The sequence below is a fragment of the Nerophis lumbriciformis genome, linkage group LG19, assembly GCF_033978685.3.
Source record: "Nerophis lumbriciformis linkage group LG19, RoL_Nlum_v2.1, whole genome shotgun sequence".
Taxonomy (NCBI): domain Eukaryota; kingdom Metazoa; phylum Chordata; class Actinopteri; order Syngnathiformes; family Syngnathidae; genus Nerophis; species Nerophis lumbriciformis.
Window position 1 is genome coordinate 9,216,991 of NC_084566.2, and position 136,244 is coordinate 9,353,234.

A 136,244-nucleotide genomic window follows, 5' to 3' on the forward strand; every position below is an offset into this window, starting at 1 on the left:
GAGTAACCAGAGTGAGTTCCATGTGTCTAGGACCTTCCTAGCCAGAGATAGATGGGGGGTGCATTTTATGGCAGGTGGGAAATGCACCCCCCCATAACTCCAGTTCTGGTAGTCCGATCATCACATGGTTTTCAGTGTATACCGGGGGGGCTATGATGAGTAACCAGGGTGAGTTTCATGTCTCTAGGACATTCCTAGCCAGAGATAGATGGGGGGTGCATTCTGTGGCAGGTGGGAAATGCACCCCCCCATAACTCCACTTCTGGTAGTCCAATTTTCACATGGTTTTCAGTGTATACCTGGGGGGCTACGATGAGTAACCAGAGTGAGTTCCATGTCTCTAGGACCTTCCTAGCCAGAGATAGATGGGGGGTGCATTTTATGGCAGGTGGGAAATGCACCCCCCCATAACTCCAGTTCTGGTAGTCCGATCATCACATGGTTTTCAGTGTATACCTGGGGGGCTATGATGAGTAACCAGGGTGAGTTTCATGTCTCTAGGACATTCCTAGCCAGAGATAGATGGGGGGTGCATTCTGTGGCAGGTGGGAAATGCACCCCCCCATAACTCCACTTCTGGTAGTCCAATTTTCACATGGTTTTCAGTGTATACCTGGGGGGCTACGATGAGTAACCAGAGTGAGTTCCATGTCTCTAGGACCTTCCTAGCCAGAGATAGATGGGGGGTGCATTTTATGGCAGGTGGGAAATGCACCCCCCCATAACTCCACTTCTGGTAGTCCAATTTTCACATGGTTTTCAGTGTATACCAGGGGGGCTACGATGAGTAACCAGAGTGAGTTCCATGTCTCTAGGACCTTCCTAGCCAGAGATAGATGGGGGGTGCATTTTATGGCAGGTGGGAAATGCACCCCCCCATAACTCCAGTTCTGGTAGTCCGATCATCACATGGTTTTCAGTGTATACCTGGGGGGCTATGATGAGTAACCAGGGTGAGTTTCATGTCTCTAGGACATTCCTAGCCAGAGATAGATGGGGGGTGCATTCTGTGGCAGGTGGGAAATGCACCCCCCCATAACTCCACTTCTGGTAGTCCAATTTTCACATGGTTTTCAGTGTATACCTGGGGGGCTACGATGAGTAACCAGAGTGAGTTCCATGTCTCTAGGACCTTCCTAGCCAGAGATAGATGGGGGGTGCATTTTATGGCAGGTGGGAAATGCACCCCCCCATAACTCCACTTCTGGTAGTCCAATTTTCACATGGTTTTCAGTGTATACCGGGGGGGCTACGATGAGTAACCAGAGTGAGTTCCATGTCTCTAGGACCTTCCTAGCCAGAGATAGATGGGGGGTGCATTTTGCACCCCCCCCCATAACTCCACTTCTGGTAGTCCGATCATCACATGGTTTTCAGTGTATACCGGGGGGGCTATGATGAGTAACCAGGGTGAGTTTCATGTCTCTAGGACCTTCCTAACCAGAGATAGATGGGGGGTGCATTTTATGGCAGGTGGGAAATGCACCCCCCCATAACTCCGCCTCTGGTACTTCGGGTACTTTTGGTAACGTTATTTGTGAATGTTCAATTTGAAACTTCTTAAAACCAAATCAAAGGTAGACATCAGATGCATTCATTTATTTATTCATCCATCCACCCATAAGCTCCTTAAAGTTAAAGAAAATGTCATATTTTTAAAATACGAGTATTGGATCACGACAACACGTCGAATGAAGCAGCAAACATTCGTCCTTCTTGATGTCTCTAAAAAAGTACATATAGAGGTTTACTTTGGTGTACACATTCTTTACAGTATAGCTGTCATTTGGTAGACAATACTACATTTTCGGGACAGCAAATATTCCAATATTAATTGGTTGTTTTCGCCTTATCTGATCTAATGACGGCGAAATCATTAAATGCTCACAATTTTTAATTCATCCACAAGTAAAGCACAATTAAAGTAAACTTGGATTATTTCACTTTATGTACTTTTTTATGCCGAAAGAGGCGATTTCAGCCACTTGAATGACGGCGAAATCATTAAATGCTCACAATTTTTAATTCATCCACAAGTAAAGCACAATTAAAGAAAACTTGGATTATTTCACTTTATGTACTTTTTTATGCCGAAAGAGGCGATTTAAAATAGGCTATTTCAGCCAACAGCCGAGTTAGATATACTTTTCGAGACGAGTGATGCAATCGAGTGACGTAAGCGCGCTCCCGCGTCAGGGGGTGCATATTATGGCAGGGGTGCGTTTTCCGGCACAACACCATGGAATTTGGAAATCTTTATGTCTACCTCACAAGCGCACCAGGTCGGTTGTTAGCTTCGGTTGTTATATAACGAATAAATCACATAAAAATTGTTAAATCACCCAAGGTATGTTGATAAATGATAATAAGGATGACACGGTGGCTACCAGTATCTGTATATTTATTATATCTGTAGAGAGCTCATTCAAATTCAGTTCAGTATTATGATTTATTATTTGCTGAATTACTGGAAATAGCCGTTATACCGTATGTTATTGTTGCGCAACAACAACAACTTCAGCTGTCGAACGTTATTCAGTAAAAATTCAACGGGTTCAACATTAGCATGGACCAAGTTGTGGTTAAGAAGGTGGATTTTTGTTCCTTATATTTACCAGAAACGAAGTGATCCGAACACACGACCCGGGATTTTGGGGGACTCCAGTGAGAACCGTCCTCGTTTTCCCGGTGTAAAGCTGCGAGCCATTTGTCTCGTCTCTGTGGGCTTTTAGCACGCTTTGGCAGAACAAAATACGACCTTTGTTTTCCCTGTTTCCAGTTGTGGTTTGCACAACCAAAAAAACAGTTTTTTTGGCATTTTGGAGGCAGAATGACGGGTTTAATCAGCGCAGGTCGACAGGTTAAAGAGTCATGGCGACGGTTTGTTTTCAACGCCAGTCAGGTTGCTATGGCTCGAAGAACCCGTATGTAGCTCAGTTGCCCGGATGTCGGCCCTGCCCCATACAATTTTTTTAATTCCGATATTTAAATTGTGAGTATTGGCCAATACCGATATTAATCCAATATGATATCAACACAACTATTTTGTAGTGCGTATTGTTAGATAAAGTCAAATTAGTCAAACAGAGAATAATGGGAGGCATGAAAAACACTAACCGTGTGCTTTTAATTATAGTGTGACTGCTACTGTTTTTTTGTTGTTATATGTACAGGTATTTATGGAACCTGTTTTTGCTGACCTCTTGGCCAGGTCGCTCTTGTTAAAGAGATGTTACTCTCAATGTGTTTTTAAACAAAGGAAAATGAACTAGCATATTTATTATCAACCCACTGAAATGGATTTATGATGTCTTTAAATTGATGTGGAGTGGTAATTTGTGTTTTGGCAACACTTAGCGGCCACAATAATTCATAAAGTTAAGATTATGACAGTAAGTGAAATAATGCGGACGCATTTGTTACTAGATATTTGCTGATATGCTTTTGTCTTGGAGACTTTGTATGTGTTGGTAATTTGCAACTATAATTGTTTGATAATATTTAATTAACAAAATACTGCAATATTGGTTAATTAAGGACAGTTATGACAAGTGTCTAGCTTGGGTGCTATTGTGTGCTTACCTGTTGAGTAGGCGCTTGCTCCAAGTAGCCGACCATGTTTACTTTTTGTAAATAACTTAACTAAAATAGAAGAAAAGACCAACCTTGTGTGATTATTGGAGAACATTTACGGTGGATGTTAACTGGCTATCCAGCTTTGCACAAGTAAACAGGACTGCTAGTATCGGACATTTTATCACACATTTTACATGCAAGCCAATATAATCCGATACTTGTTTTCTTATATGGATATTTGACTGATATCCATATCAGATCGGGACACCCTTGATGAAAATAATCATCTTAGATCAGGGTTGGGCGATACTGGGAAATTTGGTCTCAGTCCTATACCAAGTAAATAAAGGCTCGTATCCCAAACCTTGATTTCGATTCTTGAAATGTCATCATCATTGAATAATTTGTGAATTCACCCCTAATCAGTTGATTGATAAAAATATAATCTGCAAATAATGTTGTATTAAATCAAATAAATCCCTTATTCCGTGCTACGACGCACACTTGTTTGAGAAAAAATCAATCAAATCAAAATGATTGCAAAATAAAAGAAAATGTACCAAAACTATAAATCTAAGAATGTGGAAAAAAACATTAAAATAACTTCCATTACATGTTGATATAAGTGAAAAAATAACATCAGTAGTCAAGAGGGGGAAAAGTGTGTCTCAGTCAGCAGGAAAAAGCAAGTTAGACGAGAAGAGAAGCTGTGGTCTCATGAACTCAGTAAGGAAAATCAAGTCTTTTTCTGGATGTGTAGAAAATAAACTTTAGTAATCAATACTATTTACATTGAGAGCTATTCGCCTACCCCTACTTTAGATTATTAGTTGGTAGTTGAGTAAATCATTCAGCTATCCTAGGTTCAAATTCTAGAAAATTATGATGAAACAAAGTAAACGTTTCGTTGCCTTCTTTTAAATTTCAAACTGACAAAGATGCCAATAAGATTAAAAGCTTGTAACTTTTTAATCGTACATTAAAAACTTTTGTTGCTTTCTCCTTAAAACACAAAGGTTTACTATTTCCAAACATGATACTTTGCATACTCACATTGTATACTTTTGTGTTGCTACAGAAGATAACAAGTGAGTATTTTTGTGGATTTACTGTCCAAAACGAATATCTGCATCATCAGTAGGCTGTAGGAAGTGACTGTCTCTGTTGGAAAGCATGCAGCTCCTGCTTGTACCAGTCAGGGGCTTCTAGACCCTTCTTTCCAGTCGCCTCATGATCGTAACCATAGGCAACGGTCAGCTCTTCATCTTTCTGCACAGCCTTTAATGTTCGAATGCACTTGATCAACCCAAAACGGGGGTGAACAAACCTGCAAAAAATAAAAACCCGCTTTGTGCCATGATGAAATTGTCAGACTTGATGGGGCTTTTGGTACTTACACATCATATTTGCAGTTGGGGGTGAAGGAGTGGTTTGCCTTGTGACCCAGAGAGGCACAGTATCTCTCCGTCTGGTCAAACGGCTGAGGGACATCAATCACAGTATCCTCATCCAGTGAGATGGTGTTGCCGTTCAAAGCCCAGTCTCTTTTGTCCACCTGATGGTGAGAAGAACTTTCAATCAAAAAGCAAAGAGCCCACATTATTCAGCTGATGAGGTGTTCTGTACCTCTGAGTGTGTGATTCGGACTCCGTTATAAAAGGCCATCACTGTGTTTCTTTCTGCATCTGTCTTGGCAAACAGACCCTGGCCAGCTCCATTGATGAGGGAGTCTGCCACAAACACCCTCAACAAACACAAATACACCTTGGTGAGTGTGGAACAGTTCTGCCTCAAAGTCCTGTATGAAGTTCATTTACTTCTGGCTCTCGTAAGGGTCAGGAAGCAAGGCGTGGGTAGCAATACAGGTGGACGTGGACTTGTCATGTGTATAAACAGCACCTTGAAAAAAGTGAAAATAGATCAGTGCTTTTTGTACAATACTTGGAAAACACTCAACACTGATCTGCTATACTTCCATTGTTCCTGCACATCTTCTGCAAAATGTTTGTCCATTCAGCCAGAAAAAAAACAAATGCAAGGTCAGCCATCAATGGCAGTGTTTCCCATACACACGAGTCATTTGGAATCGCCACAATTGGATTTGGCACTCTCTGTTATTTCGGTGATAAACACATTATAATGAGACTGTCTGTGTGAAGGTGGCTTGTCATTACAACGCCGTACAGTTGATGGCATTGTAACTCTGCTTCATAACACACACCGGGACTGACCATTACTTGCTAACATATTACTGATTAAAGATTCAGCCCCTCTCTCTATTGATTTGTTTACATACTGTAATTGATATGATGGCATAATACGATATTCCATCCACCCATCCATTTTCTACCGCTTGTCCCTTTCGGGGTCACGGGGGGAGCTGGAGCCTATCCCAGCTGCATTCGGGCAGTAGTGAAGTGTGAAGTGAATTACATTTATATAGCGCTTTTTCTCAAGTGACTCAAAGCGCTTTACATTGTGAAACCCAATATCTAAGTTACATTTAAACCAGTGTGGGTGGCACTGGGAGCAGGTGGGTAAAGTGTCTAGCCCAAAGACACAACGGCAGTGACTAGGATGGCGGAAGCGGGTATCGAACCTGCAACCCTCAAGTTGCTGGCACGGCCGCTCTACCAACCGAGCTATACCGCCCCACTAGTAGGCGGGCTACACCCTGGACAAGTTGCCACCTCATCGCAGGGCCAACACAGATAGACAGACAACATTCACACTCACATTCACACACTAGGGCCAATTTAGTGTTGCCAATCAACCTATCCCCAGGTGCATGTCTTTGGAGGTGGGAGGAAGCCGGAGTACCCAGAGGGAACTCACACAGTCACGGGGAGAACATGCAAACTCCACACAGATATGGTATAATATAATTCTCTATTGTATGATATAATTCTCTATTGTTAATATTGTAATTTTACTGTCTGACTTTGTTTTAGTTCATCAGAAAATGTGTTTAATGGGTTTGATGTTGAGTTTTGTGCAGGTTTTTTTCACATCCACAGTAGGGGAGGGATTCATATGGCCCCATTCCTGGCTGGATCTTGCATGAGAGAAAGGCGGGGGGTTAATCATTTGCAATGCAGTCTACTGAAAATGATGGAAAGTGCCACTCTGCATTGCAACTGACACTGAGGTCAAAGTTGGAATTACCAAAAAACACATTTTAAAATATTTAACACTCTACTGCCATCTAACGATTAAAGTGGATAGTGCACCCCCCAATTCATCATGTTTCATGTGTCAGGAAAACCGCAATGAATGAGGCCATATGAATCCCATTCTTACTGTAACTCGTCCAACTGGCCATTTAGGGCTTTCCTTTGAACACTGGGGCATTCATTCTATATCTGTAAATTGTTTGAAATTGGCACATAAAGTTTCATGGGGAACTAGGAGCTCTAAATAATTGTATGGTGTGTCCCAATACTTTTTTATTAAACTGTATGTACCCCAAAACCAGTCTGACTCTGACAATGCACCAAGCACAGGACCGGCAACAGTTAAAGTACTTTTCACTTAAAATTGTACTCACTTTTGTGAGAGCCTATAAGTAGTACTTACTAAAAGTAAAACACTGCATCAAGTGACATGGCTACTTGCTTACTCCTGGGTGTGACCTCAAAAGATGGCCTTCCAGTCTTGTTGATAGTCAGGGTGGCGAGCATAGCTTGGATTAGTTCCCCATCCACATAACGTCCATAAAGAGCTGTTTGTCCGTCAGGGTAGACATACGCTAGAGATTCTCCAGTCATCTCCCCGTCCGCATTCACCATGCCAAACACACAGCCGCCATCCTAGAACAACACAGTATACACCGACACACAAAAGGCACACACATTTAACAAAACTATGATGTGTGTATTTTCCATATGAGCAACAAGAATGGACACGACTCACGGGGTAGTAAACCCAGCATTCCCCATTGCGAATGTTGTCTTTGTACTGGCCCTTAAACACTAGTCGACCTTCTCCGTCCATCTCCTGAGCCGGCCCGTTGAGCTCCCCATCCACATACACGCCATGCACCATGCCCCCATCTTCATGTGTGTAAACACCCTGACCCTGAAGTGCATCATCAACGTAGAAGCCCTCCAAGGTGCTGCGAAAAATACATGGTAGAGAAATTACATTGAAAGTTAGAAAGTAGTTGAAGCTAGGCTCACAAATCCTAATACAAAGGAGATTTAAAAAAGCAAGGACTTTTCCTATGATTCAGTTTTCCATGAAAAAGTTTGCGAAAATGTTGCCCTTGTTTTTGGAATTTGTTCTTTGCAGAGTATAAAGGTGGTGATCCCGGATACTTATTTATACCATTATTTTTTCAATGTAATTTTAAATGTAGTTTGATCACACTGCACACCTTTCTTTGCAGCGAGCAGCTTTTCAACAGTAGGCATCTTTCAAAACACCACGTGTGACACAAGTGCGTTCATAAAATTTGAGCTTTGCGTATTGGCCTGCCGGAGGTCCGCTTTGAGCTTGCGCTGACGTCTGCAGACTCTGTTCTCCCTGAGTATGTATGGGCCTTAACTCACCTAAAACCAGTGATGCGAGCACCCTTTGAGGAAAAAAAAGAGGAAACTTGAGAAAAAAGAGGAACATTTCTATCCGCACTATAAGTGATGCCACGCAAACCCCGAAATAAAGCTTTGAAAATCGTGACTAAATTTCCAGCAGTTGGGTGCATTTCTACACTATATCTGACCTTTATTCTCATCTACCAACCTCTTTTGGCTGTCTCTTTGACACTTATATGTCCCATGTAATGTACCACAGAATTTTTGAGTTTTTTTGTAAATAATATACTTAAGATTATATAACACGCCTGCATAGAACTCAAAAAATGTTTCTAATTTGACAACTCTATGCTGTAGCCACATCGCCTCGGGTAATATATTCACAACTGAACTGTTTGGTTTGTCTTAGAAGACATATCACCTCTCATCCGAGTAGGCTTCTTCAGTTCACGCTAATAGACATAGATCATACGTTGCTGTGGATCGACGACTGCCAGTCCAAAATAGTTGGAATCCCCCACGTTAGCATTCAGAATAGATCCACACTAAATCCAGAACAGATTTGCCTTTTGCTGGAACTTTGCCTTAACACTACATACTTTCAATTCATGGGAACGTTTTACAGACAAAAACATGGTTGTGCCATGGGACCACCTGTATGTGCAATGTAATAAAGAATATTTATTTGGTCTGAATTGTAGACTTTAGAAGTTGTTTTGTTAAAACCTCCTACTGCACAGGTAAGAAAAAGTACACCAATATAATCCAGACCAATTATTTGAGGTTATTTACATTATAATTTATCAAAAAAATAAACACCTGATACATACATTTGTGTACGCGTACATGCATGTTGAAAATGTCAAAACTCTTGTTTAACCAAAGTACCTTCCATCAAAGAAAAAGAATTTGCCCTTCCCATTCTTCTCTCCATGTGTGAAATGTCCTTCAAAGCGATCACTGGATGAGTAGGTGACGGTGCACAGTCCATGAGGTTGGCCATCTTCATCTAGTGGACCTGAACACAGCTTTATTATAACATCTGATTATCAAATGACATACAAAATGACTGGGCAAGTTAAATACATGTTGTCAATCAAATTTGCTAAAAGCAATCCACTTTATGTCAAGCTAGTTGTACAAAACACATCTTGGCTGTGTGTTATATCTATCTATCCATACATATATACAGGTAAAAGCCAGTAAATTAGAATATTTTGAAAAACTTGATTTATTTCAGTAATTGCATTCAAAAGGTGTAACTTGTACATTATATTTATTCATTGCACACAGACTGATGCATTCAAATGTTTATTTCATTTAATTTTGATGATTTGAAGTGGCAACAAATGAAAATCCAAAATTCCGTGTGTCACAAAATTAGAATATTACTTAAGGCTAATACAAAAAAGGGATTTTTAGAAATGTTGGCCAACTGAAAAGTATGAAAATGAAAAATATGAGCATGTACAATACTCAATACTTGGTTGGAGCTCCTTTTGCCTCAATTACTGCGTTAATGCGGCGTGGCATGGAGTCGATGAGTTTCTGGCACTGCTCAGGTGTTATGAGAGCCCAGGTTGCTCTGATAGTGGCCTTCAACTCTTCTGCGTTTTTGGGTCTGGCATTCTGCATCTTCCTTTTCACAATACCCCACAGATTTTCTATGGGGCTAAGGTCAGGGGAGTTGGCGGGCCAATTTAGAACAGAAATACCATGGTCCGTAAACCAGGCACGGGTAGATTTTGCGCTGTGTGCAGGCGCCAAGTCCTGTTGGAACTTGAAATCTCCATCTCCATAGAGCAGGTCAGTAGCAGGAAGCATGAAGTGCTCTAAAACTTGCTGGTAGACGGCTGCGTTGACCCTGGATCTCAGGAAACAGAGTGGACCGACACCAGCAGATGACATGGCACCCCAAACCATCACTGATGGTGGAAACTTTACACTAGACTTCAGGCAACGTGGATCCTGTGCCTCTCCTGTCTTCCTCCAGACTCTGGGACCTCGATTTCCAAAGGAAATGCAAAATTTGCATGGTTGGGTGATGGTTTGGGGTGCCATGTCATCTGCTGGTGTCGGTCCACTCTGTTTCCTGAGATCCAGGGTCAATGCAGCAGTCTACCAGCAAGTTTTAGAGCACTTCATGCTTCCTGCTGCTGACCTGCTCTATGGAGATGGAGATTTCAAGTTCCAACAGGACTTGGCGCCTGCACACAGCGCAAAATCTACCCGTGCCTGGTTTACGGATCATGGTATTTCTGTTCTAAATTGGCCCGCCAACTCCCCTGACCTTAGCCCCATAGAAAATCTGTGGGGTATTGTGAAAAGGAAGATGCAGAATGCCAGACCCAAAAATTCAGAAGAGTTGAAGGCCACTATCAGAGCAACCTGGGCTCTCATAACACCTGAGCAGTGCCAGAAACTCATCGACTCCATGCCACGCCGCATTAACGCAGTAATTGAGGCAAAAGGAGCTCCAACCAAGTATTGAGTATTGTACATGCTCATATTTTTCATTTTCATACTTTTCAGTTGGCCAACATTTCTAAAAATCCCTTTTTTGTATTAGCCTTAAGTAATATTCTAATTTTGTGACACACGGAATTTTGGATTTTCATTTGTTGCCACTTCAAATCATCAAAATTAAATGAAATAAACATTTGAATGCATCAGTCTGTGTGCAATGAATAAATATAATGTACAAGTTACACCTTTTGAATGCAATTACTGAAATAAATCAAGTTTTTCAAAATATTCTAATTTACTGGCTTTTACCTGTATACAGTGCAGGCCAAAAGTTTGGACACACCTTCTAATTCAATGTGTTTTCTTTATTTTCATGACTATTTACATTGTACATTGTCACTGAAGGCATCAAAACTATGAATGAACACATGTGGAGTTATGTACTTAACAAAAAAAGGTGAAATAACTGAAAACATGTTTTATATTCTAGTTTCTTCAAAACAGCCACCCTTTACTCTGATTACCACTTTGCACACTCTTGGGCATTCTCTCGATGAGCTTCAAGAGGTAGTCCACTTCACAGGTGTCATAGTTTTGATGTGACAGTGACAACCTACAATGTAAATAGTCATGAAAATAAAGAAAACCCACTGAAATGAGGTGTTCAAACTTTTGGCCTGTACTGTATATATATATATATATATATATATATATATATATATATATATATATATATATATATATATATATATATATATATATATAGTGTGTATGTATGTATGTATGTGTGTGTATATATATTTATATATACACACCACACACATCCTCAGGAACCTAACCTTCTTTGTTGTAGCTCCTAACCTTAAAGCCTTGAGTCATATTTTCTGTGAATAATAAATATAAGATGTTTAAAAGTTATTGAAATATGAGGAGTTTACTCACACTCGTGAGGTACTCAAAGTGTAAACTGAATTTCCCCTTAGGGGATTACAATTAGTTCATTAAATAATAACCACCATAAACATTATACATATTTTAACTGTATATACTATGCTGATAGTACATATTTGAACCATGAATTGATTTACGTGGACCCCGACTTAAACAAGTTGAAAAACTTATTCGGGTGTTACCATTTAGTGGTCAATTGTACGGAATATGTACTGTACTGTGCAATCTACTAATAAAAGTTTCAATCAATCAAAAAAAACTTAAAAACTTTTGTTACATATTTCCAGGTAGCTTACCGGCGAAATGTGTAGTAATGCAGAATTTATTAATACATAGACGCACTTTGACATTAATCACGAAATAAATGCGTGACACGTGTCTCCTCGCTCGTAGAGTAAAAAATTTGTTTTTAGCTTCCCGACTAAAAGACTCCCAGCAGCTAAGCAGTGGCGGGAATTGTAACATAAGCCAGGCCGTCCTCACTGCCTGTCAGGCGGGTTTCCTACGAACTCGAGTCCGAGGCTCGGCATGTCACCGTGGAGGCCGACTAGCGAGCAACAAGAAAGGTTTGTAGTTGGTATAAAAACCAACCTTTCACGACCTCCTCCACGTCCTCGTCCTCGCTGTCCATCCCGAAGGAGGCGTCCAAAGCACGGCAACGTTCCACCACCTTCGCTGCCACGCGTGGGGCGTCACCAGGACAGGACCATGGCGTGATTGACGGTAGATGGGACGTTCGTGAACGAGTTGAGTCTTTTGAACGGTTCTTTGAGATGAAAAATGAGAAAAGATTCGCAGTAGCGAGCCATTCGTGGGCAAGCTGTTTTATGTGTATATTGCCCACGCTTCTGAACTGGACTGGAGGAATAAAACACAAAATTAGACAAAGTCAAAGGAAACTTCGCAACATTACAAAACCCTCTATGCTTCTCTTTGCTTCTGCAGTGGTCCAATTTTTGTTCCTCCTAATATTTTCTATTCCATTTTTGCAGACAATGCAGCATGGTGTCACATAGGTTTCTCATTTTATCCCATTGGGTTGAGTTTTTTCTTGCCCTGATCTGAGTCGAGGATGTCGTTGTGGCTTGTGCAGCCCTTTGAGACACTTGTGATTAAGGGCTATATAAATAAACTTTGATAGCAGCAAGTTGAAGCATCTGCATATTTCATCCATTCATTTTCTACCGCTTGTCCCTCTCTGAGTCACGGTGGGTGCTGGAGCCTATCCCAGCTGCATTCGGGCTGAAGGCGGGTCGCCACCTCATTGCAGGGCCAACACAGATAGACAACATTCACACTCACATTCATACACTTGGGCCAATTTAGTGTGGCCGCATCAGCATATAAAATACAAAAAATACAACCAAAATCAAAATAGGTCCTCTAATTGCCCTCCCAACTCCAACTCTCCCAGGTCGCAGATATAAACACACAATAAATACATGCAAATATAAATGTAAAAAAATATATAAATAAACTAATAAAATAAAAACACAAGGAGAGGTTGGCGGTGTGGGAATATCTTCAGCGGTGAACTCTGTCTAAACTGTTGTCACTTGGCTGCGGTGACGGTAAGCTTGTCCCCAATAAGGCCGAGTAGGGGGCCCCAAGTCTTATGGAAAGATGTCACAGATCCTTTCTGTGAGAACCTAAGCTTCTCCAATTGTCAAACCCGCAAAATGTCCAGTGCCCAACTGTTATGAGTCGGTGGAGACGCATATGTCCATTTGAAAAGCATTGTGCACAAAAGTTTAGTTTTTTACTCAATATGACAGTAATTTTCTTAGAATCCTGAGATAATGCGAAAAAAGCAATACAAAATGTATTGAAGCATAACTCCTAAACCACACATGCAATATGTCTAATAGTGCCTGTATTAAGTATTACCGGTAATGTATATTTGTGAGTTTGACTAGAAATGTGCTTTTGTAAGGTTTCCAAACACATACACACATTTTAAGGCAGGACTTGAATACTTCTGGGGTATGACCTCAAATTCTTGCCGGTAGGGCATTGTAAAATAAGACTAAAAAAAATTCTTATCAAGCAACTTTGAAAAAAAAAAAAAACTCGCTGATAAGCGGACTTGACAACGCTGGCCGCATGTCTGAAGTAGACCTGATTGCAGACCACGCAATTAAGTGTGTAACTGTGGCTGAGAAGGAGAAATGATGGCAGAAAGATTATAGGACAGTTTATAACGTTAGAGATTTAAGATGATTCTTCTGTAACTGTCAATAAAAAAATCTAGAATGGTCAAATCACATATCAGATATGAACTCTTTATTAATTCAATATTTGTATGCATTTATGCGACACAGTGAACATACATCTGAATCTATTGACTCCGGGGGACCTCACCTGGAGCCAAAGCCTGTCTGCTTATGAAGGCACACCAGCATCTCTGCCGCATGCTGGACCAGTGAGTTGCTCCAGATGTGTGGTGGAGAGCACCCTCAGCACCAGCATAAGGGTGTGGCACAGCAGCTGCATGGCTAAAGAGAGGTAGGCTCTGCAGAGGGTGGTGAAAGTTGCTCAGAAGATGGTGGGAAGCAGCCTTCCCACCAACACCATCTTCATCAGCAGATGTAGAAAGAAGCTCTCCATCTTCAAGGATCCCACCCACCCTACACACTTTTACCCCCTCTCATCAGACAGGAGGCTGCGGATCATCCATAGTAGGACCACCGGACTGTCGAATAACTTCTTTGCGGAAGCTGTTAGTTAGACTGTTGAACTCCCACGATATCCCGTTTGTTGGCAAGGAGAAATACACACACCGACGTACAATCAATCTTTTTATTAAGCAGCACATGGAGCTGTACAGTTAAACTGCTAATGTCTAATTACCAATACCCAATTGACATAGCAGATTTAACATACATTCGTTTTCTGAAAAGGCTAATTTAGGGTAAACACCTTAATACGTTTTATTCAATGGAGCATAAATGTTGTGTATGTTCTTTTTTTAGCATATTTCTTGGTTGTCCTTTAACCTTGCTGCTTACCGTCATGTCATTTGTTTCCCTTTTTATACCCATTTTAGCTAATTAGTATTTTTTTCTTCCCACACCTTTTTCTTTTTTCTTTCCTGCACATTGCTGCACCTTCTCTTGTACTTAATCTTTACTTAGAAAATTATTACACCTTAATCAAACAAAAATTAAACAGTCAAGTGTCAACAAATCAAATTAATCAAATAAGCTCTACCTCTTCCTACTCCTCTTTGAAAATGTTGAATTACGTACTGTAAATGTAATCTTCCCTAATTTTTGTCTAAAATAAACCATATCCTTCCTCATGATATATAATGTAAATTGATATCACCAACCAACGGTTCAACACAAGCTGATATTTCTGTAGTTGAAAACAAAATACTCCATCCATCCATCCATTTTCTACCGCTTATTCCTTTCGGGGTCGCGGGGGGCGCTGGAGCCTATCTCAGCTACAATCGGGCGGAAGGCGGAGTATACCCTGGACAAGTCGCCACCACATCACAGAACAAAATACTCACTTTCCTAATAAGTGTACATGAACTATATACTTTTATACCTCTTCAGATCTGCTCTTAACCAGTGATTAGTGTTCTGTGTCTTGTAATGTCCTGTCTTGTAAATGTCCAGTATTATTATGTATTTTACAATGTACTGCTTTTATATTTCCTGTATTTTATATTATTACTTTGAACTGTTTTATATTTAAAATTGTTATCCTGTAAAGCGTCTTTGAGTACTCTGAAAAGCGCTATACCAAATAAAATGTATTATTACTATTATTATTATTATTATCACAGGGAAGTAAAATGAAATAATTAGGGCTGTGCCGATCGATCGGCCACTGATCAGTATCGGACAATTTTCATGAAGTGTACAGTATGTAATTGTCATTGACGATAAATGCAGTTTATTGCCGACCACAAACAACCATACCTTCTGGCTGACACTGTATCTATTTTTAGCCCCTTGGCTTACAAGCAGCTAGCAGCTGATTATGCGTCTCCATACACAGTGTGGAGCTGCTCCTCTAAGCTAATAATAATCACCTCCATTATGGCAAATGCAGTGCATACGGAAAATATTCACAGCTCTTCACTTTTTCCACATTTTGTTATGTTACAGCCTAATTCCAAAATTGAATTAATTATTTTTTGTCCTCAACATTTTACAGACAATATCATTTTAATGACAGTGTGAAAAGTTTTTTTGTTTTTTTTGTTTTTAAATTGTAAATTTATTTAAAAAATAAAAAATAAAAAATCACATGTATTACCAGGCTTTGCTCAATACTTTGTTGATGCACCTTTGGCAGAAATTACAGCCTCAAGTATTTTTGAAAGAGATGGCACAAGCATGCACACCTATCTCAGCAGTTTTGCCCATTCCTCTTTGCAGCACCTCCCAAGTTCCATCAGGTTGGATGGGAAGCATTGGTTTTCACCCAGGATGTCTCTGTATATTGTCTGTAGAGTTTTAAGGACAAAATTGTATTTATTCCATTTTGGAATAAGACTGTAACATAACAAAATGTGGAAAAAGTGAAGCGCTGTGAATACTTTCCGGATGCACTGTACACTGCATTTCTTAATATCTTAAGTATCATAATCAAGTGTCATTATCAATGAAGGATGAGGCTGAACATATAACACACAGAGGAAATAAGGAACAAGCATAAATATTGTGTTGATGATGTTAAACCAAAAATAAATTGAAACATGTACAGTTAATACATATGATTGGTATTGTTATCAGCCATTCTCAATCATGGATGATTGGTAACGAAATCAACAGCATAAAACCCTGATCGGGACATGCCAAGAAATAATGTGACAGAAGACCTTTCCTGCTGAGTTTTATTTTCCATAATGTGAAATAGTCTTCTTATAAACATATAAACAGCATGGAATCAGAACATCTGTACAACTGTTGATTAACAAAAGGTTTGGAGCGCTTTTTCTTTTACTCCTAAGCCGTTCAACGACAAATGTTTTACTTGTTCATCCTCGCTAAAAACAACTTGCACACTGACAACAAACAAGTCTTACAGGCACCAAAAAGCAAGTATTCGAATGAATGCTGACTGTATCGATATATGATGCGATACAAACCTTCATTCAAATACTCCTCTGGCACTCAAGCCAAACCAAAAAAACGTCAAGTTAGAATATTCCCATGTGTATTTACTGGCTGTAAAAAATACACACATGTAGTATATTTCAACATGTGGAAGCCATGATTATAATACATGTATGTAAACATATTTTAAGTGTTGAGACTTGAACTGTTTGAAAATAGAAGTAAAAAAAAAAAAATACAATCTGTTCTTGTGCAAGCTAATAAGTCCAAAAAAATAGTCCAATGAAAAGAGACTTAGTACCTCAAATGTAGTCGTCATCCACAGGTTCTCCAGGTGTGTCACAGTGATGCAGGAAGACCACCACCACTCTCTGGAACACTCCTCTTTTGCCCTGACGGCGCTCAGAAATCTCTTCGCCGATGGTCTCCATGCAGATGTCGGCTGACAGCTGACCTTTGCGACGCGGAGCATAAATGGTGGCTGACGAAACAAAACAAGAGAAGGTTCTAGTTATTCATTAAATGTAGTTTATATGTTTAGTAGTGCTGTCGAATGATTATTTCTTAAATCAGATTAATCACAGTGAATGTCTGAGTTTGGATTGAGCATGATTAATCATTGGCTACTAAACGCTTGCATAAAAAAAAAAAAAAAAAAAGAGCCCAATATTTGGACACAAATGCAATTTTGTTGTCAGAATGTCACACAGGAAACATTGTTAAGTGTTTTACTTGAATGCTTTACAAATATCTGCACAAAACTTACTGTTTATAAAGTCCAGTCAGGGTTTATTTTGAAGCAAAGTTTGCCAGCAAGCACAACAGTCGGGATTCTCTTCACTTATTTTTACACTGACGTACAGTGCATCCGGAAAGTATTCACAGCGCTTCACTTTTTCCACATTTTGTTATGTTACAGCCTTATTCCATAGTTGAATTCATCCATTTTAGTCCTCAGAATTCTACACACAATACCTCTTAATGACAATGTGAAAACCTTTTTTTAGAGCTTTTTGCAAATTTGATAAAAGAAAAACTAAGAAATCACATGTACATACGTAAGTATTCACAGCCTATGCTCAATACTTCATTTAATGCACCATTGACAGCAATTACAGCCTGAAGTATTTTTGAATAATATGCCACAAGCTTGGCACACCTACGGTACTTTTAGTCAGTTTCCCCCATTCATCTTTGCAGCACCTCCCAAACTCCATCCGGTTGGATGAGAGGCGACGGTGTACAGGCCTTTTCAGATCTCTTCAGAGACGTTTAATCAGATTGAAGTCTGGGCTCTGGCTGGGCCACTAAAGGACATTTACAGAGTTGTCCTGAAGCCTTACATTGGAGGTCTACAGACAATTACTTTGACTTCATGCTTGGTATGTGCTTTGCCGTGCTCTGCCAAGTGTGGGACAATATATATACACACGTGTGCCTTTCCAAATCATGTCCAATCAACTGAAATTACCACAGGTGGACTTCAATTAAGCTGTAGGAACATCTCAAGGATATATGTATATGTATATAGTTGTAACAGAATGCACCTGAGTTCACTTTTGAGCCATGGGAAAAGCTGTGAATACTTATGTGCATGAGATTTCTTATTTTTGTAATGTTTAATACATTTGCAAAAAGACTGAAAAAAACCCACATACATTGTCATTATGGGGTATTGTGTGTAGAATTTTGAGGACAAGAATGAATTAATTCCATTGCGGAATAAGACTGTTGTGTAACAAAATGTGGAAAAAAGTGAAGCGCTGTGAATACTTGACTTGATCACTGACTAAATGACAACCCTCAGCCTTAGAGGTAACCATTTGAAGTTAAGGTACAAGAGCATGTAAGGTCAAAATAAATTGATTGATTAATCTGCGTATATACATGATTAATACAATTATTTTGTGTGATAATTCACATGAGATAACTTGTTATATTTGACAGCCAGAATGTTTACATATGGAAACAATTACTGCTTTCGTCGTCCTCAAAGTCGTAGCGGGCGTAGCTGTTGGGCTCTGCTGCTCTCAGAGTTCTGAGCCAAGGGAAGTCTGTTATCATGCTGTAGGGGGCGCCATCTAACAATCCTGACAATGGCAGAAGTTTTAAGTTAGTTCCAAACACCTGCAGCTTTCACGCTGCAACATCAACATTATACATTAATAATTCATGTAAGCATGTAAACATGAAGCAATGTGAATGTTTTACCTTCGAGTGTATAAATGTCTCGACCCCATGGGTATTTAGGATACTTCTTTACATCCTCTTCTGTCCTGGTGGACTCTGGGAAGAACTCATACTTGATCAACTCCCTGCAAGACACAAATCGAGAATATACTTATTTGAAGTTTGAATTGTATCATATTATGATAATTACATGTAATTTCACATTGTTTTCTGCATTTAAAACTATCATTTTTCTCTATGAAATGTGTTTTGTCTTAATATATCCATGTGTCAGGAACATACTTAACCACATTTGACGGCCATTTCACTGGTTTTTGGCATGTAATTAAGTAAACAAAAAAAGGATAAAATAACACTGGACGCCACATATATAAAGACGTAAAAAGTAATATTTCATATCACCGTTATTGCTATTCAAATGATCACTCTATTGTTAAAAGTGCTCTAAAAGTATGTATACAAACACTGAAATCCTTTAACTATCTTTTATTTAAAGGGGCTCTATTATGCAAAACCAACTTTTTTACATGATGACACCTGCTTATGTGTCTTTGGGATCTGCATAAGTCCCAAAAATTACAAATCAAACCGTCAAAGCATTGCAGCGGTATATTTAAAAAAAAAATGTTGCTTTATTTCTCACTTCCTCAAAAGGGTCCGCTTGGAATTTGCCTCTCTTGTGATGTTTTTGCCATATGTGATGTCAGCGGATTAGTCATATATGGTAGACATTTACCCAAACATCCTTGCGTGACTCAGCCAAGTCAATTTTATGTAAAATCGGCTTTGCTACAACATCATGTCAAAGATTAAACCCAATGAAAGAAAATGCTCTGTTTGTTTTAACCAGCACAAGTCACTACACAAACTTTCAGCCTCATCTCGAGAAAGAAAATGCCTTACTTTTAACTTTTATGATTCGTGGCAATGCACCTCCAACTCAGCAGAAGTCTCTCTTCGTGTGTGCAATGCACTTCGAAGAGTTCTGCTTAGGAAACCTGCGCCAGTATAAAGATGGATTTTTCAATAAACTACCTTTAATGGCGTGATCGGTGACCACTATTTATGGCAATGGAGGAGACAATGAAACGGTAAGTAATAACAGTAGGTTAGAAATGTGGGAAGGATGTTAGCAATGTTAGCTTGCGTTGTTGTGTAGCTAGCTTAACCTTCCACTGTAAGAAAATAGCGTCATCGTCCTCCAGTAAAATAAAGAATGATTTTCCTAAAAAACTACATTTAATTGGATCAGTGTCTACTGTGTTTGGCAATAAACGAGAAATTTATATAATCCGTTTTTACATTCTCGATGTAGCTCGTAGTTTAGTTCATAGCCAACTCAAAGCAGCTGTGAAGCGGAGTTATTTACATGATATAGGATAGGTTGATTGGCAACACTAAATTGGCCCTAGTGTGTGGATGTGAGTGTGAATGTTGTCTGTCTATTTTTGTTGGCCCTGCGATGAGGTGGCGACTTGTCCAGGGTGTACCCCGCCTTCCGCCCGATTGTAGCTGAGATAGGCTCCAGCGCCCCCCGCGACCCCGAAGGGAATAAGCGTTAGAAAATGGATGGATGGATAGAATAATAAAGCCTTTTATTGTCATTATACAAACGTATGTATACGTTCAGATTTTAGTATTAGAAAGTTACAGACTCTGTAGAAGTTTAACCCTAGCCAGCCTATAGTTCCAACTTTTTCGCCAGCCGGGCTTCGTTCCTCTCTCGTTCGCCAGCATCGCCTCCTTCCTTATGGCAAACAACAAAACACGGTGAGTCGCTTTGTCTCGCTATATCATCCGGGATGTTGCGATGAAAGTTGCTCAAAACAGATGGCTGGTGGCAGTTATCAATGTCTAAAGTGCACAATAAAAGCAAGAAAACTAAAAAAAAAAAAACAACTACAAAACATTTCTGCAAGGCGGGGGTGGATGCGCACTCAGCGTGAGGGGGTGTGGTGAAGAGAGGTTCATTTGCATCTGAATACTCCGCCTTTCAAAACGAAACGTTATACAAGGGAGCAAATAATGGCTTGAATATAGGTCTGTAAAACAAAATCTATGCAAATTTTTCACCCAAAAAACACTATTACATGTTATGTAGACCATGCATAAGTCTTTTAAAATGTAGGAAAAAAATCATGATATGACACCTTAAAATAAATAGACATAATATGGTTTCCTTGGCAAAAGAAACAATAGACACAATATAGTTTCCTTGGCAAAAGAAACAATACATTTCCTGAGTAAAGTATACACATGTGCAGTAACATGGAATAGTGCATTGCCTGACAAGGGAGGGGGGGAACCATCACAATTGATCAAGCATTTTGATGTATCTTTAAGCACGGAAATTTGGTACCCCACCAAAAAATTTCTAATTGTTTTAAAGGGGTCATATTGTGCAAAAAAAAAAAATGGTCATACATGTTGGCAGCAGTTTTTGTGTATTTGGGATCCTAATAAGTCTTGAAAATGTGAATTCAAACCATGGAGGCTTGCTGGAGATTTTATGAAACAATTTTGATTTGTTCCTGGCGAGCCATTTGGAATTTGTGGCGATTGTGACGTAGCTTGCCTTCGTTATGTAAGCAGATATGGCGATATCTCCATACATGATAGAGGTTTACTAGAAGACACCTGTGCGAGTCGGCCATGTTTATTTTACGTAGCATGTTTGTAGTCCAAAAGAAAAAATGTCTAAACTATGAGCTAAAATGTTGTTATCGGTTATATTAACCAGCACAGGTCACTAAACAAACTTCCAGCCTCATCTGACAAAGTATGGAATAACCTTACTTTTGTGTTTCGCAACAATGTACATACTCAGAATATCTGACACGTACCCAGCGAGGACTGCAGCAGGACATGAAAGCACACAGCCTGGCTAAGAACACCAGCTTGGCCCAACGACAATATACAGAGAGATTTACTAAAAACTACATTCGATCACGGAAACAGTTCCTACAATTTATGACTACGGTGGATACAATGAAATGGTAAATCCAACAACAGTGGATGAACAAATGCAATGATAATGACACAAAAACAAATTGTAATATTTTTTAAAAGCATTTGAGATATTAAATCCTAAATGTCAGATAGCTTTTTACCCCTTAACTAGGAACAAAACGGAAATTTTAGTCGTTGGACCTGAGGCCCTGTGAGAGAAACAACTAAACTACAAGCATAGTCTTTGACTCCATCACCTCAAGCAAAAAATGTTGTCATCGTTAAGACTGTGAACTTAGTTTTCTTACACCACATATTAAAAACATAACAAAAATGTTTTTTTTTATCATCTTAAGAACATAACCAGAGTTCGCCCTATTCTCTTTCAGGGCAACACAGAGACACTAATGTATGCTCTTATAGGTGTTGTATAGAATTGTAATGCTCTGCTTTCTGGTCTTCCTCAAAAAGAGAATTGCACCCTTACTACTACTCCAAATTCAGATGCACGTGTCCTGATGAAGTCCAGAAAGTGGGCCCTCATTACACCTGTTTAAAAAATACTGCATTGGCTCAAACAGACGAGGTGTAGATGAGATCAACAGCTATGTTCATCTCATTCTTGCATGAATAGGTCAGTGTGCTGCTACATTCATGCATGGATGTACACATTTTAAATGTTTATACTATTACTAACCCTTCATTAACATCAGTAATTGTTATATCCCTACTGGCACATAATTATTTTCAGTATGCAGCACACCGTTTGGGCATCCTCTGTAAATATTTATTTCGGAATGTGTTGTGTTCCGAGTTATTTTCAAAACACTTGGGGTGTTAATGCTTCTCAAATAATATGTCTACTATACAGCTTTTCTTAATTCTCTACTTAAAATGCCACGAAATATAAAAGAGTGGGAGTAGTACAATTGGTCAGACAGATGTAATTTGCTTCTCGATTACAGTCCAAGTGCCCTTGAGCTATGTACCAAATACAAAGGCTTCCCTAACAAACAAGACATTGACATACTCTAGCTTAGTTGAACTACCATTTCAAACTGCTAAGGGACACTACTCACTGGCTGATGTTGGCTATTGTGTCCATCCAGCTCCGAATGCGGACCTTGTTGCGTATATTTGGAGGGTTGCTGAATTCGTGCACTATGGCGATGTGATAGGGATAGGGACCCTGGAAGAGCTGGCGTTCCAACGCTACAGAGTCAATCTAAAGTAGAAGAGAAACTTAATCAAGTATAGGTTGAAGTACAATATAGCATTCTAAAACAGTGTTTCCCAACCTCTGAGCTAAGGCACATACTTCATTGTGTCTTAATTTATTTCTTTAGAAAAAAATAAAAAACACTGTACCAACCTGGTGCATAGGACGCATATAGATGATGCGGTTGCGCTCAGGAGGGATTCTCAGTATCTGATCCAGGACCTGTTCCATGTTCAGCTTCTTACATTGTGCATAGTCGAACCGGTTTACAATGGGCGCAGTTTCCACTCGCAGCTGCTTTAACACCCGACATCTGGTAGCTTTAAACAAGGTAGAGAAAGAAAGAAGAGCGAATAAACATGACACAATCAATCAGGCGGGCTACATTGAAAATATTCAGAGGACCACAATAAGAAATACCGGTATGTTAACCCTACTTTTGTAAGACAATTAAAATGACAGCAGTAAATTGTGAGAAGGCTTCTTTTTTGTATTCAGTGGTCACCTACAGTTTACTGCTTACAACATGTGAACAAACAAAAATAGCAAGGCAAAGCTTTTAAACAGGTCAGAACAAGTAAAGAACATTTGTAAAAGTAGACTTTGAACATATAACAAATTGAATAATAACACTATTACAGAAAATGGATACTTAGGGCACATAATTGATAGCAACTGGACTGGACTGAATCTGTTTTAGAACAGACCTAGTCTGGTTAGTCAGACCTATCTAAGGCTTAATCACAATTTCCCCTTTACACCTTGTCTTAGCCCCTTTGCCCTCTGTTTTGCACGTTCACGTAAAGCAAGTGGGGTACCAATTATTTTGTAAGGTTAAAGGGGAACTGTACTTTTTTTTTTTAATTGCCTATCATTCACAATCTTAATGTGAGATAAGCACACATATGTTTTTCTTTTTTATGCATTCTAACTCATAAATAGATGCTAGCTAAAGTCAGCTAACAAGAGGGCAATGGGATTTGCTCTATTCTGCTTACAAAGCGCTGTAAAAACATCCAAAAGCCTCCATCAATGTTTTATATAAATACTTTAATTATATACAGTAAGTACTGTAGTAACAGGCACATTCATAATAACAGGTAATATTTATGTATTTTTATCATTACCAGAACATTTTGGTGGCACACTGATTTCAAAAAGCACATCACAAGGTTCGTTATTTTCTTCAACAATAAATACCACAAATCATGGCAGACTTCATGACAGACGACGACGACTACTTTGGAACAAATGATGATCGAGAACCTTATATTTTTTAGCCTAACTATACAGAGGATGAGCTAATGTCTGTTCTCACTAGGATGCTGACTGATGGGATGTTCATATCTTCCCGTTTAGATGAAGGATTAATCATAATCCTCCCGCAGGTAAAAAAATTTAAATAAATAAAAATAACGCAGACAAGCGTCTTTTCGTGTATTTCGCACCATCTCCAGGTTTAAGTTGGATGTCAAAGTTGACCAACTTTTTGGTTTATGGCCACAACTTTCTACTATACTAGTGAGAGGCATGATTTATAATTTAGTATTAACTTTTACCAACTCAGAGGGGATGCAGTAGCTCACCGACTCCATGTGTCAATAGCTGTCAATATAGTGATATATTACAAATTCATTAATGTTTATATTATACTTAAGTTAATCACAGAACACTTACATGGAGTATAATTTAGTTGTAATCGCCCATGCGTGTCAAAAATTGCACGCTCGCGTGTCTGCCGGTGGATGAAATGAAACCAAAACTCTTAAGTAAATAACTTCACGTTAAATAAGGTCTAAACAATTAAATAATGTTGCACATTAATGTACGTGTATGAGACATATGTGACGGACAGTCAGGAAAGCCGACATTAGCTCTGATCCCTTTTACTGAGTTTAACATGCAGTTGTTACAATTATAAACATTCATTTGTTAAATGTGTTTTCTTAAACCAATATTGGTTACATATTCTGGTGCTGTAAATGACGGGTCTTTTTAACATTTTCAACATGAATTACTTATTGGTCAGAAAATTGTTCTTTCTGTTTTTGACGTATTAGCTCCAACATTTTATACATAACCGATGTATTATTTTAGTAATAATACAGACTCTATCTCTTCAAATGTGTTTAAAAATGATTAAATATTTTATTATAAAGACCCTTTTTGTTGTTTGAATACCAATCTTAATAATAATGTTTTTAAATGAAAATATCAGGCATTCATGTGAGCCCCCTTTGAGGAAAAGAAAGAGGAACATTTCTATCAACACTATAAGTGCTATTTTGTTTCGATCCTATTTGTTTGATATTGTAGTGGGTTTACATAAATCACCCACGGAACTTTTGTTATTGTTAGAGTTCCAATCAGACAGGTTTTCATGGGACACATTCCAGGTGTTGTGTTTTGTTGCGCTGAGCAGCCACAGATGTATAGATATTGGTCGATTGTTAATAAGAAAACAAAGTCTGAATGTCATTAAAACGATTAGCTCGATATTTTGATATTCCACCTTCTACTCCCGTCCTTACACGCTACAATATTTCATTAAACGCGAAAGTGATATTTTGATGCAGATTTCTGCCTTTTTGCGGACATTTCACATGCCTGAAATATCTGAGGTCTTTTCTCAGCATTTTTAGGTGAGATTAAAAAAACATGAATTTTTAGAAATGTTTTTAAATCTCTTGACAGCACTAGTTTTCCACCACTAGGTCTTAGCCCTCTGTTTAAAGCGGTGACAGCGATGAACTCTATAAAATGGATGCAGAATCATTTACCGGTAATCTGTCGCTCAGGCAAGAATAAAAACAAACAAAAAATAAGAGCAAAAAACGAGTGACCCTAATTTTACAGCTTTAATCAAAGTCTTACAACAAATTTAACATTCAACGTGTGTGTGCATTACCATGAATGAACATCATCTTTGGACAGTCTTTCAGGATGAGGTCAGTGATTCCACAGTTGGTCAGAGTGATGCCCACCAAGTTCTTACTTTTCAGAGACAAAACCTGAAAAGGTATTAAAAACATGTAATAGGTAAAACACCTGGTTGCATTGTGCGTATTGTATCTTTTTATACTTTAAACTAGGGAAAACACAGAAAGGTTGCTGCTGTGTTAAAACTTTCGCTCTTGTAGAGTGGACCTGGGCTAACAAGATGGGATTTGCAATAAACACATTGACAATGCCTGTATCAACTTTTTTTTTTTTTTTAAGTATTTACATTTCTTACTCTCCATTTATTAACAAATGAGTAGTTTTCTGTAGGAAAAGAGGACACAGAATTGATTTGTGTGTTGTAGCATGAATGCTGCAATGTTTTCATTAAATAAGTTGACTTGTATTAATTAATATCGAGTCGGTTGCATATTCCATAACAATTACATAGTGAATTTTGATATTACTAAATCATGCTGGAAACAGGAGATCGATTGCAAAAACTATACTTATATCTTTTTTTTTTTTTTAATCTTATATTACTGTATCTTTTTATCTTACATTATATATATATATTCATATACATATATGTATAACACATACATACATATACATACACATACATTAATATATATACATAAATATAAAAAATATATATATATAAATATTAAAATATATATATATATATATATATATATATATATATATATATAAATAAATTATAAGCATATTGCCTGACAACAATGTGGTACCTCAGAAAATGAGTGCCACAGGCCCCACACTAACAACTTTTTTTGGAATATGACCTATCTCTCCGCTAATTAATATACTTTATATTGCGTATTACAAGCCTCACCACTGCTGGTTGGTGTAGTGAATGTCACAGTGAACTATGTAAGATCCGCCCAAAACATCCCAGTCTTGCTTGCAAGCATTAGCTAGAGATGGACATAACTTTGTTTTTTCCAAGCATGGGAAGGAAGAAAGCGAGTGTAAAGGACAATGCTGAGAAGAAGAAGGGGATGCTATTCATTGAATTGGAGAAATACTCAAAAACTCAACAGAGCAAGTAGCTAGCTAACTTGGTAAAGTAGTTGGCGCAAAGCACTACTCGCCTGAACCATGCTGAAGCAGAATGAGTCAATAACGCCAGTCAAGGATGTTAAAATAATATGTAACGGTGAAAATTAATCCATGAAAATATGAAAAAGCTGCTCATGGTATGTTTGACGGAGAAGCAGCTTGTTGTTTTTTATTCTATTGTACAGTAGATATTGTCTCTTAACCCATTTCTGACATTTCTTGAATGTTTTATCAATATGTGGCCACAGCTTTTTGGGTTATGTTGTTAATTAACTAAATACCTGACAAACAAACCCCAGCAATGTTTGTTACCTTCTGGCGGAGGTAACAAACAAGTTAAGTTCTGTAAGTGTGGTTACCTGTACATGGTCATCTTCTGTTACTGGGTCTGAAGTACTGGTTGATTTGTCAGCCATTCTTTTCCTCCTCGACGTTAAACGAGGCCTGGCTTTTGGAAGATCAACTGTACACGTAAACATAAGTGTTAACATTAATCTTTTTACTCACAGAAATCATTGTCTTCATTGTTTACTTGGGAACTATTACAATTTGTTCCAATAGAGCACATTTACCGTATTTTTCTTACCATTGGGCGCACCGGATTATAAGGCGCACTGCCGATGAGCGGGTCTATTCAGGTCTATTTTCATACAAAAGGCACACCGGATTATAAGGTGCAATAAAGGGCTTATATTATGATTTTTTTTCTCAACTTAAAACGCTTGCTTGTGGTCTACATAACATGTAATGGTGGTTCTTTGGTCAAAATGTTGCATAGATTATGTTTTACAGATCATCTTCAAGGCACTTTCTGACTGTTGTTTCAGGATGCGCCGTTTTTTGGGTGGTCTTATTTACGTGGCTCACCTTTGACAGCGTCTTCTCCCCGTCCTCTTTGTTGTAGCAGTGTAGCGTGCAAGGACGGGAGTCGAAGAAGGGTCAAAAGATGGAGCTAACTGTTTTAATGACATTCAGATTACCTAAACCAATAATGGAGCAGCATCTCCTCATTCGTGGCTCAACAACAATGCCGGAAATGTGTCCCGTGAAAAACCATCTGACCGGAACTCTCTAATAACTAAAGTTCCGTGAGTGAATTATTTAAACCCACTACACTGGTAGTTTTTAGCGCTTCTATTGCCAGTCTACTGACAGATATAAGTTAGAACTTCACGCTACTTTATATTAAAAATACCCATATGTTGAAGCATAGTACCGACATTCCATCAAGCAGTGCGGCTTCATATCTTACCGAAGTCAAACTAAAACATTTTGACAGATTTTGAGCACCATGTATATTGTTTTAGATTCTCAATGGAACATTTAAAGTTTTGGTGTTGTTTACTGGCATCATCTTGCAGTCTACACGTATCTCTTTGTGTGACTGCCATTTACTGGTCACACTTATCATTACACCACGTACCAAATATAATTGCTTCGAGGTAGTTAAGCACAACCAGAATTATTCCGTAAATTAGGCGCGCCGGGTTATAAGGCGCACTGTCGATTTTTGAGAAAATGAAAGGATTTTAAGTCCGTCTTATAGCCCGAAAAATACAGTATACCACTTTTCCAGTTAAAATGATGTGCATGAATGTCATTTTGGATGTTAATTGTGCCTTTATAGTTATACTACAATAAGAGCTTCACCATTGGTTTCATTTTGACAACTTCAGTTCTCACAGTGACCTGAAACAACTTTTCACTTATGATACGATACCAATATTCATTCCGTTCATTTTCAAATTAATCTTACTCATCTCACTATGTAAAATGCAACTTACATCACCAAGTATTATTTATTTATTTTTATTGTGATTACTTATGGAGTATATTGTGAATAAATTGAGAACAGGAAGTGAACAAAAGTTTTAGCAACTGTTATGTAAAAGAAAAGGGGTAGGATTAAATAAGCTCTGCTTCTTCCTACTCCTTTTCGAACACGTTGAAAAGAGAAACTGGAAATTGTGATGTATCATGTTGTATGCTTGCATGTTCGAAATAAACTCAAACTCAAATATTGGAGCCTTGAGTATTGGTCGATAACAATATTAGCCAGATAAGATACCAGCTTGTACAAACTTTATTTTGTAGTACATAATGTTAGAAAAGGGTTCATCAAGTCAAATTATTTTAAAGTACGATTGTAGATATGAAAAACATTAACCTATTTATTAATAATAGTCTGGAAAGGACTTGTCTTTAAGTTGAAGTGGAGTGATAACTTTTATTTGGGCGACACTTAGTGGCCACAATAATTCATTAAGTTAAGTTCATGATGCAGTAAATTGAATGATGCTGATATGCTTGTTACTGGATTATTTCTAATATGACTCTGCCTTGGATACTTTGTATACTGTAACTATAGTTATTCTATACTTGTTTATATTGACAAATGTGCTGCTTTAGACTTTAATTAATATTGTTCAGTTAAGGACGCTTATTACATACAGTGCATCCGGAAAGTATTCAGAGCCTTTTACACATTTTGTTATATTGCAGCCTTTTTCCAAAATGGAAAAATAATGAAAAATAATGTTTGACCTTAAAATTCTACAGACAATAACAGACAATAATGACAATATGAAATGTTTTTTTTTTTTTTACATTTTTGGTAATGCATTTAAAAAAAAATAATTTACACATCACACAGCCTGTGCTTAATGCTTGATGCACCTTTGGCAGAAAATATAGCCTCAAGTCTTTTTGAATACGATGCCACAAGCTTAAACAGTTTTGCCCATTCCTCTTTGCAGCACCTCTCAAGCGCCATCAGGTTGGATGGGAAGCGTTGGTTGGTCTGTACATTGTTGCGTTCATCTTTTCTTCTATCCTCACTTATCTCCCAGTTCTTGTCTATGAAACACATCCCCACTGCATGATGCTGCCATCACCATAGGATGATATTGGCCTGATCATGAGCTGTGCTTGGTTTCCTACAAACATGACATCTGGCATTTACGCGAAAGAGTTCAATCTTTGTCACATCAGACCAGCAAAGTTTGTTCCTCATGGTCTGAGAGTCTGTTAGGTGCATTTTGACAAACATTTTACTAATAAATGGCTTCTGTCTGGCCATACAGGCCTGATTGGTGGATTGCTGCAGAGATGGTTGTCCTTCTGGAATGTTATTCTCTCTCCACAGAAAAATGCTGTCACCCTGACAGAGTGACCATGGGGTTCTTGGTCACCTCCCTGGCGAGATGAATGTAGCCATGTACAGAGACATTCTGGATGAAAACCAATGCTTCTCATCCAACCTGATGGAGCTTGAGAGGTGCTGCAAAGAGGAATGGGCGAAACTGCCCAAAGATAGGTGTGCCAAGCTTGTGGCATTGTATTCAAAAAGACTTGAGGCAGTAATTGCTGCCAAAGGTGCATCAACAAAGTATTGAGTAAAGGATGCGAATACTTATTTACATGTGATTTTTTCATTTTTAATACATTTGCAAACAATAAAAAAAAAAAAACTTTTCACATTGTCATTATGGGGTATTGTCTGTAGAATTTAATGGGGGCAACAATTAATTTATTCCATTTTAGAATAATGCTATAACAACAAAATGTGGAAAAAGTGAAGCGCTGTGAATACTTTCCGGATGCACTGTATGTCTAGCTCGTGTGCTATTGTGTGCTTAGCTGTTGTGTAGCTGCTAGCTCCTACTAGCTTATAGCCTACTATGTGTACCTTTTGTAAATAACTTGACTAAGAAAAAAAAAAAAATACTTGTGTGCTTATTGGAGGACATTTAGATGTAAACCGGCTGTCCAGCTTTGCACAAGTAAACACACTGCAGGACTTCTCGTATTAGCCATTTTACAAGCAAGCCTTTCACATCGCGTACTTGTTTTTTTGCTGATATCGAACCAATATCAATATCGGATCAGGGTATCCTTACTTTCGAGAAAGGAAAGGATGTTCCCCAACCATTTGTAAATTGACATTACCTGTCTCAGGTACCAGGGACACAGAGGACATGCGAGTGCAAGATCGGGTCAAAGGTCGTCTGGGAACAGCATCCTCATTTCTGTCAAGACCTCGTTTAGAATTTGAACGATGAGCAACAGGCAGCGTTCTTCTGTCGCCCTGACCAGACAGTTGATGTGAAGTCTGATTTGAAGCGGAATTGATGGTTGGATGTTCCACACCAGCACTACCAGAGGTCTGCCTTGAACCAGCTTCCCTTGTGCTACTGTCATCTGTCCGTGTTGCAGGGTGGCTTTCTTTGCCTTCATTAGTCCTACCCCTTCCTGTGGTGCTGTCATTGGATGTGATTCCTCTGTGGGTACTCCCAGTACCCACATCCTCATGTCCAGGTCCAACCCGGCCCACGCATTCATTCATCGGCCTCTGTGCTGTCCCACTGACACCAGAACCCTGCATAGTGTTGTTACTGTTTGATGCTGGCCTTGCTGAGGTCTCTGCTCCCACCGTGTTGACTCCTTTACTGCTAGTCTTCCGGCTGTTCTCAGACGCAGCCTTCATGTCTGCCTTGATCTGTTCACTGGTCACCTGACAACTCTTTTCACAGCTGCCCTCTGATGCAGGAGGCTTCCGATCACAATTCACTGAGACTGTCGCTGATGAAGGCACATTGGTGCTCCTTCGCAGAGGAGTCTTCCCTTTACCTGGAAACACACGTACACCGATCGATTAAAGTCAGGGTAAATTATGTTCTATGATCAATTTACCTTTCACACAGTGAGAGAAATATTTAATTAGGCAACCAAATAGAAATTAATATATAACAATTTTTGAAATGTTTCTTCTTTCCCAAAATGTTGTGTTAATATTCTGTCGTTTTCTGTTAAATAAACCTACCATAACAACATATGCTTCTATGGCACAGGTGTCAAATGTATTTCTTTCCGAAGGATGTTATGAAAATTAACATACAAAAAAATGTGCTTCTACAAATGAAGTGAAATAGTTAGCCTCAACATCCCTCTCATTTAGCATTAACAACTCTATCTTTGGTTTTGAATTTAGGAAAGAGGACACAGCGGTATCAATAAGATGCATTTCTCTAACCTTCTCTCCCATCAAAAATAGCAATAATTTAAATGCACATGACCACAAAATACAATTATAAAGATGCATGATAATTAGGAGTTTCCCAATCCAATATCGGTGCGATACCACAAAAAAAAAACAAGTAGCCGATTATATCGGCTTGCATGTAAAATGTCCAATGCAGGCGCCGATACATGCAGTCCTGCACCATGTTTACTAGTGCAAAGCTGGACAGCCAGTCAACATCAACATTTCCTCCAAATAACACAGAGGGTTAGTCTTTTTGTGTATTTTAGTCAAGTCATTACAAAATGTAAACATGGAATTAGGGCTGCGAATCTTTGGGTGTCCCACGATTCGATTCAATATCGATTTTTGGGGTCATGATTCGATTATAAATCGATTTTTCCGATTCAACGCGATTCTCGATTCAAAAACTATATTTTTCCGATTCAAAACAATTCTCTATTCATTCAATACATTGCATTTCAGCAGGATCTACCCCAGTCTGCTGACATGCAAGCATAGTAGTAGATTTTTGTAAAAAGCTTTTATAATTGTAAATGACAATGTTTTATCAACTGATTGCAATAATGTACATTTGTTTTAACTATTAAATGAACCAAAAATATGACTTATTGTATCTTTGTGAAAATATTGTACACAGTGTGTTGTCAAGCTTATGAGATGAGATGCAAGTGTAAGCCACTGTGACACTATTGTTCTTTTTTTTCTTTATTTTTTTTTATAAATGTCTAATGATAATGTCAATGAGAGATTCTGAATCACTGCTATGTTGAAATTGTTACTAATATTGATACTGTTGTTGATAATATTCATTTTTGTTTCACTACTTTTGGATTGTTCTGTGTCATATTTGTGTCTCCTCTCAATTGCTCTGTTTATTGCTGTTCTGAGTGTTGCTGGGTCGGGTTTGGTTTTGGAATTGGATTGCATTGTCATGGTATTGCTTTGTATTATTTTGTTGGATTGATTAATAAAAAAATAGATTTTTGAAAAATGAGAATCGATACTGAATCGTGCAACGTGAGAATCGTGATTTGAATTTGAATCGATTTTTCCCCACACCCCTACATGGAATGCTATAGGCAACTAGGAGTTAACAGCTACACAAAAGCTAAGCACACAATAGCAGACAATCTAGACATATGTATTAAGTGTCCTTAATTGAACAATATTGCAGTACAAAACAGTACATTTGTCAATATAAACAAGTGTCAAATAATTATAGTTACATATTACTTACACATACGTACAATGTCTCCAAGACAAGAAGTGTATTAGAAAGTATTCAGTAACAGATGTGTCCACATCAATCAATTTACCGAATCGTAAGCTTAACTTGACGAATTATTGTGGCCACTTAGTGTCACCAAAAACAAATTACCACTAGATTTCAACTTAAAGACAACACAAGGTTGGAAATAGATTTGTGTTTTTCATACCTTCCATTTTCTCAGTTTGACTCATTTCACTTGATCAAACCTTTTCTAACATTGCACACTACAAAATAATAAAAGTAAGTATGATGATTTGTGCTGATATAGATAGTATTGGCCAAAATTTAAGGCTCCAATATCAGTATCGCATTGAAAGTCAAAAAATGTATCGTGATGTCCCTAATGATAATAATGTCAAAACTGATCGTTTTGATTCCAACAGAGCATGCTGGAAACGGTTCCTCTTCAGACTTGCAAACTCTTCTAGATTCTGCAAAATACGGAAATTGCGCTTCTCAAACGTCATCAAGACTGAGCTGAATCACACGTACCAGATTCTGCTTTTTTTGTGTGTATATAAAATACAGTTTTGTCATCCTTTCAACAATCACTATATAGACCAGGGGAGTCAAACGTACGGCCCGCGGGCCTGATACAGGTTTTATCCGGCCCGCGGGATGACCAGTCGAGGAAAATGAGCAAACTACATAAATAACATCCTGTAATCTGATTTTGATATTATTTTTTTATCATGATAGATTGAAAATTAACACAAATATATGAGTTAACTGATGAACATTATCACATAATGTATTCAGAAAGTATAAATAACGACAAATAAAAATATAATACTATTAACTGCAACATGTAAGTGTAAAAAAACAAAAACATTATGATTTGTACATTTTCAGAATGTGCTTGTTCTATTTTTGCATCTTACTCTTAGAAAAAAAAATGTTTTAATAATGTTGTTCTTTTTAGAACAGACAAACCTTTTATGTAATAATTTTCAAATAACTAAATTAAGAGCTTCTTTTAAGAAGCAATACTTTCGTCTTGAATAAAATACTTATGTTAACAAAAACATAGCATTGCACATTGCATGCAAATAAATAAAAACCTCAAACATGAAAATTAATAAAGTGCAAACTTAAAACTTCTGTCTTGAATAAAATACTTCTATAAATAAATATGTAGTATTATACATTGTATGCAAATAACTATTCACGTAAAACATTGAGAGGACTATGGTTTCAGTATGTGAATAAACATAGGCTTTTTCATTGACACATCTTGACAGTGCGCAGAGCGACTGCTTTAGTGATCGTTTTCCAATGCGCTTCTTTCTCCTCATACATGGTATCATCATACATACCTGGTTTAAATGATTATAATACAGTAAGATGCTTTTTAGCCAGAGTTTGTTTGTTGTTGCGGTCTTGCTTGCCTCGTACACAGTTGCATTTCCCGCACTCAACTAGAGGGTTCGGTTACAGATACTGGAGCAAGTTCGTTGTGCTGATGCCTTTTTTGAAATAAACTTTGCAGTGTGCAGTCCAGGCCTGTTTCCACAAAACCAAACTACTGACAACACTTTTCTCTGAAACAAAACGTCTCGCTCTCGGTGTGCTGCTAAGGAAATAAGGAGAAGGGTGGTAGCTCCAGGGGGGCAAAAAATATGTTGAAGCAAGAGAAGAAAATAAATCTATTTTTTAATTTTTCAAATCGTCTGCAACAAAAAACTCAAATTTATAAATAAGATCAATGTGTCGCCCAGGCCTAATTTGACAACTATCACATTTTTTATATCAATGTGAACAGCACAATTCTGATTTTTTTCAAATCAATTCCAGGCCTCTTTCATAAGTGTATATTAATCTGATATGTACCTGATGCTACTGCAGTCTGAACGATCGGATCGTGTTCATTCAACACGCATTTCAGAAAGGGCAAACAATATCATAATTTGTCGCCAAAATACACAGTTGTGAAAATAAATATTGGACGAATAAGCAGAAAACAGGCGATATGAAGATTTTTTAGAACTCAGTGTTCCAACACTTCTGGCTCCCACTGCTCAAGCACAAGCTCTTCATAACACGCATCAACAAAAATGCGCCACATTTTGGCCTGCCCTTTTCCTGCTTAATCCCTCATGCAAAACAATTCTGAAAATGTTGACTCAGGTTGAACAAAATCCTTAAAAATTGCCACAAATGTGCCTAGAATTAGAGCCATGTTTAGTGAATTAGTGAATTATATTTATATAGCGCTTTTCTCTAGTGACTCAAAGCGCTTTACATAGTGAAACCCAATATCTAAGTTACATTTAAACCAGTGTGGGTGGCACTGGGAGCAGGTGGGTAAAGTGTCTTGCCCAAGGACACAACGGCAGTGACTAGGATGGCGGAAGCGGGGATCGAACCTGCAACCCTCAAGTTGCTGACACGACCATTCTACCAACCGAGCTATACCGCCCAGAAGTAAACGTTGCATGCAGTGTATACGACGTCATTTGCACATGGGGGTCAATCCAGGGACACATTTAGAAAATCAAATTTTTTTAGTAATGTGAAAGATCAGATTAAGCAAAAAATCTGAATTAGACATCATACCTAGCAGTGCGAACATTGCCAAAGAGACAGATAACCCCCAGCGATTACGTTTTTACCTGGCGGAGGTAATAATAAATAAGTTCATTTGCTGTTGACGGAAATCTGTCGTAGCGACTCAGAATTTTAAGCCAAGTACAAAGATGTTACCTTCTGTAAAAGAAACGGGTTGCTGTGAACAGGAAGCTGGACAATGTCTTGAAGTACCGGTAAGACCTTCCTCTTCCTCACTCTCCGAATCAGAGTGGACCAGTGCAGGCTTTGGAATGGCAACACCAGTAGGTCCACACTGCTGAACCAAACCACTGGGACCTAATAAAAGATATAAAACTGTAAATGTGCTCATGGAAATTAATAGTAAAATAAATATTATTGAAATAACATGAACAATAATCAAATACAACTATACATTACATGTAAACATAATCGTTTTTTAATGCTAGGTAACTAAAAAAAGCAAACCTGCTTGCTCCTCATCATCCTCAGGATGTTGAGATGAACCATTAGGGCAACTTGGATGTGTAACGACGTCCTGTTCTGCTACTTTCACTTCAATTTGTTGCTCTGCCCCAACTTCCTCCTCTTCATCTTCTATTCCATTGACCTCTGCTGGTGCTGTAAAAACACACACAATTCATGTACTCAATTATCACTGTTATTGGAACTTTGCTAAGTACATAACAACAGTGGCCTAGTGGTTAGAGTGTCCGCCCTGAGATCGGTAGGTTGTGAGTTCAAATCCCGGCCGGGTCATACCAAAGACTATAAAAATGGGACCCATTGCCTCCCTGCTTGGCACTCAGCATCAAGGGTTGGAATTGGGGGTTAAATCACCAAAAATGATTCCCGGGCGCGGCCACCGCTGCTGCTCACTGCTCCCCTCACCTCCCAGGGGGTGATCAAGGGTGATGGGTCAAATGCAGAGAATAATTTCACCACACCTAGTGTGTTGTGACAATCATTGGTACTTTAACTTTAACTTTACTTTAACAGTTTGAATGAATACAGAACAGTGTTTCTTTATTCAATCTAACGATGAAAACATTTTCAACAAGAACAACTTGGAAATGTATTAGTTTTTAGGGAAAATATCCCAAAAATCTAAGTAGAATCCAGAACACAACTGAGGCAAGATTAGAGGGCTTGCCATCAGCTGAGTAGCCCCACCAAGACACTCTATGCCTTCGGATTTACATAACGATCAACTATACTGTAATGATCATTACAACATGTACACATGTAGATGTACAGTATTCAAAAGTAGGGGTGTCCGATACAACTTCTTCACTTCCAGAATAATACTTTGAGCCTTGAGTATTGGCTGATACTGATATAGATCTGTTACGACACCACAAGGAATCATCCATATTTTGTATTTTTGTCGTGTTTAAAGCTAAAAAATGTTTGATCAAGTGAAACTAGTCAAACATTGAACAATGGTAAGTATGAAAAACTCTAACCTATTTATTAGTAACTGTCTGGAATGAGCTTATGTTGTCTTTAAATTAAGGCGCGACCCCGAGAGGGACTAGCGGTAGGAAATGGATGGATGGATGGAGTGGTAATTGCTTTTGGCGAAAAATACAGGTGATGTTCATCTTCAAGGTATTTAAATATTGTTTATTTTAAAATATTCATTCTGATGGTTTTGGAGGGTCAGGTAGTGGAGGGTTTAAATAGCAATCTATCGGGATCGTCTCCACAAACGAACATTTTGCAGACATACGCATAAATGAGTTTATAAACAGAGCTTATGTTGTCTTTAAATTAAGGCGCGACCCCGAGAGGGACTAGCGGTAGGAAATGGATGGATGGATGGAGTGGTAATTGCTTTTGGCGAAAAATACAGGTGATGTTCATCTTCAAGGTATTTAAATATTGTTTATTTTAAAATATACATTCTGATGGTTTTGGAGGGGCAGGTAGTGGAGGGTTTGAATAGCAATCTATCGGGATCGTCTCCACAAACGAACATTTTGCAGACATACGCATAAATGAGTTTATAAATGTGACAGTGGTGCCAAAACTTACATGTTATCAAGGGAGTGTTTCAAATGTAGATTAAAATAATCATAGGTCCCCTTTAGGCTAGTGACACAGTAAGTCGTGTGATGCGGACACATTTGTTACTAGACAATACGCTTCTGTAATATACAACTATAATTATTTGATACTTGTTTTTATTGACAAATCTGTTGTTTTAGACTTCAATATTGTTCAATTAAGGATATGAATTATATATGTCTTGCGTGTGTGCTAAACTTTAAACTGCTGTGTATCTGATGGTTCCTAATAGACTATATAGCCTACCATGTTTACCTTTTGTAAATGACTTGACTAAAATACAAGAAAAAACAACAACCTTGTGTGCTTATTGGAGGACATTTAGATGTTAACTGGCTGTCCAGCTTTGCACAAGTGAACACGCTGCAGGACTACTAAAATTATATCACCCATTTTACATGAAATCCGAGATCTTCCCATACTTGTTTTTTCCATGATATCTAACCAATATCTGATATTAATATCAGATCGGGACACCGCTATTTAGAAGTCTTCTGATGGCAAAACAATTTTTTCTGTTAAATTATTTCTGATGAGAAATATATATAAAGATATATCTGGAACAAATTATATATACTCCGCTAACTATGTGGATGCAGATGAAACTTACCATTATGCTGCTGCTGCCTTTGGTTGTTGTTAACAGGTGGAAGGGGAGGAGAAGGAGGAAGATTGGCCTCATTATTGTGGTGGTGGTGGTTGTTGTTGTTGTTGTCATTGTTGGCGTTCTGGTTGCTGACCAGTGCAGAAGACACACCAATACCAGTTCCTGCACTCAGGCCCACTCTGGCACAGCCCTGACAGAAAAACATATGGTCAAGGAGACCATTAATAAGAATACCTACGGTAATATGTTATTTCCCCAAAAAATTCACAAATTAGATTTACCATGCAGTGATATTTTTAAACAAAGACAGGTGGTTAATTTTATTTACTTGCCCGTTTATTTGTTTGTGCTTGCAGAAAGGTTTTACATGGCAAAATCTTGTAATTAGAATCTTTCAAAGCCCTTGCAGCCGCGGCCCCCTCATCATGCAGCTCCTGGTGCAATCGGCTCCTTAAGATAGTCTTCTCTCACCTTGTTCTTCTGTGCTCGGCCACATATGTTTTTACATACGTTTTATTACGTGTAGTGGTATCGCGAAAAGTGGGTTTAGGGTGGAGGTGGCTGACAGTTTCAACCTGGGAGGCACTGTTTTTCAAATGTTTTTAAAAGAAAAGCACTTTGTGCTATATTTTATACGTCTAAAAAGTGCTATACAAATAAAGTCTGACTGATTGATTCTTTTTTTTCTAATAAATGCACATCGTCACCATTGATATTGCACTTTAAAAATGTGCACGTCATAGATTTTTTTATTTTTTTTAAACTCCACTATTTGCTGCCACACAGATCATGGCACCCACCCACTAACACTTTCATGTACGCAGTAATGCAGCAGCTGTGCGGAAACTATGTCAGAGTATTTAAAGTTCCGAGCACACCATGCAATCTGAAATTGATACATTTTTTATTAGTTGCACTAGTTAAACCATTAATCTAAGTAACATAATATAAATGAAAGCTTTTTTAAAATCAAATAAATGGTTGCGGCCCTACTGTGCAATTAATTAACCATCATCTATTGAAATGAACTATTATTTTGCAGAAAAGTACCGGTAAGCATAATTGCATAGGTCCGTAGACTTACAGTGTCTCCCGCTGTGGAGAACACCTCTGAGGCAGGTGAAAGCTGTGATCCTGTGAGCCAGGCAGACTCTCAACATGGTCATTCAAATGTAATGCACGAGAATAATTAATTTCATGTTTACAGTTATTTATTCAGGTTTTACAATGAGACACTAACATGACAGGTGGTATGAAAGTTGCCCTGTCGCTTTACTTTCCAGTTAAACATAACCAATCTTTTCAGCCTTTGTACTGCCTGGCCTCCGTGTGTTGTGATGTAATTTGCACTCACTGGAATCAAAAAGGAATTTGTTTGCACAATTGGCAAATAGTTCGAAGAAATTCAAACACTGAAAACCATTTCTCAACTTTTCACTTCCCATCTCTACAAGTGAACAAAATCTGTCTTCTTTTGAGAAAACTGGTTACCTTGGGTGGTTCTCGAAACATCTGGTCCAGACATATGAACTCTAAACTGGGAAGTGCTTCTATAAACTGGGCAAATGACTCCAATTTGATGGCGTGACAGCGAACCAGTGTCAGATCAACCAGTCGGCTCCATCTGGACTGATCTGACAACACAAAATGTAAAACGGTTTACTCACACAAACTAATGGATATCAACATAACAACATACTAGGTTTCGTGTTGCAGCCTAAATTGCCTGAATCTGCAGCAGCTTTTTTAGAAAGTTGCTGGAAAAGTTGCATTGTTTTGTACATTATTCTTTTAAATAACATTGAATCAACTTGTGATTTTATAATTTGCTATCAATGTTTTAAGTGTTCTTTGTAACCTTAAACTCAAAAAGTACAAGATTTAAACACATTTTGGAAAACAAACACAGTATTGATGTTTTACTCTTTTTATACCACAAACTTAAGAGTAGACACTAAATGGCAGTAAAGGCACATACCCAGAGCGTATTGCCAAATTACTGTAATGTTTTAACTCACTATAACTAACAATGGTAATTATTATAATTATAAAAAGAAACACAACCAGAGGCTTCCTCTTTGGTCGCTGTCTGCTCTGTTGTCCACAAGTTACAGATATTTTCTGTTTATGTTTTATGCTTGAAAAGAGTTTGTCCATGTCAAAAATTCATTTTAGATCCAGCACATTTACCCCTGCATGTTAAGAGCTTTTGTGAATTGTTGAGAGCGATCTATAGTACCAATTTTTGTTGGTAAATGGGAGACGAAGAGAGATTATCATCACACTTCAATATCTGTCATGTAAATGCTGCCTATTTGTAAGGTCAGCATTGCAAATGAAAATATATTCTTAATTGTTTTACCCTGGCTAAATAAATGTTAAATATGTCAAAACATGTAAAATAGGAAGTACATGTTTATATAATACTATATACTATACTATTTATTACCCAGAAGGCTTAAAGCTGTAGACAGGAACAGGAAGTAGATCGTGGGAGGACGACAATTGGGACGTTTGAGCAATAAAGAGTTGATATATTGTTAACTGTTGCTTTTCCAGCTTCATGTACACAATAAACCAACAAGTTTTGATTAGACAGTTGACGTTCATAAAAATTTAATTGGTGAATTTTATGCTGATTGGGAAGTTGTAGGCATTGGACAAAGTTCCGATGCTGCAAATGATTTGCGTGAATTGGTTAAATGTGTGTGAATTGGTTAAATGTGTGTGAATTGGCGCGATCGCAACATTGCACATTCCTGCAAGGACTGATAAGTGAAGTGTGCCAAGTCCCCATGATCACCTGTAATCCAATGGAGGGGGTTATGAAGGTGAGGACAGTTGTAGATGAGAAGGTATTTTACATTAGAAAACACCTCATTCACCACTTTGATCCCAATATCAGTGATAATTCCTGGGTTCTCCACCACATCAGCAAGACCATACTTCACCAGCTCCGAATGAGTCATCTTACCTACATTGGAACACATAAACATAACATTAATGTTGACCTGCATGTATGTTTATTAATGTTATGTAATGTACAAAATTCGAATAATTTGTTTTCCCATTTTATCTTTGGCAGGATGTACAAACCCCGTTTCCATATGAGTTGGGAAATTGTGCTAGATGTAAATATGAATGGAATGCAATGATTTGCAAATCATTTTCAACCCATATTCAGTTGAATATGCTACAAAGACAACATATTTGATGTTCAAACTGATAAACTTTTTTTTTTGCAAATAATCATTAACTTTAGAATTTGATGCCAGAAACATGTGACAAAGAAGTTGGGAAAGGTGACAATAAATACTAATAAAGTTGAGGAATGCTCATCAAACACTTATTTGGAACATCCCACAGGTGAGCAGGCAAATTGGGAACAGGTGGGTGCCATGATTGGGTATAAAAGTAGATTCCATGAAATGCTCAGTCATTCACAAACAAGAATGGTGCGAGGGTCACCACTTTGTCAACAAATGCGTGAGCAAATTGTTGAACAGTTTAAGAAAAACCTTTCTCAACCAGCTATTGCAAGGAATGTAGGGATTTCACCATCTACGGTCCGTAATATCATCAAAGGGTTCAGAGAATCTGGAGAAATAACTGCACGTAAGCAGCTAAGCCCGTGACCTTCTATCCCCCAGGCTGTACTGCATCAACAAGCGACATCAGTGTGAACACTTCAGTAACCCACTGTCAGTAACTACAGTTGGTCGCTACATCTGTAAGTGCAAGTTAAACTCTCCTATGCAAGGCGAAAACCGTTTATCAAAAACACCCAGAAACGCCGTCGGCTTCGCTGGGCCTGAGCACATCTAAGATGGACTGATACAAAGTGGAAAAGTGTTCTGTGGTTTGACGAGTCCACATTTCAAATTGTTTTTGGAAACTGTGGACGTCGTGTCCTCCGGACCAAAGAGGAAAAGAACCATCCGGATTGTTATAGGCGCAAAGTTGAAAAGCCAGCATCTGTGATGGTATGGGGGTGTATTAGTGCCCAAGACATGGATAACTTACACATCTGTGAAGGCGCCATTAATGCTGAAAGGTACATACAGGTTTTGGAGCAACATATGTTGCCATCCAAGCAACGTTACCATGGACGCCCCTGCTTATTTCAGCAAGACAATGCCAAGCCACGTGTTACATCAACGTGGCTTCATAGTAAAAGAGTCCGGGTACTAGACTGGCCTGCCTCTAGTCCAGACCTGTCTCCCATTGAAAATGCGTGGCGCATTATGAAGCCTAAAATACCACAACGGAGACCCCTGGACTGTTGAACAACTTAAGCTGTACATCAAGCAAGAATGGGAAAGAATTCCACCTGAGAAGCTTAAAAAATGTGTCTCCTCAGTTCCCAAACGTCTACTGAGTGTTGTTAAAAGGAAAGGCCATGTAACACAGTGGTGAACATGCCCTTTCCCAACTACTTTGGCACGTGTTGCAGCCATGAAATTCTAAGTTAATTATTATTTGCAAAAAAAAAATTAAGTTTATGAGTTTGAAGGTCAAATATCTTGTCTTTGTAGTGCATTCAATTGAATATGGGTTGAAAAGGATTTGCAAATCATTGTATTCCGTTTATATTTACATCTAACACAATTTCCCAATTCATATGGAAATGGGGTTTGTAGTTAAATAATCTAATTTCTCAGCATGAATTTTACAGAACGAGAGTGTGCACTAACATTGTAGCAGAAACTCATCCACATATCCAAGATGAAGGGTGTCAAACTGAGGAAACTCTAGTTCAGCCATCTTGAGAGCTGAGAAGACCCCATCTTTGGTCAGAGACGGCTGAATGCGGAGCTCATGAAGCCTATGGAAACACAATATTTTCATCTGACCTGTTGTGTCTGTACTTAAAAAAAATAAAACATTTTTAAAGGGGTGTAACAAGGGATCTCACATTGCAGCTTACATACAGTATATTTGAAACTGTATATGCATTAGGTGTAAGATTACGTCTCATATCTGCATATTCCATTCATGGTCAATTTAGAATGTTATATTTGGAACGTTTGTAAACATGGAGAGATTATGAGTGTTTGTGTTGCACTGCTGATGAATATTAAAAACGTTATATTAGAAAAGTCTCGACTTTGAAGGTGTGACAAAGCACCTGCGAGCAGCAGTGATGACAAGGTAACCCAAGTCCACTTCCAAGGCATTTTTACAGGCTCCAAACACAATGGTATGCAGGTTCCGAAATCCTCCTGCAATGACAAAGGAATCAGCTTTCCTGTCGAAGTACTGAATGTCAGAACACACTCTTCTAGCACAACACTACAAACAGTGAATCCATAACATACAATAAAGAGGATGACAAAACATACACATCATCTTCAATCATATCTTAATCAAAAAACTGAAAGTCCAATATAGTGGTACCTCGGGATACGAGCTGTCTTGTTTACGAGGAAAGATTCATGTTACGAGCCTCCCCAACGCTGGTTGGCGGAGCGAATGTCACAGTAAAGCCCGTAAAATTCGGATCAGGTTCAATCCGGCCCGTAAGATGAGTTTGCTAGGTGTAAAATTGAGCTGTATTTTTAAATCAAAGAAACCGCTGTTCTAAATGTGTCCACTGGATATCGCAATAGCAATTCTGTTAGGCAAGTAAAAAGTTTATACCGGGGCAAGCAAGTATCTGGGGCAAGCATTTTTCTGTTCTCAATTGTTGATGACTGATGATAACAACCAAACCTAACCCCCCCCCCCCCCCCCCCTCCACACCCCGAATTGTAAATAATGTAAATAATTCAATGTATACACCCTGATGATTATCTTGTGTGATGACTGTATTATGATGATAGTATATATGATAGTATATATCTGTATCATGAATCAATTTAAGTGGACCCCGACTTAAACAAGTTGAAAAACTTATTCGGGTGTTACCATTTAGTGGTCAATTGTACGGAATATGTACTTCACTGTGCAACCTACTAATAAAAGTCTCAATCAATCAATCAATCAATCAAAAGCAAGTATACCAAGCAAGAGGTACACTGTAACGCGGGGCTGCGACTCCGCCTCTTGACCCAACGTAAAACAAACAGGAGTAAAATAAATTATTGGAAACTCTTTAAAATGCTGCAGGAGAAACTGCAAATTCATATAGTTCAGTGAAAATGATTGTCTTCTGTGCAAACTCAAAGAAAGTGAACAGTGTGTGATTTACTGCAATACTGTCAGTCATTTTAAGTTTTAATTTTTGGTTTGTTAAAGTTGTTCACACATTGCACAGCTTTTATCTTTCTATCAATACACAGTGATGCCGAGAAGGCAAAGAGTAATTCAACCGTCTTGGATATTTTCTACCTCATTTTGTATTTTCTTCAATCCTACATGTGCTGTGACTTTAAATTGAATTGCTTTGTAGATATGCTGAGATTAAGTCTAAATTTATTGTGTTCGTCATGTTTTTGAAAGCGCACCAACTTTTTCCTCAGAATTTTGAACTAACTTTTTGTCAAGAGAATTATTTGTAATATGTACATTTTCAGAAGGTGCTTGTTCTATTTTGGGCCAAAGTAAAACAAAGAAAACCATCTGAAGTTGTTGTAATTGGTCTAACTGAAAAACAACATGTTGTAAGGTATGAACAAATTACAGATTTCAGAGTCAGAAAATACATTTTTTAATTTTAAGTTGACCGATTTACAGCTAATGGCCTAATAAATGTTAACACATAAAAGACAAATCGTTTGAGCTGGTAACAATAATCTGATATGTAACGATAAATTTAACTAGTAGATCTTATCACATACAACAACAGGGTCTGTGCAGATTGCAAGTAGTCTAATTTAAGATTTGAGACTTTTTTAAAGACCATAATGAATACAATTCAAAACCATTTCACACCCATACCGACAAAAAAGTACAGAGGCATGAACAAAAATCAGAAACCCAGAACAAATTGCAACGACTGAATATGAATTAATTTATTACTCTTTCACATTGAAAAACAAAATGTTTGTGTGTGTGTTTTGGCAAATATTGCAATGGCTATTTGTCTGATTTTCCAGTGAACTCCTTCAAAGCTTTTTCTTGCAGAAAGTGCAATGTGCTTCATATGGAATGTTTTCACGTAACAACCAGAAAATCGGCCATGTTGGATGATAAAGCACAATATATCATCTTTCAAAAGGACTGTTAGCACCGCCGCTAAAAATAAATGGTTAACTTTTGCAGTTTTAGCTGTCAGAATTGAGCAAGTAAAACACACATCTACAGTTCTACTGTCTCCACAAAGTTGTGACAAGACAGAGAAAGAAGGCGATTATGGATCGCAAGCGGATAACATTCATATTTGATCAGCTCATTTTGTCCATCCATCCGTATTCTTCCACTTATCTGTAATCAGGTCGCGGGGGTATCAGCCTAAGCAGAGAAGCCCAGACTTCACAATCTCGTATTTTTCATACTATAAGGGGCACTTAAAATCGTATAACTTTCTCAAAAATCCACAGTGCACCTTATAACCTGGAGCGCCTAATGTACGTATTAATTCTGGTTGTGCAAACCGACCTCGAAGCAATTTTCTTTGGTACATGGTGTAATGATAAGTGTGACCACACATAAGAGATACAGTACGTGTTGACTGTGATTGACTGACGCCTGTTCAATAAAAAATAGCAAATGCCCATAAGCAAGCAACACCAAAACTTTGATATTTCATGAGGAATATAGAACAATACACACGGCACTTAAAAAATCGATCTAAATGTTTTAGTACGACTTTGGTAAGCTACAAAGCCTTTGTCGATCACATGGGATTCCACGGAAATTGGCCAACAATGATTGGTGGCCGATTGACTGATTGGAACACCGATAGTGGCATCTTTTCTCGACGCAAGGTACGTACGTGGCGTTGAGGATTCGGCCGAGCCATACTTACAGGTATAATAAAAGTTGCTCAATACAACTGGCTTTACCAAACTCAAATACTGAGAAAACAACCTTATAATTGATTAAAGAAAGAATCATGTTCCACAAACCTCTTTTTCTCACCTGATCTCCAGCTGTCCTCCACCACATGTTGAATGAGTCCTCCAAGAAAGGGAACTCTCACTAGCTCGAGCTGCTCTAGATTTCGTGCTGAAGCTAGACCAGTAACCAAGGGTACATATTTGAGGGAGTTGGTTGGACCTGCACAGTTCCGCATGACAAAGGATCTCAAGCTCACACAGAGGAAATCTTTAAATGGCTGAGGTTTGGTGAGACGGACCCACTTTAGGTAAAGGTGGCGCAGCATAGACACACAAGGGATCTCTGGGACATTTACACCTGGAACAAGCAAAGAAAATATCAAACCAAAACACTAATTAAACAATGGGATTTGTAATACGACAGGTGAAACAGTATAGCCTTTTTTATGGTGGTTGTCTTTTCCCCAAACTTAACATTTATGTTTTTATTTTAAAATATTGTAATATATAAACAACAACAATGGTTGACCATGAGGATGTGTTTCCAAAGTTTCTCCAGCTGTGTGTAAATGTGTAGAGCTGAAACTGTGGCCTATTTTGTTTTACATGACTATATACCGTATTTTTCGGATTATAAGTCCCAGTTTTTTTCATAGTTTGGCCAAGGGTGCGACATATACTCCGGAGCGACTTATGTGTGAAATTATTAACACATTACCGTAAAATATCAAATAATATTATTTATCTCATTCGCGTAAGAGACGAAGCAAATGTCCGCAATCGTCACACACACGTCAGCAATCGTCACACATGTCAACCAATAAGAATTCGGCGGGGGCGGGTCATGGCAGAAGTGCATTGTGCGTCATGGCAGAAGTGCATTGTGGGTCATGGGATGCTAACTGCTGCTACATCCGTAGCAATTAAAATTGATTATTTCAACATTGGCGGTAACTTATAAAAACTGAGAAGGGCTGAACTAAAATGGCACCGAAAAGGAAATCATATACTGCAGATTACAAGCCGGACGTAGTGAAATATGCAGCAGAAAACGGCGATCGAGCAGCAGAAAGAAAGGAAACGGCACATACCAGAGGCGACACCGAGGAGGAAGATACCAGGCACGTTCTCAGTTGGTTATTTATGAGTCATATAGCGTACACTTATTTAGCCTGTTGTTCACTATTCTTTATTTATTTTAAATTGCCTTTCAAATGTCTATTCTTGGTGTTGGATTTTATCAAATAAATTTCCCCCAAAAATGCGACGTATATATGTTTTTTCCTTCTTTATTGTGCATTTTCGGCTGGTGCGACGTATACTCTGGAGCGACTTATAGTCCGAAAAATACGGTACAAGTCAAATTGTGAACCAATGTTATAAATCACTGATATTTAACCAAACTGTTTTCCACACAGCTAAAGACAGGGGGTCTGACTTCTTCCATTACTACTAGTCTTGTTTTATATAATCCGTAGAATCACTGTCCGCTACAGTATACATTACATTTTGGTCTATTTATTTTTTTGTTCCAGGAGTGCTCTGCTGTTTTTAAAGGACCTTCTGCAAAAAAAAACTACTCAAAGATCATCTCAATGACAGCACTCTAATGTTTTTAAGAATCTCTTGCATATTAGTTTTGAACTGAACTCGCGGGCCACCAGTTGAATAGACCAATTAAAGAAAAAGAGAGAACATAAAATGAAACACTGTTAGTAAAAGTTGAACACCTGGGTACTGACTGCATCTGAAGTTAACAAGCTACAGCAACACATTACTTAGATAAATCACATTACAAAAAATGTGTATCTGCCAAAAAGGGAACGACTTAAAGTGGTGCCTTGAGGAGTCACAAGTTTGAACCTAAGTGTTTTATGTTTGTTAACAAGGTTAAAACATCAATACAATAATCTGCCAAAGTGTTTACAGTGGTCCAAGTTCCTTTATAAACTATGTTTTTGGGAATTTGGGACAAAAATATTTGTCTCCCAAGTTTTGAACTGAATTCAGGGGGTGTCATTCCAAGGCCAGATATGGTCCCCGGGCCGTCAGTTGAATAGCCCTGGTATACAGTGTACATTTCACCTCACTTACTATGGTCACAGTAGTAGAACATAACTCCCACAATAATCCAAAAAAACACTGTATACACATTCAGAATATGATATGCATACATACAGGATAGGATATTCAAAAGGATAAGACAAGTTTGAGTGAACAGACAATCATTGCAATATTGTTTTAAAATTGACGTAAACATTTTTTTAGAACATTATTAAATCATTAACGATTTCATTTTAGCTGTAATGCAAAAAAATTAGTGGGACACCTTACTTACCCACAAGGTGTAGCGTCTGTATTTTTGCAGTGATGGGAATGGTTAGTTTGTTCTCAGCAGGAATTGGGAAAGCCCCATTACGGTTTCGGAACTTTCCAAGTATATGAACCTGGGGCATATAGTTCCAAACTGCTTCTACCAGCTCGAGGTGGGATGTCTCAACTCCCTGAAATACAGTCAAGTGGGACCATTTCACAACAGCTTTTACTTCGCATGTTGCCAGTGCATTGTACAATCTTGCTTGTTTTGCTCATGACTTCTGATTTTCCTTAGCGTCATTATGTTTAAAAACCTTCAGTTCATCAACTATTTAAACATTAATCAAGTCAAATAAAAAGTTTTTATTTTTCCCTTACTAACAAAACTAGGTATTATCCAATGCAGTTCTGACAGATGACAAATGTTTTTGTTTTGAAAAATATCAAAACGACTTGGCAGTGTCTTACTAGACGTCAGTTATCGTCATTACTAACCAGAAGACTTGGACAGGCTTGTAATGCCTCCAGGACACCAGGTATACTGAAAGCTTCATAGCCTCGGACTCGTCTCCTTTCAAGATGTCGGGGGTGGAGGCCGTATAGTTGTTCTAGGTCAGGCATCTTCTTCAAAAGTAGCAAAAAGCTGCTATCTGTAAAACCTAAAGCAGAAACAAATCAATCTTTTCTCATGCTGCAGCAACTTTGTTATTTTCATTGGTTTTGAGTTTTAGTAATGAGTTTTTTTAGATGTGTTTATACCTACTAGGGATGTAATGCGACACAATATTAACGATAAACCGCGGTAAAACTCTCGACGGTTAGTATTTTCGTTTTAAATTAAAATGATCTGTAAACCCTAATCGATAACCACACTTTGATAAACTCACAGGCTGGTGATACTGTTCATTTACTGGTGAAGCAAGCTATCGCACTAATGGCCGACCAGCAACCTTAAATGCTAAGATGAATACGAGACATTAACACTGTGGAAGGGGCGTGGTCCACGCGTCCACTGCGGGCAGGGCGTGTGCAGGAGCCGGCTGTGAAGCAACTGACAAGTGAGGAGATACCTCAGCTGGAACGAGTTATCTAATCACCTGTCTCTTTATTAGCAGCGTCGGAGACCATGAGGGGAGCGCAGTGACACTCAGAGGAGGAAGAGGAAGAGAAAAGACGACGATTGCACGAAAGAGCAAAATAAAAGAGACTTGTACACCCTGACAGCGGCCCTGCATCAGTTATATTTGTCCAAAAGATCCCACAAGGGAAAGAGCATTACAAACACCTTTCCCCATTAAGAAATGACATACAACAATCTAAAATTGTAATAACACATTACTGTTGGAGCAACTAAGATATTCAATATTGCACATTTTCTGCATTCCGGCATCTACTTTCTTAGGAAATTGCTTTCTGACAGACGGCATTGGCGTTTACAGAAAGTCATTGTGGGTTTGTATCGTGAAAACCCCAGAATATACTTTTCCACACTCTCTTCTCTTAATCAGACCACTAGGAGGTATTGATCTGGATTTGTATCGTGAAAATCCCAGAAGATACTTTTCCACACTCTCTTCTCTTAATCAGACCAACATGAGGTATTGATCTGGGTTTGTATCGCGAAAACCCCAGAAGATACTTTTCCACACTCTCTTCTCTTCATCAGACCAGGAGGTATTACCGTAATCCAATACTATGTAATAAGAAAGGTATTATTGTCAATACTTATGGCTGATAAGTACTAGCCATGTGTGGAACAAACACACACACACTAGTTTAGTGCAAGAGCCTAAATTTAAAACATGATTGAAGGATTCATTGTCACTGACAGGCCAAGACCATTGGTGCACAACTACACAACGCAAAGGACAGCAACAACTCTGAACTGGACTAGACTGGATAAACAGGTCACACTGGATTTTTCCAACAAGAAATCAACATTTAGATGGCTGAGCAGCAAGTTTCCTTACAATATGCTCACATGTACTGATTGAACATTCTTGACGCAGTGACAAGCTTAGAATGTCCTGAGAACGAGAGTTCTTTATTTGCATTAATGCGATATTTACACTAACAAAGAATAAACCTTTAGGCGTGTATAAAAATTTAGCGAAAAATACTACACACGTCCCTTTTTCTTATCCACTCTTTCACACACATTTTTTGCTGAATGAGTGTTAAGTTTACATTTATAACATTTCATATACAATAATTCAAATGCGAAATAATTGTGCTGTTTTAGTTGTGTAGCATGAGAGTGACTGCCATGAAATAGACCTGTACAATTCATTACATTTGATGATGGTTATTATTTACCTGAAGGCATGTATTCCCACCAACGACCAGCACAAAGATCCACCACTTTGATCACTCGCAGGTAAAGAGTTACAGCTTCTCTGAGCTTTCTGGAAAGACACTCCATACATATGATGTCCTTCATAGGAAGATACCTGCAAAAAAAGACCTATTTCAACTTCATGTCAAGTCTCTATAAAAAAAAAAAGTAATATTTGATGATATAAAGGGATGTAACAATAAACAGTATAATGATAAACTGTGGTACAACTCCCAATGGTGAGTATTACCTTTCTGAATTAAAATTATCGTAAAACCATGCTTGATAACCACATTTTGATAAACTCACGGATTGTTAACACTGCTCATTTATCAGAGACATACACTAGCTAGTCTAAATGAATACTAGAAACATTAACCTAGTTCCCCATTAAAAACGACATACCCCAATCTAAACGAATATAAACATACAAACAAACTGCAGTCTAAGCAACTAAGCTATTGAAGTGTGCACATTTAACTTACAAGCTGTGCTCTCTTCGACATAGTGATCAATGTATACTTGAAGCAACAATGACAAGAAATAAACTCATGTAATGTCACATAAACTGGGAGTGAAGCGCCCCAACACCCGTTTGTTTTTCTTCATCAAAAAAACAACTACCGGTACTCTAAAATCTTTACAAATTAAAACAAAAGAAGATAAACATATTTAAACACACAAATGAAAATAATATGGTTCTTTTATAAGCCAGAACAATATTTAATGTTTATTTAATTTTTTTTAAATCTTGGTTAAAATATTTGGGTGTGTGTATAAATACTTTTCTTTTTAGCACATTCAAAAATACTGTGATGATAATGTTAACCGTGATAATTTTGGTCACAATAAACATGATATGAAATGTTCATATTGTTACAGCCCTAGTAATATTAAACTGTACTTCGGTCACATTACTACCTAAGACACCTCAAAGTATTCTTATTTTTAAGTTGTATGAACATGTAGATTATTTTCAAACTTATACAACAGTTGTGTATGTAAAAAGTACATTGTACAGGTGTACACCCCACAAATAACAATTTGGTTTGTGTATTAAACTTACAATGAAGCACTTATTTAAACCAGCCTACACTGACAAGTTGAAGTTTATGTAAACAAATGTTTGAGTTCAACATTTTTACACAACCAACCAATCAACATAAACTTCAGTGTATGTAATGGAGCATTTACAGCAAGAGAGGAACTTACAGTGGTACCTTGGCTTACGAGTTTTTGAGATACAAGCTGCCTCTTAGCTAAATGTTACACTTTAGTATATGAACAAAAATTGGGGCTCCGAGCCACTTGTTGGTGTAGCCAATGTCACAGTAAACCCTGTAAGATCTGACCAAAATATTCAATGTATCACTCAATAGCTCGTTAGCTAATAGCTGGCAAGACATAACATTTTTTCCAAGGTTGGGACGGAAGAAAGGGAGTGTGAAGGACAGTGCTGAGAAGAGGTGGATATTATTCAGTGAATCAAAGAAAAAAATCCTCAAAAACCCGACAGAGCGTGTAGCAGGCTAACTTAGTGAAGCAGTTTGAGCGTAACAATGAAAATCTACACCATATTGAAGCAGAATAAGTCGATTACGCCAGCCAAGGATGTTAAAATATTATCTAAACCGCAGACATTTGTCTATGAACATATGGAGATGCTACTGATAGGGTTTAATGGAGAAGCAGCTGGAAGGATGTCACAGATGTCCAAGCTAAATATCCATCCATCCATCCATCCACCCACTGCTTGGAGCTTGGGGGTGCTGCAGCCTATCCCAGCTGAACTCGGGCAGAAGGCGGGGTACACCCTGGACAAGTCGTATTGTACATTATTATTACATTACTTCAGAAAACTACTGTACTTGTGTTTTATACAATAGTTGTCTAAAAGTTAGTTTTTTCTTATTAAAAAGCATCCTGTATGTTAAAATGGTGGTGTTTTGGGGTGCCCTGGATGGAATAATTTGATTTAGAATCATTACAATGTTCGACATTGATTTGAGATACGAGTATTTTGGGGCATGCTCTGCGTCACAGAACCAATCCAACTCATATAAGCAGAGGGAGCACTGTACATGTCACAGAAGCTAACAGTAACATCTGAAAGAAAAATTAAAATGGAACTGATATTATCATACCTGAATATATGACAGAGAACTTCGTGGGACAGTTCGTTGATGCAGTCTTTAGGGTCAATAGGCCTCTGTCCAACATCCCCTCCATCAGTACCCCCAAAAAGTTGGAGTTTAGAGGCCTTCCTCCTTGGACCCATGTCTTCCACGCTACTGGTAAGTCTCAAATGCATCTAATTTTCTTCTTTCCACATCCTGGAGATTATTTCCCAGGCATGACTCCAAGTTCTAAACACCAAAGCAAATGTGTTAAGGTGAAACAGATGGAAAACTTATCCCAACTCATTGAAATTTGTGAGAATAGTTTTACGACATGCACCAGGGATACAAATGTATGCGGTAAAATACCAGGCCGCTCGGCACAATACTAGGGGCGTACAATACTTAAACCCATTCTCTATATTCCGTATTGCTGGAATAATGATGACAATGTGTTGTAAACTTGTAGATTTTATTTCTTATTTTTTAATGTATTACTTAGATATCATTTAAATTACAACACTGAATTATTTAAATTACAGATGCTTGTCTGTTCAACTTGAAATACTTCATTTTTTACCAGTTCGGGCACCGGCATTGTTTTTAAAGTACTGATTTGGTACTAGTATCGGTTAAAATATAAACTATACCCATCCCTAATTAGGGCATAAGCTTTACTGATTAACTGATTTATGGATGTGATGCTGGCTGTACCATAGTAGCGATGTCATATTTTTACTTTTGTTACTTATGTAAAAATCTGCAGTGCAACCACAATTTCCCCATTGTGGGATACGTAAATAAAGTCTATCCTATCCCATATTTAGCTAGGACAAATCCACTGTTTGACATTTCTTATCTCCAAGTGTGCACAAACTACTCTTAAATCTACATTTAGTAAACGATAGATATAAATAAGTTATGGGTTGTTGGTCTTGAGAAGCAGAAAATGATCTGTATTGGTATAAAAAAAATACAAAATACGCCTTACTGTCTGCGTTTTTTGTGCCTGTGTGTATATGTGCATGTCAAGCATACTCTATCAAAATACTATTTTATTTCATCATTATGTACATACTATTGTTGTTGTGGTAATTATTGGGCTAAATCTGGTTCCTAGGGTACTAAATGCTGTGATCATGTGTGCTTGTATCATGACAACAAAGTCCCTTGAATACAATGATCGATAAGTGGAACTGGATGAAAACATGCAAGAGGGATTTGGTTTTCAATCTAACATTATGTGTGTGTTTATCCAGCCTTTAAAAAGTAGAATAGATTAAGGTGTTTTAATTTTAATTTCCTTCATCCCTTTGGTGCAACAAAACCACTGAGAGACTCAACATTGGACGGCCATTAACTTCCACCAGCTGAGAGACAGAAGGATATGATTGGGATTTATCAATCAATCAAATTGTATTTATATAACGTATGTGACCAATAGTGGTTTAACAGAACAAATGTATTTTTTAAAGTGTCTATATTTTTCCACATTTACCGGTACTAATCCATCCATCCATCCATTTTCTACCGCGTGTCCCTTTCGGGGTTGCGGGGGGTGCTGAAGCCTAAGGCAGAAGGCGGGGTACACCCTGGACAAGTCGCCACCTCATCGCAGGGCCAACACAGATAGACAGACAACATTCACACTCACATTCACACACTAGGGCCAATTTAGTGTTGCCAATCAACCTATCCCCAGGTGCATGCCTTTGGAGGTGGGAGGAAGCCGGAGTACCCAGAGGGAACCCACGCAGTCACGGGGAGGACATGCAAACTCCACACAGATAGACCCCGATCCCAGGACCTTTGTCTTGTGAGGCACATGCACTAACCCCTGTCACACCGTGCTGCCCAATTTACTAATCATATTGAATAAATGTTGCTCTTCAAGCCAAGACATTTTTTGGCATTAAAGGGGATCTGCACTTTATTTTTTAACGTTGCCTATCAATCACAATCATTATCAGAGACAAAACCACAGATGTATTTTTTTGGCATCCTAAAGATAAAAAAACATAATGTAAGATGCAACTAATGGGAGTCCCCTGTTTAACCTTCAAAGCTCTTTAAAACATCTTCAAAAACCTGCATCAACGTTGTATATATATGCTGTAAGTATGTATATAAATAATGTAGTAACAGACACATTCATAACAATGTGGAATATGTACAATATTTACCTTAATTGGTCATGTTAAGCATTACAGGAACTAATTTTCCTGGGCACATTGATTTCAAGCCCATAACAACACACTTGTACTTCCGGCTACAAAGGCGAGTGTTCCCAGTTCTGGCAACAAACTTGTGTTTGCTAATCTTTTGGACAAGTGAGGATTCCTAACCTTAACTTTTGAACCTAAATATACGGACGAGCACGAAGTTAGGCTGAAACACTGGTTAGACGGGAGCCGAGAGAGTTAGGACCGTCATGACTCGGTGGCGTAAATGTGAAGCTTGCTAAACTACAGTATGTTCGACAGAAATTTGCTTCTGCTGCACTGAGAGGCACACAATGTTTTTTATCGATGGAGGCTTCTTGTATGTGGCGAGGAAGACACTGCTCAAAGAAACTACATCAAAACAGAAGACATTCTGCTTGCACTAACAAAACCTGCAGTGGTAGAAACCACTACTCTACTGCTCGCTAGTGTTACCATATCTGAGTTATTGTGTAGAAATATGGGGAAATAACTACAAAAGTACACTTCATTCATTAATGGTGTTACAAAAAAGATCAGTTAGAATAATATATAATGTTGGATATAGAGAACATACAAACCCTTTATTTATTGAATCAAAAATACTGAAATTCCACGACATAGTGAATTTGCAAACAGCTAAAATTATACACAAAGCAAACTATAACCTGCTTCCCAAGAATATACAACAATTCTTCTCAAAAAAAGAGAAATATAATCTTAGAGAAAAATGTAATTTAAAACATTTGTATGCACGTACAACACTTAAGACCTTCAGTATATCAGTATGTGGAATTAAATTATGGAATGGATTAAGTAAAGCAATCAAACAATGTACTAATATGATCCACTTCAAGAAACTCTTCAAACTTAAAGTGTTTACAAAGTACAAAGAAGAAGAACCATGATAAACATTCTGAATTTATTTCATCCATTCTCAAAATAATCTTAGTCATCTCATCATATGAAATATAACTTACTTCACCAATTATTATTTATTTATTTTTATTGTGATTACTTAGGCAGTATATTGTGAATAAATTGAGAACAGAAAGTGAACAAACGTTTTAGCAACTGTTATGTAAAAGAAAAGAGGTAGGGTTAAAAAAAAAAAACTCTGCTTCTTCCTACTCCTTTTCGAACATGTTGAAAAAAGAAACTGGAAATTGTGATGTATCATGTTGTATGTTTGCATGTTCGAAATAAACTCAAACTCAAACCTTTTTACACCACTGTACCCAAAATCAACTGCAAACGTGCCTGGCCAGCTTGATTAAAAAGACACATGGCCATCAAGTAAGTCACAGTAATAATGATCATGATAAATGCAGCACATCATGCTTGTTATTACAACTACATACACTGTCGAGCTAGCTGTGTAAAAAAAAAAGATGAAATGTGGGCTAATACTTTACAGATACTTAGATTGTTCATGTTTTGTCAGTCAGTAAGATTGGTGTCATATTGCATTGTGTTGTGTATTACAAACTCAAAAGCCATTCAGCTGTTGACGCAGAATCTAGCTTAAGTCTAGCTAAAGCCGTAGCATGCCGTCATGTTACAATACCAAGAAACAGTTCCTCGTTGTTCGCTCTTACAGTTATAATGTTGCTACAGCTTGGTTATTATACAGGTTCCATTTCCATCCATTTTCTACCGCTTGTATCAGCGGGGGGTGCTGGAGCCTATCTCAGCTGCATTCGGGCGGAAGGCAGGGTACACCCTGGACAAGTTGCCACACCTCATCACAGGGCCAACACAGATAGACAGACAACATTCAAACTCACATTCACATTACACAGGTTACAAACCATAAATGAAGTACCGTTGGTGGTTTTTGAATGCATTTTTAAAGTGATTTAGAGGCCGAATGGATTGCTCCTATTTTTGGCAGAATCTTACGAGCATTTTTTGAATCTATAGAATGCAAAGATAGGCACAATTGTGGGGCGGTATAGCTCGGTTGGTAGAGTGGCCGTGCCAGCAACTTCAGGGTTCCAGGTTCGATCCCCGCTTCCGCCATCCTAGTCACTGCCGTTGTGTCCTTGGGCAAGACACTTTACCCACCTGCTCCCAGTGCCACCACTTGGGTTTCACTATGTAAAATATAATTCACTTCACTTCACAATTCCCCCAAAAAAGTGGCATTGCACTTAAAGGCCTACTGAAACCCACTACTACCGACCACGCAGTCTGATAGTTTATATATCAATGATGAAATCTTAACATTGCAACACATGCCAATACTATTAGCTTACTAAAGTGCAATTTTAAATTTAGCGCGAAATATCCTGCTGAAAACGTCAGCGCATGACGTCACGGATTGTAGAGGACATTTTGGGACAGCATGGTGGCCAGCTATTAAGTCGTCTGTTTTCATCGCAAAATTCCGCAGTATTCTGGACATCTGTGTTGGTGAATCTTTTGCAATTTGTTCAATGAACAATGGAGACAGCAAAGAAGAAAGCTGTAGGTGGGAAGTGGTGTATTGCGGCCGACTGCAGCCACACAAACACAGCCGGTGTTTCATTGTTTACATTCCTGGAAGATGACAGTCAAGCTTTACCATTGGCCTGTGGAGAACTGGGACAACAGAGACTCTTACCAGGAGGACTTTGAGTTGGATGCGCAGATGCGGTACCGTGAGTACGCATGCAGCTGCGGCTTCCAAACATTTGATCGCTTGCCCGTACGTGCGTGCCGCTATGTGCATGTCACGTACGTAACTTTGGGGACTTTGGGGAAATATATGTGCTGTATGAACTTTGGGGAGGTGAACGGTACTTTGGGCTGTGGGATTGAGTGTGTTGTGCAGGTGTTTGAGTTGTATTGGCGGGTTATATGGACGGGATGGGGGAGGTGTTTGTTATGCAGGATTAATTTGTGGCATATTAAATATAAGCCTGGTTGTGTTGTGGCTAATAGAGTATATATATGTCTTGTGTTTATTTACTGTTTTAGTCATTCCCAGCTAAATATCAGGTCCCACCCGCCTCTCACAGCATCTTCCCTATCTGAATCGCTCCCACTGCCCTCTAGTCCTTCACTCTCACTTTCTTCATCCACAAATCTTTCATCCTCGCTCAAATTTATGGGGAAATCGTCGCTTTCTCGGTCCGAATCGTTCTCGCTGCTGGTGGCCATGATTGTAAACAATGTGCAGATGTGAGGAGCTCCACAACCTGTGACGTCACGCTACTCGTCTGCTACTTCCGGTACAGGCAAGGCTTTTTTATCAGCGACCAAAAGTTGCAAACTTTATCGTCGATGTTCTCTACTAAATCCTTTCAGCAAAAATATGGCAATATCGCGAAATGATCAAGTATGACACATAGAATGGACCTGCTATCCCCGTTTAAATAAGAAAATCGCATTTCAGTAGGCTTTTAAGGCTTTTCACTCACTGCTGTCTCGTACACGCGTAGACGTAGGGAGTGTGTGTATACACACAAGATCAGTCCCAGAGAAGCAACTAACAATTTGCAGTCATGTTGTTGTTGTGCGTGCGCAAACAGACTGGGCAATTCAGTAGCTTGCAGTGACCGCGCCCTCTGGGCATCTGCGTAAAGGTAGTAGACTTTAACAGTCCCTTTAATAAATTGGAAAACACATATATAGAATGTCAAAGTCAGTGGATTCATTTTAAAGACACCAATGTGACATTTCTAACGAATACCTGATTAATAAGAGAAGAGAATGTGTGTTTTTTCTCAAATCAACACAGAAGACACAGTCGCTGCTTGTAAAGAAACATGATGAGGGTTTGTAGCCTTGACAAAATAAGTCATCAATGTTTTTGTTTAAATGCTGACATTAATAGGCTGGAGCCGACGGTGAAAGAGCGAGACCACACGTAAACACGTTCCAAACACAGCTGAGCTATGCCTCACCAAGTCTATCCAACAATAGCGAAACGACCATTAAGTAGAAATACACGTCATAGCCAACGTGGACGTACAATGCGGGGAACAACACGGAGAAGTTCCAGGTAATGTTATTATTGTTTTGAACCCCAAATCGGCCCACGTCTTTGTCAAAGCTAGCTTACTACTAGTTAGCACACCCGCAGCTAAGAAATGTACACACAGATAAAACAAAGTTGACCTGTATCACATTTAAATGTTTTGATGACATACCTGTTTTGTTTCGATCCATTCTGTGGAATGGCATATCAGAGATACTTGACACATGAGATATGCTGTTATCACTACTGGCTGGATTCATGCACAACTTATCTTCCCATGCTACTTCTTGGGCTAGGCCGGTTGTCACTTCCTGTATGTGTGTCACGCGGGACTCGACAGGCCCCGCCCCTCACCGGTCAAGTCCGGGTAAAAGGGAGAAAGGCACACATATGACCAAATGACACTTCGATTTGATCCTTAAACGTACATCCTGTCCACATTGAGAAAATAAGTTATCCGTCCATATACAGGATCTTATTTTGTATTAATTTATGTATTTATTAGAATTTTTTAAACCTTTATTTATAATATTCAACATTTACATACAAGCAAAGAAATAATAATAATCAAAACATGTGCAGAAACAGTACAAAACAAAACAGCGTCAGGGGGTTGTAAACTCAATAAAGCAACTAAGAATGCAAAATATATATATGTGTAAAGCCATAGGCTAACACAAGCGCCGTAAATAATCCAAATTTGGAGCACAGCATCATAGTTTTCACAGCTTTTTGGTTGTTAGAGGTAGAAAGCGTTTTAAAGTAAAGTTCTAATTATTTTTAAAGGCACAAAAAACAGGTCGGGTATTGAGAAACTTACATTTATGAATATAAAACTTAGCCTAGTATAATGAGGTTGCAAAGGTAAAATGCATTTGCTGTACATCCTACCAAGTCAGACCTACACTGTTTCAATGTCCATTTCTCTGTTCTCAATTGTTGATGACTGAAGTGATGATAACAACCAAACGTAACCCCCCCACATGCACACCCCGGATTGTAAATAATGTAAATAATTCAATATACCCTGATGATTATCTTTTGTGTGATGATTATCTTGTGACTGTATTATGATGATAGTATATCTGATAGTATATGAATCAATATAAGTGGACCCCGACTTAAACAAGTTGAAAAACTTATTCGGGTGTTTGGTCAATTGTACGGAATGTACTCCACTGTGCAACCTACTAATAAAAGTCTCAATCGACCAATCAATCAATCAATCAATCAATTTTATTTTTTTCTCATACTGTGTAAAACCAAATAACATATCTTTAAAACAAAGCACAAATTTGTCATGAATATTGTCCAGCTAGAATGAAACGACAGATGCCATACAGGATCGTATTAAGAAATATTCCTATTCTCGAACGACGCAAAAATAATGTAGGGCATACGTCAGCCTGTAGTATGTATACGGAGCATGCGCTGTGTGCTAAAACCAAGCAGAATTAAGGCAGATTGATGGGATACTAAGCAAATGCAGTAATAAGGCAGTAACATTGCTGTTTACGGCAGACGAACTGCTTTACAGTAGAATAAAACATGACTGCTGTTGTTGTGTGTTGTTACAGCGCTGGGAGGACGTTAATGAAACTGCCTAACAATAAACCCACATAAGAAACCAACAACTCGCCCTCAATCATTCTACAGTTATAACGTATTTGGGCAGGCAGCTGTTTATATTGTGGGAAAGTGGACGTGAATACAGGCTGTTGACACGTCACTCAGGTCCGCATGGAGCTGGAGGGGGCGGGGCTTCCAGCTCCGCCTGAATTTCGGGAGATTTCTGGGAGAAAATTTATCCCGGGAGGTTTTCGGGAGAGGCGCTGAATTTCGGGAGTCTCCCGGAAAATCCGGGACGGTTGGCAAGTATGTCCAAATTAGGCATAATATTGTGTTAATTCCACGACTGTATATATCGGTGTCGGTTGATATCGGTATCGGTTGATATCGGTATCAGTAATTAAAGCGTTGGACAATATCGGAATATAGGTAAAAAGCCATTATCGGACATCCCTAATATTTAAGTTATTAGTGCTGTCAAAGGCCAGCGCATTAACTCGTAATTAATCACAAAACATTATCGCGTGAATCATGAACAGATTAATTGCCTAATTTATTTTGAGCGCTCTGCTTCTTCACAATACCCGCGGATGGTTACCTGAAAGTTGCAGCAGAAGCAGGTTGTTATTCGGTCAGTGATCAGGTCAAGCATCCTGGTGTGCTCGCTGGAAAATGTCACTTCACATAAACCCCGATGGGACTTTGGATAAAACTGTTACCAAGTTTTCAACAAATACAAATACAAGTAAATGACATACATTCAAGTAAAAATTAACTTTTTTTTCCTTTACGACATTCTGATAACATTACGATTAATCATGATTAATTAAAATGCGAGTTGGATTATTAAAAAAAAATAACATACTCTTTTGACAGCATGAGTAATTATATCAGTACTGTCCAACACTCAATCTTCAAATCAGAGTAATCACACTTCTGAATTTTGATTCAAGTAAATTACTTGAATGCATTATCGAAATTAACCTAAAAAAATTACCCAGATGTTATATATTTAAATAAAAAATATTTTTATTTTGCTTCAAAAAAAGACTCCTACTGGACTTTAGATAAAACTTAGCATGGTTTGAACAAATGCATGACATACATTCCAGTACAAACATTTAGTAAATGTTTATGTATGACATTCTGACAATACAATTGCATTTGTGTCAAAATAAAACTTTTTTTTTTTTTTTTGTCTATTGAAGAAGTGCCTACCAGTACCGGTATTTGTTTGTGATTGACCCTCAGAGTATATTGGGGACATTTTCGTTTTTTGAGGTAATTTTTTGGTTATAACTTTGGTTGTGTTACCCCAAATGGCAGGACGTTTTAGTTTTTTCTTAATGTTTAATTTTACTATCTTTATTCCAAACACTTACAGAAATCAACGATACACTGGGAAAAAATTGTTTTAGCCCAATAGTAGCAGAGAGTAGCAAAAGGAAGAAAAGTTCCATCAGGGAATTGTGTAGAAAATTATTTTGGAGTCAAAATGCTTTGAATTTTTTTTTTGCTCAAATCTCTTAATCAACTTTAGTCCTAAATAAAAACAGCCAACATGTGATGTTTTTATAACCCTTTAAATGCCCAGTTGATCGAATTATGTCAGATTTTTTTATCCAGAAAAAAATAGGATAAAATGAGTGTAGTAAATGTTTAAGGATCAGGTAAGATTAGTACATTTGTAGGATCAATTTCAAACTTTATCGCAGTTTAGTATCACAAGTAGACAAAAAAATCCCCTTTGATTACCATTATAACAACCATTTCTAACTGTACAGTCAATCAATCAATCATCAATCAATGTTTATTTATATAGCCCTAAATCACAAGTGTCTCAAAGGGCTGCACAAGCCACAACGACATCCGCGGTACAGAGCCCACATAAGGGCAAGGAAAAACTCACAACCCCAATGGGACGTCGATGTGAATGACTATGAGAAAACTTGGAGAGGACCGCATATGTACAGTCATTACACAATATATATGTTTTATGTTAATTATTATTTATTTTTATTTTCTAATTTCAGGGTTTCATTTTGGAGAGAAAGAGTACATTATGTCATATTTACTGTTCAAATTAGATGGATGGAATTTTGGTCAAGTGTTTCTTACAGGACTTCTGGTGGGACGTGGTGTGTACGTAAAGAGATGATGACATAAGAGTCGATGACGGCCATGACGCTTTAAGAATGCAATGAAAAGCAAAGCAAATGATTAGGACATCGAACAAAGTTTCTTCTGTTGGTTTATTTATAGCTTGCAAAAATGTTTGTGCTGCACCTGTGGAGAGACTGGCGCTGCAAATAACAAGTGTTTAGAAAAAAAATAAAAAAACATAACCCTGGCTACTGAAATTGTGCTCTTTTGGAATAAAATAGTTTAAAAAAAACCAACCTATGAGGCACTTAATTACAATTATCTTGCAGAAAGTATTTTATCACACATTGAACCCAACATGAACGTATTACACTGCCGTTATATTCAGAATGTGACCATAACATTACTGCTTTATTTGACAGCTGAAAATTCAAAAGTTCCTGCATTGCTGACAACTCTTAGATTTGTGTACTGCATACATCATCAGCTGTAGCTAACGACACAATTTATGACATGTAATCCACAACTGTGGATATCATACATTTTTGACAGTACTCAGAAGTACTGTATAAAACATGAGCATGAAGTCACCGCATGCTACTATTGTGTTCATATTTTGGTCAAATCTAGTTTCCAATCATATTTGTAAACCGCACAACATTAATAAGTCTGTTGTACTTCCAAAAGTATGTTCTTTTTTTATACTTTGTTATTTATTTTGTATATTAAGTAGCCACAGGCCCTGCGACTTGTCCTGGGATAGGCTCCAGCGCCTAGTGGTAGAAAATGGATGGATGAAAGTGGCTACACATTTTTGAGCAAAGTCTCATTTTGCGAGAAAAACACCCTACAGAAATTAAAACTAAGTCACTTATTTGCCATATTTGTTGATTCCTCCTTCTGTCACACACAAAGAGGACAGCCAAGGTTTTGTGTGTTAACATCCTCATTGCAAACCCCTTTGTGTGTCTCGAAAAGCGCTTTAAAAATCTAAACCATTATTATAATTATTATAAACACATCATCACGCTAACATTTTTGGCTGCATGGTGTAGAAGACAAAACATGTCTTCCAGTACCAACATGACAATGTTCCTGTACTAAATAAAGGGCACTTTAGGGACATAAGCTCAGTACTGAGAACAGGAGAGGGAGGTTGATCAGTTCTAAGTCATCAAAAAGCTGTAAAATAAGACATACGTTTTAGAATATGATTTAAACAAATGTCAGATATTTGAAGAGAAAATGTTACCCACCTGTATGGGTAGCCATGATACTTTGCTCTGAAAATGGACAATAACCAGCTGAAGAAGAGCATCACCAAAGCGATACCTGCGACACACATAACTGACACACATACAATTACAAATATGTACGATGATAAAAACACTGTTGCTTCAGGAACAACCATGTCAAAATTATATATTTGTTTATAATGGGTTTCATGGGTCATTTATGCTTTATTGCTCAAGGTTTTTACCGTATTTGAATATGTTTGTGCTTTTTCATACTTTTTACAGCATTGTTCTAGTTTTGCTAGCTCAGTATGAGTCCAAAAAAAGCAATGAACAAGGGATGTGTGGTCTGAAACATACAGGTAAAAGCCAGTAAATTAGAATATTTTGAAAAACTTGATTTATTTCAGTAATTGCATTCAAAAGGTGTAACTTGTACATTATATTTATTCATTGCACACAGACTGATGCATTCAAATGTTTATTTCATTTAATTTTGATGATTTGAAGTGGCAACAAATGAAAATCCAAAATTCCGTGTGTCACAAAATTAGAATATTACTTAAGGCTAATACAAAAAAGGGATTTTTAGAAATGTTGGCCAACTGAAAAGTATGAAAATGAAAAATATGAGCATGTACAATACTCAATACTTGGTTGGAGCTCCTTTTGCCTCAATTACTGCGTTAATGCGGCGTGGCATGGAGTCGATGAGTTTCTGGCACTGCTCAGGTGTTATGAGAGCCCAGGTTGCTCTGATAGTGGCCTTCAACTCTTCTGCATTTTTGGGTCTGGCATTCTGCATCTTCCTTTTCACAATACCCCACAGATTTTCTATGGGGCTAAGGTCAGGGGAGTTGGCGGGCCAATTTAGAACAGAAATACCACGGTCCGTAAACCAGGCACGGGTAGATTTTGCGCTGTGTGCAGGCGCCAAGTCCTGTTGGAACTTGAAATCTCCATCTCCATAGAGCAGGTCAGCAGCAGGAAGCATGAAGTGCTCTAAAACTTGCTGGTAGACGGCTGCGTTGACCCTGGATCTCAGGAAACAGAGTGGACCGACACCAGCAGATGACATGGCACCCCAAACCATCACCCAACCATGCATTTTGCATTTCCTTTGGAAATCGAGGTCCCAGAGTCTGGAGGAAGACAGGAGAGGCACAGGATCCACGTTGCCTGAAGTCTAGTGTAAAGTTTCCACCATCAGTGATGGTTTGGGGTGCCATGTCATCTGCTGGTGTCGGTCCACTCTGTTTCCTGAGATCCAGGGTCAACGCAGCCGTCTACCAGCAAGTTTTAGAGCACTTCATGATTCCTGCTGCTGACCTGCTCTATGGAGATGGAGATTTCAAGTTCCAACAGGACTTGGCGCCTGCACACAGCGCAAAATCTACCCGTGCCTGGTTTACGGACCATGGTATTTCTGTTCTAAATTGGCCCGCCAACTCCCCTGACCTTAGCCCCATAGAAAATCTGTGGGGTATTGTGAAAAGGAAGATGCAGAATGCCAGACCCAAAAACGCAGAAGAGTTGAAGGCCACTATCAGAGCAACCTGGGCTCTCATAACACCTGAGCAGTGCCAGAAACTCATCGACTCCATGCCACGCCGCATTAACGCAGTAATTGAGGCAAAAGGAGCTCCAACCAAGTATTGAGTATTGTACATGCTCATATTTTTCATTTTCATACTTTTCAGTTGGCCAACATTTCTAAAAATCCCTTTTTTGTATTAGCCTTAAGTAATATTCTAATTTTGTGACACACGGAATTTTGGATTTTCATTTGTTGCCACTTCAAATCATCAAAATTAAATGAAATAAACATTTGAATGCATCAGTCTGTGTGCAATGAATAAATATAATGTACAAGTTACACCTTTTGAATGCAATTACTGAAATAAATCAAGTTTTTCAAAATATTCTAATTTACTGGCTTTTACCTGTACAGTAAGTATCCACAGTATTGTCGACACTGATGCTAATAGATAGATGCTAATGGACAAAAGAATGTGTACATACTCTTCCTCTTTCCAACGTCGATGTCAGAGCAAGCAGCCTCACACAGCAGCACTATCCCCAAGGTAATAGCAGCATCTTATAAGCAGGTCAAGGTCTAAACACTAATCGTAATTCCGCAGTCAAACCTCCATCTTCTTTTGTCTTGTTGTATTTACCAGACGTCAGGTCTGGCTCGTTAACTATGCATGGTTTGAGGTGGTGGGCCAGTAAGCGTTTGTTGTCATAGCGTTCTGGGCGGCATTTTGCCTTTCTCAAAGAAAAATGTCCTACGCTTGCTTTGTTTTCGTCTGTTCAAACCATTCAAATCACGAAAAGGATAAATGTTTATTCAGAGTTCCTCAAGAGGTAATCAAGAAGGGTGAAAGACGATGAGAAAAGTGACACGCACTCCAGTCCAAGAAGGCAGAGTCGAAGAAAGCACAAGTTTACATTGATCATTTCGTAAAGGATTGTTTGATATACTTTTCACGTTTACTATTTCCCATTTACTATTATCGTTTACTATTATCTTGATTTTATTTGTATTTTATCTTGTTTTGGAGTTCTTAAAATGCATTTTTGCCACAAGTGTTTCGTAAGGCACCAACTCAGCGAGTCTAAATAAGAAAAATCTAATGTGAGCAAAACTTAAAATAGTTAAGCTTTTACCAAAGGTAACAATCATAAATGAAGCTTTCAGTACATACACAACGTTGAGGTCTGTAGTTATATTTTAATAAAGACGGGGAAACACATGCATACTCGTAACGGCGCATGTAACAACAACAAAGCAACTAACATGGCTGTAGACGCGTAGGTAAATCATTAAATGCAACCTTAACCATGCAAAAATGGTGCATATTTATTCGGGAGAGTTTTGATTCCAATCTCCTTGACCGAGCCACACACAAGGAAGTTGTAGGACTTCATACTAATCAAGTTTCCATCTGTTTTGCTGTGTAGAATGAATCTGTAGCACAACATAGTTTGACATGTCTGGCATCGCGACCGACAGATACTCTTTTTTTTTTTTATAAAGTATAAGTATCTATTCCATTGCATGATTTGTATTTTTTGCTTGTACTTGCATTTAGCGGTTGCACCTAGGCCCCTTGGGTACTCAGATAGTTCGCAGTCTGTTTTGTGCACAGTCACCATGTTGGTTTGGTGGCACACCACTTTGTTTACAAATGTCATGTGACTGAATACAACCCATTACAAGACTATCATATCAAACAGAACTTTAGTAACAAACATCTGTAAAAGTCAAGAGTAAAGTATGCACAAAGGATACTGAAAAATAGTACAATGTGCGTTTCAGCCACAAACTGAGCCTGACTGCTGCCATGGATGTAACTCTGGAAAAAAAGCAACATAATTAGTTGATGCAGAATTGATAGAGGTATAGAGTAAGTCTTACAATTTGGCCAGTGTTAGGGTTCTTGTGCGCATATGGTGGTCCTCTGATGTGGTTCCACATCTGGCCAGAGGTCATGATCAGGACAAAGCACTGAAATCAAAGGAAAAAAATATCAAATAGGAAAGACAGATAAGAAGATTTTTACTTCATCTGAGCGTGGATCCCTTTTGAAGGAATCTTTCACGCGAGTACAATCTTTAATCGCGTAAACACCGAGACGTAACTGTGGTAAAGATCAGCTAGGCTCGGCAGCTCACCCGCCATTGGCGATCATATAAAAAAGGCAAGTATTGGCCCCTGATCTGATTCTATAATCGAGATATTTTCCAATGTAAATTAGCATCAGACTTGCACATTTGTTTTAATGCATTTCTTGAATGCTAGAATGTCACAGAGTAGTTATTTTGTATCTCATGTTAGTCTAACTGACTTTTTTTTTTTTATCATGTTAAATTTTTTTTAAGTAAAAGACTCTAAAATGGCTCTCAAATGGAGACAATATGTCAGCTAAGACAGCAAGAAGGGAGGTTGTTTTTGTTTTGCTGTCACTCAAAGCATAAAGGCTGTAGCTTACCAGTGCAGAGAAGGCCCAGACGTTGTTGTTAAAAAGAAACTCTAAATTGTTCCTCCGCAGATATGCCAGTCCTCCAATAACAGCCAGGAGGAAGCCGAGTAGGAGAGGCCCAGCATAGTTCGGAGGACGAATGACTCGTATCTAACAAACAAAGAAGTCAACACTGAAATAAAGACACAAAGTAAACAAGCAGATAAATAGGGCAATAGTTTAGATTGGAACAAAACAAAAAATCACAATTTGGTAAAGTTTTTTTAGGGACTGTTTAAGTTGGAGGACTTCAACAGGGTGTTTGCGACCCCCACGAGGTCCGCAGTGGTATGTGGTCGTGAAAATTTGGACGATCAGACTTTGAAAAAAAAATATATTTAACCTTTGCAATTTTCCCCCAAATTCAAATGTCTTTAAATACACGTTATCTAACAGACCTTAGTGTAATTAAGTGAAAGCGTCATCACAACCCTACTTACTGTACCTGGCAGGTTTAAAATAAGAAAATTGTTTGTATTCATGTCAGCATTTATAACGATTAGCACTCTAATTGCCAGCTAGTGATTAGTGACGCAAGCTGCCAGCTAACTATTAGGCCGCCAGTTATCAACTAGCGATTAGCATGCCAGTTGCCAGCTAGTGATTAAAACAGAATAGAAAACAACTTTATTGTCATTCCACTTAAAAAGGGCGGTAGTTGACAGCTAGTGATTAAGGGGCTAGTTGTCAGCAATTAACATGTCAGTTGCCAGCTAGTAATTAGCACTTTGTCACCTAACAATGAAGGCACTAGTTGCCAGCTAATGATTAGCACGCCAGTAACCAGCTAGGAATTAGGGAGCTAGTTGTTAGCTAGCATTTAACGGAGTAATCTGCTAGCTAACTGTTACGGCCTTAGTTGTCAGCGAGGGATTGACATGCCAGTTTTCAGCTGGCAATTACAGCGCCAGTTGTCAGCTAGCGCTTAGAGGAGCAAACTGCCAGCTAACAATTAAGGTGGTAGTTGACAGCCAGCGATTAGCGGCTCTGATTGCCGGCCAGCTACTGATGGCGTTATAGTGTATTATTTGAATAATAGTATTGCACGATAACACCAGTTTTAATTCAAAACACAATTTTATGAAAGATATACAAGTACTTATCTGAATCAGTTTGAGGGTACTTGGCCTGAAAAGGTTGAAACTCCTGATTTAAGGTGTAACAGGTACCTGCACATCAGTCCTGTCTGCTACCCATCTTGCCAGCTGCTCAGCTGCAAAGCCTTTGACCTGAATCTCATAGGTATCAGGCGCGCGGGGCTTTCCTTTGGCAGGGAAGTGGAGAAATGTTGGAGCAGAGTTCATATTGAGCTGCAACAAAAACAAATACAGCCTTCAAAAAATGTGCAGAAAAAGGTTCCATTCACTTGTGCGCCAATAGAGCTTTATGTGTGAATGTGGCTCACGGCAGCACCACTTGTAAGTTGAGGACATTAGAGTGATACGCACTTTTATGTCTCCAAACATCCCAAAAAGTTGCTAGCTTTGTCAATAGTCTTTTTTGGAAAAGAAAGTCACTAATAGGAGTTGGAAAGATACTAGATTGAGCGAGAAAGTCGCCAAGTTAACCACATTGCGCTGAGGGGCGTGTGAAAGATAGAGACGCCAAGACGCACCTTACATTGCTTCTGATTGGTTTACATTGTAGGGAATTTTAATGCAGCAGATGACCAATATGAATCACTAACAGTATCAGTGCAATGACAACACAGCTAGCGAGTGTGCCATACACTCACTGTGGCGTCATTTACCCATCACAATTGGATGGTCGTTTTTTATTTTGTTGTGTTAGTTTACGGTTTACTTTGTTTTTATCAAACAAGTGTATTTAATAAAATAAAACAAGGATCTAATTTAAATAGTGTCTTGATATTTGCACACTGTCAGTAGCCCTCACTATAAAACCATTTAAAAAATATACAGTTACATGTGATTGGTATCAGCCGATCTCAGTCATGGCTGATTAGTATTGGTTTAGGGAGCATAAAACGTTAATCGGAACATCCCTCCTTTTAACTTGTCATGTCTCACCATCTGAAAGACGTCTGATCCTTCATCAAAATCCACAGTTGCGAAGAAGACCTTGTTCGTAAACGCAGAGGAATAACGCCAGGAGTTAGCCAGGACCTGAAACTCTTCATCAGCTTGCCTGAAATGAAAACATGTAAGTTGTGAGCAAAAAGTTTTGGGAGTGACATAGTGAGAGTTCAGTGCGTCAACAACTCTGCAGACTCAATCTTTTTACGTCTGCTACAGTATAATGTTAAGAAAATAATGTTTTTGTGGAGAACAAAGCAGCCAAGTTATTGAAGCACAACATTTAGGTTACTCCCAAAACTTTTGACAATGACTGTAGAAAATAATTTATTTCATTGTGTCGTTCGTAATTGTCCAGCTATGTTAATAATTGTGTAACTAACACATGTAAACTTTATAAGCCCTTTTAGGGGATTCCCGATACCATATATTGATATCGGTCCATTATCAATATCAGCAAAAAAAAAAAAAACTAAGTATGGAATGATATGTGCTTGCATGTAAAATGTGTGCTATAATCTGATAGAAGCAGTCCTGCAGCATGTTTACTTGTGCAAAGCTGGACAGCCAGTTAACATCTAAGTGTCCTCCAATAAGCACACAAGGTTGATCTTTTCTTGCATTTTAGTCAAGTATTTTATAAAAGGTAAACATAGTAGGCAACAGGCTACCATGTATACCTAATATTAGGGTCTAAAACACCACATTTGTCAATATTAACCAGTATCAAATAATTAAAGTTACATATTAATTACTGCAATTATAAATTGCAAGAAGTGGTGGTTTTATATTTTTTTCTTTCCTGCATTTTACAATTGAATCAAAATTGTTGATCCTTGCATCCTTGACCTGCTGACCAATCAAAAGTGATTACAGAAAACGGCAATGTGTGTGCTGCAGCCAATGCAGTCAATGTGCTAATAAACACCAGTTGTATTACTGTACGGAACCTGAAAAATGTTGTAAGTGTGACAGTGTAAAACAGCTAAAGGAACTTCTCCGGTGAAAGCAGTACGAAGTCTGTCAATTGGACAAAAGTGATGCTACAACCAAGGAGAGTGTAAGCAAACATGGGAGTCGTATACGTAAAACCAGATATTTTTGTAAGTAGATTATTAAATTTTTTTCTGTGTGGCAACTTGAGACAAGAAAGTTAATAGACAGTAAAGTAAAGTAACATGACTTCCCTCACTCATCATTCTAACAGTTATGTGCATTTAAATGAATAACATCTAGAAATTGCAAATCGAGTTGCTATTTCAATTTAAAAATCGCATTTATTTTTTTTCCTCAAAATTGCGCAACCCTATTTCATGTTACTTACACATACAGAGTCTCAATGGCAGAAGCATTTTAGAAAGTACTTTGTCACAACAAGTCTGCATCATTCAGTTTAATGCATCATAATCTTAATTTATTGAATTATTGTGGCCATAAGGAGTTACCATAGCACAATTACCACCCCACTTCAATTTAAACAGCATAAGTCCATTTCAGACGAATAATAATAAATAGGTTAATGTTTCTCAGCTGCATTCGGGCAGAAGGCGGGGTAAACCCTGGACAAGTCGCCACCTCATCCCAAGGCCAACACAGACAGACAGACAACATTCACACTCACATTCACACACTAGGGCCAGTTTTAGTGTTTACAATCAACTAATGTACAAACTAATGTCTGTTTGACTAATTTCACTTAATGAAACAAACCTTTTTTAACATTCCACATTACAAAATAATAAAGGTATGCATGATTTGTGCTGGTATCGTATTGGAATAATTTTGTTTATGGCCAATACATAAGGGTCCTACATGGGTATCGCACTGGAAGTGAAAAGCTATGTTGTGACACCCTTATTCACTTTGTTTTGCTTTACCTTCACATACTCTACTGTAGACCTCCTTTCCCCGGAGTAATACCCACAATTATTTTGAAAGAAAATATTGTTCCATGTGCACAAATATTATGTTATGTATGTTATTCGTAGCTGGGGGCGTGAAACAAAGCTGTGTTCCAAAGGGTATGTTAAGTCTTCAGCTTCTCACTTGCAGATGCCACACTGCCTCTGTGGCTGCAGCGCTGTAAACATGATGACCACCGAGTAATTTCTGGGGGGAGCCTTCACAAAGCGGCGGAACTTATCCCCGTTCATTCTGATGACAGAACGCTTGTTGGTCCACTCCATCATCTGACTCACCCTCTCTGACAGGAGAGTCTAAACAGGACATAGACAGATGTTTAGTCCAAAATTGCTTTTATCTTACAAATATTATCAGACATATTATAATACAATTCAAAGTAAATAAATGACATTGCTTTTATCTTTCAAATATTATCAGACATATTATAATACAATTCAAAGTAAATACAGTTGGGGTCAGAAAATTATGATTGTTAATGACAGGGCAGAATTGCATTTATCATCTTCATCAGTCTTTTGCTAGAGTATTGAGCCATCTAATATGTGCTGTGGTGTCAAATCATGTTAAGCTGCCAAAAACTGCACTAAACCATGATTATAGCGAAGTTATTGGGGTTTGGGGTTTCCAAGTTAAAATACATTCTGGAACCTTCGGCATCACTTATCATAAGTAATATTAAATAAACGTAGGTGACTATATATTTTGATCAGACATGCATGATTCTGAGACGATCTCAAATACATTTGAAATTGTGCACCCAAGGTAAACGTTGTGTTATCATTCCATGATCTAGGCAAAATAAACCACTGAATAAACAAAGAGAACAGGACATTAATTTGCATGGTAATATCTGACTATCATGTTTCCATTGGGCTTTGATCGTATTTTCTACAAGCATCCTAAATCCAGTCCAATTACAGTACACTTGACTGGAAACTCACAACAAAAAGGGGCTTTTACCAGTGAATAACAAACCCAATATATGAAGAAATAATCGCATTTACACAAATAATCCACATTAGCTTTGATTGAGTTAGCTTAGCAGCTGCTGAATACAGGAAGACCGTCATAAAAGTTTGAAAGACCACGAAATTGTCATGTATATTGTCTGAACGTTCCCCATCGAGGACCGATATAAAATACCTCCTTTTTCTTCTGTGCATCAATAAGGTCATAATGATATATAAAAATGAGAAAGAGAGAAAACAAAAGTTTCCGAAACATTCTGCAACACTTGTCGACAGTCGGAACCCGGCAGCCTCCTGTCAATTTCCTATTGGTGGATGTTCTGTGAGCTCGACCAATCGTCGGCTTCTTTTTCTTCTTTGGTCTCCTGGCAGTTTGCAACCATGGTTTAGAACGTCTATACCGCCATCTACTTGTACTACACTATCAGCATGCACCAGCAGCTACAGAAGATGCTGATTTTATTGACATAAAATAAAATAAAATAAAATAAAATAAAATAAAATAAAATAAAATTACAATTACAATTTTAAGACGAATTAATTGTTTACAAAAAAAATACTCACCTCAGTGAATACGCCCCACAATGCAGGGCTTTTGGGGGGGGGAAATCATAGGATTTTTTTTTTTACTTTATTTTACTCTAACAATTGTTTGAAATTGATGGGAATAAGGAAAACATTTATTATGACGTTGGCATTGTTACATATTGTGTTAAATTGTTCACAAATAGGTTTGTTGATAAGAAAGTTTACATTTATTAATGTTTTTAATGTATTTTGTTGATTTATAACAAGAATGATCATGATCAACAAATTAAAATGTAAAACCCCAAATTGCAACATTTTCAATGATATATAACATGTTTAATGTAAAACTACGTACGTGTATTGTTGTAATATATTGAGTTGGAGCAGGGCCGGCCCGTGGCATAGGCCGTATAGGCAAATGCTAAGGGCGCCGTCCATCAGGGGGCGCCACGCCAGTTTCACAAATGTTGGAGGAAAAAAAAAAAAAAAAAAAAAAAAAAGTTGGTACTATTATTTCTAAATACAAAAAATAATCCCATGTTAATTAAAATGCAAAGTAAAGCCTATTTAATAGAAATATTATTTGTTACAACATTACGCCCCCTCCCCCCTCCCCCCGCACGGTGCGCCCCCTCCCTTCCCGTATCATGACTCTTTTTGGACGTCACCACATCAAAAAATCAACACAAGATGTCAAAACGGCCAAAACTGTCAGGTGCCCAGGGAAGAAAAAAGAGAAAAGAAGAGGAGGAGAAACGAGAAAAGACAGAGGTAGCAGGTAGGTAACGTTAGCCTACATGAAATTATTTGTCTGTTACAGAATGTGATAGTAACCTGGCTTTTTAGCATTAAGCTAATGTTACATGATTCGGCAATTGCTAATCAATAAATAGCTAGTTCTGTTTTAACGTCGGGTTAATATTGTGGAGGGGGCTAAATTGTTATGGAAAATAATAATGTAACGTTAGGTAATTACAGTACTCCCACCTTACATTCCTCAGGGACATTTGTATTAGATCTTTTAAGCAGGTGTTTTTTGTTTACATTGTTATTTCCTTCTGGTTAGCTAATGTTTGCCCTGCAGGTAATCGTCACTTTTCCACCCCTTTATATATTAGGTATAGTTGTAAGTAAAAAAAAAAGGTCAAAGACAAAGCTATTCGGTTTCTTGTGAGTATATACACTTCACTGCCGATGTGGGGGGGGCGCCACCTAAAATCTTGCCTAGGGCGCCAGATTGGTTAGGGCCGGGCCTGAGTTGGAGGCAATAACCAGGCAAGGTGATGAAGTACGTCTCTTTAATAGACTTCAGAACAGACTCACACACTTGAAGGCAGGTGCGCAACACCACATAGATCGTTGGCCCCCGCCCAACCCCGACCACGCCCCCCCAGCCCCCACCTCCCGTTATCGGTGGTCTCAAGGTTGGCAAGTATGAATTTGGACAACCAGGTATGGTGAAAATAAGGTCCTTTTTAAAAATAATAATAAAATAAGATAAATACATTTAAAACATTTTCTTGAATAAAAAAGAAAGTAAAACAATATAAAAACAGTTACATAGAAACTAGTAATTAATGAAAATGAGTAAAATTAACTGTTAAAGGTTAGTACTATTAGTGGACCAGCAGCACGCACAATCATGTGTGCTTACGGACTGTATCCCTTGCAGACTGTATTGATATATATTGATATATAATGTAGGAACCAGAATATTAACAACAGAAAGAAACAACCCTTTTGTGTGAATGAGTGTAAATGGGGGAGGGAGGTTTTTTGGGTTGGTGCACTAATTGTAAGTGTATCTTGTGTTTTTTATGTTTATTTAATGACAAAAAACACCCCAAAAAACGATACCGATAATAAAAACCCGATACCGATAATTTTCGCTATTACATTTTAAAGCATTTATCGGCCGATAATATCGGCATGCCGATATTATCGGACATCTCTACTAAATATGGATGCAATAACTATTTTTGTCCTTTGAATTTTTCTTGGTTGCACACATTTATTGTGATTTCATGTAAAAGACTGTCAGCACATAATAGTGAAGTACATATAAAGTGATACATTTCGTTTTACAAATAAAAAAACTAAGAAGTGGTGTGTGCAACTTATGAAATCATCCTCCTAGTCTATTTTGTGAAGCTGCCTTTTACTTTGGAGAACAGGAAGTGTTTGTCATTTCTCCAGCTGTTTCCGCTCTGTTTCATCACTGCTTTATGGAGCTTTTCCACAGCAAGTACTGTTTAAGTATTCTTTTTACTGGAATAAGAGACACAGCAATAGTTGCTAATGATTGATCGGTATGGAGATTAATTTGTGTTTTTTAAAAGCCTTTTTTTGAAACTGAATTTTGTGAACTTAATTTTTTTTTTTACATCAAATTATGCTGACAATTTAATTAAAGAAAAAAAATCAGTGTTTTAAAATTCAGTGTAAAAATAATTCAGTGTATAAAAATTGCCATAAAGGATTATTGGAAAGAGATACACCAAGCTCTACAGGATATTTTCAAATGTGAAATAACCCGTGAACGTAAGACTCTGTTTTTCGGACATGTACCTCAGGATTGGCTGAAAAAAGATAAACACGTAATGAATATCCTACTAGTGGCCTGTAAAAAGACCATTACTAGGAAATGGATATCCCAGGAGAGCCCAACTTTGAAGCAATGGATGGAAATCACAATGGTCATATATAACATGGAGAAGTTAACTGCTTTTATTAATTATAAATTGGAGAAATTTACTTCATACTGGGAAAACTGGGTCAATTATGTCACGCCCCATAAGCCTGATTTTAATTTCTCGATTTAGTTACTGTACTGTAAAAAAAAAAAAAAAAAAAAAAAGGATTATTTTGTCTATATATTTGTTTTTAAATGATTATTTATTATCTGTTTATATTATTTTATTTTATTTCAGATTATTATTATTAATTTATTATTATCATTATTTTGTCTTTAATTAATTGACCTCGGATAAGCGGAAGAAGATGGATGGATGGATGGATGGATGGATTTATCTGTAAATAATAATATTTCGTTTTCCTGCTATTTATTTCTTTGGTGGTGGGGGGGGGGGTAGGCATCGTTGGGATGTAAACAAAAAAACATTTTGACATTTAGGGCAGACAATAGATATATGATGTATGTAAATATGATGTAATGGTTAGGAATGTCTGATGCTGGATGTCAATAAAAATTAAATGAAAAAAATTTAAATAATTTAGTGTGTAAAAATATTCCCTGATCCAAAAAGCAAGACTCACTTCTGGTAAATTAAAATTATAAGCAATCGATCTTGTCTCAGAACCAGCCAATGAGGTGTCAAGTTTGAAGACAAGTGACAAGGGTCTTACAAAACAACATTTAGAATTTTTATACAGGGATTTTTTAAATTAATTTTTATACACTGAATTTTAAAACACTGAAATTGTCGATGTCAATGAAAATGTCAGCATAATTTGATGTACAAAAAATTCAGTTCACAAAATGCAAACGCCAAAAATTCTGTTACATAAATTTAGTGTTCAAAAAAAGCTTTCATAATAAAGACACCAATTAACCTACAGAGACCGGCTGCTACCAAATTTCATTGGGAAATTCTGACACCTTGGCCTTCAACACAAAAGGTCTATAGCAGCATTGTGATTTAGGAGTTCAGCGTGTAAAAACTTCTGAGCTCTTGATTCATCTTAAAACAGCAACACCTTTTACCCCTCATTTTTTGTCTCTATGTTTATATATTGTTCAGAAAGGGCTTATTTAATGTCTGTCTTGATACAGAATATTTGTTTTGTAATTATTTTTTCACATTTAGTTTTATGATCAAAATGAAAACTTGTTTTTTTCCTACATTTTTGTTTTGAATATGTTATACTCACTGGGGCTTGACCGACTTATTTTAAGAACTTTGAAGATGTTGATATTTATTTAGATTTTTTTAATTTTCAAAACCTTTATAATATTCAGCATTTACATGCAATCAAATACATAATAATACTCAAAACAAGTACAAGCACCAGGGGATTGTAAACTCAATAAAGCAACTAAAGAAGAATGCAAAATATATACATGTGTAAAGCCATAGGCTCACACAAGCTCCGTAAATAATCCAAATTTGGAGCACAGTTGCTGATCTCTGTTAGATTCACTAGAGCAGTGTTTTTCAACCTTTTTTGAGCCAAGGCACTTTTTTTGCGTTGAAAAAATCTGGAGGCACACCACCAGCAGAAATCATTAAAAAACAAACTCAGTTGACAGTAAAAAGTCCTTGCAATTGTTGGATATGACTTTAAACCATAACCAAGCATGCATGACTACAGCTCTTGTCTCAAAGTAGGTGTACTGTCACGACCTGTCACATCACCCCCTGACTTATTTGGAGTTGTTTGCTGTTTTTCTGTGTGTAGTGTTTTAGTTCTTGTCTCGCCTTCCTATTTTGGTGGCTTTTTGTCTTTTTTTTGTATTTTCCTGTAGAAGCTTCATGTCTTCATTTGAGCAATATTTCTCACATCTACTTTGTTTTAGCAATCAAGACTATTTCAGCTGTTTTTATCCTTCTTTGTGGGGACATTGTTGATTGTCATGTCATGTTCGGATGTACATTGTGGACGCCGTCTTTGCTCCACAGTAAGTCTTTGCCATCGTCCTGCATTCTGTTTTTGTTTACTTTGTAGCCAGTTCAGTTTTAGTTTCGTTCTGCATAGCCTTCCCTAAGCTTCAATGCCTTTTCTTAGGGGCACTCAGCTTTTGTTTATTTTTGGTTTAAGCATTAGACACCTTTTTACCTTCACACTGCCTCCCGCTGTTTCCGACATCTACAAAGCAATTACCGGTAGCTACCGGCTGCCACCTACTGATATGGAAAAGTATAACATGGTTACTCTGCCGAGCTCTCGACAGCACCGACACTCAACAACAACACATCATTTGCAGACTATAATTATTGGTTTGCAAAAAATATTTTTAACCGAAATAGGTGAAATTAGATAATCTCCCACGGCACACCAGGCTGTATCTCACGGTACACTAGTGTGCCGCGGCACAGTGGTTGAAAAAGACTGCACTAGAGCAGTGGTTCTCAAATGGGGGTACGCGTACCCCTGGGGGTACTTGAAGGTATGCCAAGAGGTACGTGAGATTTTTTTAAAAATGTCTGTCAAAAAGAACTGTGAAAAGAAATGCAACAATGCAATATTCATTGTTGACAGATAGATTTTTTTGTGGACATGTTCTATAAATATTGATGTTAAAGATTTATTTTTTTGTGAAGAAATGTTTAGAATTAAGTTCATGAATCCAGATGGATCTCTACTACAATCCCCAAAGAGGACACTTTAAGTTGATGATTACTTCTATGTGTAGAAATCTTTATTTATAATTGAATCACTTGTTTATTTTTCAACAAGTTTTTAGTTATTTTGATATCTTTTTTTTCCAAATAGTTCAAGAAAGACCACAACAAATGAGCAATATTTTGCACAGTTATACAATTTAATAAATCAGAAACTGATGACATAGTGCTGTATTTTACTTCTTTATCTCTTTTTTTTCAACCAAAAAGGCTTTGCTCTGATTAGGGGGTGCTTAAATTAAAAAAATGTTCACAGGGGGTACATCACTGAAAAAAGGTTGAGAACCACTGCACTAGAGGGTGACAATGCCAAGCACTATAAATAGTGCCGATAGGGGCAGTATTATCAGGCCTCCATATTTGTTTCCACATAATTGCACAACGAATAAGTATATAAGCAGGAAGTAGAGCAACTTGTTTTGAACCTTTTACCTAAACAAAATATGGAGAGTCCGGAGTTAACGTTTACTTTGGCCTACACTGTTTTCTCTCTCTGCTTTGTTTTTACGCCCAACGAGTTCCGTTCGGCAGGTTTGACGATACAGAACTTATTTTCTTCCTGGTTAGGAAGTGAGGACGTGGGATTTGTACAATATCATGTCAGGAGGAGCAGCCTCACTCTTCTGGTCCACTCGGCACTGCCACTAGGTACTCTTTACTCTTTAACATCAACATTGTTCATCTGTACCTTCTACAGCAACACTTCACATTCTATAGCACCATATTGTTATAAATAATGATAAATGGGTTATACTTGTATAGCGCTTTTCTACCTTCAAGGTACTCAAAGCGCTTTGACACTATTTCCACATTCACCCATTCACACACACATTCACACACTGATGTTCGTCAATACATTCTATATCAATGCATTGTAGATGAACATATTGTTTATCAGTGCATTATTGTTTATCAACACATTCTAGGGTCAATAAATTACTATGGTGTACATAGGACTCTGGTATACTCTTATTTATAGTACAATTTTGAGTGGTTTAAAGATGATGTTTGTGTGGCTGAATAGGAAAAAATATTAAAGTCAAGTGTTTGTTAACAGTATTTGTATTTATTCAATACATTGTGGTGTTCAAAAAGTGACCACTGAGATGAATCTTTTCAAGTGCAGAGTGCCACAAAGCATAACATTGTGGACTTAAATGTAGTTAACATATATAATTAAAAAAAAATGCCACAAAATTTTTTCCACATCAACATCAAGGCTGCTTGCTGCATATCTGGTTGCGTTATGCAGAATATGGGCCAAACGGTTTGCAGGGAGCACATCTTTTTGGCTCAATTTCAGCTTCTGATACACTGTTATGTTTGCCACAATTGACACTGGCATTGTCTGCTGCATATGCAGACATGTTTTTCACCTCTAAGCCAGACATCTCAAGTTTTGCCAGCAGCTGGTTTGTTATGGCTTCTGACGTTTCGTTGCTGTCACTATAAAAATCCAACAGGACATGTTGGATGCCTTCATCAAAGTGAAAATACCTTACCACAATGGGAAAACACTTGTTTGTTCCTTTATTTGAGGCGTCGGTTGCTACGGAAAAGGGTAGGTTGTTTTCTTTTATGTAGTCGGTATGTTCCTGTACCGAATAGTGAGCGATGACGTTCTCGCACAATGCCTTGGCTTTTGTTCGGCCACAGGCCATCCCTTTAGCTGTGGGATAGTCACTGAAAATCTCCCGGTCCACTTTCATGCCGCAGTCTAAACTTCTGTAGGACTGGTGATGCTTTACAACAGTGGTTCTCAACCTTTTTTCAGTGATGTACCCCCTGTGAACATTTTTTTAATTCAAGTGCCCCCTAATCAGAGCAAAGCATTTTTGGTTGAAAAAAAGAGATAAAGAAGTAAAATACAACACTATGTCATCAGTTTCTAATTTATTAAATTGTATAACAGTGCAAAATATTGCTCATTTGTAGTGGTCTTTCTTAAACTATTTGGAAAAAAATATGTAAAATAACTAAAAACTTGTTGAAAAATAAACAAGTGATTCAATTATAAATAAAAATGTCTACACATAGAAGTAATCATCAACTTAAAGTGCCCTCTTTGGGGATTGTAATAGAGATCCACCTGGATTCAGGAACTTAATTCTAAACATTTCTTCACAAAAAAAGAAATCTTTAACATCAATATTTATGGAACATGTCTACAAAAAATCTAGCTGTCAACACTGAATATTGCATTGTTGCATTTCTTTTCACAGTTCTTTTTGACAGACATTTTAGTGAGGGTCAAACCATCATGGCATGGGGGAAACTCTGGGTTTATGGTAATGAATGGAATAGCCTACTTAATTTGATGTTCAGTTTATGAACTTACATTACATTACATACCCCCAGGGTACCATTTGAGAACCACTGCTTTACAGCATGGTACACCTTGCACAGCTCCGCAGCAGTTATCTTGTCATCCAGGGGTGACGAAACTTCATGAAAAAATGTCCTCATTGAAGAGGTACCTGCCGCATGTTTATTACTTTTATGTTTATCCGTACCCGCATGCCGTTCAATTGCAGCTTTCCCCTGACTACTTACGTCGACATCACATCGACAAAGTGTGCAGAAGCCATGGAATGAGTCTCGGCTGCTTTTCGTTATAAATTCGTGCTCTTTTATCCATTCAGAATTAAACGAGGTCTTGCGTTTTGGCATGATGCTAACTTTCTGTCAATGTTATGCCGCAGAAGCACATGAACCCTTGTTTACTTTTTTAACCAATGATAAGCAGATTTGTATCCGACACAGCTCTTAGCCAATCATTTGATACGTTACTGCGTTGGGGGCATTTTTTACGGTCTTTGATTGGCTATCGCGCTGCAGCCCAGCAAAGATGAAACAACTCCGCTCTTCAAGCCTAGTGCCTCAAAAAGGAGGACAAATACGTGTCCGGCTTGATGCTGCGCCGGACGCCGGACAGGGCATTAAAAATCCGGACTGTCCGGCCTAAATCCAGACACCTGGTCACCCTAACACATTCCATGACAACACAGCACATGTAAACATCCCTTCCCATATCTAACTGTAGTTATTGTGGGTAATACCCAATGTTGCCTGTCTGACTACAGTAATTACACTTTAATGCACTGTAGCACTTTGAGATTGTTTGTTCAATGTAAAGTGCATTTACAAATAAAATCTATTATTATTATTACATTACACCTCTAGATGGCTCCCTGCTAACTGACACTGATAACAGATAGATAGATGACTTCAACCTTAGATCAATCATCAATCAGTCAAAGTTTATTTATATAGCCCTAAATCACAAGTGTCTCAAAGGGCTGCAAAAGCCACAACGACATCCTGGGCTCAGATCCCACATCAGGGCAAGGAAAAACTCAACCCAATGGGGTTACAATGAGAAACCTTGGAGGGGACCGCAGATGTAGACGTCGAGTGGATCTAGTTAATAGTGTGAGAGTGGAGTCCATAGTGGGGCCAGCAGGAGATCATCTTGAGTGGAGACACGTCAGCAGCGCAGAGATGTCCCCAACTGATGCACAGATGAGTGGTCCAACCCGGGTCCCGACTTTGAACAGCTACCGCGTCATCTGTGGTCACCTAATCTGTGCCCCCCCTCTCCAGGGAGGAGAGATACTAATAAATAAAATGTAATAAACTCAATAAATAAAAATAAATGGATCCACTTAGCTTTCGGAGAAAGTAATCAAACTAGGGGTTTACATACTTTGTCCACCCTACACTGTGAATGTGTGTATGTTGTGTTCAATAGGAAAATTAAAAGATGTACTTTTTTGAGCAGTGTTAGTTTAAGCAGACTGTTTATTATTGTGACTAGGATGAAGACTAGAACACATTGCATGCCCAATTTATGCAGAAATACAAGTAATCCCAAAGAGTTCACATATTTTTTATTGCAACTATATATATATATATATATATATATGTATATATATACACACACACAAGTTTGGACACACCTTCTCATTCATTGCATTTTCTTTATTTTCATGACTATTTACGAGGGGTGTGTGAAAAAATCGATTCGAATTCGAATCGCGATTCTCACGTTGTGCGATTCAGAATCGATTCTCATTTTTAAAAAAATCGATTTTTTTAATTTTTTAATTTTTTAAATTATTTATTTATTATAATTATTTTTTTTAATTAATCATTTCAACAAAACAATACACAACAATACCATAACAATGCAATCCAATTCTAAAACCAAACCCGACCCAGCAACACTCAGAACTGCAATAAACAGAGCAATTGAGAGGAGACACAAACACGACACAGAACAAACCAAAAGTAGTGAAACAAAAATGAATATTATCAACAACAGTATCAATATTAGTTACAATTTCAACATAGCAGTGTTTAAAAATCCCTCATTGACATTATCATTAGACATTTATATATAAAAAAAAAAAGAACAATAGTGTCACAGTGGCTTACACTTGCATCGCATCTCATAAGCTTGACAACACACTGTGTCCAATATTTTCACAAAGATAAAATAAGTCATATTTTTGGTTCATTTAATAGTTAAAACAAATTTACATTATTGCAACCAGTTGATAAAACATTGTCCTTTACAATTATAAAAGCTTTTTACAAAAATCTACTACTCTGCTTGCATGTCAGCAGACTGGGGTAGATCCTGCTGAAATCCTATGTATTGAATGAATAGAGAATCCTTTTGAATCGGGAACATATCGTTTTTGAATCGAAAATTGCGTTGAATTGGAAAAAATTGATTTTGAATCGAATCGTGACCCCAAGAATCGATATTGAATCAAATCGTGGGACACCCAAAGATTCGCAGCCCTACTATTTACATTGTAGATTGTCACCGAAGGCATCAAAACTATGAAGGTACACACGTGGAGTTATGTACTTAACAAAAAAAGGTGAAGTAACTGAAACATGTTTTATATTCTAGTTTCTTCAAAATAGCCACCCTTTGATCTGATTAGATTTTCGCACACTCTTGGCATTCTCTCGATGAGCTACAAGAGGTAGTCACCTGAAATGGTTTTCACTTCACAGGTGTCATAGTTTTGATGCTTTCAGTAACAATCTACAAGGTAAATAGTCTTGAAAATAAAGAAAACACATTGAAATGAGAAGGTGTGTCCAAACTTTTGGCCTGTGTGTGTGTGTGTGTGTGTGTGTGTGTGTGTGTGTGTGTGTGTGTGTGTGTGTGTGTGTGTGTATATCATGGCAAATATCTTCAATGGGTGTCACTACTTCTAAACATGCTGTCTTGTTCTCCATCTCTGCAGGTTACTACCTGGGCATGTGTATCGCTGCTCCAGAGAAACATCTAACATATGTTCACCAGGTTAGATTGTCTTTTGAAAAATTCATATTGAGTCATGTTGTTTGGTAATATCTCAATGTGTCTAATGTGTTGTGTCCTTTTAGGTGAGTGACAACTGGAGAATGTTCCTTAGTCTCTGCGTGTGCCTCCTGCTGGGCAGCTGGACGCTCATCTTCTACTGGTCCCGCCATCACTGGTACAACCATCCGATGAGCAGAGCTCTGCAGGCCCATGTGCAGCCGCCTCACTCAAACTGGGGCTCAGTGGCCAGAAGCATCAACACAGAGTTCAGACGTATCGATAAGTTTGCCACTGGGGCACCTGGAGCCAGAGTTATTGTCACAGACAGCTGGGTGTTAAAGGTGTGTTTGTATTTGCATTAAGTAGTGCAGAGTTATTCAACTGGTGGCCCGGGGGCCAAATCCGTCCCGGGAATGATACCATACCGGCCCCCGAATTCAGTTCAACACCTGGGAGACAAAACATTTTGCAGCAAATTTCTAAAACCACTAGATTGCTCCTGTTGCATTGAGGAACTTGGACCACTGTAAACACATTGGCAGGTCCTTGCATTGACTTTTTAACCTTGCTAGCAAACAGAACACTGGGGTTCAAACTTGTGATTTACATAACTGCGGCATTCCTCAAGGCACCACTTTAAGTCCTCTCCTTTTTGGCAGTTACCTATTTTCTTCTTAATGTGATGTATGTCAGTAAGGTGTTGCTGTAGCTTGTTAACTTCAGATCCAGTCAGTAGTCATGTTTTCATCTTCTTTAGCTATACTAGGTGTGTTACTCAAGGTTCCATTTTAGGTCCTCCCCTTTTCATCATTTCGGTTAAAAAAAACCCTAGTGAGAGTCTCAGATTTTTGTAGAAGATTCTCAAAAACACTAGAGTGCTGTCATAGAGATGATCTTTGACTAACTTTTTATAGAAGTTCCTTAAAAACAGCAGACCGCTCCTGTAACTGTGACAAAATAAATAGAGCATAATCAAATGGATACTGTAGAGGACACTGGTTCTAAGGATTATATACATTTTGTATAAACATTAACTCATAAAGGCTATAGATATAGTAGACAAAGGGTCACATTTAATCTGACTTGCATGGCAGGTGACCACCTATCATGTGTACATGGCTGCACAGAGTGACTGTCATGTGACTGTGACCGAGTCCATTCAGCATCAGCTGAGCCCCGACTCATCCTCGCCCTTACAGCTGCTCACATTGAGGGTGCACAGTACCAACCCTGCTGTGAGACCCTTTGATATCAGGTACAATCCACTGTCAGGAAAACAACTCCACGGACCATACACAAAGTCCAATTGTATCAGTTTTTTTTTCTCCAGGTTGAACTCCACAGAGTATGCAGAGCTCAGGGAGAAGCTCCACGCCCCCATCAGGAACTCAGCAAATGTAGTTATCCACCGAACCATTAGCGAACGTTTCCTAGAAACATTCCGGACTCAGGTGGAGCTCAACCAGCCTTACTCACTCCCTAGTGGACAGGTACAGTATAATACTTCTGCTACTGATTACTGTACAGCTGCTGTTCTGAGTCTAAAGCAAGAAATGGCTATCTTACCCTATTTGCTGTTCTTACACAGGAGTTGGAGCCTTGTATCGGCTGTATGCAGGTTCAAGCAAATACCAAGCTCATCAGACTCTGCTCTGAAGAAGGTAAACATGTGTGAGTGCTAAAGTTTAAAGGTCAGACCACCTTTTTAGAATAGAATAGAATGGAATGGACTTTATTGTCATTATATTTGCATATAACGAGATTAAGGACTCCAACGTAAGGTGCGGTAGTGGGAACAAATATGGGATAAAAATAAATTACACAAGAAGTACCGGTAATAAAGATAAAACTAAGAATTGAAATAAATAGACTACTATCCAATAAAAATAGTAAGCAATCCTGTACAATATACAAAGCAATATACAAAATACTGTACAAAATACAGAACAAGACAAGAGTACCGGAGTGATAACAATCAGTGTCGGATGTATTGCACTCGAAGGGTACTCGAAGTAACAATTCAAAGCAATTATTTGAATCGGAAACAACGAAATTGGAATAAATTAGTTCCAGGATCAAACTGCTGTCATCATAAAAACAAACTGCTATTAATTGTACTGCAATTAAACATTGTAACGGCAAAACAAGTTAACTATGATACAGTAATGATAAACATTAAAGCACACTCTTATCAGGACATCAGAGGCAGGTGTGTTACAAGTTCTTAAAAACATAACAGAAACTATGTAACAATAGCTTGCCCTTGTACTACTTATTTACAGAAGGAGAGGATTTTACAACCTGCAGCAGTTGTTTTCCTTCATCTGTGCATATTTTTATTTTGATTCTTGTATTTTCATTAGGGCTGTCAGAAGATTAAAACAATTCAAACCATAATAACAAGCGTTTTCAAATTAAAGTGGCTGTTGGCAAATTGCTCAAAGTTACATTTTTTAACCAAAAAATCTAACAAGAATACCACCAGCTAGCTTATGTTACCGTCAGGGTTCCTACGCTCATGAAAGACCTGGGAAAGTCAGATACAAATTACAGGCCCTGGAAAAGTTAGGGAAAATAATATTTTTTTCAAAATGTATTCAGTCAATTCCAGGGGTGTCAAAATCATTTTAGCTTAGGGGCCGCATGGAGGAAAATCTGTGCACACACGGGCCGGACTTTTGAAATCAAAAATAAAGACAACTTCAGATTGTTTTATTTGTCTTACTTTGGCCAAAAATAGAACAAACACATTCTGAAAATATTACAATAAAAATAGAGAAAAAAATACGGGCAGGGGTAAAGTTTAGATCCATGAAGGAAAGAAGAAAGTGAATGAATATTTATAACTGAATACATTTACATATGCATAAAAATGTGTTTTCTTTTGTATAATTTGTTTTAATGAATTATGTAGGGGTGTGGGAAAAAATTGATTCGAATTCGAATCGCGATTCTCATGTTGTGCGATTCAGAATCGATTCTCATTTAAAAAAAATCGATTTTATTTTATTTTTTATTTATTTTTATTTTTATTTTATTTATTTTTAATTAATCAATCCAACAAAACAATACACAGCAATACCATAACAATGCAATCCAATTCCAAAACCAAACCCGACCCAGCAACACTCAGAACTGCAATAAACTGAGCAATTGAGAGGAGACACAAACACGACACAGAACAAACCAAAAGTAGTGAAACAAAAATTAATATTATCAACAACAGTATCAATATTAGTTACAATTTCAATATAGCAGTGATTAAAAATCCCTCATTGACATTATCATTAGACATTTATAAAAAAAAAAAAAAAGAACAATAGTGTCACAGTGGCTTACACTTGCATCGCGACTCATAAGCTTGACAACACACTGTGTCCAATATTTTCACAAAGATAAAATAAGTCATATTTTTGGTTCATTTAATAGTGAAAACAAATTTACATTATTGCAATCAGTTGATAAAACATTGTCCTTTACAATTATAAAAGCTTTTTACAAAAATCTACTACTCTGCTTGTATGTCAGCAGACTGGGGTAGATTCTGCTGAAATCCTATGTATTGAATGAATAGAGAATCGTTTTGAATCGGGAAAAAAAAAAATCGATTTTGAATCGAATCGTGACCCCAAGAATCGATATTGAATCGAATCGTGGGACACCCAAAGATTCACAGCCCTAGAATTAAGTAATGTTTATGACAACCTTTTTCCAAAACACAATATAGAAAAGTGAGATATAACAGGATAATGCATACATTTAATACAGTATTTGTTTTCAAAACGGTTACAAAATAGTGGGACCCCAAAAATTCACTGTGGGACCCCATTTTTATGACATGATGGGGTCCCTGGGACCTCATTTTGAAAATTCCTAGCGCCAACACTGATGGAGTATTGGTGCGTGCAAAACAGCAGCAGGCGGCTGTGGCCCTTCGGGCCGGTTCTAATACTAATCAAATATCATCCCAGGGTCCATAAATAATTCATTTGCGGGCCAAATCTGGCTCGCGGGCCTTGACTTTGACACCCGTGGTCTAGTCTGTGTGAGCAAGAGCCTACGAACTGCTAGCTCGTTATTGCGATTTGACGATTTTGAAAAAATGCCAGCGAAAAGTAGCTTTAATAATTCATGGCTTTTTAAAAATAAATACAAATTGTGGCTGGCAAAAGAAACTAACCCAAGACGGTGTAAGTGCAAACTGTGTTTTATCACATTTGACATATTGAATACGGGCGAGGCAGTGCTCGTTAGCCACTTGAAGAGGAAAAAGAAGGAAACTGTAGCTACAGTTGCTAGCAGCACAATACCCGTACTGTAGGTGTGTTTATGAGCCAGCATAAGACTGCAGTTTTACAGAAACAAAGCAGACAACTTTGGATAAAAAAATGAAGTTCTCTGTGGGCACTAAAATGCGTCAATTCATAAATCTTATTCAAGTTCTGAAGAGCGAGCTGCAGATTCTTAGTTACACATTGGATCAGTACTTGATGAGTTATTCAACACCGAGTGGATTTCAACATAAACTGTATGCACTGTATAACATGATTAGCTAGCGAACTACTAGCTAAACTAAGCTTGTCTGATATAAACTGAGGTTTCGTCAGGTTGGAAAAGTGAGCTAATGATGAGTTGTACATTTTGGCCTGATTTCAAGACTTTTTCGGTTTTAGTTTGGAGCTTCCACTGTATAAAGTTGTGTTTATGTTGTGGTATGACTCTTGACCTCACTGTGTGTTTGTAGGTGCTCATGCAGAGTGCGAGCAGTGTTTCTGCAGACCCATGTGGTGTTTGTCCTGTTTGGGTCGGTGGTTTGCCAGCCGCCAAGACCAGCAAAGACCTGAGACTTGGTTGTCCAGCGTAGTCCCCTGTCCCACATGTAGAGCCAAATTCTGTATACTGGACGTGTGTGTGGTACGCTGACACACATCATCGCTATGAAATGAACGCTGGTCTTAACGTATTATTCTATTGTCTGGAAGCATCACCATATGTTTATGGTCTGGTAAGAAGTTTTGTATTGTTTATATTCCCCTGTTAAAAGGTTGTTGCCTCTGTTATTGTTTTCTGACACCTTACTGTTGTTAAATCCTAAAGTTTGACGGCATAAGTTAGAATTAGGGGTGTCCCGAGCCAATATTAATATCGAATATTGGTCTAATATTAGCAAAAAACAACAACTTTTGGATTATATTGGCTTGCCTGCAAAATGTGTAATATAATCTCCGATACAAGTGGTCCTGCAGTGTATTTATCGCCAGTTAACATCTAAATGTCCTTCAATAAGCACACAATGTTGGTATTTTTTTTCCTTGTTTCTTGTATTTTGCACACAAGCTAGACATATGTAGAAAGTGTCCTTAATTAAACAACATTGCAATCTAAAACAGCACATTTGTCAATATAAACAAGTATTAAATACTTATAGTTACATATTACACATACAAAGTCTTCAAGGCGCGTACTACAAAGTATCCAGTAACAAATGTGTCTGCATCATTCAATTTACTAAGTCATTCAGTTAACTTTAAAGAATCATTAATCAAAAAACAATCTACTCTAAGAAAAATAGCATAAACCTGTCAGAAAAGGTTTAATCAAATAAAATTACAATTGTAGGTATGAAAAACACTAAATCTATGTCATTCCACACTACAAAATAATTTAAGTATGTACTAGGGCTGACAAGTCTTTGAATTTTAATCACGGTCCAAATTTTGGCTGCCACGATTAAATGAGGGTGATTGTCGTCGATATTAACATTAAAAAGTGCCGCTGCATATCATCGAGCACTTTCACAACCACGGCGGCAGAGAACAACCCTGTGAAGCACGCCCGTCCACTCCAGAGGATTAAGGTTGAAAGCCTTTATTGTCATGAGCACAATATAAACATGTTTAATTTGTTCAATGACATTCTTACTTTGTTGTCCACACTGGTGCTGAGTACAGTAAAGAAAGAAGGTATTGATATAAAAATAAAAATAAATTCCAAATATATGCACACAAAATGTGAAGAGAAGGCCATTGTGTATGAGCACAACACCTCATCTCCATGCTAAATTGAAATATTAACATTAATGTTACCATTAACAAATTTTCACTGGGGTTGCTGCAGCGGAACGCTTCGTTTTACTTCATTTCATTGCACTGCAAAAAGTCAGTGTTCAAAAACAAGAAAAAAAAAAATACAAAAATTAGGGGTATTTTATTTAAACTAAGCAGAATTATCTGCCAATAGAACAATACAATTTGGCTTGTCAAGACTTTCCAAAATAAGTAAAACTAACTAACCTCAATGAACCCAAAAGTACCTTAAAATAAGTATATTCTCATTAATAGCAACTGTACTACTATACGAGTATGTATTTTCTATTGTTTCATTGAAAATAAAACCGCAAAGTTCATTTGGCTGTCATCTGTTTTAATTATGAGACACAATCGTGTCAAAGTCATGATTTATTTTTGATGCTTGAAATAAGAAATTATTACTTTAAAAAAGCAGTTTTATTGTGTATTTTAGTGTTGATGACACAGCTTTGCGACAGTTGATATTCTAGTTTCAAGCATGTTTTACTCAATATAGGTCATAAAATGTCAGCAACAAGCTGTAATATCTTACTGAGATAATTTAGGACCAAAACCTTTAAAACAGGTAAAACACTCTAACATAAAATCTGCTTAGTGAGAAGTATTATCTAATCAGACAGAAAATAAGCAAATATCTCCCTTATTTGAGATATTTAATCTTACTTAGATTTCAGTTTTTGCAGTGTGCCTTCACTCCCGTGGAGTTTCAGTGTGTGTTTAAGACCCCACTGTTGTCATTAGATGGCGACGGGTGTGGATAAAATTGGAGATAAACGCATTTGTCCCTACTAAAAAGTATACTGCGGAGGACCAAAATTCAGACTGGCTGTTTTATCGCGTTTGCGAGAGCACCAAGACTGTGGAATAGAGCCACTCTGCAGGCTTACACGCACACACACACACTCACATCCAAGGAAAATTCACGCCACACACACAGGTACCCCACATCCCACGCTCCACCCCATGTGCTAAGACAGGAAACAGAGCAGCGCCCCAGGTGGCGACAGCTTCGGGCCAGATGCCTGCCTTTTCCCCCCTCGCTGCAAGTCTGGAGTTGTATGTAGTAATATGTATATGTGCTTTGCTTGAGGGTTTTTTCCTAGTCTCTAACTAACCCCCCCAGGAGTTTAGTTTGGGACTTGATTTTTTTCTCCTCTATCCCCCATGTTTACCATTTTTCCTTCCTTTTTTACGCACTCGATCAGTGTTCCTTTTCTGTCCACCCCGTAAATGTACAGTATGTCTGATCTTGAACAGGTTTGTACTGGCAATGTAATTTGGTTGTAATTTTTAAATGCAATGACAATAAAGTTCAATCTATTTGATACCGCTTTCATTTTGAAAGCCCAACACAGCGTCGTGTCACTAATCGCTCCTTCATTCACCTGCTCGGACTCAGAGGGTTATGGAGGAGAGGCCATGTGTAAGGAACGATGCCACAACTTGATTACAATGTCCATCCATCCATTTTCTACCGCTTATTCCTTTTGGGGTCGCGGGGGATGCTGGAGCCTATCTCAGCGGCATTCGGGCTGCATGCAGTCACCACCTCATCACAGGGCCAACACAGATAGACAGACAACATTCACACTCACATTCACACACTAGGGCCAATTTAGTGTTGCCATTTAACCTATCCCCAGGTGCATGTCTTTGGAGGTGGGAGGAAGCCGGAGTACCCGCAGGGAACCCACGCAGTCACGGGGAGAACATGCAAACTCCACACAGAAAGATCCCGAGCCCGGGATTGAACTCAGGACTACTTAGGACCTTCGTATTGTGAGGCACATGCACTAACTCCTCTTCCACCGTGCTGCTTACAATGTCTAGTTTGTTTAGTGGGATGGTCACTCGTACTTTTTTTAATTGCTAACTTTGTCAGTGTTCACAATAACATCAACACTAGCTAAAATGTTTGGAGTTGTGAGTGAGGCACCGAGTGTGTGTATGAGGCGTGAGAGGTATCACTCCTGTTTATTTGTGCTGGCCAAACTGTTGCACTGATCCACATGGTGTTGTTGGAGAAGAATAAAGCTTGTTTATCAGATGTTATCTTTATTAGCAAAACTGCTTTGTGCTTTAAATTGTACTGTATATTAAAAAGTAAACATGTTTTTTTCACATTATTTTGGGGTTGCAAAGTTGTTACTTTAAAAACATTTCATTTGACTGAAGAGTTTTGTGAATATTTAGCAGTGTATAGGTAAATCCTATATGACATATTTCTGCTCTAACTCTTTATGGATCTGTTCAGTTACCAACACAGTATGTGTCGGCCCAATATTAAACTCATTCTTGCGCCCTTGGACACCTGCCCAATACGCTGCTCTGCTTGTTTCCTTGGAGTCGCACTAACAGGACAAACCGCTAACCACCGTGCTAAAACAGAGTCTGGGAGACACACAATTAACGCATTGCCTGTGCATGTGTATGCATTCTGGGAGTGTGGAAATATAATTGGTCATTGGCAGACTCTTTTACATGAGTTCAATCCCTACACTAAATAACATTTTTTTTGTTATTTATTATTTATTGTGCATGTTTCACATAATCGTATTGTAACGTAAAATATGATTAGGTCAAGCAGGGGTCTCCAATTGATGATGCGCAAGCCACCCATGAAGCTTGGCTGTTTTTTTTATGGCGCCGACAAGAAGCAGAAAAAAAGTCAAAATAGAGCTAAAGACATCGTGTGTCGTGTATGTTCAGATATTGATACTAATAATGAAAAAAAAAACAGACATATTTTTAATGTTTATTTTGACTTTTTATGCGAATATTTAATTACCAATTCCATGTTGGTGTCGTGTTCAACCATGGTGTGCCATCAGGGCCAGCAAGGCCTTCTCTGCTGGCCTAACAACCAGAAATCATGATCATAATTAAAGATAAAAGTAATTTTTAATTTACTTTCCTTAAATATCTAAAAGTATTCATATTCTCTTCATGTCATATTATGCGCCTTCCAGTGCTGTTGTTTTTAGATTCAGTTTGTATCCAATCAGAATTCAGCTTGCTTATGTTGCCATGCTGTACCAAATCACAATCAACAATGCGGGCGTCTGTGCACTGTAAGTGAACGGACACATACAGTTGATAGACAATTGCCATAGCCAATCCGATCACGAGTTGTTGTCAGTAAGGCCTTCTAGCTGGCCTAACGCTGTGATTGGATACTCACTTCGGAGTCCCAACTGAGTATCCAATCACAAGTTGCGAAAACAGGAAGTTGTACCGGAACCATACGAGCCACAGAAAACCACCGAAAACTCCCCGGTACAATAACCACGAAGATAAAGTGTTTGTCTTACACCTAGTAATCCGCTGTGGACAGACGAAGCCAAGCGATGCAGGTTTAGCGAGTGGTGCGCTCTTCTGCGAAGGAAATACATTTTTGGCAGGCAATCACATTTTGGCACAACACCGGCGGCGAAATGGTTTCCCCGCCACTTTCACACGAATCAACCGACTACTACGACAGTACCACAGGCTTATACGGTGTCGGATGGGTGCTACAAATTGTGAGTTCAAATATTTTATTTCTTTATTTTTTCATGTTTCATTTGTTTTATACAATTATTTTGATTTTGACAGTACCACGTAAGATATGTTTTAATTGCTGAAGCGGGTTTATTGAATGTTAAATGCGCCGAAAAATAGACCCTTTTGTACACCGTTGAGGGGATTCAATGTGCAGTAGCGTGCAAGTGTGTTTCTGTATAGTATCTCCAGCCGTGTCCATGTGGTCACATCAATTACGGTATTTTGAGAGGTGAAGTCGGACTAAGTAGGACATCACTGAAGGCCTAGGTAAGAAACACACGGCCCGCCACTATGTTCAACCCCTGACCCCTCAACACTGTGTTACCTAACATAAGGAATAGGGATGTCCGATAATGGCTTTTTGCCGATATCCGATATTCCGATATTGTCCAACTCTTTAATTACCGACACCGATATCAACCGATACCGTTATCAACCGATATATACAGTCGTGGAATTAACACATTATTATGCCTAATTTGGACAACCAGGTATGGTGAAGATAAGGTACTTTAAAAAAAAATTAATAAAATAAAATAAGATAAATAAATTAAAAACATTTTCTTGAATAAAATAGAAAGTAAAACAATATAAAAACAGTTACATAGAAACTAGTAATTAATGAAAATGAGTAAAATTAACTGTTAAAGGTTAGTACTATTAGTGGACCAGCAGCACGCACAATCATGTGTGCTTACGGACTGTATCCCTTGCAGACTGTATAGATATACATTGATATATAATGTAGGAACCAGAATATTAATAACAGAAAGAAACAACCCTTTTGTGTGAATGAGTGTAAATGGGGGAGGGAGGTTTTTTGGGTTGGTGCACTAATTGTAAGTGTATCTTGTGTTTTTTAAGTTGATTTAATAAAAAAACAAAAAAACAAACAAAAAAAACAAAAAACGATACTGATAATAAAAAAACCAATACCGATAATTTCCGATATTACATTTTAAAGCATTTATCGGCCGATAATATCGGCAGGCCGATATTATCGGACATCTCTAATAAGGAATAATCCTGATTAATGATTGTGATTTCAATATTGACCAAAATAATTGTGAGTAATATTTTGGCCATAATCGTGCAGCTCCTACATGTGTCGTATCGGAAGTGGAAAAAGTCGTATTGGGACACCCATAATAAGATAACTAAATCTCACATCAAACATATTTAGGGGCTTTGTTGAAAAATACGACAATACAAACAAAATATCTTGGAAGGTTTGTGCGGCTTAGCAACTAATTGATATTTTAAGTCATTATTATAGAATTTGTATTGTATTGAATTTTGTATTGCATCTCCGGCTTCCTCCCACGTCCAAAGACATGCACCTGGGGATAGGTTGATTGTCAACACTAAATTGGCCCTAGTGTGTGAATGTGAGTGTGAATGTTGTCTGTCTATCTGTGTTGGCCCTGCGATGAGGTGGCGACTTGTCCAGGGTGTACCCCGCCTTCCGCCCGAATGCAGCTGAGATGCTCCAGCACCCCCCGCGACCCCGAAAGGGAAAAGCGGTAGAAAATGGGTGGATGTTTGCTAGCATTGAGATGAATTGACAACTCTGTTTAGAAAGAGCTGCCGATACAAACTACTTTACAGTCGCCACTCTTTTAACATGGCAAATTGTTTCCAGGTGTGATAATAGTAAAACAATTTCCATAGGGTAATTATTAATTAACAGGATTGTTAATAATAAATTATTAATTATAAATCCCCCTCCAATGGGCTCACCACCCATAGCAGGGGTCATAGAGGTCGGGTGCGATGTGAGCTGGGCGGCAGCCGAAGGCAGGGCACTTGGCGGTCCGATCCTCGGCTACAGAAGCTAGCTCTTGGGACGTGGAACGTCACCTCGCTGGGGGGGGAAGGAGCCTGAGCTAGTTCGCGAAGTGGAGAAGTTCCGGCTAGATATAGTCGGACTCACTTCGACGCACAGCAAGGGCTCTGGAACCAGTTCTCTCGAGAGGGGCTGGACTCTCTTCCACTCTGGCGTTGCCGGCAGTGAGAGGCGACGGGCTGGGGTGGCAATTCTTGTTTCCCCCCGGCTCAGAGCCTGTACGTTGGAGTTCAACCCGGTGGACGAGAGGGTAGCTTCCCTCCGCCTTCGGGTGGGGGAACGGGTCCTGACTGTGGTTTGCGCGTACGCGCCAGGCCGCAGCTCAGAGTACCCACCCTTTTTGGATTCACTCGAGGGAGTACTTGAGAGTGCTCCCCCGGGTGATTCCCTCGTGCTACTGGGGGACTTCAATGCTCATGTTGGCAACGACAGTGAAACCTGGAGAGGCGTGATTGGGAAGAATGGCTGCCCGGATCTGAACCCGAGCGGTGTTTTGTTATTGGACTTTTGTGCCCGCCACAGATTGTCCATAACGAACACCATGTTCAAACATAAGGGTGTCCATATGTGCACTTGGCACCAGGACACCCTAGGCCGCAGTTCCATGATCGACTTTGTAGTTGTGTCATCGGATTTGCGGCCTCATGTTTTGGACACTCGGGTGAAGAGAGGGGCGGAGCTTTCTACCGATCACCACCTGGTGGTGAGTTGGCTGCGATGGTGGGGGAGGATGCCGGACAGACCTGGCAGGCCCAAACGCATTGTGAGGGTCTGCTGGGAACGTCTGGCAGAGTCTCCTGTCAGAGAGAGTTTCAATTCCCACCTCCGGAAGAACTTTGAACATGTCACGAGGGAGGTGCTGGACATTGAGTCCGAATGGACCATGTTCCGCGCCTCTATTGTCGAGGCGGCTGATTGGAGCTGTGGCCGCAAGGTAGTTGGTGCTTGTCGTGGCGGTAATCCTAGAACCCGTTGGTGGACACCGGCGGTGAGGGATGCCGTCAAGCTGAAGAAGGAGTCCTATCGGGTTGTTTTGGCTCATAGGACTCCTGAGGCAGCGGACAGGTACCGACAGGCCAAGCGGTGTGCGGCTTCAGCGGTCGCAGAGGCAAAAACTCGGACATGGGAGGAGTTCGGGGAAGCCATGGAAAACGACTTCCGGACGGCTTCGAAGCAATTCTGGACCACCATCCGCCGTCTCAGGAAGGGGAAGCAGTGCACTATCAACACCGTGTATGGCGGGGATGGTGTTCTGCTGACCTCGACTGCGGATGTTGTGGATCGGTGGAGGGAATACTTCGAAGATCTCCTCAATCCCACCAACACGTCTTCTTATGAGGAAGCAGTGCCTGGGGAGTCTGTGGTGGGCTCTCCTATTTCTGGGGCTGAGGTTGCTGAGGTAGTTAAAAAGCTCCTCGGTGGCAAGGCCCCAGGGGTAGATGAGATCCGCCCGGAGTTCCTTAAGGCTCTGGATGCTGTGGGGCTGTCTTGGTTGACAAGACTCTGCAGCATCGCGTGGACATCGGGGGCGGTACCTCTGGATTGGCAGACCGGGGTGGTGGTTCCTCTCTTTAAGAAGGGGAACCGGAGGGTGTGCTCTAACTATCGTGGGATCACACTCCTCAGCCTTCCCGGTAAGGTCTATTCAGGTGTACTGGAGAGGAGGCTACGCCGGATAGTCGAACCTCGGATTCAGGAGGAACAGTGTGGTTTTCGGCCTGGTCGTGGAACTGTGGACCAGCTCTATACTCTCGGCAGGGTCCTTGAGGGTGCATGGGAGTTTGCCCAACCAGTCTACATGTGTTTTGTGGACTTGGAGAAGGCATTCGACCGTGTCCCTCGGGAAGTCCTGTGGGGAGTGCTCAGAGAGTATGGGGTATCGGACTGTCTGATTGTGGCAGTCCGCTCCCTGTATGCTCAGTGCCAGAGCTTGGTCCGCATTGCCGGCAGTAAGTCGGACACGTTTCCAGTGAGGGTTGGACTCCGCCAAGGCTGCCCTTTGTCACCGATTCTGTTCATAACTTTTATGGACAGAATTTCTAGGCGCAGTCAAGGCGTTGAGGGGATTTGGTTTGGTGGCTGCAGGATTAGGTCTCTGCTTTTTGCAGATGATGTGGTCCTGATGGCTTCATCTGGCCAGGATCTTCAGCTCTCACTAAATCGGTTCGCAGCCGAGTGTGAAGCGACTGGGATGAGAATCAGCACCTCCAAGTCCGAGTCCATGGTTCTCGCCCGGAAAAGGGTGGAGTGCCATCTCCGGGTTGGGGAGGAGATCTTGCCCCAAGTGGAGGAGTTCAAGTACCTCGGAGTCTTGTTCACGAGTGAGGGAAGAGTGGATCGTGAGATCGACAGGCGGATCGGTGCGGCGTCTTCAGTAATGCGGACGCTGTATCGATCCGTTGTGGTGAAGAAGGAGCTGAGCCGGAAGGCAAAGCTCTCAATTTACCGGTCCATCCTCACCTATGGTCATGAGCTTTGGGTTATGACCGAAAGGACAAGATCACTGGTACAAGCGGCCGAAATGAGTTTCCTCCGCCGGGTGGCGGGGCTCTCCCTTAGAGATAGGGTGAGAAGCTCTGCCATCCGGGGGGAGCTCAAAGTAAAGCCGCTGCTCCTCCACATCGAGAGGAGCCAGATGAGGTGGTTCGGGCATCTGGTCAGGATGCCACCCGAACGCCTCCCTAGGGAGGTGTTTAGGGCACGTCCGACCGGTAGGAGGCCGCGGGGAAGACCCAGGACACGTTGGGAAGACTATGTCTCCCGGCTGGCCTGGGAACGCCTCGGGGTCCCACAGGAAGAGCTGGACGAAGTGGCTGGGGAGAGGGAAGTCTGGGCTTCCCTGCTTAGGCTGCTGCCCCCGCGACCCGACCTCGGATAAGCGAAAGAAGATGGATGGATGGATGGATGGTTAATAATAAATCACATTTTTTTATAGGTACAGCATAAAAAAGTTAATTACCTATTTTATATTTTTTTTTTTACAAAACCTAAAACCCGTGAAGTTGGCACGTTGTATAAATCGTAAATAAAAACAGAATACAATGATTTGCAAATCCTTTTAAACCTATATTCAATTGAATAGGTTGCAAAGACTAGATACTTAACGTTCGAACTGGAAAACGTTGTTATTTTTTGCAAATATTAGCTCATTTGGAATTTGATGCCTGCAACATGTTTAAAAAAAGCTGGCACATGTGGCAAAAAAGACTGAGAAAGTTGAGGAATGCTCATCAAATACCGAGTTGGAACATCCCACAGGTGAACAGGCTAATTGGGAACAGGTGGGTGCCATGATTGGGTATAAAAGCATCTTCCATGAAATGCTCAGTCATTCACAAACAAGGATGGGGCGAGGGTCACCACTTTGTGAACAAATGCGTGAGCAAATTGTCCAACAGTTTAAGAACAACATTTCTCAACAAGCTATTGCAAGGAATTTAGGAATTTCACCATCTATGGTCTGTAATATCATCAAAAGGTTCAGAGAATCTGGAGAAATCACTGCACGGTGGGACAGGAGTTCGATCCTGGTGTCTTTCTGTGTGGAGTTTGCATGTTTTCCCCGTGACTGAGTGGGTTCCCTCCGGGTACTCCAGCTTCCTCCAACCTCCAAAGACATACACCTGGGGATAGGTTGATTGGCAACACTAAATTGGCCCTAGTGTGTGAATGTGAGTGTGAATGTTGTCTGTCTATCTGTGTTGGCCCTGCGATGAGGTGGCGATTTGTCCAGGGTGTACACCGCCTTCCGCCCGAATGCAGCTGAGATAGGCTCCAGAGAGGGACAAGTGGTAGAAATGGATGCATGGATGGATGAATAAAAGTGAATACAGAAATAAATGCCAAGTATATACATTTTATTATTTGCTTACCTTTTTCAAATAGTAGTCCCTCACCTTACGAGTTTAAAACTCAATACACTTGTATCTCAAATCAGCGTTGCCAATTGTAATACATTTAAATAAATATATTTGGCGCTTGTCCCCCCAAAACGTCACAATTTTAACAATGTGACACGCCCTTTAAAAAGAAAAACAAACTTTTAGATAATAAATATTGTATAAAAACAGTACAATAGAAAGTGGTGCAAACAACTGCAGTAGTAATGTATTGTATTTACATGGAAGAGTGGACTTCTACAGTATGTCTTTTTAGCTGTTTCTCCATCAAACACACTATCAGCAGCTTTTCCATATTTTCATTAAAAATGTCCCCCATTTAGATATTACTTTATTTTTTGGCTGGTGTTATGGACTCATTCTGCTTCAGTTTGGCGTAGACTCACAGTGCTAAGCTCCAACTGCTTCACCAAGTTAGCCAGCTGCACTGAAAATACTCCTAAACCGCTGTATTAAAAAACACCGACATTTGCTCATATTTTTTTTAAAGTTCACATTTATTCGTGAATTTGTGTCAGCAACCAACCAAGGATGCTCTTCTTAAGTGCCAAACAACATGAACAATCAAAATACATGTCACAACATGAATGTAAAAAGGTGTGTTCTTATCATAGTACTTTGTTGAAAGAGAACATTTTCTTTGTAATTTAGTCACACTGCACTCTTAAATCTAGTCATTGCAAACTATGTTTGAACTCATTTTCCACAGAAAAGAAAAGAATATTAGTTATCATCCCGCTCATCGCTAGCGAGCAGATAACACAAGTTACAGACAGCAAAATATTATATCTAGTTAAAACACTTCAGTCATTTTGTTCATATCTTCATTCATAGCATTTGTTGAATACAAATGTATGTTGTTTGTTACCACAACCTTCATATAACAATAGAGCGTGTATTAGGAACATATACTTCAGTTTGCAGTCCTCTTAAAACGTTACTCGTCCTCCGGCATCCTTCCAACCTGTTGAAATAAAAGCATTTAAAAAAAAAAAAGCTCACTCATTAATACACACATTGTTTCAATAAAGAAAACATGAACATAGGGAAAATATGCAGTATTTAATAAAACGATTAATGGTATTAAAAATAATCTGTGGTACAGTAGGCTCCATTTGTTGCAATTTGAAATGTGACGAATTGGGGGGGTGCAATATCGACTTTAGCCGCCAGATGTCAGTAGAGTGTTAAACAGGGCTACCAAGCCTCAAGCTTTGAGTGTCACAGTCACACAATTTAACGCTTTGTCCCATTTGACATTTCTCATGCTTATATTTCCCCATTCACCACTCAATATATATATTTTTTAAATAATACTTTTTTTCCTCGCGACATGTCGTAGTTTGAGTACTGATTGATTGCCACAAAGAACCATCCGTCCATCCATCCATCCATTTTCTACCGCTTGTCCCTATCGGGGTGGCAGGGGGTGCTGTAGCTTATCCCAGCTGCAATCGGGCGGAAGGCGGGTTACACCCTGGACAAGTCGCCACCTCATCGCAGGGCCAACACAGATAGACAGACAACATTCACACACTAGAGCAGTGGCTCTTAACCTTGTTGGAGGTACCGAACCCCACCAGTTTCATATGCGCATTCACCGAACCCTTCTTTAGTGAACAATATATATATATATTTTTTCAAATTCAAGAAAAAGTTATATGTTTTTGGTAACACTTCAGTATGGGGAACATATGCTAAGTAACAAAGACTTAATTGAGAGTTATTTGGACACTAGGGGAACATATTCTAAGTAATAAAGACTTAATTTAGAGTTATTTGGTTAGGGTTAGGGTCAGGGGTATAATAAGGCATTAATAAGTAATTAATAATGACTAGTTACTAATTTGCATGTTAATAAGCAACTAATTAATGGTGAATATGTTCCCCATACTAGCATGTTTTATTACTGGTGCACAAAATGAACCGTGCATGAACATCACCTTGTTCAAACAACAAAACCAACACAGTGCATAAACTCACAACAAATTACACACCTGCAAACCAGTCAGCTGTTGCCGTATCCGTAATACGCCGATAGGGAGAAGTTTGTATTTACACGATGAGTCGGGTGTGTTTTGACCTCCGCCGAACCCCTGAGTCCGACTCACCGAACCCCTAGGGTTCGATCGAACCCAGGTTAAGAACCACTGCACTAGAGCCAATTTAGTGTTGCCAATCACAAAGAACCAATCAGAGACCAATCCATAAATTGTTGCGTCCACGCAATGTCAACCAATCAAAAGCAACCTAAGGCGGGTCTTGGGGGTTTCTACCTTTCACACACACAGCACATTGTTGTCAACTTGGCGAGTTTCTCGCTAAATCTAGTGTATGTCTTTCTCCAAAGCGACTAGCGACAAATCTAGCCACTTTTTGGATGTTTGGAGACATGAAAGCCCTTATCACTCTAATGTCCTCAACGTACAAGCGGCAGCTGAGCCTTTCCTCACAGGCTTTTTGATTGATTGATTGAGACTTTTATTAGTAGATTGCACAGTGCAGTACATATTCCGTACAATTGACCACTAAATGGTAACACCCGAATACGTTTTTCAACTTGTTTAAGTCGGGGTCCACGTTAATCAATTCATGGTAAATTCATGGCTGGCTACTGAATGTCTACTCTTAGATAGTTTGTACTGAAAACTCATTTTGTTGTATTTTTAAGTGCAATGACAATAAAGTTCCATTCCATTCCAGTCAGAGCAGAGAGGAGACACACACCTACTCTGGGCAAAATTGCCGCTGTTTCGGCCTTGCTTTACAGAGTGAGATGAATGTAAATGTTTCATCACTATTACGATTCAAATAAGAACAAACCTATTGTTCATGTTATGGCCAGTCAATAGATTCAGTCTTTTGAATACATTTGATACTCTCACCGTTAACAATGTAGAACAAAGAAAAATATAACTAAACTAAGAATCAACAAAAGAAAATTAATTTACATAACTCGCATTTAAAAAAAAAAGTGTTTTATTCCCTAACTCTTTTTATTAACATTTTCAATTAAACAGAAAACAGTGCAAGTCGAATCAGTACCATTTTTAAGTCATTGAATTCTTCACACCCCTTCCCTTGAAACACCCACCCACCAACCCACCCACCCCACTCAGGTCAAACCAACAATAACTTGCATTTTTAACTGACTTTTTATGTCCTCTACTACGTTATTCCTCTCTTCTACAGGCAATTATGTCATCTATCAACTTCTTGCAACTTTCAGTTCAGTTTCAGTTTATTTCGAACATGCATACAATACAATGTAATGCATGGGTGTCAAACTCTGGGGGGTAGTTTGGTTTGGTGGTAGCGGGGGTGGAAGAGTTAGGGCTACAAGGTGTTCGGTGTTCTGGGTATTTGTTCTGTTGTGTTTATGTTGTGTTACGGTGCGGATGTTCTCCCGAAATGTGTTTGTCATTCTTGTTTGGTGTGGATTCACAGTGTGGCGCATATTTCTAACAGTGTTAAAGTTGTTTATACGGCCACCCTCAGTGTAACCTGTATCACTGTTGATCAAGTATGTGTTGCTTTCACGTGTGTGTGCGTACAGAAGCCGCACATATCTTGTGACTGGGCCGGCACGTTGTTAGAATGGATGAAAAGCGGACATGACGACAGCTCGTAGAGGGCGTGCCTTAAAGGCACGCCCTCTACGAGCTGTCTTGGTCTGTCTTGGTCAGTCTTGGTCTGTCTTGGTCAGTCTTGGTCAGTCTTGGTCCACCCGGACCAAGACTGTGGTCCGGGTGGACTACGAGATATAATGACTGATGAACACCTTTGTTCGATAATGAAGGTTGCCTCAGCTCAAAGCCTGAGCCCCGACATTAATGAACTAGCATCCAAGAAAAGATGGCAGGTATCTGGCTTGGGCACATCAGATTATATCAGTGTGTTGCAAACTGAGCAGTTTAAAGTCCTGAATGGTTGGTTTATTCATTGTTATTTTATTTTCAAATTTATTAGCCTGTGGAAAAAGTTAATGTTGATATTTACCTCAGAAGGCTGCACATAGAAAAGAGGCATTCAATTTTTATTTAAATTGTATTTGATATGCCATTGATATTTTTTAATTATTATTATTATTATTTGAAACTCGATTTTGCATGTCACTATAAAGTTATATAAGCCTTGCTTGTTCAATATTCAATGCAAAACTTGTTTGGGTCCCTATTAAAATGTTAATTTGTTCAACCTTGGCCCGCAGCTTTGTTCAGTTTTAAATTTTGGCCCACTCTCTATTTGAGTTTGACACCCCTGATGTAATGCATCACATATTTCCAGTTGTTTCATTACAGCACGTCCGAAAAAGGAGTAGGAAGAACCAGGGCTTATTTAATCCTACCCCTTTTCTTACTTTAGCAATTGTATCCAATTTCCTTGTTCTCTGTAACAGAACAGTGGACAAATACATAATAAATAAATAAATAATATACCATACCATTTCATCCTTTTATGACACATAATAGCTACGTTCCTTACTGAGGAGTTGGCAACACTGGAAGATGAAGAGAGATCAGAAGAGATTGAGGACAGTGAGGACAGAGATGTACCGGTAGTATAAATACAAATGAAGAACACAGATGCAGAGGATGAGACAGAAAAGCCAGAAGAGAAAACTGTGGAGATGATCTTCATTTCTAATTTCTGGTTAATTAAGACTAGCATTAGGAGGCCAAAGTGCAGGGAGATCTGCTGAGGTGAGGACATCAGTCTTAAAACCTCTTAAGGCCCAAGTTGTTTGTTTACATGCTTTTTTTTTTTATTTCTCTTTGCTATTTGGGCTTATTGGACACCCCAATTAGAATAAAAAACAAAGAATCATCTTTTTATATGATGTACTTAGTCTATAAGTAACAAACGTGTACTTCATGTTTAGTGACATGCTATTTTTAATTTTTACACTTTTTTTTTTCCAAATTCCATTGTATGTTATACGCATCTGACACCACCAGATGGCAGTATAAGTGTCCACATAAGGGCCATTAGACCCCAATTCAGTAGTGTACACAATTTTGGAAATAAGAGCTAAAAGGTGCTGTCCACGCATGTGGCCACTAAGGCCTTTAGAGGTATACATCGACATTAAAGCAGGCCAAATCTGTGTTATAAAAGGCCAACATTTTTTCAAACGCATCATGCCACCAAAGTGTCACTCATTTTCTGAAACTTTGCAGCCCTGGTGTTAAATATCTTAAAATGTGATTTATGGCTAATTCCAACTTTGACCACAGCGTCAATTGCTATAGTATGTAGAGTGGCGCTTTCCTTTATTTTCAGCAGACGGCATTGTGAAATGAATTATTCCCCACCTTCCAGGAATGGGGCCACATGAATCCCTTCCCTCCTGTAAAACTCCTGACAGTTTGTATTACCGTTTTACATGAAAATGATCGTAAATCCGTGATTGGTAACCGCACTTTGATAAACTCACGCACTGGTGATACTGCTCATTTCTTGGAGAAGCAAACTAGTGCGCTAATGGCTAACATTAATACAAGAGACATTAGTAGTTTTCCCCATTAAGAAACAACATACCCAAATCTAAACTATGTACAAACACATTACTGTCTGAGCAGATTTTTATTAATGTACATTTAATTAAAACTTTTTTGTACACATTCAACAATACCTGGGATAATAATAAATGTGATCATTTTGCCCACAATAACCGTGATATGAAATGTTCATATTGTAACAACTGATCATACTTGCCAACCCTCCCGGATTTTCCGGGAGACTCCCGAAATTTAGCGCCTCTCCCGAAAACCTGCCGGGACAAATTTTCTCCCGAAAATCTCCCGAAATTCGGGCGGAGCTGGAGGCCACGCCCCCTCCAGCTCCATGCAGACCTGAGTGAGGACAGCCTGTTTTCCCGTCCGCTTTCCCACAATATAAACAGCGTGCCTGCTCAATCACGTTATAACTGTAGAATGATCGAGGGCGAGTTCTTGGTTTCTTATGTGGGTTTATTGTTAGGCAGTTTCATTAACGTCCTCCCAGCGCGGTAACAACACACAGCAACAGCAGTCACGTTTTCGTCTACCGTAAAGCAGTTCGTCTGCCGTAAACAGCAATGTTGTGACACTCTTAAACAGGGCAATACTGCCATCTACTGTACATGCATATGTGACAATAACATCTACGGCTTTTAGAGAGTGCAGTGCACAACTGCGCACACAACAAGGAGACGAAGCAGAAGAACGAGGAAGATACAGCCGTGGCGACGCTGACGACGAGTAAGATGAAGAAATACGCTTGTAAGTTTCAAGCCGCAGCTTCGATTGGACCTGGATAGCCTCCGGGAAGAAGTAATGGACTACCAAGTGCTTTGCAGTGAAGAATTTCCTCAGGAAGCAAATATTGACCGGTTTTGGGCCATGCTAGGGAGAGATGGAAGATTCCAGACTCTAGTGCATTTGATGAAAGCACTTTTGTGCGTGCCACACAGCAATGCATCATCAGAGAGGGTGTTCAGCATGGTTAGAAAAATAGTGACAGAGAATAGAACAAGGATGGACAATTCAACCCTTAACTCAACAATGAGTAGATGAGTGTTATGTGTGTGTGTATATGTGTAAATAAATGAACACTGAAATTCAAGTATTTATTTTATTTATATATATATATATATATATATATATATATATATATATATATATATATATATATATATATATATATATATATATATATATATATATACATATATATATATATATATATATATAGCCAGAATTCACTGAAAGTCAAGTATTTCTTATATATATATATATGAAATACTTGACTTGGTGAATTCTAGCTGTAAATATACTCCTCCCCTCTTAACCACGCCCCACCAACAACCACCCCCCCGCCCCGACCCCGCCCCACCCCCGACCACGCCCCCCCACCCCACCCGCTTCCCACCTCCCGAAATCGGAGGTCTCAAGGTTGGCAAGTATGCAACTGATATACCAACTGATTTGTTTTAATTTCTTTAATTTAATTTAATTTTTTCCTAAGTGTCCTAGATGAGAAGTGATTGGACAAATGCAGTTTTCCCAAGTTAGCACCTGCTTTGTAAAATTAAGAAAATCTGTTGAAAATAGCAACTTAGTGTTCTGTCAGCTCTGTTTGTATTCATGTTATTCATTTATTTTTTTATTTCACTTGTTCAGGAGCCTAGTTCTTTGCCAGTAAACCAAATAATTAGATTTAGATCAAATTCAAACTAACAGGCGGTCTGAGTCTGAACCCAGGCAGCCTCCTATATGGATCTGGATGTATACAGTAGTCAAGAATTACTGAAGAATTTTAGGTTTTTCACGGGGCACTTATATTTTGGCCTGCACTGTTATAGATTTTGCCGTACTGGTTGGGATCCGATCAGGAAAACCACCGACCAATTGTGTGCGAGTTAAGCCATCAAAGTGATACTACTCAGCCAATCAAATAAGGGTAAGAAGTGGAATAACAGGTCAAATATAGTGGCATTAACCTGCTCAGTGGCCTTGTGGTAAGAGTGTCTGCCCTGAGACTGGAAGGTCGTGAGTTCAAACCGAGTCATACCAAAGACTATAAAAATGGGACCCATTGCCTCCCTGCTTGGCACTCAGCATCAAGGGTTGGGATTGGGGGTTAAATAACCAAAATGATTCCCGAGCGCGGCCACCGCTGCTGCTCACTGCTCCCCTCACCTCCCAGGGGGTGATCAAGGGTGATGGGTCAAATGCAGAGGATCATTTCACCACACCTAGTGTGTGTGTGACAATCATTGGGACTTTAACTTTAACTTTTAATTATTACTACTGCGTTAAAGCAGATAAAAGACACTATTTTGAACCAATAAAAATATAACCAAACACGTTTATGTCAAAGCGGCAGACTCACATCGACATCAGTGGTTGTTGACATAAGTGGTTGTCGACATTACCAAAACTAGCCATTGCTTGATTTACTTGAGACTTCGTCAGAGAAGGCGATAATAAATGTTTTTTCACGATGCCGTACAGACTGTGTTCGTAGTATGCTGGTTAGCTTGTTCTTATATTTTTTGTACTTATTTTCTGAATCCATAGATCTTTGTGCTATAAATGTTCTATAATGTATTTTTCAGCCCTTTTGTCATCTACGGTTCTTCTTATGTTTCTTACTAAATAGTTTCCATGGACAATGTTGTCACGCAGCATCGAGAAGGTATTAAAGAAATGATCATATGCTTCATTTACATCATCTTCACTGTGCACATTGTCCCAACCTTGTTTCCTCAGATCATTTTTCTCGGTGCAAAGGCTTTGAAATGTTTTTTTGTCAACCTCTTCCTGTAGTTTCCTTCATAGAGTGTGAAAACTGGTAGGTAATCGCTGACGTCAGATATTAGCAAACCACTTGCAGTGTTATTACCAAAATCATTACTAAAGACTGTAGCTTTAAAAACTTCACATTAAACACATTACTCCTTTAGATGGAAACTCTTTCGAGGGCTTTTTCCCTTCGAGCAGACTGTCTCTCTTCGTGCACGTGTGTGTACGTGCGTGCGTGTGTGTGTGTGTGTGTGTGTGTGTGTGTGTGTGTATGTGTGTGTGCGCGTGTGTGTGTGTGTGTGTGTGTGTGTGTGTGTGTGTGTGTTCTCAAAGTCCCAGACACCAGATGTTTAGAGTGGAGGGGAAGTGGAGCTGGCGCCATGAAGGGCAGAGGGCAGTGAAAAGGCACGCGAACTGAAACCACACAAACACACGTACACGCACACACACACACGTACACCCACACACACACATGCACACACACACACACACACACACACACACACACACACACACACACACACACACACACACACGCATACTTGGCACATTCTCCAGCAGCCTTTCCAACACATTCCCCCACTCTGCCTGTCCAAGCCATCTGTTTCATACTTTGAAAGAAGAAGGAAAAGACAGTCGTCATCAGTTTGTTAGACAGCAGCAGCTGCAAAGACAGCAGAAGAAGGAATAATGGTGGTGGTGGTGGTGGGGGGCGGGGGGACAGTTATATATGCAGATAGAAAGAAAAATATCAAAATAATAATAGAGGAATTGAGAATTAAATTGCAGCCTCTTCTGAGATAAACTTTATTTTTTTTATTTTTTACCAAATTAATATTTTGGAGGTAAACATTTTTTATTATTTTCTGAAAGATGAATAATATTAATAAAACTTTTTCAGTAAACCACATACATTGGTACCACTATTTATTAAATATGGCATGACACCACTTTTTCATGTCTGATACTTTCCATGTTTGAATCAATACGGGTATACCATTTCCCGGCACCTGGAAATCAATACAGGTAGTCAACTGTACCAATTTATTTTTTACTTTTGTGTGTTCATATGTTCTAAAACATGCTAATTCTAATCTCAATTGTTTTCATTCAACATTCAACACTGAGTTGTGCTGTCCTACACTTCATTTGCAAGTACTGTACTGTATTATATAGTAAACTTTGCATGCAGTTGCAATTCCAAGACATTAGATGGCAGTAGTGTATAGACCAGTGGTTCTTAACCTTGTTGGAGGTACCGAACCCCACCAGTTTCATATGCGCATTCACCGAACCCTTCTTTAGTGAAAAATAAAATGTTTTTTTTTCTCAAATTCAAGACAAGGTTATATGTTTTTTTTTTACTGGTGCACAAAATGAACCGTCCATGAACATCATCTTGTTCAAAGAACAAAACCATCACAGTGCATTAACTCACAACAAATTACACACCTGCAAATCAGATGGAAAATTAGAGGGAACATTGTTTAGGGGTATCCATAATACGGCGATAGGGAGAAGTTTTTATTTACACGATGAGTCGGGTGTGACTTGACCTCCGCGGCGAAGGCTCCGCCGAACCCCTGAGGCCAACTCACCGAACCCTTAGGGTTCGATCGAACCCAGGTTAAGAACCACGGGTATAGACTATGAGTAGTCAGGAAGTAATCTTTGCCATAAAGTTGAACGTGCCACTCTTGTCTTTTGCTGAGTCCATCAAAATGTGAATACTGTAAGTATTTTATTTATTATACCCCAGCTGTTTGATATTACCAAATTTGGAGGTGTTGAAATAGCCATATGAAATAGCTAATGCTAATCGGTAGCATGTCTATAAAAAAATGCAATGTAAATTAGCGTTAAACTAACACATTTTGAAACAAAAGGATTCTTATTGTACTTTTCAGCACCTTCTTCTTGCTGTGTTAGTAAGAACAATTGTAACATTACCTTGAGGCAATCTGACTGAGTCCGCTCAGAGTGCTTGAGTACAGCAAAAGTATTAAAATATCTGATTTTACGTGAATCGGTATCCGAAAAAGTACCGAATTCGGTATTCATCCCTACTGATTCCAATACTGCAGCATTGTAGATCAACCAAAATCAATTCAATATCAATGTTATTGTTGTTACAGTAGCGTTGTATGCATGTACTTTGCTTATTATCAGGGCGGCTCCTCCTTATACGCAGATCACGCGCTGTGCGTAGGGCCCTACCATCCATGGGGGCCTCATTTTGCGCAAAGAAGTGCAACTCTGTCAATGAATGAATGACAGGGCACTTCATTTGAAATGTTATTGCAAATGTATTCTCAGCCCCTTCCTGCACTGTCACTGATAGGAATGTCATTTATTATTTCCCCTGAACTTGTACAAACTATTTCTATTCCATTTATTTGTTTTAGTACACACCAAAACAAAGTATAACATTTATTTCACATGAAAAAAGGAAAAACATTTTGTAATGGGTAAGGGGTTGGGAGTCTCAAAATAAAATTCTGCTTAGGGCCCCTGCCTACTATGAACATGAAAAAAATATCTATATTTAAACTGTGCGACAATTATTATGCTGGAATTTGAAAAGGTATGACATTCGACACATATGAAATTTGACATGTACTGTATGATATCTGCATTGTCATTGTAGTCAAGACAACAACCACATCAACAAACATCCTAATAGAAAACAATTTTACAGTCATGTATTACACAATAACGAAAACAACATGAAAAAAACTTGGGGCATCCTAAATAATAGCAATATAAAAAATGGTGCCAATACTTTTCAGACGGACATACAAAAATGACAATATGAAACAAAGTAGTACAATGCTTTAATAACGACTTCGTAAATATTGGAACCAATCTAGAGCAAATCATTTGAAAAAACGGTCAGTTGACATAATATATAAAAACCCAAATTCCATGTTTCTCAAAAACGTGACAAAAAGGGAAATAATCAAAATTGTAAAGAAATGAAAATCTAAGACCTCATCTGACTGCCACAGAATAGATATGAATGCAATAAAAAGAGTTACTGGAGGAATTTCAGAACCTTTAGCGTATATCAGTAACATCATTTCAAACAGACACATTCCCAGACTAAATGAACATAGCAAAAGTTGTACCGATTTATAAGACGAGAGACAAACATAAATTTATGAAATACAGACCTGTTTCCTTACTTCCACAATTTTCTAAAATCATTGAAAAATGATTTAATAACAGATTGGACAAATTTATAAACAAAAGTAGATCACTCGCAGAGAATCAATACGGTGACAGAGCCAACATTTCAACATCAATGGCAATAATCTAAATAACAGAAGAGATTACCAGTGTTTATGGATCTAACAAGGTATTTGACACAATCATGACATCTTAATCAACAAACTAGATTGGTATGGAAATAAGAGGGCTGGTCTTACACTGGATAAGAAGCTACTTAACCAACAGAAAGCAATACGTGAAGCTAGGCGAACACACGTCTAGAACGCTAAACACATCTTGTGGTGTACCCCAGGAATCAATACTGGGACCAAAATTGTTCAACCTTTATTTAAACGATTGTAACGTTTGTCATTTGTAAAGTTACAAAAGACTTAAAATTAGTACTATTTTCAGATGACACGACTGTGATTTGTTCAAGAGAGAACACACAGAAGCTAATACAAATAATAACAGAATAAATGAACAAATTAAAAAGATGGTTTGACAAAAACAGACTATCTTTGAATCTCAGTAAAACTAACATGATGCTATTTGGTAACAGTAGAAGAGAAAGTCAAACACAAATACAAATAGACGGAGTAGACATTAAGAGAGTAAATTAAATCAATTATTTGGGGTGTGATAATAGATAATTAAATGAACTGGAAAAAAATATACAACATAAAGTGGCAAGAAATAATTTTATAATGAATAAAGCAAAATATGTTCTACATTACAATCACTCCATACTCTCTACTGCTCGCTAGTGTTATCATATCTGAGGTATTGTGTAGAAATATGGGGAAATAATTACAAAAGTACACTTCATTCATTAACCGTGTTACAAAAAATATCAATTAGAATAATACATAGTGTTGGATATAGAGAACACACAAACCCTTTATTTATTGAATCAAACATACTGAAATTCAATGATGTGGTGCTTTTGCAAACAGCTAAAATGATTCACAAAGCAAAATTTAACCTGCTACCCAAGAATGTACAACAACTCTTCTCAACAAAATAGGAGAATTTTAACCTTAGAGAAAAATGTACCGTAACTTAAAACATGTGTATGCACGTACAACACTTAGAACAGTGGTTCTTAATCTAGGTTCGATCGAACCCTAGGGGTTTGGTGAGTCGGGCTCAGGGGTTCGGCGGAGGTCAAGACACACCCGACTCATCGTGTGAATAAAAACTTCTCCCTATCGGCATATTACGGATACGACAACAGCAGAAGTCACACTGATTTGCAGGTGTGTAATTTGTTGTGAGTTTATGCACTGTGTTGGTTTTGTTCTTTGAACAAGGTGATGTTCATGCACGGTTCATTTTGTGCACCAGTAATAAAACATGGTAACACTTTAGTATGGGGAACATATTCACCATTAATTAGTTGCTTATTAACATGCAAATTAGTAACATATTGGCTCTTAACTAGTCATTATTAAGTACTTATTAATGCCTTATTCGGCATGGCCTTATTATAACCCTAACCCTCTAACCCTAACCAAATAACTCTAAATTAAGTCTTTGTTACTTAGAATATGTTCCCCTAGTGTCCAAAAAACGGTAAATTAAGTCTTTGTTACTTAGAATATGTTCCCCATACTAAAGTGTTACCAAAAACATATAACTTAGTCTTGAATTTGAAAAAAAACAACATTTTATTTTACACTAAAGAAGGGTTCGGTGAATGTGCATATGAAACTCGTGGGGTTCGGTACCTCCAACAAGGTTAAGAACCACTGACTTAGAACTTTTAGCATATAGGCATGTGGACTTAAATTATGGAATGGATTAAGTAAAGAAGCGAATTAGTGTACTAATATGATCCACTTTAAAAAACTGTACAAACTACAAGTGTTTACAAAGTACAACGAAGAATTATGACAAACGTCGTGAACTTATTGAAAATAAGATATTCATCTTATTATGTGAATGATAACTGACTAAACTATTTATGGAAAGAACGGTTGTATTCAGAATGAAATGATGTAAATGATGTAAAAATGAAGAACAGGAAGTGAACATATGTGTTAGTACTCTAATTGCTATGAAGTAGAAAAAGGGTAGGACTCAATAAGCTCTGTTTCTTCCTGTACAATTCAACCAACATTCTCAGGAAAATATAGTACTTTTGAATTATGGCTGCAACTAACGACTATTTCGATAGTCGACTAGTCATCAACTATCTTAACAATTAGTTGACTAATCGGATTGTGAAGCGTACACACATTAAGTAATTCTAACTTAGCCACCGGTTTTTAAATTTAGCTTGATATATATCATTAGCTAACTAACAATAAAGATGAACACTTTCTTCATAAATATGTATTAATACTGTTACTGTGCTGCTCATTTGACTGCTACAAAAAATATTAACTATCAAACTTTTATCCATTTAAAGAAAGCCGTAAATTTGTACCACTGATTTTCTTTGGACTACATAAATGACAAAAATAAAATTAGAGGTGGAGATATTGATATAAAATGAAATGTGTGATATAATATCAGATATAAGCAGTCCTGCAGTGTGTTTACTTGTGCAAAGCTGGAAAGACAGTTAACATCTAAATGTCCTCCAATAAGCACACGATGTTGGTCTTTTTTTGTACTTTGGTCAAGTTAAGCTAGAATTATATTTTTCCACACAGTAACAGGTAACAAGCTCACTATCTTAACAAAGGTTTCCGACATCCTCAAGATGTACGACATGTATCCGCTTTAAAGGGGACCTCGAATGCAAAACCAACGTTTCTGTCACGGTCGACTTTCGCCAACGCAGATAAAAAAATTATGGGAATAATAACAAAAAGCACACTCTAAAAAGGAGTGAAGATAAATAACTAAGGAAACACAAAAAAAGGTGTGGAGAAACTGAAAACGCACACAAAAGGTGTGGAGAGGAAACAGTGAACACTACACGGCATTTTAAGTAGTCAGGAGAGAATGGATATCAGGTGTGCACAAAAGTGGCTCCGCCTGGTGACCCAAAGACCAAGCACTACAAGAAAAAGCAGACGGGTGGCAACAGTACTGCCAGATAACGACAGTTTCTTACCTATTGGTACCTGTTTTTGTTTATTTGGGATCGGCATAAGTCACAAAATTGTAAAATCGAACCACGGAGGCATGGCAGAGATATTTATGAAACAATCTAGTAGAGATGTCCGATAATATCGGGCTGCCGATATTATCGGCCGATAAATGCTTTAAAATGTAATATCGGAAATTATCGGTATCGGTTTCAAAGTTATCGGTATCGGTTTCAAAAAGTAAAATGTATGACTTTTTAAAACGCTGCCGTGTACATGGACGTGGGGAGAAATACAGAGCGCCAAATAAACCTTCAAGGCACTGCCTTTGCGTGCCGGCCCAGTCACATAATATCTATGGCCTTTCACACACACAAGTGAATGCAAGGCATACTTGGTCAATAGCCATACAGGTCACACTGAGGGTGGCCGTATAAACAACTTTAAGACTGTTACAAATATGCGCCACACTGTGAACCCACACCAAACAAGAATGACAAACACATTTCGGGAGAACATCCGCATCGTAACACAACATAAACACAACAGAACAAATACCCAGAACCCCTTGCAGCACTAACTCTTCCGGGACGCTACAATATACACCCCCCGCTACTCCCTACTCCCCGCCCCCACCCCAACCCCGCCCACCTCAACCTCCTCATGCTCTCTCAGGGAGAGCATGTCCCAAATTCCAAGCTGCTGTCTTGAGGCACGTTAAAAAAAATAATGCACTTTGTGACTTCAATAATAAATACGGCAGTGCCATGTTGGCATTTTTTTCCCATAACTTGAGTGGATTTATTTTGGAAAACCTTGTTACATTGTTTAATGTATCAAAACAATGCAACAAAATTAGGCATAATAATGTGTTAATTCCACGACTGTATATATCGGTATCGGTTGATATCGGAATCGGCAATTAAGAGTTGGACAATATCGGAATATCGGATATCGGCAAAAAAGCCATTATCGGACATCTCTACAATCTAGCCTTCTTTCATACTTCCTCTAAACGAGTCGTTTGGAACTTGCCCCCATTTTGTGATGATTTTCCCAACATGTCAGCAGATATGTCCATATATGATAGAGATTCACCCAAAGAACTTTGCATGAGTCCGCCATTGTGGTCCGACGTTGTAGCCAATACGTTTCTTCTTTTTCCTATATCCTCTTGTTGTGGGGCAGACTGGCTCGTACATGCACATGCATCCTCCCTCTCCTGTTGCCATTTCTAATACAAAGTAGCATATAGTTCTAACTTATATCTGTCACTAGACTCCATATGGAAGCGCTAAAAAGTACAACAAAGATGACGGGGAGAAGATGGCTGTCGAAGTGGAGGTCAGAAGGTGCCTTAAAGATGATCTTTAAAACATATTCCATGCAACATTTTGACAAAAGAGCCACCTTTATATGTTCAGGAAAGTGAGCACTCGTTGAGAAAAAAAGAACATTTATATCAGCACAAAGTGCTGCCATGCAAACCCCTAAAGAAAATTAAGAAAATCGAGACTACATTTCTTGCAATTTCCACACAATGTTTTACTTTTAGACTAATTCTCATTCACCAACCTCTTTGGCTGTCTTTTAGACACATGCCCCATCTAATGTACCATAGAGTTTGCAGCTTCATTAGTAGATAATTTACTAACATTACTATCATTGCAAATGTAATGTAAAATTCTATAATCATATAATTCTATAACATGCATGCAAAGAAACATATTCCACTTGGCAACTCTATCCTGTAGCCACTCCCCCTCGGGTTATATACTTCCTGTCTTGTGACCTCTGTTTACAATCCGTCACGTCAAAAATATATCTTCTCGCTGGCTACTAATAAATGTTACATGCTACATGTTTTTGTTAGCCGTGTTGTGCATGATTATTTTTTTAGTCGATTTTTAAGAATTTTTATCTTTATTTTTTTCAAACATTTGTGTATTGGATTTTTCATATATACCATCCAGAAATACAATTAAACACGTCATTTTTTTTATCCCCCAAACAAATAACCTACAAAAATTACATATAAAATAACAATAATTAACTTGGAAAAAAAACATGCATCAGTCAATTAAGTACAGGCAAATATTGACATGAAGCCACTGACAACTGTGCTCCTGAATGTCCGCAACACGGTGCAGTAATACACAAAAGCAGACAAAAGGCTCATCAATGATCTACCTTTTAATTTTCATTTATCAATCGGGGTTAAACTTGAGATCAGTCTCTTTCACATATTTTAGGAAACCACCCCAAACTTTCTGAAACTTCACAGAACAACCGTTCAATATCAGCCTTATTTTCTCCAGTTTAATAAAATACAGAACATCTTCAGTTCAGCGTGTGTGGCATGGAGGCGCTGCTGCCTTCCAATTTAGCACAATGAGTCTTCTAGCCAAAAATGTAGTAAATGCTACCAAAGTCTTTTTGAATTTACTAAGAAGTACTCCCCCAAATAGTCCGCTTAGAGGATTACCAAAGACAAAGTATTAAAAATGTTAGTCACATTGATTGATTGATTGATTGAAACTTTTATTAGTGGATTGCACAGTTCAGTACATATTCCGTACAATTGACCACTAAATGGTAACACCCGAATAAGTTTTTCAACTTGTTTAAGTCGGGGTCCACGTAATCAATTCAAACATAATACCGATATTTCATCATACATCTTTACCAGCCGGACCCTGGTGTAATAAGCACGATGTATTAGCTTGCATTGAATAAGGCTGTGTCTAACACAAATAGAATACTTATGAACTCTCCTTAAAATCTCTGTCCAGCTCTCCTCAGATAGGGTCACTCCTACGTCACCCTCCTTAAGTGACTTATTAGCCAATACAAATGGATTCTACTACCCGGTATTAAAAACAAAACGTTGTGGAAAATTGACGTGATGTAAGTGAAATGCTGTCCTCGTAAGGAGAAGAACGTTTTTTTCCTAGGGAAATCGAGCACCTCCTCACAAACATTCAACCGTTCCCAACAAAACAAAGTGATGCAAAAAAATCTATGGAGCTCATTTCTTAATCCAAATAATTAAGAGCCAAATAATAAAGAGTTGAACAGTTTCTAAATGACTTCTACGAGTCAGCTGATGTGTATATATATATATATATATATTTTTTTTTTTTTTTTTTTTTTTGTAATTATTATTATTATTTTTTTTTACAAATTTTATGACTTCATGTTTTCCAAAAGCTATTGCTAGCTAACAGTTGTTGATGTGACCACTGATGCCAGGGATTGTAGCATTTTAAACATCTCAAGTAATTGATAACTTGACAGCTGCTCGTACCGTAGTTTGAACATCCAAATGATCACTGATGCTTTCTTTTACTTCAAAGCACAAATTTTCGACGAATCGTTGCACCCCTCCTGCTAGCTTCTAGAATGTTTTTTGTCTTTAATGCACTTGTGTCGTCTTTTGGGATCTTTAGGAATGCTAATGATCTTTCCTTCCCATCTCTTTGTTTGTTCTGACAACGACTGTTGACACTCGTTTGAATGTTTTAAATTGGTGAACTAATTTTTACACTTAACAATGAAAATGTTGCCCATACAGTTATTGATGATTTTCTTGATGTTGATATTACTTGATATTTCCTATTGGAAATATGTTTCAAAATCTTAATCAGCGTCCCAAAATGGACTGTGTTCAACATTGGAAATTCCAAAGACTTTTGTACATTTGCTATGTAGTCTCTGTATCACCAGAGCAATATCAACACAAACTTTCAAAGAGATTTTTTTACTCTCAAAGACACATTTATGGAGAAGCTAAAATCGAAAATAGAGGTTGAGAATGTGTTCGGTTTTCACAACATATGTGACACTAAAGAAGACTATAGTGCGTATGACTGAACCCTCCTTACCTTCCTCTTCTTGCTTCTGCCCTCAGCCTGCAGGGTCCGAGTGCATTGTTCCACACACTGAGAGAAGCTTTGACTGTTGTGGTCTGAACTGTAGTCCAGCTCAGCCAACTGAGCCAGCGACAGGATGTAGTTGCAAGCTATCCGTAAGATGGCTAACTTGGATAGCTTCTGCCCATAGGAATAGCAAGGCACCTAGAAGACAGAAATGGTTTATGTGTTTTGGTCACAAGTTACATTCAGAAACGTCACATGAATCAACAAAGTGTGGTCAATTAGTGAAAAAAAAAATAGGTAAAACGTGTTGCATACCCAAGAATGCATTGTTCCTGGGAAGCGAAGTAACAAAAATACCGTATTTTATGGACTACAAGGCGTGCTTAAAATCCTTTCTTTTTGTCAAACATCGAGAGTGCGTCTTATTACCCGGTGTGCCTGATGTACGCATTAATTCTGGTTGTGTTCACCGACCTCGAAGATATTTTGTTTGGTACATGGTGTAATAGTAAGTGTGTCACACATAAGAGATACATGGGGACTGCAGGTAAACGCCTGCTCAGTAAATGACTCAAGCAAGCAAGATCAAAACTTTGATGTTCCATTGAGAATATAGAACATTACACACGGTGCTCAAAGATCTGTCAAAATGTTTTAGTACGGCTTTGGTAAGCTATGAAGCCGCACCGCTTGATGGATAGTCGGCGCATTACGGCTATCGTTGTCAAACATGCTAAAATGTCACCTATTAGGAGACCTATTATCTGGCGTTTAGTTTCAACTAGGGATGTCCGATAATGTTTTTTTGCCGATATCCGATATTCCGATATTGTCCAACTCTTTAATTGCCTATACCGATATCAACCGATATATACAGTCGTGGAATTAACACATTATTATGCCTAATTTGGACAACCAGGTATGGTGAAGATAAGGTACTTTTAAAAAAAATGTATAAAATAAAAAGATAAATAAATTAAAAACATTTTCTTGAATAAAAAAGAAAGTAAAACAATATCAAAACAGTTACATTGAAACTAGTAATTAATGAAAATTAGTAAAATTAACTGTTAAAGGTTAGTACTATTAGTGGACCAGCAGCACGCACAATCATGTGTGCTTACGGACTGTATCCCTTGCAGACTGTATTGATATATATTGACATATAATGTAGGAACCAGAATATTAATAACAGAAAGAAACAACCCTTTTGTGTGAATGAGTGTGAATGAGTGTAAATGGGGGAGGAAAGTTTTTTGGGTTGGTGCACTAATTGTAAGTGTATCTTGTGTTTTTATGTTGATTTAATAAAAAAAAAACCCAACAAAAAACAACAACAAAAAAACGATACCGATAATAAAAAAAACGATACCGATAATTTCCGATATTACATTTTAACGCATTTATCGGCCTGCCGATATTACCGGACATCTCTAGTTTCAACCTATTATTTAAAACTAACTTTTCTTACCTATTGGTTCCTGCTGATGTGTATTTGGGATCTGCATAAGTCTGCATAAACTTGCGCGTGTCCGCCCTTGTAGTCTACGCCAACACCGTAGTCCTAAAGCTCCTTATTTTTCCTCCATCCTCCTGTTGTAGGGCATTCATCATCCCCTGTTGCCATTTCTAATACAAAGTAGCGTATAGTTTTAACTTGTATCTGTCAGTAAACTCGATATGGGAGCGCTAAAAACTACCGGTAAAACAAAGATGACGGGGAGAAGACACTGTCAAAGTGGAGCCACGTAAATAAGACCAGCCCACAAAATGGCACATCCTGAAGAGAAGGTCAGAAAGCGTCTTGAAGATGATCTGTAAAACATAATCTATGCTACGTTTTGACCAAAGAACCACCGTTACATGTTATGTAGACCACAAGGAAGGGTTTTAAATGTAGAAAAAGTATAATACGACTCTTTTAAAGCACCTTATAATCTGGTGTGCCCTGTGGTCCGAAAAAAACGGTAGCTAAAAAATAGCCTGAATTTTGCAACATGTATTGACTTTTAGCTCAAACTTCAAGCATTTTGATCACATATTATTCAGATACAAGAGAGACGTTCTGTTGTATTGCATAGAAAAATCCTAATGTATGTTTTAGATTCTGATTTACATTTCGACAGTCACATCAAATCAGTCACAAAACTATCACCTCAAAAATGTAACAAGACTTAGAGGGCTCATGTCAGCTCAAGACTTAGAAAAACTTGTACATGCCTTTATTACCAGTAGGCTAGACTATTGTAATGGTCTCCTTGCAGGTCTTCCCAGAAAAACTGTCAGGCAGCTACAGCTTGTTCAGAACGCTGCTGCTAGAGTTCTAACAAAGACCAAAAAATGTGAGCACATTACACCAATTCTTAAATCCTTACATTGGCTCCCTGTACATCAGAGAATTGATTTAAAAATCCTCCTGCTCACATATAAATCACTACATGGTCTAGGGCCGAAGTATATCACCGATATGCTCCCACTATATAAGCCCTCTAGATCACTAAGATCTTCTGAGACCAATCTGTTCGCGGTTCCCAGAGTAAACTCAAATCAAAGGAAAGTCATTCAGTCATTATGCAACAAATAGCTGGAATAAACTTCCTGAAGATGTCAGACTTTCCCCAACTCTGACTACTTTTAAAACTAGACTGAAAACTTTTATGTTCACCTTAGCTTTTAATCTTTTAACTTTTAACGTCCGCACTGTTTTTATTTTTATTGTCTGCATTTTAATTTTGCTTTTATTTTCTTTCATTTCACTTTGTTGTCTTAGAAGCACTTTGAGTCTGCCTTGTGTATGAAAAGAGCTATATAAATAAAGCTGCCTTGCCTTGCCTAATGACAAAAAATTATTCTTGAACGATGAACAAAACGTACACTTCATCAGCTCATTGCTTTTCCAGCTGAAGACGTTAAAACTTTCACATTTGAACTAAAAAAGTACCAATTTTTGCTACTTTTGTGTGTGTTCATGTGGTAATATATGTAAATATCCAGCTGCACTCTGGTGGAAGGCAGCGTCCACCCTGGACAAGTCACCGTCTCAGAAAACATATGTTAAGCCAGCGAAGCCATACATATGTTTTTGAGGTATTTACATTATTCAAAGTTAAATTGTTAATTCACTTTTCTGAGAAAGAGCATTTTCCAAACATTTCTACTGGCAAAGAACACTGCTTCTCAGAAAGTAAAAGTTGAAAGACGCTAAAGTGAACATTAATGTTTTACACTGGATATTTACATTGTTACTTCAAAGACATCAACTGTAAGTTTGTTTTATATTTGCCTAGATGTTCTTGCACAATTATTTGCACTTAAAAATACATGTTTGTTGCAATTAATATGATTAGAACATTTTAGCATTATGTTTGTGTTCAATTATAGTAAGCGTGTTTATCCTACACATTCCTGCCACTTCATTTTACACACTATAACAGTTTAACCACAATATCGTACCGTGGCCTTAATACCGTGATAATATAGTACTGGAAGATGTTTATACCGTTACATCCCTACTCATATACAAACAAAAATTATCATTTTGGATCGGTCTCAACAGTTACTCAATGTTCTCACCGAAAGTGAGGATAAATTAAATGCAATGTGTGAGAACATACAGTAAACAAAAGTTTCCGATCGACTTTCAACCGTAAAGCATGCAGGCATGAGCACGACAAATTGTAAATTGTGTAAACAATAAACATGCTAGCAGATGAAGCACATTGTTCTTTCAGATATGTAATAAATACACTAAATCTAAATTTACACTTTATGAAAAAATAATAATTTGAAAATAACTTTGTTAGGCATATGTACGTATACAGTAACTCACAAAAGTGAGTACACCCTTTAACCATTTTTACTAAAGTACATCTTTTTCAAAGGAGAATACCAGAAATGAAGCTTGGATATACTTTAGAGTAGTCAGTGCAGAGCTAGTATACAAAGTGGCATTTCAATAGTAATGTCCTTTAAGATTATTTGTATGGTTTACTCTTCTTCAGCATATATGATTTTTAATTGTAAAAGTTTGTATTTTTTTCTTGTGAAGACAAAGGTATGGTTTAGTACACACATGCACTTTGTTGTGGCTAATTTGAATCCTATTTTGCAAATGTTTGTGTGCCATATAGATTCTCTCTGTCTTTCTGTTTAAATGTTTTCATTAATGACTTTTTCTTCAGCAAATGTCCCCATTATGGGTCCAAAGGCAAAATCACAACAATTTATTGTAACTTTCACTTTCTCCAGCGATTATATTGCAACAAACACCTAAAAAAAACCCTGCACTTTATATTGCAATTTTTGTGAAGAACTTCTGCAAATTTAGGCATCTCAAAAAAGGCCCGCGAGATCATGGCTGATAAATTACTGTCAATGTTCCAAAGCGTTTAGTCTAAGTTGCAAATAAAGCAGATTTTGTTAGATTTGTTAAAATCGTGTGCTCTTCGTGGTCAAGGTTATAAAATACATGTAAAACACTAATTACAAATTCGTAAAATCACAAGCAGATGGAATGCTATTGAATGAAACAAGCCTTAAAACATTGCAAATTTTACTGCAACTTTTTTAAAATGCTGCCGTAAAATCCGACATTTACGATCGCGACAATCACAAAAAAAGCTGGAAGGACTGAAAAGGTCCATCCAGCGACCGAAGGTATGAATGTTTGCTATTACCAATGTGTCTCTGACCTGTTTCCTGAGGGCCTCAAACGCAGCACTGATGGTGTGGACGCGTGTTCTCTCACGGGCGTTAGCTAGGAGCCTCCTGGTCTGCTGGATGGCTTTGACTTCCGGAAAACGAGGAGCTCCGTCCGGCGTCATTCCAACTTGCTCCGTCAAAGACTCCTACCAGAAGATGACATCACATCAGCAAAGTCACAAACCTAAGACTGCTTCAACTCAGGTTTCTGTGTGCATCGTTTACAGCAGTGTTTTTCAACCACTGTGCCGCGGAGATGATCTAATTTCACCTATTTGGAGTAAAAAAATATTTTTTGCAAACCAGTAATTATAGTCTGCAAATGATGTGTTGTTGTTGAGTATCTGTGCTGTCTAGAGCTCGGCAGAGTAACCGTGTAATACTCTTCCATATCAGTAGGTGGCAGCCGGTAGCTAATTGCTTTGTAGATGTCGGAAACAGCGGGAGACAGCGTGCAGGTAAAAAGGTGTCTAAAGCTTAAACAAAAAAAAAAACAAAAGGTGAGTGCCCCTAAGAAAAGGCATTGAAGCTTAGCGAAGGCTATGCAGACCGAAACTAAAACTGAACTGGCTACAAAGTAAACAAAAACAGAATGCTGGACGACAGCAAAGACTTACTGTGGAGCAAAGATGGCGTCCACAATGTACATCCGAACATGACACGACAATCGACAATGTCCCCACAAAGAAGGATAGAAACACAGTAGATGCGGGAAATATCGCTCAAAGGAAGACATGAAACTGCTACAGGAAAATACAAAACAAAAGAGAAAAAGCCACCAAAATAGGAGCGCAAGACAAGAACTAAAACACTACACACAGGAAAACAGCAAAAAAGTCAAAATAACTCAGGGCGTGATGTGACAGGTGGTGACAGTACAAATTCACTGCAAAAAGTCAGTGTTCAAAAACAAGGAAAAAAAATTCAAAAATTAGGGGTATTTTATTTGAACTAAGCAAATTTATCTGCCAATTGAACAAGAAAATTCGGCTTGTCAAGACTTTCCAAAAGAAGTAAAATTAGCTAACCTCAATGAACCCAAAAATACCTTAAAATAAGTGTATTCTCACTAATAACAACTGTACTACTATATGAGTACGTGTTTTCTATTGTTTCATTGAAAATAAAACAGCAAAGTCAATTTGGCTGTCATCTGTTTTAATTATGAGACACAATTGTGTCAAAGTCATGAATTTTTTTTCATGCTTGAAATAAGAAATTGTTACTTTAAAAAAGTAGTTTTATACTTGTGAGTGTTGATGACACAGCTTTGCAACAGTTGATATTCTAGTTTCAAGCATGTTTTACTCAATATAGGTCATACAAGCTGTAATATCTTACTGAGATCATTTAGGACCAAAACACTTAAAACAAGTAAAACACCAACATAAAATCTGCTTAGTGAGAATAATTATCTTATCAGACAGAAAATAAGCAAATATCACCCTTATTTGAGATATTTAATCTTACTTAGATTTCAGTTTTTGCAGTGTACTTTGAGACAAGAGCTATATTGATGCATGCTTAGTTATGGTTTAAAGTCATATCCAACAATTGCGGCAACGACTTTTTACTGTCAATTGAGTTTAATCTTTAATGATTTCTGCTGGTGGCGTGCCTCCGGATTTTTTCAACGCAAAAAATGTGCCTTGGCTCAAAAAAGGTTGAAAAACACTGGTTTACAGAACTGCAAACAATTGGGCATAGAATGGAGTATGAGAGTGGAGTCTTCCAAAATGCTTACCTGAGGTGTGTGTTCCTGATGCTCTATGACGCATTCATGGCCTTGGGAGCTTGTAGAAAGAGGTGGCGCTGTAGATTGGCCCGGCAGTGATACAGCTGGGTCCACGGAGAAGGTGTGCTGGTTGGCTAATGTTGTCATGGGGAAGTTAGAGCGAGCGCCCAGCTTGAATCTGTTGGACAGTGGCTGGGAAATGGCTGAAGGCCAGTGGACAATCTCTGGGTTGGAGAAGGTGGACGTTGGTAGCTGAGACAGTTTAGAAGTGACAGCACTGCCGATCCTCATGTCAATAGCCCCGCTCTGTGGGGGTACTGCCATGACACCTGAAAGGGTTCCGGTGCTCTCTTGGGACACGATGAGGTGTCTGTGGAGTGGAGCCAGCCTGCGGACACTACAGTCCTCCAGTGAGTCGCTTTCTGTCGTGTCCACCGCGTAACTTTTCATGCTGTCAGGTTCGCAGCTACTGAAAAGTTTTTTAGGTTCACGAGACTTTCTCTTGAACTTCTTGTGAGAACTTTGCATGGAGAGAAGCACCGGGTCTTTGCTGGTGGAATTGATCCAGTTGTTGGTAAGCGGGTGAGGGTCCTTCATTTTTCTTCAACCAACTATCGTAATTAGGACGGCGAAAACAGCAAACACGCCACAACACAAGGCGGGAGGGATGTGAGTCTGACAACAACTCAATTCGATTTGGATTCTTGGGAAATCGTTTCAAATTTGAATCAATTCAACAAAAGTATAATTACAAATGATAATAAAACTTAAAAAAAGGTTACAAAAGCCCTATTGTCTGCTGGAGAGTATGAACAGTAATCTTACAGAATAGAGTCATTTACTGTGATGAAACTCAAATTTTTATTAAAATCTGAATTGTAGGAACTAAGGATTGTGATTCGGATGTGAATAGATTTTCGTTTCCCAGCAGCCCAACACAGTGTGGATTGTGTGTTTGCTGACTGTGACAAATACGACTTAAAGGGGCTGTTTGCAACCTTTACGCGGATGCCTAAAGGGTGCTAACTTTCCAATGTGTCGCAAGAATTATATCTAGGGATGTGAATCTTACAACAACACACAATTCAATTCCGGTTCTTGGGGTGACCAGTCGATTCAGATGACAAAAACTTATTTCGGCTGCTACTCATCTTCAACGCGTGACGAGTAAGATGCAGATGGCATACAAAACGTCTTTTAAAATATTTTTTGTTAAAAAAAAAAGATTGTGAATTGATTTTGATTCGGAATAAATGAGAATGGTGATTCGGATGTAAATCAATTTTTGAAGCTCCCCTAGTTATATACCGCCCTCATTCGGCTTTTAGCATGTAATGACTCAAACTACACACATATTAGCTTTGTGTGTTGTTAGCAATGATGGTGATTTAGCTAGCTAATCTTAGCTAACATTGAACGTTCTATCATAACAACTTAAAATTGTTACTTGCTTTTGCTTGGACCGCTTCTGTAGATGTACAAGCCAAACACATTTTTATTCGATCTAATTAGTAACTCTGGAAAATATATACATTTAAAAAAAAATGTAAGTTCTGTTAAAATCCCCTAATGATAACATAAGACAGCTGGTGGTGTTCTCGGTTTTTTTTATGTAACTTTTTGAGCAAGTTGCAAACAACCTCTTTAAAGGTCACGCGATACAAATGACATCAGGCCTTCAGCTAGGAGAAATGAAACCCGATATTATGTTTTATATTATCATGTCATCATGAACACTGCCTAAACTTTAGCAGCAGGTTTTGTGTGGCTCCACTCGGTCTGCACTGCAGCATCCTGAATAAGTCACGTTTGTACACAAGGCTGTGGAACATCTGTGATTACACACACACACACACACACACCCTCTGCTCCCCCTTATCCCAACTTGTTACTTCTTACTTGCTTTCTTTTGTTTCTTTCTGCGAGAATGCTCCAGTCAGGGCGAATATAGACTCAAGTGAGAGCGTGGCTCCAGCCAGTCTGCATAGCAGTACTGTGAATAACCCACACTGTTGTGCACACCACACTGCACTGCAACTGCACAGATGACAGCACAGACTACTTTCTTTTTTTTAAGAAAAACACGCATAAAACAAACAACTAAACTAACTAAAACTAATTTTGTGACAAATGATGCAAACCGGCAGTGACTGTCAGTCAGACTAACAACATAGAAACAAACTTAGCTCTAAATGATGGCGTCCTCACTGAAGAGAAACTTTAAACTGTTGAATGCTGTGAATTCAAGGGGTCCGCACAGGTAGAAGAGGTCCAGCCAGGTCCACTGGAGAAGTAGCAGCATGTGCAAGCAAACAGAGAAGGTGAGAACTTGTGGCGTCTGACTGGCTGGAGGACACCCGCTCCCTCTCTCTCTCCCTCCCTCTCTCTCACACACACACACACACACACACACACACACACACACACACACACACACACACACACACACACACACACACACACACACACACACATTCTTGTATTTGTTACCTTCTTGAGACCTCCGAATAATACCTACCTCTTTAGGACCACCCTTTCTAGATATATAAAGATTTGTATTTACAACATTAATAATATATAAACACTATGCAAATATAAAAAAGCTTGTTGTGAAAAATGAGTTGGAATTTCATAAGAAAAAGGTCACAATTTCACAAGAAAAACTTTGAATTTTGGCAGCGTAATAATAAAAGTCGTGATTTTACTCAGCGCAAGTCAACATTTTACAAGAAAAACAATGTGCAATATTATGACAAAAGTTGGAATTTTACTCAATATCAGTCGCAAGTGTACAAGAAAAGAAAAAGAGTGCAATATCTGTACAGTAATCTATTTATTTATTTATATATATTTATTTATTTTATATATATATATATATTTATATATTATTTATATATATTTATTTATATATGCACCGTATTGCTTTTTTTTAATCCTGCACTACCATGAGCTTATGTAACGAAATTTTGTTCTTATCTGTGCTGTAAAGTTCAAATTTGAATGACAATAAAAAGGAAGTCTAAGTCTAAGTTTAAGTCTAAGAAAAGCTTAACATTTTGGCAATATTATGAAAAGAGTCGTAATTTTACCCGACAAAAGTCACAATCTTATAAGAAAACTTTAAAAATGTTGGCAATATTATAATAATAATCGGAATTTTACTTGGCAAAAATGATGACAAAAGTCATAATTTTACTCAAAAGATGTCACTATTTTACAAGAACAACAAAAAAAATGGCAATATTGTGATAAAAGTCAGAATTTTATATGAAAAAATTACACCATTTTGCATTAAAAAGTAATGTTACATAAAAAAGTAATAATTTTACGAGAAAATAGTGCAATATTACAGAAACAGATAGAATATGAGAAATTGTTCCCAATTTTATAAGAAAGAAGTCGACACATTGTGAGAAAAAGACTGTCTTTAGTTTTTTGTTTTTTTTGGAATAGTTTTTTATTCTTCATTATTTACTTCAAGTTATGACAATATGTCTCTATATACACACACATATATATATATATATATATATATATATATATATATATATATTTTTTTTTTTTTAAATGAATTTTGGCCAAAGGGGACGCATTTCAATTTCTTACACACACTTGGTAGAGGGGGAGAACTTCAAATTTTTACACACACTTGTTATTTCATATGTTGACCAGAGGGGTAGCACTTTTAAAACCGACACACGATCATTATGACAAATTGCTCCTTTTTGGGACCACCCTAATGTTGATAGATTTCACCACCAGGGGTGCAAATGAGACATTCTCTATTAGATGCAATGGTTTTCCGTATTAGGACCATGGTTTCAGTCCTAAGTTGTTCACCGGTCCTCATATGGAAGCTACTTTCCTTGGTGATGTCCCAAGAAGGTAGAAATACAAGAACAAACACACACACTGGGCTCAATGACTCCTCTTTTTTTTCTTCTTTTTTTTTAAGTTGGACCTCTTTTAGCTTTAAATGGTAAATGGGTTATACTTGTATAGCTCTTTTCTACCGCTTTGACACTATTTCCACATTCACCCATTCACACACACATTCACACACTGATGGTGGGAGCTGCCATGCAAGGCGCTAACCACGACCCATCAGGAGCAAGGGTGAAGTGTCTTGCCCAAGGACACAACGGACGTGACTAAGTTGGTAGAAGCTGGGGATCGAACCAGGAACCCTCAGGTTGCTGGCACGGCCACTCTCCCAACCGCGTCACGCCATCCCCTTTAACCACGGGTATTTACTTTATTAAGAAATCTAACACATTCAAACTGGCTGTTTGCAACTCGCACAAAGTTCAAATTTTTCAAACCACAAAACACCACCTGCTAGCTTGTATTACCATTCGTGGTTTAACAGAACGTGTACTTTTTTAAAGTGCTGATCATTTTCATAATTACTCATTATGTTGAATAAAAATTACCTGTCAGGGCCATGGAATTTGTTTGGCATACACCAAAACAGTCCAAGAGAACAACTAACAATTTCCAGTCATGAATATACATTTCATGATAGCTAACAATAGCTGGCCAATGGTTTCAAGTTGTCTTTAAATTGAAATGCAGTGGCAATTGTTTTTGGTGACACCTAGTGGTCGCAATAATTCAAGAAGTTAAGCTCATGACGCGATAAATTGAATGATGCGGACATGTTTGATACTGGATACTTTCTAATACGCTTCTGCCTTGGAGACTTTGTATGTGTAAGAAATATGCAACTATACCGTATTTTTCGGAATATAAGTAGCAATTTGTTTCATAGTTTGGCCGGGCTCCAGTGCGACTTATATATATTTTTTTATTTTTTTATTATGCATTTTCGGCATGTGCGACTTATACTCCGGTGCGACTTATACTCCGAAAAATACGGTAATTATGTGATACTTGTTCTTAAACTGCAATGTTGTTTAATTAAGAACACTTATTACTAGAGATGTCCGATAAATGCCTTAAAATGTAGTATCAGAAATTATCGGTATGTTTTTTTTAATTATCGGTATGTTTTTTTTTGTTTGTTTTTTAATTAAATCAACATAAAAAACACAAGATACACTTACAATTAGTGCACCAACCCAAAAAACCTTCCTCCCCCATTTACACTCATTCACACAAAAGGGTTGTTTCTTTCTGTTATTAATATTCTGGTTCCTACATTATATATCAATGTATATCAATACAGTCTGCAAGGGATACAGTCCGTAAGCGCACATGATTGTGCGTGCTGCTGGTCCACTAATAGTACTAACCTTTAACAGTTAATTTTACAAATTTTCATTAATTACTAGTTTCAATGTAACTGTTTTTATATTGTTTTACTTTCTTTTTTATTCAAGAAAATGTCTTTAATTTATTTATCTTATTTTATTTTATTAATTTTTTTTAAAAGTACCTTATCTTCACCATACCTGGTTGTCCAAATTAGGCATAATAATGTGTTAATTCCACGACTGCATATATTGGTTGATATCGGTATCGGTTGATATCGGTATCGGTAATTAAAGAGTTGGACAATATCAGAATATTGTCAGCAAAAAGCCATTATCGGACATCCTTTCTTATTACGCATCTCTAGCTTGTGCGCTATTGTGTGCTTAGCTGCTATGTAGCTGCTATCTCGTTGCAGGACTGCTTGTATCACTATTAAATTTGCAGACGACACCACAGTAGTGGGACTCATAATCTGGTCCTTAACACCACCGAGACGAAGGAGCTGATCATGGACTTCCGGAAGAAAAAAACGATAAATATCCAACCACTGTACATCAACGTGGACTATGTGGAGAGGGTCTCTAACTTCAGGTTCCTGGGCATCCAGATCGCGGAAGACCTGTCGTGGAGTCATCGGCGGTCACTCGAACGAGTATGACGATCCTCCTGGTAGGGGTGCATCCCTTTTATGGAGGATGCCTGTGCGTGACTTTGTTTTACGTGGGGAGACTGGTGCACAGACAGTCACTACACGATCCTTGACAGAATCGGGTCAGGGTCCAGTGGCATGGAGTACAAGACGACTGGGGACCCTTTTCTGCTGCAGCCTTCTTCCGCCATCGCAGCCGTTGTGGTAGTTCTTAAATCTACCGTCTTCCGCCTGCTCCGCCGTTGAGGTCTTCACCGTATCCCTGGCTAGGGGGCAGTCAGGTACTAGGCCTTTGCCAAGGGCCACCTGGGGTAACAGTAGTAAAGGGGTTAACCTCCTAGTGCCCCAAGACCCCATAGAGGAGCCTCCATTGCCGGATGCACTTTAACGTCATGCCCAGGACGTTTGTCGTGGAGTGCGAACACCTCAGTGACCATCAAAAAGGCACAGCAGAGACTTTACTTTCTGAGTCTCCTCAGAAAGAACCACCTGTCACAAAAACTGCTTGTGTCCTTCTATCGCTGCTCAATAGAGAGTGTGCTGACATACTGCATGTGTGTATGGTATGCCAGCTGCACGGCGGCAGAGAGAAACACATTTCAGACGGTCATAAAAACTGCCATGATGATCACTGGCTGCTCTCCCCCCTCCCTAGATGAACTGTACAGTGCCAGGTGCCTCAAAAAGGCTCAAAACATCATAAGGGATCCATCTCACCCCGGACATAAACTTTTTGAACTGCTGCCCTCGGGCAGGAGATACAGGACAATAAAATGCCGGACAAACAGATTTAAGAACACTTTTTACCTGAGAGCGTCGCTGAACACAAGGAATAAAAAAGAATGACTGTGTATGAGAGCTGTGTGCTTGGTATTTTATGTATTATTTTTATCTATTTATCTGAGTACCATGTTCTTACGTTTTTCATGTGTCATAATGAATTTGCACTAAATGAGTTTGTTTGCGGGCTTCACGGTGGCAGAGGGGTTAGTGCATCTGCCTCACAATACGAAGGTCCTGCAGTCTTGGGTTCAATCCCGGGCTCGGGATCTTTCTGTGTGGAGTTTGCATGTCCTCCCCGTGACTGCGTGGGTTCCCTCCGGGTACTCCGGCTTCCTCCCACTTCCAAAGACATGCACCTGGGGATAAGTTGATTGGCAACACTAAATTGGCCCTAGTGTGTGGATGTGAGTGTGAATGTTGTCTGTCTATCTGTGTTGGCCCTGCGATGAGGTGGCGACTTGTCCAGGGTGTACCCCGCCTTCCGCCCGATTGTAGCTGAGATAGGCTCCAGCGACCCCAAAGGGAATAAGCGGTAGAAAATGGATGGATGGATGGAGTTTGTTTGCAATTTCGTCGTACAATGACAATAAAGATGTATTCTATTCTGAGATTATATCACGCATTTTACATACAAGCCGATATCACTCCATACTTGTTTTTTTTTCTTTCTGATATCGGACTGATAGTCAATATCAACATTAGATCAGGACACCCCCAATGTGGATGGATAAGAGTCATTTTAAGATTTCAATCATACCTGTCAGAGCAGCCTCACTCCCCAAACAGGACATTGAGGTCTACAAACAAAACTAACTGCTCCTGTCTGGCCACTGCACCAGTCTCACCACTAGAGGAGGCAATCTGCCTCTGCACATCAGAGCTGTACCAACACTTCAGCTTTTAAACACCTTGCTGAAAACACATCTATTTTCATTAGCGTTCGATTGTTAGTAAGCTAACATGTTTGTTTTTATCTGGTTTTACCTCAACAGTTATTAGCTCAAATTTGCTGTTAATGTATTCGCTGTATATTATAATATTCACTGTTTTATTGTTTCCCCTACTTGTATTGTCTTGTGTGCCCTGTGCAGAACTGAAGTTGTTCTAATGTGCTATATAAATAGTTTTGTGAACCAAGTATCAATTGAGTTGTAAGTATCAAATACTTATAGTTCCATGTTACTAACTCATACAGAGTCTCCAAGGCAGAGGCGTATTAGAAAGTATCCAGTAACAAACGTGTCTGCATCATTCAACTTCATGAATTATTGTGGCCACTAGGTGTCGCCAGAAAACAATTACCACTCCACTTCAACTTAAAAATGGCATAAATCCATTCCAGGCGGTTAACAATAAATAGGCTAGTGTTTTTCATCCCTTGATCAAACCTCTTCTAACATTCCACACGACAAAATGACAAAAGTATGTATGATTCCTGCTGATTTTGGATCAATATCGTATCGATAGTGAACAAGTTGTATCGGGACGCTTCTATGTGTTACATAATCAAACATTTTTGACAAATACACCTGATATAGCAAATTCAGACAGAACTTTAGGTCTGCACTGTGCTCTTCCTGGCAATTAGTAAGTGCAGGCCCACAGCTGTTTACAAGATGAGTCGCTCAAGTGCACTGTGAAGCTATGGACGTACAGACACCAATGTAGTCCTGTTTTTAATTTTTATTCCCATATGCCTGTCTATAACTATTGATTAGTGTGCAAGTGCACCGCAATTTGGCAAACTGGGCTGTAGTAGACTTGAATTGATTGTCCCTACAGTCCCTGAAGGCAACACAATAGTGAACAATCCCTATCCTTTTTGCTAAGATGTCTGTCAACAACCCCGTGCAACTCTGAATCTGACCAAGAAAAACATTGAAACTGTAATGAAATCTAAAAAAACGGAATCTCACACATTAGAATATATGAAATTGAAAAAAAAAGAAAAAAAAAAATACAAACTAATTCCATCCATCCATTCATTTTCTACCGCTTGTCCTGTTCGGGGTCACGGGGGGTGCTGGCGCCTATCTCAGCTGCATTCGGGCGGAAGGCGGGGTACACCCTGGACAAGTCGCCACCTCACCACAGGTCCAACACAGATAGACAGACAACATTCACACTCACATTCACACACTGGGGCCAATTTAGTGTTGCCAATCAACCTATCCCCAGGTGCATGTCTTTGGAGGTGGGAGGAAGCCGGAGTACCCGGAGGGAACCCACGCAGTCACGGGGAGAACATGCAAACTCCACACAGAAAGATCCCCAGCCCGGGATTGAATTTAGGACCTTCGTATTGTGAGGCACATGAACTAACCCCTGTACCACCGTGCTGCCCTATACAAAATAATTACCAAATCAAATCATAATTAACCTTTTTTGCACTTTTTTAATTCAACATAATAATAATACACACACACACACACACACACACACACACACACACACACACACACACACACACACACACACACACACACACACACACACACACACACACACATCTGTGAACTCTCCATGCGTCCCACTAGATGTGACCTTCTAAAATGAGTCGAGTCTTTTGAACCGATTCGCATTTGTCAGCTGTTCTATAATGCAAATGATTCACTCAGCATGTTTGCTACTGACTCAGTGAGGGAGACATGCCGCTCTCTGGTGGTGAAATAAATATTACATATTCAACCCAACAACATAAATGTTATTTAATGGTGCATCATGTATTCAAAAATACACATGAAAATAATAAAGACATGATTTATTTTGATGTTTATTGTTCTGCTGTGGATTAGTAAAGTACAGTGGTTAGGTAAGGTCAAACAATTTTGCATTCATATTCATTCATGTTTTATGTACATGTAGACATTTTTTTAATCCTTATTTATTATGTGTATATTTTGTATGTGGCCTGCGATAAGGTGGCGACTTGTCCAGGGTGTACCCCGCCTTCCGCCCGATTGTAGCTGAGATAGGCTCCAGCGCCCCCCGCGACCCCAAAGGGAATAAGCGGTAGAAAATGGATGGATGGATGGATGGATGGATGGATGGATGGATGGATATTTTGTATGTATTGCTCAAATGCGCTTTCTCGTTACAGCTTACTCAGTTATGCAAAGAAAGATTAAAGCTTCAGAATTTAACAATGAACAATGTGGATGGATGAAAGTTATTTAAATTTTTAAAGTCTACTTGTGGATTATTTGACATTATCAGTAGATATTTTTGCGAACAATTGTTTATATATATATTTTATTTTAATGTGCGATAGTAAATGTGTTGGAACATAAATGAATGTTTAAGATGGACAAAAACTTCCATCCATCCATCCATCTTCTTCCGCTTATCCGAGGTCGGGTCGCGGGGGCAGCAGCCTAAGCAGGGAAGCCCAGACTTCCCTCTCCCCAGCCACTTCGTCCAGCTCCTCCCGGGGGATCCCGAGGCGTTCCCAGGCCAGCCGGGAGACATAGTCTTCCCAACGTGTCCTGGGTCTTCCTCGTGGCCTCCTACCGGTCGGACATGCCCTAAACACCTCCTTAGGGAGGCGCTCGGGTGGCATCCTGACCAGATGCCCGAACCACCTCATCTGGCTCCTCTCGATGTGGAGGAGCAGCGGCTTTACTTTGAGCTCCCCCCGGATGACAGAGCTTCTCACCCTATCTCTAAGGGAGAGCCCCGCCACCCGGCGGAGGAAACTCATTTCGGCCGCTTGTACCCGTGATCTTGTCCTTTCGGTCATAACCCAAAGCTCATGACCATAGGTGAGGATGGGAACGTAGATCGACCGGTAAATTGAGAGCAAAAACTTTTCAAGCTTAAAATATTTCGGAAAACCGTGAACGTATAAAAAAACATATGCATGTGCTTTTACTGCCATCTAGTGTCTACTTTTAAGACTGTATAGTAAAAAAACGAGTAAAACATCAAAACAGTATGTTTTTAAATTTTTGTTGAAATCCTGTACTTTTTTGAGGTTAAGTTTACGAGCAACACTTAAAACATTGATGACTAATTTATAAAATCACAAGCTGATTAATAATGTTTGACAAAAAATAACCCCCATAACGTTGCAACTTTTGCTGCAACTTTCTGAAAACGCTGCTGTAAATTCAGTCATTTAAGGCCGCAACAATCACAAAAAAAAGTCAGCAAAATCCTGAACGGACTATATCGATGAACTCAAACACGCAAACAAAAAACAAAGCCTGGATATAGTCTTTGTTTTCTGGTTCAACCACAACAAACATTACATGTGTGTAATATGCATTACTACAAATCCAGATTACAATTTATATTTTATATATATATGTATGTATGTATGTATGTGTGTGTATATATATATATATATATATATATATATATATATATATATATATATATATATATATATATATATATATATATATATATATACAGTATATATATATACACACACACACACACATGTATGTATGTATATACATGTATATGTATATATATATATATATATATATATATATATATATATATATATATATATATATATATATATATATATATATATGTCAGTGACGTGCGGTGAGGTTCATGGCTGGTGAGGCACTGACTTCATCACAGCCAGATTTACAAACATATGAACCCTAAAGAGTATCTTATTCACCATTTGATTGGCAGCAGTTAGCGGGTTATGTTTAAAAGCTCATACCAGCATTCTTCCCTGCTTGGCACTCAGCATCAAGGGTTGGAATTGGGGGTTAAATCACCAAAAATTATTCCCGGGCGCGGCGCCGCTGCTGCCCACTGCTCCCCTCACCTCCCAGGGGGTGATCAAGGGGATGGGTCAAATGCAGAGGACAAATTTCACCACAACTAGTGTGTGTGTGACAATCATTGGTACTATAACTTAACTTTAACTTTA

At 38.5% G+C, this 136,244-nt stretch overlaps 5 protein-coding genes across 6 annotated transcripts; 1 reads left to right on the top strand and 4 right to left on the bottom strand.

Moving 5' to 3' along the window:
• Window positions 1–4,526: 4,526 nt before the first annotated feature.
• setd7 (SET domain containing 7, histone lysine methyltransferase) lies at window positions 4,527–12,282 on the bottom strand. Its single transcript, XM_061979585.2, has 8 exons — window positions 12,117–12,282; window positions 8,997–9,126; window positions 7,489–7,690; window positions 7,196–7,385; window positions 5,394–5,475; window positions 5,203–5,320; window positions 4,974–5,131; window positions 4,527–4,903 (listed from the first exon to the last, which is right to left on the bottom strand). The coding sequence occupies exons 1-8, from the start codon at window positions 12,154–12,156 to the stop codon at window positions 4,711–4,713; spliced, it is 1,113 nt and encodes a 370-aa protein (XP_061835569.2). The 5' UTR covers window positions 12,157–12,282; the 3' UTR covers window positions 4,527–4,710.
• A 4,077-nt stretch (window positions 12,283–16,359) lies between these two features.
• fbxo38 (F-box protein 38) lies at window positions 16,360–59,712 on the bottom strand. The gene is made up of 21 exons (XM_061979582.2): window positions 59,565–59,712; window positions 53,255–53,476; window positions 51,092–51,225; window positions 49,271–49,434; window positions 48,798–48,963; window positions 46,542–46,817; window positions 43,648–43,741; window positions 43,214–43,344; window positions 41,323–41,493; window positions 40,011–40,153; window positions 38,523–38,709; window positions 36,311–36,463; window positions 35,999–36,160; window positions 30,930–31,610; window positions 27,341–27,444; window positions 25,867–25,969; window positions 23,112–23,278; window positions 22,819–22,964; window positions 18,812–18,915; window positions 18,577–18,690; window positions 16,360–17,081 (listed from the first exon to the last, which is right to left on the bottom strand). The coding sequence occupies exons 2-21, from the start codon at window positions 53,419–53,421 to the stop codon at window positions 16,903–16,905; spliced, it is 3,546 nt and encodes a 1,181-aa protein (XP_061835566.1). The 5' UTR covers window positions 53,422–53,476; window positions 59,565–59,712; the 3' UTR covers window positions 16,360–16,902.
• Window positions 59,713–63,199: 3,487 nt separating this feature from the next.
• magt1 (magnesium transporter 1) lies at window positions 63,200–73,588 on the bottom strand. Its single transcript, XM_061979584.2, has 10 exons — window positions 73,427–73,588; window positions 72,407–72,576; window positions 70,355–70,472; window positions 69,494–69,634; window positions 68,295–68,435; window positions 67,721–67,810; window positions 67,595–67,658; window positions 66,322–66,396; window positions 64,321–64,411; window positions 63,200–64,246 (listed from the first exon to the last, which is right to left on the bottom strand). Exons 1-10 carry the CDS (start codon window positions 73,505–73,507, stop codon window positions 64,231–64,233), a joined length of 987 nt encoding a protein of 328 aa, XP_061835568.1. The 5' UTR covers window positions 73,508–73,588; the 3' UTR covers window positions 63,200–64,230.
• A 5,963-nt stretch (window positions 73,589–79,551) lies between these two features.
• tmem129 (transmembrane protein 129, E3 ubiquitin protein ligase) lies at window positions 79,552–92,581 on the top strand. The gene is made up of 7 exons (XM_061979581.2): window positions 79,552–79,790; window positions 84,410–84,468; window positions 84,552–84,809; window positions 85,563–85,723; window positions 85,799–85,958; window positions 86,057–86,129; window positions 89,213–92,581. The coding sequence occupies exons 1-7, from the start codon at window positions 79,586–79,588 to the stop codon at window positions 89,389–89,391; spliced, it is 1,095 nt and encodes a 364-aa protein (XP_061835565.1). The 5' UTR covers window positions 79,552–79,585; the 3' UTR covers window positions 89,392–92,581.
• Window positions 92,582–100,338: 7,757 nt separating this feature from the next.
• On the bottom strand, window positions 100,339–126,824 carry atoh8 (atonal bHLH transcription factor 8). 2 transcript variants are annotated; one of them, XM_061979580.2, is made up of 4 exons: window positions 124,708–126,824; window positions 122,954–123,109; window positions 118,269–118,460; window positions 100,339–100,809 (listed from the first exon to the last, which is right to left on the bottom strand). In XM_061979580.2, the coding sequence occupies exons 1-4, from the start codon at window positions 125,293–125,295 to the stop codon at window positions 100,783–100,785; spliced, it is 963 nt and encodes a 320-aa protein (XP_061835564.1). In that variant the 5' UTR covers window positions 125,296–126,824; the 3' UTR covers window positions 100,339–100,782. The 2 variants fall into 2 exon arrangements, with proteins under 2 accessions (XP_061835564.1, XP_061835563.1); XM_061979579.2 differs by having other exon boundaries at window positions 122,939–123,109.
• Window positions 126,825–136,244: the final 9,420 nt, after the last annotated feature.

Bases quoted from the DNA above. Each gene is read 5' to 3' on its own strand.
- setd7 (XM_061979585.2), bottom strand. From the start codon at position 12,156: ATGGACAGCGAGGACGAGGACGTGGAGGAGGTCGTGAAAG. The intron at 7,691-8,996 runs GTACTTTGGTTA...TATTTTTCGCAG, and splicing joins TTCTTTTTCTTTGATGGAAG to CACCTTGGAGGGCTTCTACG. The intron at 5,476-7,195 runs GTAAGCAAGTAG...ACTTTTTTCAAG, and splicing joins TTTTGAGGTCACACCCAGGA to GTGCTGTTTATACACATGAC.
- fbxo38 (XM_061979582.2), bottom strand. From the start codon at position 53,421: ATGCATTTGAGACTTACCAGTAGCGTGGAAGACATGGGTCCAAGGAGG. The intron at 31,611-35,998 runs GTAACATCTTTG...GTGTGTTTCCAG, and splicing joins ACCCGTTTCTTTTACAGAAG to GTAAAGGGAAGACTCCTCTG. The intron at 22,965-23,111 runs GTTGGTACAGTG...CTTCTACTTTAG, and splicing joins ATATGCGTCCTATGCACCAG to ATTGACTCTGTAGCGTTGGA.
- magt1 (XM_061979584.2), bottom strand. From the start codon at position 73,507: ATGTTTCGGAAACTTTTGTTTTCTCTCTTTCTCATTTTTATATATCAT. The intron at 67,659-67,720 runs GTAAGACTTACT...CTTTTTTTCCAG, and splicing joins ACCCTAACACTGGCCAAATT to AGTTACATCCATGGCAGCAG. The intron at 64,412-66,321 runs GTATGTACACAT...TATGTGTGTCAG, and splicing joins CGACGTTGGAAAGAGGAAGA to TTATGTGTGTCGCAGGTATC.
- tmem129 (XM_061979581.2), top strand. From the start codon at position 79,586: ATGGAGAGTCCGGAGTTAACGTTTACTTTGGCCTACACTGTTTTCTCT. The intron at 79,791-84,409 runs GTACTCTTTACT...CCATCTCTGCAG, and splicing joins CCACTCGGCACTGCCACTAG to GTTACTACCTGGGCATGTGT. The intron at 84,469-84,551 runs GTTAGATTGTCT...GTGTCCTTTTAG, and splicing joins ATCTAACATATGTTCACCAG to GTGAGTGACAACTGGAGAAT.
- atoh8 (XM_061979579.2), bottom strand. From the start codon at position 125,295: ATGAAGGACCCTCACCCGCTTACCAACAACTGGATCAATTCCACCAGC. The intron at 118,461-122,938 runs GTAATAGCAAAC...TCTGTCTTCTAG, and splicing joins AACAGGTCAGAGACACATTG to GTGCCTTGCTATTCCTATGG. The intron at 100,810-118,268 runs GTAAGGAGGGTT...TTATTTCAACAG, and splicing joins GCAGAAGCAAGAAGAGGAAG to GTTGGAAGGATGCCGGAGGA.